At 39.1% G+C, this 102,558-nt stretch overlaps 4 protein-coding genes across 18 annotated transcripts; 2 read left to right on the top strand and 2 right to left on the bottom strand.

Moving 5' to 3' along the window:
• Positions 1 to 10,844: 10,844 nt before the first annotated feature.
• LOC124146630 (enolase-phosphatase E1-like) lies at positions 10,845 to 18,426 on the bottom strand. Its single transcript, XM_046517005.2, has 6 exons — positions 18,237 to 18,426; positions 16,536 to 16,637; positions 14,955 to 15,151; positions 13,510 to 13,642; positions 12,433 to 12,556; positions 10,845 to 11,465 (listed from the first exon to the last, which is right to left on the bottom strand). Exons 1-6 carry the CDS (start codon positions 18,342 to 18,344, stop codon positions 11,197 to 11,199), a joined length of 933 nt encoding a protein of 310 aa, XP_046372961.1. The 5' UTR covers positions 18,345 to 18,426; the 3' UTR covers positions 10,845 to 11,196.
• Positions 18,427 to 33,931: 15,505 nt separating this feature from the next.
• Positions 33,932 to 86,846, top strand: LOC124146631 (ribosome-binding protein 1-like). Of its 15 annotated transcripts, XM_046517006.2 has the most exons (31): positions 33,932 to 34,092; positions 34,260 to 35,200; positions 47,665 to 47,819; positions 50,850 to 50,922; positions 51,932 to 52,188; positions 52,343 to 52,380; positions 52,851 to 53,028; positions 53,590 to 53,832; positions 54,275 to 54,379; positions 55,194 to 55,360; positions 56,050 to 56,161; positions 59,175 to 59,270; positions 59,609 to 59,611; positions 62,276 to 62,368; positions 62,729 to 62,806; positions 63,337 to 63,432; positions 64,291 to 64,383; positions 65,041 to 65,127; positions 66,972 to 67,052; positions 67,715 to 67,810; positions 68,230 to 68,322; positions 69,003 to 69,062; positions 70,287 to 70,352; positions 72,833 to 72,916; positions 73,532 to 73,612; positions 74,336 to 74,500; positions 75,349 to 75,384; positions 77,888 to 77,965; positions 80,887 to 80,904; positions 82,307 to 82,321; positions 83,866 to 86,846. In XM_046517006.2, the coding sequence occupies exons 2-31, from the start codon at positions 34,513 to 34,515 to the stop codon at positions 83,902 to 83,904; spliced, it is 3,474 nt and encodes a 1,157-aa protein (XP_046372962.1). In that variant the 5' UTR covers positions 33,932 to 34,092; positions 34,260 to 34,512; the 3' UTR covers positions 83,905 to 86,846. The 15 variants fall into 15 exon arrangements, with proteins under 15 accessions (XP_046372962.1, XP_046372970.1, XP_046372963.1 ...); XM_046517014.2 differs by lacking the exon at positions 59,175 to 59,270; XM_046517007.2 differs by lacking the exon at positions 59,609 to 59,611.
• Positions 86,847 to 87,944: 1,098 nt separating this feature from the next.
• On the bottom strand, positions 87,945 to 92,703 carry LOC124146635 (DNA-directed RNA polymerase II subunit RPB9-like). Its single transcript, XM_046517021.2, has 5 exons — positions 92,511 to 92,703; positions 91,054 to 91,108; positions 90,569 to 90,642; positions 89,850 to 89,976; positions 87,945 to 88,839 (listed from the first exon to the last, which is right to left on the bottom strand). Exons 1-5 carry the CDS (start codon positions 92,576 to 92,578, stop codon positions 88,777 to 88,779), a joined length of 387 nt encoding a protein of 128 aa, XP_046372977.1. The 5' UTR covers positions 92,579 to 92,703; the 3' UTR covers positions 87,945 to 88,776.
• Positions 92,704 to 92,944: 241 nt separating this feature from the next.
• On the top strand, positions 92,945 to 102,285 carry LOC124146634 (nuclear fragile X mental retardation-interacting protein 1-like). The gene is made up of 9 exons (XM_046517020.2): positions 92,945 to 93,399; positions 94,065 to 94,178; positions 95,626 to 95,688; positions 96,791 to 96,873; positions 97,862 to 97,954; positions 99,056 to 99,173; positions 99,959 to 100,154; positions 101,152 to 101,300; positions 101,976 to 102,285. The coding sequence occupies exons 1-9, from the start codon at positions 93,028 to 93,030 to the stop codon at positions 102,096 to 102,098; spliced, it is 1,311 nt and encodes a 436-aa protein (XP_046372976.2). The 5' UTR covers positions 92,945 to 93,027; the 3' UTR covers positions 102,099 to 102,285.
• Positions 102,286 to 102,558: the final 273 nt, after the last annotated feature.

Genomic DNA, 102,558 nt, shown 5'->3' with positions numbered 1-102,558 from the left:
AGATTCCTGACGAGGATGCGTGTCATATCGTTGCCCAACAACGTGTGACTTTGCTAAAAATATCAGTCACTGTGTTTTCTGGTCAAGATTTTATTATTTACAGACCGACGTATACGGCCAGTGGCCTTAAAAAACAAAATGTAGTAATGGATGGACTTCCTTGCAGGGACCCGTGAAGATCCGGGATAGAATTTGTCTTCAGCAACCCATGCTTGCTGTAAAAAGGCGACTATACTCGTCGTAAGAGGCGACTAACGGAATCGGGACTTGGTTGAAGCATGTTATCGTATCCCAATTGCGTGGATCAATGCTCATGATGTCAATCACTGTATTGTCTGGTCCAGACTCGATTATTTACAGACCGCCGTCATATAGCTGGAATATTGCAGAGTGTGGCGTTAAACAACAAACAAGCAAAACTTCCTTGTAGGACAGGGCGTGCTTGTTTGTTCTCTGCTCAAAATATACTCACCTGGTTTGTCATTTTTTTTTAATCGTTCACTTTGTAGACTGTTTCTTTTCATTATGTTGTGAAAAAAGATACTTGGTGCTTTAATTAATGTAACAGGAAGCGTATAAAATATATTCTTTTGCGCTTGGTTAGTTTTTGTGCGTTCACCAAAATAGTACTCATAGACATTTGTTTGACTAGGCATTTGGGGCAGCAAAGAACGTTGACATTCATAAAAAACAAGAAATGCTATTTTATGTGGTAAATTATCTTTGGGCTCAAAGGGAGCTAGACGGCTGTTGAATTTTTATTATGCTGTAAGGGTGTTCTAAATCCATTGCGTTACACAATTCTTCGGAAATAAACACTCAAAATAGTTAGCGCATTGGCCACAGACGGCCGGAGATAACACTGGTTATCGATTGCGTGTCATTCTTATGTGCTAATCAAAGCCATGGTCTAATGTCGTGGACTCTAATGCGTTATTCACAATCACAATGCCCAAGCAATGTTCTATAATACCAATGCCATTGTCACCAGCATCGTCAGTCTATAAATGATGGTGGTTCGTTCACAAGCGTACTGATCATCAAGCGATTGTTTCGGTTGTATTTGCACGGCCACCATTAAACAGCGAGGGTGGGGACAAAAATACCTCAGGGATGAGTGTACGGCGTAAATCCCCCAATAACGGTCTCAGCCTCCCTCTGCTTGACACTCAATAAACATCCAGATGCGATACAGGGCAAGTCCGTGCAATAGCAGATAATTTACACCTGTCAGGAGTGAACGGGTCTGAAAGGTGAAATCTTATCCGACATGTTGATACCTGCATCCATAGTAATCAAGGTAATTTCACCTCGCTGTTGATGCGAGTTTACCTGTAATCGATGGGACGCCGATCACCGCGGCATGAACGTGATCGGCGCTTTAATTACATCGCGACACTGACGTCATTCGTCGCGCCGGCGTGTTGGGCTGCAAGGAGCTGATGGTGAACGGCGACCTGTCCGTGTGTGGCAGAGAGCCATACTGTCTGTTAAACCCTCAACTCATATACTTGTATAATGATTCATCACTTGGAACATGTTCCCAGTTACTGTAACAATCAAATCCCAAATAAATGTATTCGCAATCACAATGATCATACAATGTTCTGTCATTATAAAACTGTAATTTGTAACATTTTTAATTCGTATATCATGTATTACTTTTCCAGTCGAAGCACGTTTGTTTTCTAGACAATGTGACATATACTGAACATAATAATTTAGGCATCATTAATATTTTGGGTGATGTTTTTTAGTGAAGACTGAGCACACACATTTCATCAAAATATCCCAAAAAATATTCATGATCCCTTACTTATTTTGTTCAGTATATTAGCATTGAAATAAAGGAACCAAAATTGATTATCTATTTATATGCTTATTAGTTTCCATGGCAATAGTTATTTTAGTACCATATGACGTCAGCCAGTACTTTATGAACACAGATCAGGTATAGGTGTATTTTGGCATTGATCAAAATGAGGTCTAGGCACATATGTTTGTTTGTTTGTTGTTTAACGCCGCACGCACCAATATTCCATCTATATGACGGCGGTCTGTAAATAAACGAGCCTGGACCAGTGGTTGATAGCATGAGCATCGATCAGCCCGAATGGGCTGAGCCTGACCACCCGATCCTGTTAGTCGCCTCTTATACGACAAGCATAGTCGCCTTTTACGGCATATATTACGATATATATCTGTGTGTGGGATATGGTGTGCAAGGTAGTGTATAGCTTTGGTGCTGTGCGTCAGCTGGTATAGGATGTAGTCAGCACACGTTTTGTCCCACACAACTACTCACAAATATTACTCTTGGACAATTTATGAAACAGGTAAACAAATAACTTACATGAGTTGTGGACTCAGGAAGGACTCCCCAGGAAGGCATCCCTGATCATATATAAAGTTAACATGTAAACCAGAAATCGCGCAGGTACAGCTTGTGTCGCCATATGCATATACTTACGTTATGGGTAGGTGTGAACCAGAAGAGATATATCAGAAAGATACCAGTCTAATTTGAACCATTCGTAATGCACGTTTTCGCCTTGGATTATGTGATCTTTTAAAATATATTTCAAACTTAAAGGGTCAAAAACCTTTTCTAATTCGCAACCACGATTTTGAATATTACTTACTGTTTATCCGTGAATCTGTTGAGTTCTCATACCTCGGTGTATTTGTCACATATTAGCTCTCATTCGCCTGCATCAGTGCATTTCAAGGGAGTAGTTACAAATATATGTGCATTTGTAACGTTCACCGTGTACGGTACTGCTGAAAGAAGTAACACGGGTGAATTGGCAGGGGTTTACACCGCATTTAGCAATATCCCATCGAGGCAAATTAAATTGGCTTCACGCGTTGCACCCATGTAGGGAATCGAACCGTGGTCCTATAAGCGGAGGAGCGAACACTTGCACCACGAGGCTACCCGGCGCCGCTGTTACATATACCTAATACCCAACACGCATTCACCACATACTCTGTAGCTCATTTTGTATAAGAGAGTATGGCATTAGGGCTGCGCTATTTTCATTGATGTAGATATTTCAGTCTGAGAAAATGTGAAAATAAGAATGGTGTCCTTCAAAAAGTGGGCTATAGAAAATACTCAAATACTCAAATATATATTGACAGATTCATCTCTGGAAAATAACCATATTACCTTATAACGGCACACGGATCGAACCATTTTAGCTTCCCGATGTGATAAATAAGCTTACTATAGAACCATCCGCTTCATAGTGACCACGTCAGGGAGTGTGATTTGTACTCACATTGCGTGTGACAAGAAATAGGAGTCGCTTAAACAGTAGCGCTTTACCGCACTGACAAGATATTCTATACCAGCTAAAAAGCCTTCACTCTCGAACACATGTACTGTACTCTCACCGCTGCCTGTGGAATGTCCGACGGTGTTAGTTATTTCTATTAGGAAAAATTATAACTTCTGTTTGATACTATGACTGTTAATATGAGACATGTTATACAATCCTTTCTGCGTAATAAATGAGTTCCCGCTTTCATCATGTGATTCTCACCAAACGTGCAGTTTAACCTTCTTGGTTACATTGCAACCCCAACTTCAAACCATATACATATATCTACCGACATGTGCTGGATATATTGGTCAGATGAAAAGCATTCTTTAATTCAAACACGCGACAACGTGTCATTTTGCCTTATCCACGTAGACCGCCTTTGACTCAAAGTATAGAAATTGATATAGTTCACGTACGTCTGCACGAAGTCCTGTGGTTCCAAATCGCCTTCAGTTGCGTGGTATAGAGTCTATACTACCGACAACACATTAGTGAACATGTCTTGATTGTGGCTATCCTTGAGGTGTACAATTACATTGGCGTTGCATCTGAACGCACTGATCAATTGAATTTAGTTTCATGCATGTCATGCATAAACAGGACGTGTGCACGTGTGCACGTGCACACAGAAGCCTGCAGGGGAACTAATGCAATTGAGCTGAGCACACCTTAAAAATGCCTCTGAGACGGTATCTCAATGAAAAGACAAAATGACAAATTGTGGGTATACGATAGAAGGTGGGTGGGTGAGAGGTCAATATCTAAGTTGTCCGAGTGTATGGCCTATCAAGAAGTGTAATTTCTCGACAGTGGGACAAGTACCGTCAAACGGGTGGGGCTGCAGTGAGACCTAGGCGTGACAAGCCTAAAAAATGGACACCAAGACAAAATAGTCTCATTCTACTTTGTTACGCAGTGGTTCTTGCTTGGTAATATGATCTCCGCTATCTGTCTTAAAGATACACCATCCCAATGACCCTCTGCATGAGGACCAGCGCTGAGCCTGTTAATGGAATGTCATTTTGTAACTTGAAACTCCCAATCTCTGCTCAGATCCGAGCACATTCTGACCACTGGATATAGTAATTACATAAATTGCACTATGAAATACAATCACCGTCAGAACCCTAGTTAAGTGACCACCCACGACAGGAATGGGCAAGTATATTAGGTATCGTATATTATGAGCCACTGCCCATGAACCACCGTTTGGACGCAGGTGACTTCGACGGGTTTTTTAGAACAAGGACTTTGCAGCTTCTCAAAACAAGGACTTCGCTTCTTTTCAGAACTTCGTTCCTTATCAGGACAAGGACTTCGCCCATTATCAGAACAAGAACTTTGCCCGTTATCAGAACAAGGACGTCGCCCATTATCAGGACAAGGACGCGCCTATTATCAGAACAAGGACTACGACTAATATCAGACCATCGACTTCACCCATTATCAGAACAAGGACTTCGCCCATTATCAAAATAAGGACGTCGCCCATTATCACAACAAGGACTTCGCCCATTATCAGAACAAGAACTTTGCCCGTTATCAGGACAAGGACGCGCCCATTATCAGAACAAGGACTTCGACTAATATCAGAACAAGGACTTCGACCATTATTAGAACAGGGACTTCGACCATTATTAGAACAAGGTCTTCGGCCATTATCAGAACAAGGATTTCGACGAGTATCAAGAATTTCGGCCATTGGTTGGCGGGGAAAGGCGAAAGTTATGGACCAACGATGGAACGCGAACATTTGTAGAGAACGCTGCAGTACTGCAAATCTGGTTAGGGGAAGCTAAATTATTTCTTCGATGGCATCGTGAACTACTAGTTTGAATCAGGGATCCTATAAATAGTCCCCATATTATCATTTATGGAATAGGTATTAGATTTCACGTTTTTTCTGTCCATATTTTATCCCTCAGTGTTCCTTCGATTTTTATCCACACTTTAAGAGAGGGTGTTGGCCTGTCCTTTGTTTAGACTGACAATGACGGCTCCAATAGGCCCCCAAGACACATATCACGTACTCAAGCCGCTACGATCCCTGTAATCGATGTCACACACCTGAAGCCTTCCGAGTCTTTGCCCTCTGTTAAGGAACCGATTCAGAGTTTCTACGAAAACCACACATACAATTGCAACCATCCCTAACGGATATACGACTCATCTACAAGGTATAGTTAACTCTACCCTCCAATTGATATGACCATCCATTATCTATAGTTAATGACTATCCCCTACGGCCTACAAAGCCCATCTATAATGTATTCTAGTAATTAACTATCCCCTACAATTTATATGACCCATCTATAATGTGTAGTTCATAACTATACCCTATACAGTCCATATGGTCCATCTATATCATACACTTAACAATATATAGGTAACTAGTCCCTATACAGCCCGTCTATAACGTACAATTGACTATACCCCAGTCTATATGACCTGTCTATAACGTACAGTTAACTACACTTTATACAGTCTGCATGACCCGTCTATAACGTACAGTTAACTAAACCCCAGTCTATATGACCCATCTATAACGTACACTTGACTACACTTTATACAGTCTACATGACCCGTCTATAAGGTACAGTTAACACTACCCCTGTCTATATGGCCCATCTATAACGTACAGTTAACTATACCCCAGTCTACATGACCCGTGTATAACGTACAGTTAACTCTACCCCAGTCTACATGACCCGTCTATAATGTACAGTTAACTATACCCCAGTCTATATGACCCGTCTATAACGTACAGTTAACTATACCCCAGTCTACATGACCCATCCATAACGTTCAGTTAACTATACCCCAGTCTACATGACCCGTCTATAACGTACAGTTAACTATACCCCAGTCTACATGACCCGTCTATAACGTACAGTAAACTATACCCCAGTCTATATGACCCGTCTATAACGTACAGTTAACGATACACCAGTCTACATGACCCGTCTATAATGTACAGTTAACTATACCCCAGTCTATATGACCCATCTATAACGTACAGTTAACTATACCCCAGTCTATATGGCCCGTCTATAACGTACAGTTAACTATTCCCCAGTTTATATGACCCGTCTATAACGTAAAGTTAACTATATCCTAGTCTATATGGCCCGTCTATAACGTACAGTTAACTATTCCCTATACAGTCAGTCTATTTGACACATCTATAACTATGCCATATACAGTATATATGACCTGTCTCTAACGCAGCAATGATGAACATTGTCAGAGCACATCCCTGCAAGTGATACCAATGACTGCTCTTATTTCAAGCTTCAGAGTCGAATATCCCCGTGAATCACTTCTCAGTATGGTCCAGTGTTCATCATCAACATCGATATTTACAGTGAAAAGTGCAGGCCGTAAACAGGTCGATGGGAATCAGGGCCAAATTCGTCCCATGACAACGAGAGACCCATTACATTTATTGCTTTGGACATTCTCCATCTTATTGCTAACTGATAATGGTATTCGTTTCAACCATTTCTGATTCCTCATATAAATTGCATAAACGTGATAATCTGTTCAGATCCTCATTATAAAATGAATATAGACGTCAATGCACGCGGAGAGAATCATTATCCTTTGTCAGCATTTAAATACCGGTCTATCAATCATCAGGTATATGCTCATTCAAAGATGCGCGGCCCACACAACTCGGGGCAGTTTTGTGAGATACTTAACATTAAGAGCACGTGCTAACGGACACCAGCTCGGCCAACGGTCACCGACAGCCAGTAAGATAAAAGATAGCCCTGGCCACCCTAGGCGGGATCGATTTATTCCATATCTGTCATTGTCATGGCAACCGTATTGACAGGCTCGCGGTGCGTCAGAGCGAGGCTTCTCCAATAAAGTGAAGCCACGCCAAAACAAACCTCGCGGCACAACGTGCGAGAGCCGAGAAATGACGCTACCAAGACTGGTTGTTCTTGTAATTGATCGAGCTTGTCAATAATCTACCCTGGAAGACTGGGGAAGTAAACGCACTGATATCACACACACTTGTGGCAGTTTTCTATGCAATTACACTGTGAATCAGTTATATATGTAGTAGTGAAGGCTCTATATAAACAAAATTCGTATCGAATAGAGGGCGCATCACAACAAATGGTAACCCAAGTAATGTTCAAAATTATTATACTGTTTATAAACGTCACGTTTGTCACGTGAGTCAGTATAGCAACACGTTGCCATAGAGACGGTAATAGGAGAATTTGGGTAATGAATATATATACAGAAGATCATTGCGTTATAACGAAACCATTTCAGGTGTATGCGATAAGATACGCCTTTATATGCATACGTGTTCAAATATTTCCTGTTTGTATCTGTACAAGTTTTGACGAGTGACACGTGTTAAACTAGGTTTAAATTTGTATTAACGCGGTTAAATATACAGGAACGTAGCTCTACATTAAAGCACAGAAAGTTCATCTCTGTTATACTATGACAAAATTAAAGGCGAACGTGTCTGAGAACATATAGTGTATAGAGACATTGGTTAAATTCAGTGTTTCCAGTGAGTTTTCGATCAAAATTTATGAAACTCCGATACTAGCTTCTAAACAAACTATGACGCCGTAGATTCTCGAACATGTTGGTTTACGTGGTCATACGTTTTCTTGCATGTATTTCTGGCGTTGAAAGCGTGTAGCTATAGCTCCTTCGGGAGCTAACAAAGTAATTATGTTACTTTGGTATGGTTAACGTATGTAGGCTGGAAATGGCCCAATTCAAACCAGGACTGCCAATAGACCCGAGTCTAAAGAGTGGGGTCATTATTTACCGTATTGTATGTTTGCTGTCTAACGCTGAACTCAGCAATATTACATGATAAATAATCGAGCCTGGACCTCGCAAACAGCAATGACACACGGATACGATGACACCCAATCAACTAAATTCCCAAACTGGCCACCCGATCCGTTAAATCGCCTCATAAACCGGAACCTCGGTTACTGTGTGCCTATTCCAACCCGGAACACCCGCGGCTATACGTTCAACAGTAACCCCAAAACACAGAATATATTATACAAATATCAGTCTATATTGTTCTAAAGGTAAGTATGTGTCTCCGTGTGCAGACCCGACCGATACCGCGCAGTACCCTGTCCATTTCGACAGGATGTATAACTATCACAAACCAGTGTTTTAAGCCAACTCATTGCCAAATATTTTTTAATATTGATGACGTTATGACGTTAATCTTGCTGGGATATCGTGCAGGAAGCAGAGGCACCGTAAGTCCCCATTATCCCCGCGAGGTGGCCTAGCTTTGTATAAATGATATTATGCCCCAAAATGATTGATAAATTATTTTTAAATATAACTTTGTATTCATGAATAAATTGTGTATATATCAACTTGGTCTCGTCGCAACATGGCTGAAAAAATGCCGATGCGCCGTTAAATTTGAATGTGCATACAGTAAGGAGTTCTATCCGTGACCCCTTTTTATTGATTTCGGGGATATCCTTAAAATATGTGCTTATTTTGGGTTGAATAATTTAAAATTTGCCCTTACGATTTTGGCACAACTTATTGGCTACCCGCTGCATGTCATTTCAATATGAAGATCATGTGACAAAAAATGGGCTAAAAACTAAAAAGACCGACATTCGAAGTATTTAAGGGACTGTCCATTGTCTGACAACAGGGAGGGTGGATTTTCACCAAATCACATCAAACCTATTTTGAGACATTTATTTTACTGTCAGAATGTAAAGTTACCCCATTCTACATAAACATCTTCTGAAAATGAGGCTTAATTTGTCAAGTTCCCTGAAAATCCATTTGAAAACTAGACAAACAGAAACCAATTAATAGCATAGAAGCTGTAAAACGCCGTGTCAGCTTCCAGCGTAACTGCAGGATAGAGCCAATTAGCAAGTCGTTCAAACGCCATTTCGTTTTCATATCATATCATGTAATTCAATCTAGGATCGTCGATGATTACGTAAATGGCAAAGAGACAATGTCCCAATTTCACACATTTTGGATAACAATATATCGTAAATATTGATGCAAGTGCCTGAAAGTGATCTGGTTTCAACATCACCTCGATGAACCTTTCAGTCCTCATCACCATCACTCGTGTCATATCTCAATCTCATCAAAATCAGATCTTAGTTCTCGCTACTGCTATTAAAACACAGATTTTAATGACATTGTGTCATATCTCTGGTGGGAGTAAATTCGGAAGTGTCAGGTTCCTCCTCAAAAGGGATCATATTTGGACGAAACAAGGATTCGACCCTATGACCAGCGAATCTTTTCATGGCTAAGGGATTTAACTCTGCACAGCAAATTGCGTCACATAAGGACACCTAGTTCCAAATTGAATATTGTAAAAAATGTCACACTCCTGTCACGAAGGATGCAAGTACTGTCGATATATCTAAAGCAGTATATATTGGAAACTAAATGGGTCCTGAATGTTAAGAAGGGCGAGAAAAACAGACTTTGTGAAGTCTGGGTGTCAGATAGAGAAGACTGAAAGTAGTATGTGTAAATAATGGCGTGTAAGCGTTATTAGTATTACAATTGCCTCTCACTATAGTGTTTTATTCCTCTAGCTTTGAACAAATAATTCCAGTTGTGATTCCCATCTGTTTTAACACAAACACTCATGCTGTGCAAAACAAACTTGATGCATAACATCGAAAATTACACAGAAGAAAAACACGATTCCTATACCTGGTTGGGTATCTTGATGTCATGACAAGTGAATATGTCCTCCCTCGACAGGATTCACAATATATCCCTTAGACACCACATGTGCCCACTAACTACAATATACTCCATTTTCTTTATACCATTGTATACCAAACAGTAAATAGTTGATTGCATAAATCTACATTGATTAGCTGCAATGTTTCAAAGAGCCGGGGTAGAATAGGTCTTCAGCCACCCATGCTTGCCGTAACAGACAAGGGTTATGGTGCTGACAAAAGTAGAAACTTAATCGGGGCGAACCAGGATTCGAACCCACAATCATATGTTTCTGGCGTGCCCAAGGGATGCAACTCTGCACAGCGAATCGCGGCCCCTTAGACGATTGGGCATCAGTTCATGAATATACATCATATATTGACCCCTGAAATTCTGGAGTAGAATAGGTCTTCAGCAGCCCATGCTTGTCGTAAGAGGCGACTAACGGGATTGGGTGGTCAGGCACACTGACTTGGTTGATGCATGTCATTGTATCCAATTGCATGGACCGATGCTCGTGATATCAATCACTGGATTGCCTGGCCCAGACTCGATTATTAACCGACCGCCGTCATACAGCTGGAATATTGCTGAGTGTGGGTTTAAACAACAAATATACAAACAAACAATGTTTCACATCACACTGACAAACCACAGGGTAATGAGATGTAGAAGCCTGCTATTGCTGATAACCTCTGCAATGTGTATCAAGTTTATGTCAAGCTGTCATTCATTTGAAGAATTTGTCATCCTCTTTCTTCAAGCAACAAAATAAAACGTAACTGTTTAGGAAACTACTTTTATTCCTCAAGAAAATGTGGTTCCCGACTGCCGCTTGCAGCCTGCCCAATCGTCTGCTTCTCAGACTTCTACCCGCATGTTCTGTACAGCAGTGGTATTCCTGGGCATCATACACATAAATATGGTAGTAATATCAAGACAACAGCAGTCCGAAACACTGGTAATGGTCTCCAGGCTCCGCCCAGATGAAAACTATTTATATGTAAATATATATGTAAAATGAAATCCAATGAGAAATCAGTCTAAAAAAGCACCTAGTATGACAATATGAACACGTAGAGTAGGGATGATATGACAGAGGCTGTGAGATGGTTTGTGGGGATGGCAGCATTATTTATGCATCATCTTCTTCCTCTGGGTTTTCCTCTTCCACCTCGTCATCATCTTCATCTTCATCAGGGTCCTCCTCGTCGTCCTCAGCCTCCCCGTTGTCATCCCCCTCAAACCTCTTTAGGTCTTCTTCATCATAATCTTCATCACCATACAATTCATCAAACTTTTCAATACAACTGAAGTTCTGTAGGTGTTCCTCTGTGAGATCCTGATTGCCAGGCCGGATGACCAGAGTGCTTCTCATTCCTGCCTGATTTGCTGCCTTGGCCTCTGTACACAAGGAAAATCCGATATACAACAAATCATGACATGGGTGGTTATTACATCTTGTTGAGTATATTAATAGTGCATTATTATGTTATTATCTAAAGATAAGTTGTGTCTTCAATCAAATAAAAGAAAGAAGGAGGCTCAACATGTTCACTGAGTGGGTGGATTAAAAGTTAACGTCGCATCGGCATTATTTCAGCCATAGCGACATGTTCTCTAATACAGCTGAATCATCTATATAGCTGGAGCATTATTTCCGAGCCCATGCACATGACTGAATTCCCCCCTTTCAGACCAATTCCTAAGCACTAAGCATTCCACCAATTCCTAAGCACTAAGCATTCCAAGACTTTCATTATTTCCATATTTTAACATAGACTTTAATTGTAGAGCTGGGCTTGCTTTGTCCACGGGATGTGGGTAACTGGCTCTTCAATAATGAGGGTGCAGTGCTGATCTGATTTTAATGACATTGTAGTAAATAGAAATATACAGAAATTTCAAAACACATATTTACCTTATATAAAACTGATCTCTTAAAGTATGCACAGCAGGATGAAATGTAATTAATGAGGAATCACAAACAAAAAGAGTTAGTTCCCCATCTGTGGTCATTTTCACAACTCGGCAGAAGTTCTTATTTGTTCTGTATTTGTTACAAGTTATCTCTGACTATCAATAAACCAAACAAGACAGAAGACAACACCTCCGCTGTCCTCCAGATGTACTGGGGGACCTGTTATGTGTTGAGTGAGTGAGTGAGTAGAGTTTTACTCCGCTTTTAGCAATATTCAAGCAATATCATTGCGGGGGACACCAGAAATGGGCTTCACACATTGTACCCATGTGGTTATTCGAACCCAGGCATTCGCGTGACAAGCGAACACTTGAACCACTAGGCTACCCCGCCGCCCCTTATGCACTGAGATCTCAGGGTTGTCACTGCCGTGGAAAAGTATGAACCTACCCTCTGGGGTATCTGTGAGGAAGAGAATTTCATCATTTTCACACCCAACTTTCGTCACTAACGTCTTGTAGCTGCTGCTCGCTGTTTTGCTGCCTATTGTTGTGTCGAAGAAATCTGTGAACAACTGGAAGTAAAGACAGATATCAGACTCTGCTTGTAATACATGTGTGCTTGTTATATAGCATGGTGGTTTTGAAATGTAGTGCAGAGCTGTAGCAACAGGTATCTGGTCGATTGCTCAATGGAATGGATTACAATGCAAACTATTAACAGATTTGTCACATTATGATACAAATTTGTACTTGTTTCAAAACTTGTTAAAAAAGCAAAATGAATTTTATTGATGACAAAATTTGATATATGATGTTTATTTGCTGATTTACGCCGCACTCAGCAATATTCCAACAGCGGTCTGTAAATAGTCGAGTCTGGACCAGACAATCCAGTGAATGACATCATGAGCATCGATCCATGCAATTGGGATACGACATGCATTAACCAAGTCAGCGAGCCTGATAACCCGATCCCGTTAGTCGCCTCTTTGACAAGATAGTTGCTTTTTATGACAAGCATGGGTTGCTGAAGACCTATTCTACCCCTGATCTTCACGGGTCGATATATGATGTATATTCATGAACTGATGCTGTCACTTGATTGATTCATTATCCTCTTAGGACAAGACATATGATTTAAGTGTGTTAATATCCTGTACTATCCATTACAGTATACTGCTATTTACGAGGATAAGCTCTTGCCACTAGGTTTCTTAAAAAGACAATGGACCTGTGAAAACTTGGGGTACAATAGGTCTTTAGCAACCCATTCTTGTCGTAAGAGGTGACTAACGGGATCGGTTGGTTAGGCTCGCTGACTTGGTTGATGCATGTCATCATATCCTAATTGTGTGGATCGATGCTCATGATATCAATCACGGACTGTCTGTTCCAGTCTCGTTTATTTACAGACCACCATAATATAGCTGGTGTATTGCTGTGTGTGGCTTTAAACAACAAACAAACAAATAAACAAACAATCAGAAGACGTGGTTCCAAACATAAAATTTATAAGAGGACTCACTTCTACTAAATCTCCCTCTGATGTGTTGGCAAACAGTAGCTTCTGTGCCTCCACACTGCCAGACGAGTAGACATATAGCTTGATGCCCTCCTCCGACAGCTGCTGTATAACTGCTGGCACATCATCAAACACCCTGCAACATTAAACTGTCATGAATCGTACTGTCAGACACCCTGCAACATTAAACTGTCATGAATCGTACTGTCAGACACCCTGTAACATTCAACTGTCATGAATCATACTGTCAGACACCCTGCAACATTAAACTGTCATGAATCGTACTGTCAGACACCCTGTAACATTAAACTGTCATGAATCATACTGTCAGACACCCTGTAACATTAAACTGTCATGAATCTTGTCAAACACTCTGTAACATTAAACTGTCATGAATCGTACTGTCAGACACCCTGTAACATTCAACTGTCATGAATCATACTGTCAGACACCCTGCAACATTAAACTGTCATGAATCGTACTGTCAGACACCCTGTAACATTAAACTGTCATGAATCATACTGTCAGACACCCTGCAACATTAAACTGTCATGAATCGTACTGTCAGACACCCTGTAACATTAAACTGTCATGAATCATACTGTCAGACACCCTGTAACATTAAACTGTCATGAATCTTGTCAAACACTCTGTAACATTAAACTGTCATGAATCGTACTGTCAGACACCCTGTAACATTCAACTGTCATGAATCATACTGTCAGGCACCCTGCAACATTAAACTGTCATGAATCATACTGTCAGACACCCTGCATTATTAAACTGTCATGAATCGTACTGTCAGACACCCTGTAACATTAAACTGTCATGAATCATACTGTCAGACACCCTGTAACATTTACAATGTTGTCATTAATTATTGTCAGACACCCTGTAACAAATAATGTCGTTTTGAATCATACTGTCAGACACCCTGTAACATGAGTTAACAATGTTTTATGAAATATATTGGCAATCACCAGGCAATATATAACAATGATGTCATGAATCTTATTTTAATACACACTTTATATATAACAGTGTTATCCTGAAGCCATATCAACAGTCATTGGAAACTTGATCATGATGATACATCCACAAAAGGGACATAACTCTAATTTAGCACATTCAAAGACATTATGTTTGATCAGTGTTTGTACATAGACAAGCAGCATTAAAGTAGGTTTTTTTTCCCTTTTTTCCTATGTGACAGTTGATCTTTGAATCCAACAAATCTTAGTACCATGGAAGCAGATACTTTTTTTTGTAATAGGACAATGTTTTTTAGAGTTTATACATTACTCACATACATAACAAGGTAAGGGGACTGTAGACTTATTATATTTAATGCAAGTTCTCAGGTGTTCACTTACAACAGAAATTTGTCTTGAATCACAGATATTTTGTATTTCAGTAAAAGGCTGATTTAGCATGGACAGTGTACATACTCTCCCTTGAAGGCGCCGCTCTGGTAGCCCTCCTGCCACATGTGACCCTGGAGCTGTTTCAGCTCTGTGGACTTTCTGTCCTTGCTCATCTGCCACCTCACATTCTCCGAAACTGCCTTCAGGATATCTTCCTTGTCTGAGCTGCCATCAGGAATCTCAACTACACCATCCACAGAGTCGGATTTGTCTTTGGCAGCCTGGAATAAAATCAAGAAAATAAATAACATTTCACCCCAGAAAAGTGACAAATATTTATCCATCTCCTGAGTAGTTTACTCATGGCGGAGAACCGTAATTCAATGAACATGATGAAGATATAAAACCGATGCAAGGTCCTCTTTTCTTCGAACTAGTAAAGTGTGAAATTTCATGAAGGGAACCATTTTAAAAAAACGAGGGACCTGTGAAGCACCGGGGTAGAATAGGTTTTCAGCAGCCCATGCTTGCCGAAAGAGGCGACTATGCTTGTCGTAAGAGGCGACTAACGGCATCGGGAGGTCAGACTCGCTGACTTGGTTGATGCATGTCATCATATCCCAATTGCGTGGATCGATGCTCATGATGTCAATCACTGGATTGTCGGACCAGACTTGATTATTTACAGACCGCCATCATATAGCTGGAATATTGCTGAGTGCAGCATTAAACAAAAGAACACCAACCAACCATCATAAAATGAGTAGTTACGTTTTGTAAAATGTGAAGTGGTAGTTTTGAATGATAGAAGTATGGGTTAATGAACAGGAAAAAATCAATGACCGATTGTGTAATAATCATGTAATCCCAACCTCGCACATGACAGGTGCTGTTCACAGCATCTGAGGCTAGGCCATGAAGTTCTGGATCTAACAGAGATCTAACCCTCCAGGACAAAGGGGCATGGGATCCACTGCAGACAGAACACCTTCACACACCATTAAGATGCATTCAACTTTCAACAAAGAAGCAGAGACCGGAAACTGTTCCAGATGACTGCCCCGATCACCAAATCTTTGTATTATGTAACAAGTTCACAAGTCCATGCACTTTGCTATTCATGATGGATTAATCAATGTCACAGCTTTGTGCTGCTCTTTAAAGCAGCATGCTAACGTGACAAGGGAAATACTGTTAATGGCCTCGAAAGGTAATGGCCAACATTTGTGTGATGTAAGGGAGGTAACTCTTATGTAATTCACAAAACCTTACTGACCAACCATTGATTTCTTTCTGTGCTGGCTATTACAGAGATAAGAGCATGGCATGTGCATTCTCTTACTAATCATGCAAGCTGTTATTTTAAGCCATACAGTAGTGATGGCAAAATGGAATGTTTTCAGGATTTTATGTCGGAAGCAAATAGATGAAAATGTCTTATTTAATTTTCACATGTACTTTCTATCATAGCATGTTTTTAAAAAAACAAAAAAAAACAACACATAATATACATACTCAAATACATTAAATTATAACCTTTCAATTTCAACACTTATATAATGGATCTTGATGAGAAAAAAACATCAATCTATCTATATGATATCTCTATTTCACATCTAAATTTAACTCAGGTAAGTAATTGGTAATTGCTACACAGTGCCTCACCAGGGTTCGTAATGCTGTAATGTCTTTCTGTGTCTCTGTGTCGTCATAATGTTTCTTGAGGTAAGTGTCCAGATTGTCTGTGATATAGGGGAATAATGTGTCCTGAAAAAAACAAGGAATAAATATATTTTACCTCGAATTGCTTAAATATATATCATTAATATAAAATACTCATCAATAACATAAAGAATACACTTTGTATTGTTAAAATTGACTGGGTACATAAATGTTGCGAAATTCAGAAAATTATTTTTGCAGAATTTTGTTTTGCATCCTTAATTTGCTGAATGTTACACTGCAGTGGTACATTTGGAGATTTCAAAACTGTTATTGGTCAATCTCTCTTAAGCGAGCACAAAGATCTGATTTGAATTAAATAGCTGATTGGCTAATATTGCGAGTATTATATTCCCTTGCAAATACAATTCTACTTTTCAGTAGTAAAAATATGTGGACTTTATCCATAACATCGGTACACGAGTATTTCGATTCAGGAGATGTACCTACAGTAAGTAAACCAAGTTTGACTGAGAGAGAGATGCAATTAATGTATGATATTCGCGGAAGTCATTTTACCGAATGTTTACGGTAAACTACATGTAGGTCACATCTGGGGCAGTTTCACATTACACGCTCAAGAAACTATTCTGATCATTAAACTTTGTACATGCTGCCAATAAATGTTTGGGTATTTGTCGAAAATACACAAATATATTCTAAATAACCTTAAAGAATTCAGCCACCTCGGAATACAACAAATCAATCTCATTTTCAAGGCCGTCCGGTGCAGGACCGCCATATTGCCTTTCTCTACAACTAGCTTAACGAGGGTAGTGAATGGAAGAGTTATCACGTGACCAACATGGCTATTCCCACTATAATTCAAACTCCCCGCACAAAACTTTTGCCGGCACACCAACTTAAAAGTTATAATTTAGATCACAAACTGATCTGCCATTGAGATAGAGCACTTGTTGAATAGATGATATAGTTGAAAGAGACTAACCCACTTGGCAGAATAGCGAAAAAATTAACGTCAAAAATTTATGACGCTCTACTGTCAACATCACATTGGAAAAAAACAACTTTCAGAAACCCGGAAATAAACATTTTGCAAAATTTTATCACCGAGACCCTAAGAGATGTGCATTCAACACAATGATCGGACATTTAGTAGCCTCAAATGATTTTCTTAAACACGCATATAACTTAGCATAATGTCATGTTTAAATAATTGTTTTTCATTGAAAACGCCGTGCGCTCCTAAGTACCTTAAGCGCTCCTACTCCGGGAGCGGGCTAATGACAAAGTCACAAAAACAATGCAGACTTACGAGTGATAGTAATATTGTCTACTTCCCCCCGTTGGATAAGGTCCATCTCACTACAAGAGGACCCGCAAATGCCTAATATTCACATTCTCAAACAGCGTTATCTACAGGGACGATGGTGCCCTCCGATACCCATGTCGTGCATGTCGGTGGATAAACAACGCATCTGCTGAAAGCGCTAACATGACAGGTGCAGCCGACAGAAGAAACCCTCCCGTTGAAGTCCCAATGATAGTTAAATCAAAGTAGCGCATCCCTTATAACAAATATTTGGCGCAATTACAAGGAAACGCAGAAGCGGTACATGTTCCTTGTTGGTCGACACTTAATAATAACAGTCTACTTAGCCGCAAAGATCCTAAATACTTTACCTTCACAAATGAAATTGGAGTTGTTGTCCCCTCAATATCCACAATAACTGCTTTAACCCCTCCTAGGAGAGAGTCGGCTTCTTGTGCACAACGTTTCTGGGGTGCCATGATGGATTAAACCAGCGCCCGGCGAGCAAGCGTCTGATCTGCTGGTGAACAAAGACGCGAATGAATCGAGCTTCAGCCAGCCAGGTGCCTCGCACACTCTGACCTCAATAAACGCCGAGAAATCCTGCTTGCCTCTCGACTAGCCATAGTTATGGGCGTAACTCGAGCTGCTCTATCGACCTGCCCTGCTTAACATGTGAATGCGTCAACGCGATTGTGCTATAGTTTGCAGGAAAGTATTATATTAGCATAGTCGCAGATATTTTATAAATGCTTCAACACATCATTAAATAAATCTGTTATGCAATAACAACAGAGAAACGGTTGTGATCGGAGTTCAAGGTATGGATACATCTGATACCTTCATTGATTTCTGTTTATTGACGCGGCTTGTACCAATGGACAAAGATCGTATAATCGGCCTTCTATCACCCAGATCACTATAGAGACTCAAATACCGCGCTTTATGTGAAGGTTTCGGTGTAACCTATTTGCAAAGAATTGCTTTGACGACAGACAAAGAATACATAGCGGCAAGTTACCATCGCATTAGCTATATACTGATAATGTAGTTTAACCTCCGCGACAACTTCCTGCTGCCACACTGTGCAATGCCGATAGTGAGGAAAGTTGCTGTATAGTTCAATTGGATAGAGATAGCTATGGAAAAAAACGTCGCTGTGTCAATATGAGGTTATGGAGATGGGCCAAGTTGCACGGCGTCATGCATGCAGCATGTTGGACACGTGTCTATACGAAATCTTCTGTGATAGAATGCACATATAACAAATTTATAATAATATACATCACCCCATGTGGCTAGCTACATAAAAGGTAACATAATTCAAATGATTATATAATCTAATCTTAAACATGTTTTATTCCACAAGTGTACATACGCTAGCAGTTTTAATATACATTTTGACTGAAGATATGATTGTTATAAGACTTGAACATGTATAGTTAATATACACAGACTTGATATGGTTTAAACACGTCTGTTTTCAAGACGAAAATTAGTTTAATAAGAGTATAAACACAAGTAGAAAATTATACACTATAGACATATCTCGGTAAATATGGTTGTATATACTTAGTGTTGTAGTCTATAAACAGTGTTCACCTGTATATTGTGTGAAATAGACATCAAGAGCATAACAACTATAAACAATGTCGCCTCAAGATATTTGTGACAACATGGACGTGACTATAGCAGGAAGGTCTACATGTGGGACTGCATGGGTGGAGATACAATGGACTCAAAACATATTCACTGCATGTAAAGATATAGATGATTGACATACTCGTGGCACAAGTGAAGCATATGTGAATCAGCTTGTCCGCGGAGGGTGTTTGGGCGCAGCTGACGCCATGTTGCAATGGGCGTATCCTATTGTCAGCAATCTACGGGGGCGGACTGCACTGTATATAGAGGACGTGTTCAGGGGGCTGACAGTGAGAGCATCGCTCCACGCCGTATGGGTACAATGGGACGCCATGACAGCAAGTTTAAACACGGAGTGACAATCTTCAATACCATTCCTTATTGACAAAGGTTTTAGTCTGCCGGTATGATTTGACACAGGTGTAGGGATATGCACTTTTTGTTGTATTACAACTATGTGGAGAAGACACATTGTGCAATCATGTATGGTGTTGAATTGATAAAATAAGAGAGCGGAACAAGCTAATACATTTCGAGCGGCAAGGAAAGTATGTATATCAAACCTTTTGTATGTATTCAAAAGAAAATGGATAAATGGCTACATACACAAATGATATATAGATCGATATATAGAAAATAATTTTAAAAATACTAAAACTATCTGATTAAGTTAAAGCAATGTCTAAAAGAGAATAATTGCTTTACAGTTTATCTTATAAGCTGGAAATGCTACCCTTTCGAAATGAATGTACTTGTCTGTCTGCATGGTCATATTTTAGTTCAGCTTGCGGTAGCGGATGAGAGTTACCACATAAGCATGCATGTGTAAAATGTATTAATACCTGTGCTCGGGACTACGTGGGTACAATGTGTGAAGCTCATTTCTGATATTGCTCGAATATTGCTAAAAGCGGCGTAAAACCATACTCACTCACTGTGCTCCGGAATCCAACGTTCTGATTGAGCCAATGAAATTTTTTAAGGTTTTGTACTTTCCGGCCCTCTAGTGAAATTATTTTAATGATATAAAGTTGATGTTTTATAGTACACTAGGCATACGGTATTATTGGTTTAATGAGAACTTCACGGAGGTGTGAGCTGTGTTATATTAATGTATGTGCAGGTGATGATCTGTCTTCTAGTTTCACTGATTGGTCAGATAGATTTGAAAATGTAATACACTTTCATAACTACATAAAACATTAGGTTTAGCATATTACAAATCTCTATGTTTTTAAGCCTAAAAAACGACATCAGTGAGAGAATAATGATAATATAGGTCGCTCTTAGCAACAATCGCACTGTATTTCAGTCTGTATATGTTGCATCGATGTTGGATCGCAACCGGTGTGACGCGCGCACGCTTCAAAGACGCACAGCATGATGGCGGAGTTCGCCGTAGGGGTCCTCAACAATCAGTAGTTAGGTTCCTAGCATCACACGCATGTCGAATCACAGGAATCGACTGGTCCTGTACGTGACGTGTCTGAATGGTGTATATAGACTCGGACGGAGCGGAGCGGTTCTCAAACTATCAGCTGGGTTTTCTGGTCTAAGCAGGATTACTCACCGCTTCATGAGCTATAGGTATATATGGTTGCTGACTAACACCTCACTGGCTCACAACATAGCAGTCTAGAGCTATGGGATGTACATGAATATATGCATGGCTTGATGGGTTTTCTATTTGCGCACCACATTCCCGCAACAAATGAACATTCCTTTATGTGCAGGCGACTCGGCATTTTGAGGCTTTGTAGCTGGACATATGGCGGCAATGTTGCTGATGCGGCGTCAACTAAAGTGCAGGACAAAAGAAAGTGAACACCCATGTTTACCATGACTTACATCTAGTCTCTGAAATGAACATATTTTACAGAAAAACAATTGTTAAATTCTCTTAATAAAAGTATAATAAAAAAGAGCCCGGAGACTTTCTAATCTAGACTTGTCAAACATTATAGACTTGCATGGGCTGTATTGGATATATTTGTATCAGGGTCTGTATGACAGATTACCCCATGTTTGATTTCAGCTAAAAATGAAACAAACAAGAAATGGTTATTTGCTAGTGATGTATTTGATGCGGGATCAAAACAGTGTTTTGGCCATTAGTTTGCTGTGTTTCGGCCACTGTTTTCAGTCTATATAGTCACGCTGTGGAAACGTTTGTAATATTTTGGTCAAATCCAGTTTTAGCGTACACTTTCTTTTGCCCGGCAGTTTATTAACTCACTAATTCACACCGACGTGATTATCTTTGACTTCATCGTTCCAACCTTCCGTCTATAGATTTGTTGTTTATTCATGCAATTATATCTCCAAGTTATGTTTTATATGCCGGTTGCTTTATATATGTTACCGCATTTCGTCTTTTATGTCTATTTATATATTTATATAGAACGGTAGGTATTGGACGATTTACTATCGATGTCGCATTGACATATTTATAGATTGCTTTATTAAAAGAGGTCACTTTGTACTGTTACACTTATTGCAGGAGGTCCCTTTGTACTGTTACACCTATTGCAGGAGGCCCCTTTGTACTGTTACACCTATTGCAGGAGGTCCCTTTGTACTGTTACACCTATTGCAGGAGGTCCCTTTGTACTGTTACACCTATTGCAGGAGGTCCCTTTGTACTGTTACACCTATTGCAGGAGGCCCCTTTGTACTGTTACACTTATTGCAGGAGGCCCCTTTGTACTGTTACACCTATTGCAGGAGGTCCCTTTGTACTGTTACACCTATTGCAGGAGGTCCCTTTGTACTGTTACACCTATTGCAGGAGGTCCCTTTGTACTGTTACACCTATTGCAGGAGGTCCCTTTGTACTGTTACACCTATTGCAGGAGGTCTCTATGTAACGTTACACCTATTGCAGGAGATCTCTTTGTACTGTTACACCTACTGCAGGAGGCCCCTTTGTACTGTTACACCTACTGCAGGAGGTCTCTATGTAACTTTACACCTATTGCAGAAGGTCCCTTTGTACTGTTACACCTACTGCAGGAGGTCCCTTTGTACTGTTACACCTACTGCAGGAGGTGCCTTTGTACTGTTACACTTATTGCAGGAGGTCTCTATGTAACGTTACACCTATTGCAGAAGGTCCCTTTGTACTGTTACACCTATTGCAGGAGGTCCCTTTGTACTGTTACACCTATTGCAGGAGGTCTCTATGTAACGTTACACCTATTGCAGAAGGTCCCTTTGTACTGTTACACCTATTGCAGGAGGTCCCTTTGTACTGTTACAACTATTGCAGGAGGTCTCTATGTAACGTTACACCTATTGCAGGAGGTCTCTTTGTAACGTTACACCTATTGCAGGAGGTCCCTTTGTACTGTTACACCTATTGCAGGAGGTCCCTTTGTACTGTTACACCTATTGCAGGAGGTCCCTTTGTACTGTTACACCTACTGCAGGAGGTCCCTTTGTACTGTTACACCTACTGTAGGAGGTCCCTTTGCACTGTTACACCTATTGCAGGAGGTCCCTTTGTACTGTTACACTTATTGCAGGAGGTCCCTTTGTACTGTTACACCTACTGCAGGAGGCCCCTTTGTACTGTTACACTTATTGCAGGAGATCTCTTTGTACTGTTACACCTATTGCAGGAGGTCCCTTTGTACTGTTACACCTATTGCAGGAGGCCCCTTTGTACTGTTACACCTACTGCAGGAGGCCCCTTTGTACTGTTACACTTATTGCAGGAGGCCCCTTTGTACTGTTACACCTATTGAAGGAGGTCCCTTTGTACTGTTACACCTATTGCAGGAGGTCCCTTTGTACTGTTACACTTATTGCAGGAGGCCCCTTTGTACTGTTACACCTATTGCAGGAGGTCCCTTTGTACTGTTACACCTTTTGCAGGAGGTCCCTTTGTACTGTTACACCTACTGCAGGAGGTCCCTTTGTATTGTTACACCTACTGCAGGAGGTCCCTTTGTACTGTTACACCTATTGCAGGAGGTCTCTATGTAACGTTACACCTATTGCAGGAGGTCTCTATGTAACGTTACACCTATTGCAGGAGATCCCCATTGTTACACCTATTGCAGGAGGTCCCTTTGTACTGTTACATCCATTGCAGGAGGTCTCTATGTAACGTTATACCTATTGCAGGAGGTCCCTTTGTATTGTTACACCTACTGCAGGAGGTCCCTTTGTACTGTTACATCTATTGCAGGAGGTCTCTATGTAACGTTACACCTATTGCAGGAGGTCCCTTTGTACTGTTACACCTATTGCAGGAGGTCCCTTTGTACTGTTACACCTATTGCAGGAGGTCCCTTTGTACTGTTACACCTACTGCAGGAGATCCCTTTGTACTGTTACACCTACTGCAGGAGATCCCTTTGTACTGTATTACAACACCTACTGCAGGAGGTCTCTTTGTACTGTTACACTTATTGCAGGAGGTCCCTTTGTACTGTTACATTTATTGCAGGAGGTCCCTTTGTACTGTTACACTCACTTATTGCAGGAGGTCCCTTTGTACTGTAACACCTACTGCAGGAGGTCTCTTTGTACTGTTACACCTATTGCAGGAGGTCCCTTTGTACTGTTACACCTATTGCAGGAGGTCTTTATGTAACGTTACACCTATTGCAGGAGATCCCTTTGTACTGTTACACCTACTGCAGGAGGTCCCTTTGTACTGTTACACTTATTGCAGGATGTCCCTTTGTACTGTTACACCTATTGCAGGAGGTCTCTATGTAACGTTACACCTATTGCAGGAGATCCCTTTGTACTGTTACACCTACTGCAGGAGGTCCCTTTGTACTGTTACACCTATTGCAGGAGGTCTCTTTGTACTGTTACACTTATAGCAGGAGGTCTCTATGTAACGTTACACCTATTGCAGGAGGTCCCTTTGTACTGTTACACTTATTGCAGGAGGTCCCTTTGTACTGTTACACCTACTGCAGGAGGCCCCTTTGTACTGTTACACCTATTGCAGGAGGTCCCTTTGTACTGTTACACCTATTGCAGGAGGTCCCTTTGTACTGTTACACCTATTACAGGAGGTCTCTTTGTACTGTTACACTTATTGCAGGAGGTCTCTATGTAACGTTACACCTACTGCAGGAGGTCCCTTTGTACTGTAACACCTACTGCAGGAGGTCTCTTTGTACTGTTACACTTATTGCAGGAGGTCTCTTTGTACTGTTACACCTATTGCAGGAGGTCTCTTTGTACTGTAACACCTACTGCAAGAGGTCCCTTTGTACTGTAACACCTATTGCAGGAGGCCCCTTTGTACTGTAACACCTACTGCATGGCCACTGTAATGATTGACACATGTCTACCACTGCCCAACCTGTTTCCGACAGTGTTGTAAGGCGTGCAGCGTTCACACGTCAGGTGCCAGGTGTGTTCCAGCTGATCCATACATGTAACTGTAAATGTAGCCACCGCAAACAGGTGTTGTACGACTCCAAACATTGAACACTGGCTAGCAATGCTGAGTGTATGTGCACATTAAAGTCATGCCATACATGTATAACAAAGAATACGATACAGAATCCTTCGAATAATATGTGTATGTGGTCGTGTGGTATATCTATATGATAAATAGTTATTTGTATATTAAATCTGTATTTCTGTTTGTATTGTTTGCTTTTTAACGCCGCACTCCGCAAATATCTAGCTATCTGACGGAGGATTTAAAAGATACATAGAACATATGCTTGTTGATATTTTCCAAACTACTATCAACAATATTAAATATGGCGTTGACATGGGAAAGGAAGTGTACAAGGAGTAAGTTCTACATACCATATGACTAACTGTAGCGTGCATCATACATCGACACACACTGCTTCCCTTAAGCATGTGGCTAATTATACATGTAGTTGTGAATCTATAAATGTTAAAGATAACTATAAATCTGTCCCGTCGTGTGTCAGGCCGTCACGACCCAGTATAACGCCATGTGACATAGTGCACGCATCACGTCACATATTTATACAGTAAAGACTAAAAATGTATCGACTGGACGCTTATTATTTGGGAGAGGGCGGGGGGATATCTTTTCATGTCCCCACCCCCCAATAATGGAAAATATAATGAAGAGTCCTTAACGTACAATCCTATGTACAGAGTTATTATTTGATCAAACAGAACAGTTTTTATATAGTTGTAATATATTGTGGCGACCACAATATATTACAACTGTATAAAAAACATTCTCAACGACCTACCACCCCTAAAATGACAAGTTCCTAATACCCATTTTGTCTATATACCCGGTGTTTTGATGCGAAACTAGTCGTCGGGTATCTGCATATTTCAACGGCTACAGAGATAAACTGGCTTAACAAAAAATAAGCTTTAAATAAACAAAACAGGATTATTCACATGCCTAGATTACCACAATCTCATTTAAATCGGACACAAGGTCTCGCAACCGCTGAGGACATCCTATTACAGGTCACATCATACAGTTCGTAACAGTAATTTTGTGTTAAACTTTAGAGGTTGCATTATTAGAAAACATATTCCGCTAACAATATACCATAACAACATATATATTTCCTTTTTCCTTTTGTTTTATTACAACGTGTTTGAATCATTATCTTTCGTGTAGTTGTCCGATTTTCGATCACAAACGTTGATACTACCTAATTTCGTTTATCCGACATACTAGTTAATCCGACAATATGCAACCAACAATGTCGGATTAACGGGATTTGACTGGATATCTCGGGTTATCAAAATGTTTCACGAGCTTCTGTTCAATGCACTGCGCAGTCCAAGCAACACAGTTCATATTACGTCACCAAACACGTAGTTTTTGTTTGACTTACCGTAAACACCAGGTTAAAACCAAAAATTGTAGGTAGGTAGGTAGGTGGGTGGGTGTGGGTGTGTGGGTGGGTGATAACAACGGAATACCTGGAAGCTGTTTCCTATACACAAGGGAGGTAAGGTACTTCTTTCATGCTGTAAATAACCCAGTGTATTATGTTATCCGTACAACACACGTCTCTCTAATATAACTGATAACTCGGACAGTTCTGTATTTGTTGGATACCGCTTGTATACATTCGCTTGCGTTGCCTCAAAGAACAGGTTTCCCGCGAATCAACAGTTGTAGAAGCACCAATAAAATATATTCAGTCAGCAAGTTTGGTCAAGTCAGGTGACGTATGAAGAGAACAAATAGACACCGGGGCTTTAGCAGGGGATTATATTGTCATGCATGCAATGCTACATGAATGTAATGCTACATGAATGTCGACACTCTCTGTCACAACTGACCTTGTCGCGACAAGGTCAAATCGACTTGTCCAGCGACTGGCTGTTCTTTTGAATATGTACACATTAGGACAATGTCTTGCTCTGTGTGGCCATGTGTTCATTGACAGCAGTGTGGAAGTCCCATCTAACAGTTTCTTACATGACAAAAGAAACTTCGCAAACACTATGTAACCGCTATTTCGTTGTATTATCCTTTTATCATGATGTATTTATTCATAAGTGAACAATAAAGGATTCCATATTATTTGTCAAAATTTTACTTATTTGACCTGTTGACTGGAGGATAAATAAGAAATAAATCTAACTCTAAAAGGATTTGGCAAGTCTAGATTGCTTCAGCTCTAAAACTAAGCATGGTTCTGGGCTCCATATGGATTGTATTTCATATATTGTAGACATATATTTTTAAACAAGACAACTTTATTTCTGGGTCTAAATATTAGTCTACCGGTGACTACACACAAAGAAACCTCGTGTAGATCGGACACCGTGAATCCGGAAACCCTAATCTCCGAACGATTTCTGCTTGGAAAGCATTTATATTATTAACTAACAACATGCTCATCATTTGTTAAACAGGATTTTTAGTAGAAAAATGTCAATATCTGGTAGTCCTACCACCCGGATGGACCGGACTTTGCCGTATATCCTATAGAAGTGTTTGTAGGGTAACAGTCGCATGGTGGCACCTCGATAAGTGAATGCTGTTTATGCTTGCCCAATTATTTCAGTCATATTATTGCGTGTCAGTTGTGTGTTAGGGGAAAGCCCGGTATGGTGCCGGTAGGATTCGAACCCACAATCGCTCCACCATCTTCCCTAAGCAAGGGCGTTAAACTGATTTTAAAAGTCCAGTTTCCGGTTTCTTATAGTCAGTGAACTCCCTTGCCTCGGGAAGATGGTATCCACCTATATACTATTATATATGTAATCTTGATAATAAGCTGTAGTGTCTGGTGTGATTTGGTGTCTTAATCCTAAGAAGAAGAGAAGACGACGCTGATACATGTATTACACATCACGCCAACAATGGTATCGGTATTACGTCAACATCATTACACATTACACATTATACACTGACGACTGTCAGCTTAGTCTACCAGACCATTAAGCTGCCGGCATTCACAGATTCAACCTGTATCGTGGGCAAGGCGTCATACCTCCACGTCTGATGCCTGTTGAATTGTATTATCTCTCCTATCTTGAAGCATATGGTTGATATATGATACGCTCTACGGCAAATGGAATCAGAATTCATTAATGACAATCGTTCAAATATCTTTACAACTGACATTGTATTAAGACCGTAGTTCAATGCGTGCACCTATGTTTGTGGTATTCTTGTTGGGGGAAATAGAGTCCTCATCACTTCTGTTTTCAACAAAAACTATTTTAAAATTCTCACCTCCCTCCCTTCTTACTTTTAAGAAAAATGTGCCCGAAAAATATTATATTTTTTATTATTTTGCCTTAGCCACCTGGGTAAGATGAGCGCGTTGATAAAAAACAAAACAAGATACGATGCTAAGGAGTTAGAATGATTACAAGCGCTCTACAACATTTTGGAAGGATGCAGACTGGATTGTTGTTTGGGAGCATTTGATACCTCGGACGTTTCACTTTCAATTCCGAGCCATTATAAATAATAACAAACTCAAAACAAAATAGCTGTTTTTTCGAAATTGGTAATGCACAAGGTGTGGGTAATTTTCCTATTTAGTAGAATACAAAGAAAGCGAATATTTTCTGTCGTATGTGAATCGGAATGAAAACATAGTAATAGGTAAACGTCTACTTTTGCTGGGACGTCGTCATCGCCGCCATCTTGTCCCAGAGAATGCATGGTTGGATGGGACTCGTGTGGGTCCTGCAGTCAGACATAGTGCAGTATGCCTTCCTTGTCACCAGCTGGTGCCTCAAAGCTGTGACTTCCTTCGACGAGGTTTTCATGGCTACACATTGCCAACAGCTGTCACATGACCCTTCCGACAAGAACTTCGTTGCTGTACATAGATACAAATATCCTTTTTCATAACCCACTTATATATAGTTTTATTTGTGTATAGCTATGGATTCCTGTGCTCTACTCTTCTTTACAATCCCCTAGAAAGACTCGAAAATGGGAAACCTTATCAAAACGTTACTATGCCGAAAACAGTCGTCGAAAAACTGCAAAACCCAGGGACTACATACAACTAAATGCATCACCATCGCATAACCATTTCTTGCCCGTGTCATTTGTAGCCACCATCAAACATGTGCGTACGTGTAATTACATTTGCCCTGCAGTTTATATCACGGGTATATCTCTCTATTTAACCTCACTATGGTGTAGCACAATTACACAATTCATGTCAATATCACTATAGGGTGTAGCACGACAATGCCATTTTTGTCAACAGCGCGGAACATGGCTATACATTGTAAACAGTACAATTTATATATCAAGACTATACCAGCTCTGGACACGTTAGACACTAACTCTAAGACATGATTATCAGTTTAAACCATAATTCCTATATTATAAAAATAATAAGAACAAGCTGTCCCTTTTAACGACTCGCGTCCTTACTATCTGTTATCTAGACTTGGCGATTATTAGGATATAATTGCTGAACATCCATGGACTTATCATTTAGTACAGCCAGCAAGGCTGTCTGAAACAGAAAATCCAGAGTGAACATCGATCTACGATATCATATTGCATTTGTGTTTGCCATTGCAGCCACCAGATTCCATTTAAGATACCATTTACATCATACGTGTTTCAGTCACAATTTAAACTACAGATGGGACATACACATATCTCATTTTCTACTTGCAACAAACGTGAAATATATACGTATTCCATACACATCTGCAACATATATGGGATAGATACATATTTCATACACTATTTACAACACACGGGATATATACGTATTTCATGAACTATTTATAACACACGTGGGATATATACGTAATTCATACACTATTTGCCATACAAGTGGGATATAGACATATTTCATACACTATTTACAACACAAGTGGGATATGTACGTATTCCATACACATCTGCAACACACGTGGGATAGAGCCATATTTCATACACTATTTACCACACAAGTGGGATATATACGTATTTCATACACTATTTACAACACACGTGGGATATGTACGTATACAATACACATCTGCAACACACGTTGGATAGAGCCATATTTCATACACTATTTACCACACAAGTGGGATATATACGTATTTCATACACTATTTACAACACACGTGGGATATGTACGTATACAATACACATCTGCAACACACGTGGGATAGAGCCATATTTCATACACTATTAACACACAAGTGGGATATATACGTATTTCATACACTATTTACAACACACGTGGGATATGTACGTATTCCATACACATCTGCAACACACGTGGGATAGAGCCATATTTCATACACTATTTACCACACAAGTGGGATATATACGTATTTCATACACTATTTACAACACACGTGGGATATATACGTATTCCATACACATCTGCAACACACGTGGGATAGATACGTATTTCATACACTATTTACAACACACGTGGTATATATACGTATTCCATACACATCTGCAACACACGTGGGATATATACGTATTTCATACACTATTTACAACACACGTGGGATATATACGTATTCCATACACATCTGCATCACACATGGGATAGATACATATTTCATACACTATTTACAACACAAGTGGGATATATACGTATTACATACACTGTTTACAACACCCGTGGGATTTATACGTATTACAACACATGTGGGATATATACGTATTCCATACACATCTGCAACACACGTGGGATAGATACATATTTCATACACTATTTACCACACAATTGGGATATATACGTATTACATACATTATTTACAACACACGTGGGATAGATACATATTTCATACACTATTTACAACACGTGTGGGATATATACGTATTTCATACACATTTGCAACACACGTGGGATATAAACGTATTTCATACACTATTTAAAACACACGTGGAATATAAACGTATTTTAATCACTACTTACAAAACACGTAGGATATATACGTTTATCATCCAAAACTGGCTCCCATAGGAGATATCGCTTGGATGAGATCAAGCGATATCTACACTGTAGATATCGCTGCAATGAAATTACATCACAATGCTTTGCAGACCATTGTGACGTCACTGGTTACCATGACGTCACAATCAAATGACATCACTAATGGCTCTGCTACTGAAGCTGTTTGAAGTACTTTTTACACTGAAGACACTGCTAATTACTGTCTACAAATTGAAAAAGTTGAAAGAATGATGTTGGATGATAAATAAAATCTCACCCTCGTGTCTTTTGATATCATATATCAACACTCGTTGATAAAAGTGGCAAAAATCCTCGGCAAGCCTCGGAATTTTTCCACTTTTATCAACTCGTGTTGATATATTTGATATCAAAAGACACTTGGGTGAGATTCTCTATATAGCAGTCTCTATTTACAACACACTTAGGATATATACGTATTTCATACATATTTACAACACACGTGGCAAATATATTTCGTCTAAGGCACTGCAATACGCTTTTCAGAGTCGTGTACCTTTGGCACGCCAGAAACCTATGATTGTGGGTTCGAATCCCAGTTCGCCCCGATTATGTTTCTAGGTTTGTCAGCACCATACCCGTGCTTGTGGGTTTCACATAAGTGGTAAACGTCTGAGATCCACCACATCTGCTGACGAATTTGACCCAATGTGGACAGTCATATAACAGTACGTGCATGGCTGTATGCTGGGTCATTGGAAAGATACGGCAGTACATGTGACCTGTAATTCAACACAGAACATACAATGCACGCTGTCTTTTCGAACACTTTGAGACAACGGGATTCTATATATACATGCTTGTAATCTCACGGGTCGGTCCTATCTAATTAGATACTATTAATATTCTAATTTTGTAGATCCGAGTATCACAATCCACTGATGACGCATTACCCTTGAACGAAGCTCTAGTAAAATACCTTTCATGCCCTCACCCGTGGCGTCAAATATGCAAAGCACTTGATAGCGTTTGATTATCAGTATAGTGTTTTTTATGTCGCGTTGGGTTGGACACAGATGCAATGATTATAATCTTTGTAATATGTATCCTGTTGTTTGCAGGCGACTGGTGCCACCTGGAGGCATGTATCGTGGTGTCGGTTAACAACTTGTCCATTAAACTGGTTCGAAAGGTGTATATTATACTCAATAATGTACTCAAATGGTGTTTGGGTGTATGCGTGTGTGTGCAAGTGCTCGTGTTTCTGCTCATAAAACGGATTCCGCAACCCTTGATAGAATGTTCTTCATTATCATTGAAAAATAGACAGCAGGTCAGATATGTTACCTTTAGGCCTGTGGTTAGACCTGCACCAGGGCGGAATATAAGTATTTAATGAAAACAAAACCATATATTACATAAAAGCCAGCTCTATTCCATTACGAAATCAGCATTAGGAAATATTTTTAGAGGAGAGAAATGTATAGTGTAATAAAAGATTTCATAGACTATATGTTAGCCTGTATTGTGTGGTTAACATATGTTTTGAGTTCGTAATGTATCTTGATTTGAAAACAAATATGGCCATTAATGTATCCTTCTTGGCGACACACAGGAGGTTTTATTGATGTTAAGATTAGCACGCCTGAACTCAGTTTGGAAAGGACAGTGACGTGCCATCACATCTGTTACACGATTTCAACACGATCTCAACGTAAAATAAAGTCTTTGAAAGGCCGTAAGATGCGACTATACTTGTCGTAAGTGGCGACTAACTGGATCGGTTGTCAGGCTCGCTGACTTGGTTGATGCATGTCATCGTATCCCAATTGCGTGGATCGATGCTCATGATGTCAATCACTGGATTGTCTGCCCAGACTCGATTATTTACAGACTGCCGTCATGTAGCTGGAATATTGCTGAGAGCGGCGTGAAACAACAAACTAACAAACTTTGAAGCCAGACCATCCCCACATCTGAGACTCACGGTGAAAGTGTCCACTGTTTTCTCTTTCATTTGAATATCAGTGCATATATTCAATCTGACGCATGATTCGCCGAATTTCAAATTTAACAAATATCGGTGAATAGGGACAAAGCTTACGCTTTACTTTCAGTATATGTTTTATTTCTTTGATGACGTTGAGCGGACCCAGCAGCTAGCTGAGCTACATGTATCTACAAGCGTGCGTCCGACTGAGGTCTTTATGAGGACTACTGTTAATAAATGGTACACCCATTTGCCTATTATAGTTTATCATGCCTTATCTTATTCCTTAATTTATGGAATATATAAGTTGTAAATATATTTATTATTGTTTATCATCAACAAACAAAGTCACGATTGTATCAGTTCGAATGAATGGGTTTAGTATTACGGGGAAAAGATAATCGGTTCTAAATTCAATGGGGATGTATAGCTGCCACTGTAAATTGTTACAAGAGAAATGTTCGTAGGACGGCATAATATTTTAGCTTCAAAAAAACGATGGCGCTTGAAACAGATACAGATAACCGCACTGATTCAACGCGCTTCGGTGAGCCTAATGTATTTGTTCATAAACAATAATACCAGCGTTGCAAGAGGCTGGTTACATATCCTATATGGCTTATAATCACTGAAACGAAATTAATTACATTTTCCCTGTGACATTTTATTGACATGTTCATTATGAAATAACTAGAGAATGTGTCAACATCTATTGTTGTAAATTAACTGCGGTATAAACTTTTGAATACGTCAATCTGATACATAGCATTTTCTGTATGATTAGATATTTGCTGTCAGGAGAGTGGTATCTACCAAGGCAGTGCTCTCTCCGGCTTCTGTGAATGGCTGTCCCCCGTGGCGAACATGCGCCCGGCCATTGGGAGCAGTGAAAGCATGAAATGAAGTGCAAAGAAATAAACGACGTTGGTGTATTTTTCCATTGAATATCAGATTAAACATTGACCTATGTGAAGGTAGTTTGACGTTGTGTGGATGCTCTTTCTCCCCTAGATGTAATTTTCTGCAAAATTATGAACTGACGTGGCAGGGAGGAGAAACAAAAGATCGACTCGCCATGATAAATATCAACCAATCGCAGCCCTCGTTACATTCGTGGTTGGGCTGTATTCCGACTTGCTATTGTTCATGTTGTTTGCCAACTAGTGTAAGGTCAGCAGACGGATGGGCTACCGTATTTTCCACGTTGACATTCGTGTAAATGAAGAGGAAAAATAATTGACACGCGTGGTAGGTCACATATTTCAATAATATTTTAAACGCTGACACGTGCAGAATTAAATAAGTATAAGAAATTATAGAGCCGATGTCAGATCTTTCACCGGCCGGTTTCTTCGAAAAATCGTGTGCTTACGTGGACTTGCATTTTAACTCGTGTCTTTTATTTCTGTCAACAGGAACCCGGTTTCTGATGGAGACTTGACATAGAATTGTCCCTGGACTAAGATCTTGAAGCTTATGTGACATATATTAGCCATATCGGTAGGATTGTCGGTGAGCAAGTGTCCCAAAGTGGGTCCAGTCCTGAAGTAAGGGGCGTGGCCAATATTCACACTTGCTTACAAGTAGATTTGAGTTCAATCATCAGAAGGCATTTTTCAAAAAAACTTTAATATTGTTATTCTTGAACACAAGTCATAGATCAGCATCATGGATCCCCAAACTCTTCTCATCGGTGTTGCAGCATTTGTTATTTCTGCAATTCTAATTTATTTGATATCTGCCTTTACTATGAAAGAGAAAACTTTTGAGGAGGTTCTTGAGGAACAGCGTAGAAGACAGGAAGAGGAGAGAGAAAAACAGAAGAGTGAGAAAAAAGCTGAGAAGGAACATAAGAAAAAATACCGTAAAGGCAAAGAAAAAACAAAAGAAAAGCCTGACAAGCCAGCACCAGTGCAAGAAACTGATGTACAAAGAGATCACAAAATGGTCAATCTTGAAATTGATCCTGAAATTATTGAACCAGTTGAAACTGTAGCGCTGAATACCAAAAAGTCAAAAAACAAAAAGTCAAAATCCATTCTGGTGAACAAGGAAGAAAAGCCACTTGTGACTGATGGCAAGCAGACCAAGGAACTGTATCACAAGGACATGGCACCTAAGGATGAGGTGGAGCTCCACCATGAGCAACGAGGGAAAGATAAACAGCACCCAGAGCAGCAGAGCAAGGCGAGCAAGAAGCAAGAGAAAGCACGTGAGGCTGAGCGTTTGGAGAAGGAACGCATCATTCATGTGGAGAAACGTACCGAGACCATGGTTGAGATACAGCACACAAGAGCTGTAATGGCTGAATCTGAGGTCAAGTCTGCTCGAGCAAAAGGAGGTGTTCTTGCTGCAGGTAATATAATGAATCTCAATCAGGCTTTCATAACTTCTCCTAGAACCTGAGATGTAGTTTCTTGTCTGAGATGCTGCCATATTGTCATTGATAGTAAAGCATATTCCATGCTATATTTGCAATCTGACTGTTGGCATATTGGGGATAGGTAGTTAGAATCCTGTCATGTATGGAACAGGGCTTTGCCATTGCAAAATACATTTCCTTTTTTCGAAATATTCTTTCAGCTTTGTTTTGTGGGTCAACAGAGACATGAGAGATTGCCATCACGGGTATTAAAAAGGCATTTTAATAGACTTGGTTCTTTGAGATCCTTAGAGTAGAGAGAGAGAGAGAGTAATTTAAAGTCACAAGTTAAGGTAGAATAGGTCCACAGAACTGTGTTTCTTGTATTGTATCCATTGTTTCAACATTCCCCAAATACTTCACTAGAGAAATTATCCTGTCGTATACAAATCGACTAGTAAAGTAGAATTAATCCTTGGTGTGTGTTATTTGATGCCAAACTCAGCGATATTCCAGCTACATGACGACAGCCTGTAAATAATCAAGTCTGGAGCAGACAATCCTGTGATTGATATTGTAAGCAACAATCCATCCATCTGGGTACACTGAAAAGCCATCAACCAAGTAACTGACCACCCAAACCCTTAAGCAAGGATAGAAATTAACCAAGAATGTCTACTAGCTCGAATAGTGATAACATATAGCAATGCCCCCAAACATTCTACTAGCACTTAGGATCCCTTATGTGTCACATGACTTATTCATGCAAAAACAAAATATCCAACTACACAATGATGCACATTCAGTCCTGTTATTGCTTACTATCTGTCATTTCTTCCGCAAAATACAATTCTAATACCTAATTGAGCTAGTTTTAAAGAATGCATTACCCTGAACGTGTCGAGAAGTCCACTCATACTGGTATGTATAAGCATGTGTAAATCAAATTTGGTAAAATATTGGTTTTCATCACTTTGCCAATGACAAATTGATAAAAGCATTTCTTACTGTAATGAATATAAAATTGAGTCCGATACCAGGGAAAATAGAAAATGTAATTTGTATAACCGATGCGGTGCACATGGTATGTGCTTTTTAGACGAAGGCGATAATAGGTACAGTTTGTTTGACAGGAAACCTTAATTTCAACTGTTTTGATTCCCTATCATTGCATTATTACAGAAATCTACAGAAACTTTTTCCACAGACAGAAATACTTGTATTTGCTCATAACTTCACAAAAATCAAAGTTATTGACACAGTCAACTTTGTACACAGAATATTTCAGAAATAACATGGAAAAAGTGGTGATAACTGGTCTGAGACGAGACATATACGAGTATTGTTAGGAACTCATAGTATTGTACAGAGATTGCTGCTGTCGCTAACATGACTAATGTAAGTACATTATCATGATAACAGGGAACATTACCCATGTTTTTCAAAGACATGCAACCCAAATATGAACTCAGGCAAACTTGTGATTGAATGATAATTGGTATTTTATTCATTTGACTAAGATGGCACGGGTGGCCCAGTCGTCTAAGGTGCCGCAATTCGCTGTGCAGAGTTGCGTCCCTTAGGCACGCCAGAAACCTATGATTGTGGGTTCGAATCCCAGTTCGCCCCAATTATGTTTCTAGGTTTGTCAGCACCATACCCGTGCTCGTGGGTTTCACTGAAGTGGTAAACGTCTGATACCTGCATCACTTCGGGCTTCCCTCCCACATTAAGCTGACACGCCGTGATATGACTTGAATACTGTTAAAAGCGGCGTTATAGTTTAAACCCAACTCACTCACTCATTTGACTAATTGTTTCATATACTAGGGGTCCTTTTATATCTAGGGTCCTCGTAAGTCTGTTGAGTAATGTTAGGGTTAAGAAGCCCTGTACATTTATGTTTAACTTTAAACATCATTATTATTTAAGCAAAAAATCAGTTGCACATCACAGGTAGTTTTATTTAGCAATGGGTTATCTTACTGCTAAGTAAATGTACTGGAGTACAAAGTTACAAGTAGAAACACATAATTTTCTGAGCACTATGCTGATTGATTGCATGTTGCCAATCTGTGATCAACAGATTTTTCTGCAAATGAATAGAACAGAGGTCGGGTACTGGGGACCATTTTTGATCGATAATCACCACAGAGTTCTGCAGTCGTGAACTACAACTAGAAACCTCTTAAACATTTGAAATGATACGGGAAGCAGTAATCGGCTGTAATGGTAATATTTTGTCAACAGTGTAAAAGGACAAATCTGAAACAAGTGTTGCTTAGTAAGTAATTGGTAATGTTATTATTGTAATAGTTGCACTGAAGTATTTGATATATTCAAGAACAGGAAAAATGACGATAAATATTCTTCCATCAAGATTGAAGTGGTATTTTATGAATATTCAATATGCTAGTACTACTACTTTCTGTAGGTTGTGATGAACTGTCCAGCATACTACAAAACCAGACCACAGTTCGAAAGCTGTGTGTTGCAATAACCATGGCAGATTAACTTTAGTCATGTGAAAATATCGGGTGGTCTTTAACATCTTTTGTGTACTATACATGTTGATGACATGGCAAGAACTATTTGTAATGAGGGGCGGTCGGGTAGCCTAGTGGTTAAAGCGTTCGCTCGTCACACCGAAGACCCGGTTTCGATTCCCGACATGGGTACAATGTGTGAAGCCCATTTCTGGTGTCCCCTGCCGTGATATTGCTGGAATATTGCTTAAAGCGGCGTAAAACCATACTCACTCACTATTTGTATTGAAAATGGGAAATAATATGTGAAATAAATAGAACAATCTTCACTCCTAACATTCCAGAGTTACTTTGAACAGTCTTGTGACAACACACTTATGAGACTTAAGATTATAAAGATTAATGTTTATGTTTAACATTATGTGATTCCTGCTGAAAATTGCTGTTGCTTTGATTATGATAAACTTTCTTATCATGATCTCTTTGCTAAACATAACTTGTGGGTGTATGATCAACACCTGTTGATGCCAGCATGTGCCACGTTTGATAGTGTCCAATACAGAATGTGTTGATTCAGCGTTTTGTCTGGTAACATGTTGGCCGGCTTGTTGCAGTGTAGTGTTCTTTCATGCTGTAGTTTCAGTTTGTATTTATTTAGTGATGTGAACGGTATATATACAATAGTCATTTTCATACTCTGTTGGTCCTTTTCTGTTCTTGGCCATGCAATTGAAGAAGTTTTCCCCCCAAACCTAATAAATATGTCATATCTGTGATCAAATTAACATCTTAATATATCCGTTTGTGGATAACATTTGTTGAGTAAATAATAATTTCTTCTTTTTTTGAGGATAGTCATGACAGTGTCAATTTTATTTGGCTGTTTGTCATTTCCTCAATGGCATTATTTATGCTCTAGTAATTGTTGAAAGTTTCTCATTCACACGGAAGCATGTTGAATATCTATGAGTACAGACTTAATGTAATCTGCTCTCGTTACCTGGTACATTGTGACTTTTCATCTATACTTAATGCATCACGTCATTAAATGAATGAGTAATTGATAACAACTCATAACGAAACAGTTAATTCACAAAAATGTATGAGTATTGTGTAATATATATATGATTTGAAATAATATTTTATTATAATAAATTAGTTGTGGCTTTTTAGAGGTGACTTCTATTTCACAAATAACAGCACCAGTAAAGTGGAGCTAAGGTGAGGTGAAATGTAGTTAACGACACATTCAACAGTTCAAAGTTATTACACATATAAAGCGATGTGTGTGTGTGTGCTTGTAGCAGTCCGGACTAATGCCAGCCCACTGAGATACCATGCTGTAGTTTAACATGGATCACCTGCTCAGACAAGGACTGCTTGGCTCAGAGTCAGTATACTGCTGAGGGTAATTCCACTTATGACTGTCCCTTTTTTTAACCAAATGTAATATATGAGCAACTCCCAACATCTCAGTTTTGTTTCGAGGACTGCAAATCTTGAGTTTGTGGGATTGATATGTTAAAATAGAAGTGGGTTATAAGACTAAACACATTAGCATGATTATGGTAGTATAACATATTCAAAGAATTGTCCCAATATTCATGTGAAAACCATGGTAGTCACCAGGATATGTCATTAGTCCTTTACATATGTATTTTACTGTTTTTGGACGAGCAAACTAACATTAATTTTGAACCCTAAATTTTGTAGTAGCTACTGGTTTGTGGTCAGGTGTAAGTCATGGTTTGAAGACATGGCCAAATACTGATGTTTTATTAACTTTTGACATAGATATTAATGATAACAAATGTTATATTTGGGATTACACTTTTTTGGTAAAGTACAGATTCTGGAACTGTGTCCCGTCTTGGATTCGAACCCACACCGCCAGAGTGAGGCACCTAATTGCCAGCAAAGTCAGTGATCTAACCCACTCAGCCACCGAGGCTTCCACAAAAATGAAAGTCCGACAACTGGAAGTCTAGATCACATACTTTGTGTACCCCTCTGACAAGTGTAAATTGGCACAGTACCCAAAAGAGTACCAGAATCTGTACTTTACCAAGAAAGTGTTATCCCAAATATAACATTTGTTAAATGTGACCACTTTCATGATATTAATGATTCTTTGTAATTAATACAAGAGACATCATACTAACATGGCACTGTTGGATTAGGTCATCATGACATTAAACAAGTGCATGTTGGTCATGGTGGTTGGAGGATTTTCAGAAAGTCCACTGCTGTCTGCCATTCTACTCCAGACTAATGCATAAAGTAACTCCGTTGTTTTGTTCATGTACTTTAGGGGTCCATTTAATGAGATAGAAACACATGCTATTTGAAAAGGTTAATCAAATATACAGTATGCTTGCGACACAATCCAGCTGTGCTACTATGAACACTGCTGACATGATCGTGATCAGACTGATGTGTTGTGGAAGAGCTGTTGTGTTATGGCTACGTTATGTGGATGGTGCCAGATTAGAATTGAGAGTAGCATGACATAGTCAGGAGAGGGTCTTCAACGAGCATGACATGTTCAAGGGGAGGATTGTACCATGACAGTCACCTCACTAATCTATTTTAGACACATTTGAATAACTGTGCTTAAAAGTTGATTTCAGCTTGTAGGGAGGCCATGTCAAGTAAAAGGAAATTCATCCTAGTAATCTGAACTATCATCAGGATTATCAGTCCATATACCATATTCAACATAATAAACGCCCCTGCTCTAATAAGTGCCCATGGCGATATTTGCTAATATATTGGCTAGTGAACAATTACAATTAGCACCCCTTCCTATTGATCAATGTACACAAGACCGATTTATTCGTGTATAATATGTGTGTTTTATGCATCCTTAATTATGGGAAATTAAATTCTGAAAAAAATCAACTGTCGTATATAAACATTTCAGGCTGTCAGCATAAACCACGAAATGTATGATCTTTCAACCCTATTTCTAATTTTGAGAGTTCCCTGGGCGATTATTATGTCGAATACAGTGTGTTCAGAATTATATGTTCGTGTCATGTTACCTGTAGCGGGTGTAGAAACTAACACTTACTATCAGCTTCTCGTCCACTTCTCCTAATATAATGATAGCATATAGCAAAGCCCTTAAAAGGGCAAATTTCTACTAGTTCTTATGATGCCTTAACTATTGGGCAGTTTGGCAAGGACTACAGGACTAGTGCCAATTTCTAACGTTGCTGTTGCAGAATTTGGGCCAGTGAAGTGAACCCAAACATTATTGGTACACACCTATTAACATGAGTTATCAAGCATGTGATGTCAATAGTTGTTTCGAAAATTAAATGTTTTTGTACAATCAGAAGTGAGTAGACTTGTTGATGCAAAATATAAAAGAATTCACAGATCATATAACATGTAGAAGCATATTAAGATAAATAACTTAAATATTAACATCCTAAAAGAGTAATCATTAATCGTAATTGCAAATTGATTCAGTGTCAATTTACAACTTCAAGTTGAAAATTGAAATGTCAAGAAAGAAGTATACATAACAAAATTGTCAAATACACTCAAAGATGTCCATTCAAATAATTATAGGATGAAAAACAATCTGAATAAATTTTGGTTAATTAAACACAATGAAAAACTAAGGAGAAAAATAACTGGAATCATTATGAACATAGCATCTTCAGAAATGTGCAGTGAAAGCAGTCTTGTCTTGGTCTGCCTAGTAAGCACAAAATGAGCAAATATTTCTCTACAGTTGCCCCCATCTAGGAGTGCTTGTTTCAGCTGTTTGTTGGAAGAACGGTGACAGTTCACAAAGGGACAGAATATGAGAGTTCACCTGTAGCTATATATACATGTATGTACTTAAACCTACAACAGGCTGACTACTCCCAATCAGCCTGTATTTAATTAGACATTCTTGCCATTTTGAGGAATGTGGTGTGACTTGTCTATCCCTTCAAAGAGTAATGGGCTGTGTGTGAGAGCACAATCACTAAGTCGCTCAGGGGAGACAGTGTCCCTGGACCTACATCCGTCTTCAAAATATTTGTGGCATACATGAAAATACCAGGTGTGCACAAGATCCTGTTTGTTTACATCATTATTTGACACTTTATTCACACTGGTTTTAGGTGACAAGGTAGACACAATTTTATGGATAACAACTTCTTTAATACTGTAAAAAGCGATGTTTCAGTATAGATCCTTATACCGTTGTCTAGCAACGAAAGATCTATACCGAAACGTTGCTTTTTACAGTATTAAAGAAGTTGTTATCCATAAAATTGTGTCTACCTTGTCACCCGTCAACTTCTAAGTAATGCCTATCAAACAGTTTGGTATTAGGTGGCAGTTGTAATAGTGGTATAACGTTTTACCATTAGGTAGAAATGGCAATTGAAGCAGATTCAGGTTTTTTTGAGTTGTGAAAATGAAAATTAATCTCTAAACATGAATATGAATTTGCTTTATAGTGAATAATTAGCCTTCAATGAATCTTCCACTGTATGAAAGTATCCACAGGATAATAGACTGAAATCAAGTCAGATATTGAAAGCCGCTCACAAATTGAGCAACGAAAAGGTAGTGCTGTTGCTTGCCCGCCATCATGGACGGAGACACAAACCTGTATTTCACACTGACTCACAGTCGGACAGGTCATTGTGACCTAGATTGAAAATATCCATGCATCATATTTCCTGCCAGCCAAGGCAACCTTAATAGATTAATATTTGTAAAATAACAACCCTCCCACTCGAATACCACAACAATTTTTATACCACACATGGAATCCTAGCCTATTGCTATGGCCTCCTCCGTGTGTGATTGTCATGCTAACCTCTGATATGATGTGGTGATGTTCCTGCGTTGTGTAGAGTGCTCACTGTGGTTGTATATTACCATATGTAGAACTAAATGAACATGAAGCTGGAACTTCATCGTGTGTGTGTGTGTGTGTGTGTGTGTGTGTGTGTGTGTGTGTGTGTGTGTGTGTGTGTGTGTGTGTGTGTGTGTGTGTGTGTGTGTGTGTGTGTGTGTGTGTGTGTGTGTGTGTGTGTGTGTGTGTGTGTGTGCAAATTTCTGCTAGTCCTAATTTGGCAAGGTTTATAGGACTAGTGTCAATTTCTAACATTGATTAATCAAATTTCCTTGATCTTGCTATCTCAATAATGTCAAGACTACAGATCCAACTTCACAAGTGATTGCTATCATCAGCACAAGGGATGGGTTTCACTGGGTTTCACCTACAGATGAGTCTTACATAATCTAACAATTCAGATTCACAACATTCTCATCAGTCATTAGGGCCTGTTGTTCAGAGATTGTCCTGTCAATCCCCGATATGTCATATTTCTGTCAGTGTCAGAGTAATGAGCATGATAGCCAAGCTAGCACCCCTTCAACCAAACATCCCCCAAGGACTCCTGTAAATCAGTGTTCAGTTGTCCCTGCTGGCAATATAGTATCTGTGTCTAATACTTCCTAGCCTCTGTTTATGTGGAGTGAAAGGCAGTAAAGCCATAATCATAAAGTGATAACTTAGAAACACAACAATAGCTCCTTTGGTGGTTGTTGTGTCAGGGTGTATTCAAGGTAGAATGTTAAAAAACATCTCATGGAATACTGTTAGGTACCGGTATTCTGCACTGTACTTTATTTGAAAGTAATCGTGACTTCTAAACTGTTGAGATTGTTTAGTGGTTTGGTCTGGTTCGAGCCCTATTAATACTACCTACTGTTAACAAGGTCTTTCACTGATGTTTATGCTGACTGTTGACTTTGAGTTTTAATAGCTACAGTGAGAGCTCACTACTCAAGAGGGGTGGAGACATACCCAAGGGTATTACATGCTAATGTTTCAGTAAGTGCCAAAAATGTTTGAGTCTTTTGGCTTCAGATTGCCAGAGGGTCATTAAAAATTCACTTTAAAAAAATGGAGAGTCAACTTTGCCCTCTTTTCTGATAACTGGCCCATCATGTTCAAATGTGTCACTTGAACTGTAAGTACTCATGTCAGTCTGAAGCACTGATATAGCCCTATACAGAATAGCAAAGATGGATTCAACTTGATAACAGGACAACTAACCTATATGTGGAAAGTTTCTTTACTACATGAGTCTCAACTAGTCTGAACTAGTCTATTTTACACTTAGTTGTACAGTGATATTCAGTTTCCTTGGATAATTCCAGATATTTAAATTGAATTACCTTGAAAATGGTCCATTTGACCACTGTCCAACACAACAAACTTGACAAACAAAATAATCATGATAGAAAGTATTTGAAAAATTGTTCAGTACCTATTCATATTAAACCTTGAAAATATATTATAGAACCTTTAATAATTTCTATAAATATGGGAACAAAGATTTCAATTAGATTTAAATAACCTGTAATCATGATAATTGTGATGTGTTAGGCTTTATGAATGACTTTTATGAATTAATCAAATGGAACAAAGTAAACTGTGCACATTGTTGACTCTCTTATCGTGAATCATGTTGATCCTTTGTGAGTAATTAGGAAGTTATATTACGTTTAGTTCCTGTGAAAGAGGATGTTCATGAATGATCATGCTTAGATTTCCTCATGAAATAAAACTTGAAATGCATTACATCTAATAATTTACAATTTTGCAGGTCCAAAACAGTCATTGCTGTTAGTAATCTATTTTCCTCCATTTGAAGAGACTAGGCGGAAATTTCATTTGATGAATCCTTGTATTATTTCCCTCTCGCCCTTCCTCTTCCATCCTGTGCCCCTCCCCCTCTCAATGTTTTGCATGTATGCATTTTTATTATTTTATCATTTATAAGCAACTATAATCTCATCCTAATTTCTATGGAGTTTTTACCATGTAAAACAGACAGGAAGATGATGGTATGCATCGGTTAAGTCGCAGGTCAGGTCAGTGTGTGACCTCTGACCACTCAGATGTTTATAATCAACACCTGATAACATTGATGCCTGCAAGCCTGGCATGCTGACTCTGAGAGTGAAGAACACCAGTTCTTGATAAGATAACCATCACCCAACCCTTGTGGAGGAGATGTAATTAGTGGAACTCAGGAACAATAGTAGTCCTGCCCATAGCATATCGATGTTGGTTACTATACATGCTGTTTGGCTATAAACTATATAAAGGAAGATTTTGCGTTACAAGCAGTTAGATTAGATAGTTTGCTGGGGAATATTTTCTGGTATGTTTCTATCTGGTCAGAGGTCAAGAAGGGGTCAGACTGATTTTATCAGTTGTACCAGTTTTTCATATTTAGATATTTATTCAATGTTGATGAAAGATATTGACAATATTATCTCTGTGAATAATGAACAACAACAGTAATTATGGGGGATCTAAAAGGAATATTAAACTTTTCAAGCACATTTAAATAATTTGTCTTAATTTTTCTTTATTTTCATTTTTGTGGTTGGTTAACATGGTTAAAGAATTATGGAATAGTAGACTAACACTTAGTCAATGAAAACGTCTTTAAAATCATAAAAATATTTTTTCAAAGGATCTTTCCTCTTCTACTGTGTGGATTCAAGCAATCTAGACTTGGTTAATTTGATCTAGACTTGACTAGGCTTTTAGTAAAAAAAACCACCTACAAAATATAAATTCAACAGTCATGGTGCAGGACTAACGGAATAGTTTCAAAGAAAATCCAAAATAGGGTTGTAGAAAATCTTTGATTAGTTTTAAAGTTTGGTAAATATGTTACTCAGTTGTAAAACTACAATCTTCATTGCCGTACTACGTTAAACTTGGGAGTTTCTAGGCTCTTTCCCATGAATTTACAGATCACCTGCATGACTGATGTGTTGACATACACTCTGCCCATGAATACTTTGTGTTCACGCTGCATTTGTACAACGGCCACAGTGATTATGACAAGTGACAAACTGGGTTATTGCACACTCATGTATGTTACGATTGTTACATAGTAAATATGTTACTTCCCCTTGCTGAGAGGGGATTATCTTGACCGCATTGCCTGCTAAACAGGGGCCATAATAGTGTTATCATTACCTGCGTGTGAGATATTGAACCTTATGGAGATGTGTAAACACTGTGTGACATTACCCATGACCAAACCTGTTTGCCAGGGAGAGGCTACCACACAGGTTTGATGTCATGGTGTTCTTCGGTCAGATGGGAGGGCTGGGCTGCTGCTGCTGCAGATGGGATCATGACAACTCTGTCAGCTTGTTGCCCTCACTTGCCCTGTATTCACCTTAATTCTTGTAACCCATTTTGCAGGAACAAGTTGCTGTGCTCATTTTGACCACGCCCTGATATTTGTAATGGGTTGGAAATAATCATGATAATATAAGTGACTCTGTTGCTACTTGTAATAATGTCTGGACTTAATCGTTGTTAAGCACTATTGATTTATTACAATAGCCCCATTACCCCCTGGTCATGTGGTGTTGAAGGGATACATGTAAATCATGGCTATTTTCTTTAATAATAATCAGTTAAAATTAAAAAACATGAACCAAAAACCTAACTTTTTAGTACAATATTAGGCTGTCAGTATTTCTATATGTCATGTATGTTATGCAATCTAATGTCATCTATCTAATCTCTAATCTATCTGATACTGCCCTAGCTTTTGACACCAAAATCTGAAACATTGCAGGGTGAGTTCACTGGTTGTATATTCTGACAGTTACAATTTTTATAACTGACCCTTTCACCAGGTTTACTTTTGTTTACACTTCCTTACAAATGCAATGTCATGTCATGTTCGTTGAGTGTGCATGGCGTGACTCTTATATATTTCCTTAACTGATGATTTTTTTTTTTTTTTTCTTGTGTGACAAAACTATAATTGTTTCCAGATGGAAAGAGTTTTGAATGATACATATTGAAAATACCAAATTAAAAATCATATAGACTTATAAATATATTATGGGCTGATTGGATCAACATTATCAAATTTCAATTATTTCCACCATACTGATTCAGGTTTTTACCTTGACTTACAAAAGTGGGAGTCCCTCCAAAATTTATTTTAGGGGTCCTTCCAGGTACAGTAATGAAATGGTGTAGTGTACTGTACGTTTTGATAATTACTTCAGAGCCTGGAATGAACCAATGATCATGTGTACTGTTGTCACGATTGATGGATGAAATGACAAACACGTGTAACTGCTCTTGATGCACTGTAGGAACAATTAATACTATTGTGCATCCCTTGGGACACGGTAAATTCTTTTTATGCATCCAATCTCAACATTTGTGCGTAATGGATGCACGTCTGTGCATTGCATAAATCCCTGCTGAATGCCTTCATATTTGTCCCATCTATGCACTACCATGGTAGTTCCTGGTCAGAATACATCCCTAGTGCCCAGGAGGCGACTGATGAGGAAGGTGGTCGGTCCTGTGTCCTGGCTGATTGTGTCTGCCTGCACTGAAAGCATGGTTACTCTTCATGCCGTTAACTGATTTGCCAGGCCTTTTGGACTGGTCAATCTATTGAAGGGGAGCAAAATCTATCACAACTATATTGGTTGGGTTGGATGGGGTTAGGGGCATGTCAGTTTCTAGAAATAACACAGGTCATAGGCGTTCACCACCTTTGTGAAATCCACAATTATGGGTATGGTGCTGACAGACTTGAGATCATCCTCAATGCTAACCCTGCGTTCGAGCCGCTGGTCAAGCAGAATCTTGCACAGCCAGGTATTGTGCCTCAAACCACAGTCACCCATTCCCAAGGGAACATAAATGATGTGAAACAAAATGATGGGTTTAAAAAAGATTAACTTTTCTTCCTCACTGGTTACAGGGTTATGTATGTTGTTCAACGTCCTATTGCCAGTGAAAGCTGATGTGATCCAATATCAAGCTATTCATGACCAATGAGAATGTTGATGCGGAACTCATATGTCTCAGTTTACAACAACTCCCAGTGCCACCGCTAACCATGATTACATGCTGTTATTAAATGTTCTTGTTGTTTACAGATGGCTCTCCTCTGAATGGTTCCAAATTGATTGCATCTGTTAAATCGGCCAACCTGAAGGATTCTGAAATTCAAACCCTGATCGAGATTCTCCTCAACCGACAAGGCATCTCTACATCAGGAGCTGGAGCTGCCTCGGCCACAGAATGGAACAAGGTCACAAAATTGAAGTCAATTAGATTCTTATCACATGATTTATTTGGGAATGAATGCTTAGCTATGGTATCTGTATAGTTCATAAGCTTTTTAGCAAGATATACCATTAGTACCAAAGTCATTCCTGAAATGTGATCTTATTGAGCATTTGAATGTCAGCATAATTTATATTTATATGTCAATCATATGGAACTGATGGCTTTGTAGAGTATTAATATCTTTGTAGAAATGCTTATTCCATCTAAATGTAGTTTGTAGATGTTGATCTGCTGAACATGTAAACTTAAGGTATTGGTTTCAAAGCAGGAATTCACATCAACACACAGTAACATTTCAACTGTTTCACAATAGACTTTTTACTGTTTTGTTAATGACCAGCTGGTTATGTCATTTGTGCAAGCTCAGTAAGTTATTATGTTTCCCATTAAGTCTTCTGTTGATGTCATTGATATTCTGTAGCAGCTGTACTCGTACTGGAGTATTGATAGCTCACTCCCACAGCCACATGGTGTGAGACTGTTCCACGTGTTCAGCTCCTGCTTAGCTCTCTTTATCATACACCACAATTTATGATTATTTTAGGTCAGATAAACGTGATAAATTCAATTTATTTTTTTTATCTTTCAAGGCTAATAAGTTGAACATGCAGGCACAAACATAAAATATCTTATCAATACTGACTGAATATTGACTGAAAGCCAGTTATTAAGGAAACTTCCATAGTGCCACATGTACAATGTAAAGTTAATAATCTAATGACATTCTGTGACTTTAGCCGCTAGTCTGATGCTCAAGTCTAGTACAATTCTGTTTGGTCTAGTCAGCTCAGCCAACTAAGTCCATATTATAGCACTATAGTCTATAGTAAAATGATGCCTAAGAGGCATGTTCGTGCTAGTTGTCTCAACAGTTTATGGCACACTGACAGACTGTAAGCATACATGATATTGTGAAAAGATTAGCATGATTATTTAGGAATTCAACTTGTCCTGAAATGTTTACCAGGAAATCAACTTACAACCTAAACTTCCACTAACCCTTTAACTGTTACATCAGACAGAGTGACTCAGGCAGGTCCCAAGTTGCTTCACATTATTATATTTTTTATATATATTTTCCTCAGAAGTCTTTTGAGTCAGAAGACAAAATAAAACCAGGGTATGAAACTCCCCAAAATTTCAGCCAGACCACAGGACTGGCTAGCTGAAATACTTGCCAGCCCTGACCAAAACCTGCCTGCCCACTATAATCATATGTTTCTCAGGATAAGCTAACGGGGTTTCTTTTTGGTTACATTTTATCATTCATCTTTACATGTGAATTAATGCTTATCATCGGGAAATATTTTGAATATTTTCACATATGAAATATAACCCGACCGTCGGGCAGGGGGATTTGAAAATCTGGCAGCCCGAGTTGAAATCAACCCGTCTCGGACGGTCGGGCAGGCAGGTATTTCAAACACTGATAAGACAATTTGCAAGAACATAAAAACAACCTTTGTTTCTTTTTGTTTTTTATGTAAGTCCAGCAGACTATTTTTACCTATACATTGTTTCCTGCTGAAACACATATATGTGAAGTAGTGTGAATGTCACTTCTGTTGTCAACATCAACCAGATTCAGTAATTCCCTGTTTTACAGACACAGTTGTAGGCTGATTAGTTTCTAACTGTCACTCAAACTCAAAGTGTTCTGTGTAAATAAATACACAGTGCTTTATTGTAAATAGGTGAGTTAGACCTGCACAACACATGACCAGCTGACCATGCTCTCATTGACACCATCATGCTTACTGATTGACAGCTAGATAAACAACGATCAGCTGGATCATTGTTGTAATGCTGTTAATTGGATTATTCAAACACACTTGGGGGCACGGGGGGCACGGGGGGCACGGGGGGCACGGGGGGCACGGGGGGCCCAGTCGTCTAAGGTGCCACAATTTGCTGTGCAGAGTTGGGTCCCTTGGGCACGCCAGAAACCTATGATTGTGGGTTTGAATCCCAGTTCGCCCCGATTATGTTTCTAGGTTTGTCAGCACCATACCCATACTCATGGGTTTCACCAAAGTGGTAAACGTCTGAGACCTGCCTTACTTCGGGCTTTCCTCCTACATTAGGCTGACACGCTGCGATATAACTGGAATACTGTTAAAATCGGCTTTAAACGCAACTCACTCACTCAAACACCCTTTTTGTGAAGGGACAATGGATCTGCAGCACTAACAGATTAACATGTCAAATCATTTTATTCATTATTGAGTGGATGAATCAACAGGATATTGCTATTCAAGTAGCCATTCCAAAAAGACTTATTTTGACAATTTTGGCTGATAACTTATAATAATGTTTTTAATTAATAAATAATCTCATACATTTTCTTGATATTTGAAAGTTTTGATAAGTATGGATGAATATAACATCTAGCATAGTTTTGCTTTTTAATAAAGAGAATGCAGTTTTCAAAGATAAATGGGTTCATGTCATAACTTCGGGCTTTCCTCCCACATTGAGCTGACACGCCTTGATATGACTGGAATACTGTTAAAAGCGGCGTTAAACCCAACTCACTCACTCACTCATGTCATAACTATGTATTATTGGGATTCTTGGATACAAATGTTTCATGCCAATTACCTGAATATGCTGAAGGACCCTAGGGGCCTTAATTGTTAATAACACTGATGAGCCTCATGGGGGTTCCAGGGAGGATCAAGTCCCAAGTACCCCATGCTATGCATAAGAGTGGTTGCAATGTGTGACCTGATGATTGTGTGGCATCTTGACCGAATGGCTTGGATCGTTGCTCATGCAGTCAACCACTTGTCTGTCTGGTTCAGACTTTATTGTGTACAGGCTACCTTGAAATAGCTGGAATATAGCTGTCTGGCATAAAACAACATTCACTCCCTTAACACTGATTAGACATAACACTTGTGAGCCCTGAGATGTATCACTAAAGCTGGGTAAACTTCATGATACAGATTAGTTTGATTTCTATTGTGAATTTATGCTTTTTGTTTTCTAGAAAAGCCAAAAGGGAGACCCCACATCTCTGTTGAGGAAACAGCTGGAGGAGAAGGAGAGGGCCCTGCAGGAAGGTGAGTTGGTGGGGTGGGGGTGTTTATGGTTTAAGATTAACTGTTGGATGTGTAATGGGGAGATAGGTAGGGATTGCTGTAGGGTGGGTCGGTGGTAGTTGGGGTGAGGGTGTTTGTGTTTTGAGATTAACTGGTGGATGTATGATGGGGAGATAGGTAGGTATTGCTGTAGGGTGGGTCGGTGGTAGTTGGGGTGAGGGTGTTTGTGTTTTGAGATTAACTGGTGGATTTGTAATGGAGAGATAGGTAGTGATGGCTGTAGGGTGGGTTGGTGGTAGTGGTAGTGGGGGTTAGGGTGTTTGTGTTTTGAGATTAACTGGTGGATGTGTAATGGGGAGATAGGTAGGGATGGCTGTAGGGTGGGTCAGTGGTGGTGGAGGTGTTTGTGTTCTGGTTGATGTATAATGGGGAGATAGGTAGGGATGGCTGTAGGGTGGATAGGTGGGGGTGTTCTGGTTGATGTGTAATGGGGAGATAGGTAGGGATGGCTGTAGGGTGGGTAGGTGGGGGTGGGGATGGGGGTGTTCTGGTTGATGTGTAATGGGGAGATAGGTAGGGAGGGTGTGGGATGGAGGGTGTTTGTGGTTTACAAGTTATTGGTGCATGTGTAGTAGGATGGTGGATCTAGGGTGGGGAGGTGTTGGAGTATGTGGTGTAGATGGGTGTTGTGATGTAAGACTAATTTGGGGATGTGTGGTGGGTGAGTGGGTGGGGTGTTTGTGGTTTAAGAATAATTAGTGAATGTATGATGAGAATGTGTTGGAGTGATAGTTGTCTGGGTCGGTGTTATTGGGGCTAATTTGGGGATGTGCATCTTGGAGGTGTCATGTGAGTTTGTGGACACGAGACGAGAGGTGAGGTGGATAAACACTGAAGGCACAAAGGCAGTTAACATACTGGGTGAAGTGGTTAAGTGGTTAAGTCGTTAAAACACTTTTACTTTGAACACCGTCTCAAACATTAAAGATGAGACAGTAGGTATTAAGTGATGTTGTTGGTTAATTTTCAGAGCAAACCATAGCGATGTCTGCCAGCAGCCGTGTCAAGGAGTTGAGACAAGACTTATCATCAGAGAAGGCCAAGTTTGCCACACTGGAAAAACGCTACCAAGAAAAGCTAAGTCTTCAGGAGCGTGAGATTGAGTCTCTGCATGCACGCATGCAGAACACCCACCAGCAACACATGAGGGACTCGGAGGCCTTGCAGTCGAAAGTGGCACAGCTTGAGACAGCTGGCGACAGAAACGTCATTCAAAAACTGCAGGAGGTAGGTTTAAGGTTGATGGTTGTCACTTGAAATGTTCATATTGTACTTAGAGCTTAAGATTCATCAATAATCTGTTGCTGTGATATTGCTGACTATGTTAGAGCCCAGTTATCACTCCTATTGCTCATTGACATTTTCTCCCCTTCTTTTCCAGGAAAAGAAGATCTTAAGTGAGACACTGGCCAAAACAGCGTAAGCTCATGAAAAAAACAATATATGTATACCATCAGTAGCACATTGAGATATAATCTTTATGATTAATTCCTCTGAAAAGCATCATTTTTCCCTTGCTGTTGGAACACATGCAAAACGTTTGTTCCATGTAAACATCAGGGAGGTGGGGTAGCCTAGTGGCTAAAGCATTCGCTCATTACGCCAAAGACCCAGGTTTGATTCCCCACATGGGTGCATTGTGTGGACACCATTTCTTGCTGGAATATTGCTGGAACCCTACTCACTCACTCCATGTAAACAGCAACCAGTTCATTTATAACCAGGGAACGTTCAACTTGTGCTTACATTAAATTAAACTATCTAAAACCAACAATTTATGAAAAGTGTATTAATGTAAATAAATAATCAAGGTAGTGTGTTTGTAGTTTGACTAGCATAGTTACTTAATCACTTGCTTATCGTACCAATCTTCCATGTTGCTCTGTCAGGAGCGAGAAGACTATTTCCCCGGCAGAGGTCAACAACCTCAAACAAAAGGTGCAGATCATGGAGAAGGAATTGTCTAGCAACGCCATCAAGCTGAACGCCTCAGAGAATGCCAAGAAGTCACTGGAACAGAAACTTGCCAAGTTTGAGGATCAGCTGAAGAAACATGATGCAGGACAGGTAGGCTAAGATCAGGACGGACACACTGTGTCCCTGGTGTTCCAGTGTAAAGCTTGAACAGCATGTGTTTAGTCCGGGTATAGTGTGGCAGGGAACAATAGGTTAGTAGAACAAGGCTAGCATAGGTTTGTCCGCGTGTTCCTGTCATGACAAATGGTGCGAAGACTTTTGCGTCTCTTAGTTAATGGACTCGAGACTAGAGCTCAACAAAATCCACTATGATTTTAGTCAGTCTGTGTTGAAGCGTGGATGTTACAGTAATCTGCATGCATCATATCACTTGTAAAGTGGTGCCAGGGATAGACACCATATCCAACTAGACGCAGCGCTTTTTGGACAAGTATTTTATGTAAGATACTAAATTTCTTTTGAAAACTACAAGTCCCTTTAGATTTTCACCAGCCTCGGACCGTTGATCTGAACATTCTGAAATCTTACTCGGCATAAATAATGATGATAAAGGGTGGTTGAAAATTAATTCAAAGCAGAAATGGGACAAAACTGTTTTCAATCGAATGGAATATGATGTTTTATTGATGATTGTTGATTCTGACTCTGCAGAAGGACTCTGACGTCCAGATGACTCGCAGGATGGAGGAAGTAAGCCAGGAGCTGCGTCGTGCCGAGGCCCGCAACGATACACTTGTTAATGACAAGAAGAAGGCTAATGGAGAGCTTACCAAGGCAAATGACGCTCTGAATAACGCCCAGCAGGAAGTGAGCACACTCAAGTCAAAACTGCAGGAGTTAGAAAAACATCTATCAGCCAGTGATAACCAAAAGGAACTTGAGACAAAATTACAGGTACTGTGTTCTTATTGCTTATAATCATCTTTTGAAATTTATGACTCTTGGCATCATCTTTTTAATAAACATCTTAATCATTGTAAGTTTTATGACTGACTAATGGGATTCCCAAAGAACTCCAGGTAGTAGGTAAATTCCTGATAGATATACATTGAAAGAATTTGTTTTTGACAGTAACAGTCTTGTCCCATGCATTTTATTATAGATGCCTGCAATCTTATTTGATAAACATTCAAATCACTCTGTACGCTATTAAGAGCTTCAGTTTCTTTGTGGTAATTGCAAAACTGCCCCATTCATCCTGCCACAGGATGCTTTAAGTCAAGAATTCCAAGATAAATCTCCGCCACCTTTAATATAAATATGAAAAGCCACAGCATGTTTAGATAATATTTCAAAATGGACTCCAATCTTTTACTCACTTTTACTCCCATTGCAGGAATCAGAGAGAAAGAAATTGGATTTAGAAGGAAATATTAAAAATTTGGAAAAACAGCTTTTTGTCATACAGAAGCAGCGAGCAGAGCTTGAATCAGACATGAAGGTAAATATAAACTTGAAGTCTAATGTGACTGTATATATAGCTATTTAAAGAGAATCAGATCATACATTAATAAATGCCCATGTGAGATGTTCGACTAATGGGTCATGATGCTTTAAACATGTTGTCTTTAAGTCAACTTAATTGTGGGAAGAAAATCTAAAGTGACAGGTGATATTTGCCATGTCAATGAATCTCAGCCTAGTGCTGACAAATCAAGGATCATGATTTGGGATTCAACCTGCAGGATCTGCCAGCAAGGATACACTTTGCACAGTCAGGGCACCTGACACAACGTTGCTACAAATGTGCTTTAATGGGTGTCGAACGTTTGCACATGTTTAGAATAGAACATTTGCACATCTTTGGCATGTACCGTACAACATGAGATTTGAAATATATTAGAGATCCTACTTTTTTAGCTGAAATTAATTTTCTCTGTTGCAAAGTTCCTGATCATCATGCTACTTCAGATATGAGAATACAAAGCTATGGTTTGTTTTGTGTATATTTGCAACATGGACCCTATTTATTCTAATTGCAGGAATCAGAAATAATAAATGGGATTTAGAAAGAAATGTTAAGCATTTGGAAAAACAGCTTTTCGTCATTAAGAGTCAGCGAGCAGAGCTTGAATCAGATATAAAAGTATAAAAGATATAAATATAGTTTCTTTGAGATATATTAGAGCTTACTTCTGTTATAGATATATGATAACTCAGCTACTTTGTCAAATGTAGCCTCAGGAGACAAAATATTTTGATACAAAATCCATCTGATGAGCATCCATGGTAACACCTGCCATCGCTTGTCTTAGTCGCTGCAGCAGGAGAACTATGCCTTGGCGGAGGAGATGAAGACCACCAAGGAGAGGCAGGCAGGGGAGGGACAGGAGGCCCCAACAGCGCCGGCCGGAGCTCCCAACGGGGATGTCCATGAGAAGGCAGATGGGAAGCAAATTGAAATCAGGGAGCATGAAAAAATGTAAGTGTAGTCAAAGTTAAAACCTACCACATGCCAGTTTAGTGCTTATACTGTTTGAAAAGAAGCAAAGAAGGTGGCATTAAGTGTTGCACATGTGCCCAATCCCGTTGTCTTTTTGGACAGTAGATATTTTCTAAACCAAAAAAGAAGTACCATGACTAGTCAAAGTTCTATGATCATTTTGTACAAGTGTTCTCTGTTTTTTTTTATGTAAGGCAGGGGTAGAAACTAACATTTTTAGTCCACTAGTCCTTGTAATGATAACATATAGCAAAACCCTTAAAAATGGCAAATTTCTACTAGTCCTTAGGATAACTATTGGGCAGTTTGGCAAGGACTACAGGAATAGTGCCAATTTCTAACGCTGTAAGGTATGCTGATTGACTGCTAAGTTTGTCTGGCTAGGTAATAGACTATTGCGAGGGGGTGGAATTGTCTACTTGCCTACTAATCTGATATTTAAATATGTAATATGTAAATAGGAGCTATTGAAAATAATAATCAACATGTGATTAGTTCAGTTGAATTATTCAGAGTGGCTTGGGTTTGATGCCCATGTATTTCAGTTATATCACAACATTAAATAAATATTGACTTTGGTCATTTAAAAATATTCCCAAAAAGCGACTGGGGCAGGTGTCTAAAACCTTTTGTTTCATCAATAAAATGGTGTTGGATTTATTCTTCAGACTTGGAGAGAAATTGGCAGAAATTGGCAGACTGACCACAGACATTCAGTCGCAGAAACAACAGGTGTCATCATTACAGGAGCAGCTGGATGCTCAGAAGAAGAAAAATAACGTAAGTACATGTATAGACTTTCCCTGTTCCCCTGGGGTGTGATACAGTAGTTAGCTTCCTGGTGTGGTGCATTGTGGGAATGTATACAGTGTGGACCATGACTGTAGCTTACCAATACACAGAAACATTCTGCACCCACTCCGTGCTGGGTTGTGCCATTGGTTTGCAATAGGGCTTGGACGATACACCAATGGTGCAATATGCTAAATATCACGATACCTTGCTCACGATCCAATACGTATCATGATACTTGCGCATGGTCTTATCGGTAAGCCATCTTTTTAATAAACAGGATAGCCAAATACTAACAATTTACTGTTAGCAGTGTCAAGTATGGCGCAGTGAATGAAATATTTATGTTTTCACTACTGTTTTTACACTTGTAATTTGTGTTTGGTGAAACATTTATTAAAGGATACATTTAAGGTCAGAATCGATACCTTTTACTCAGTGTGCGATTGTGATCTATACTTGTATCAAGAAGTTAAAAATCTGCTTCGGCGTATCGACCCACTACTAGTTCGCAATGCTGACTAGTTTTGCATTGCAACTCTCTTCCTTTTTGGGGGTCAAAGTCATAATCATGTTAACAATCTTCTCAGCCGATGGAGAAGTTACATGGAACACACTGTAGACATGATCAATGTACCAGTCTATTCCCTGGCCTGGTGAAATGGGTGGTACATGTTTTTATCAGCTCTGTTTTCAACTTGTCAATCCAACCTGTAGCAAGTTAAGGAAGAAATTGTGTTTTTTCATTTACATTTTTGAATTGTCACCCCTATGCATTATAACATGTATGCTGCGATAACATAACCATGCTACAATGTTGGCTAAGATGTCGACATAAACTCAGAATGTTATATTCGAAACTACCCATTTACTCACAGGTAGTATGATACTTGTAGCTAGTCTGCACATACCCACTCCTCTTGTAGCCCTCACATGTTGACTAACCATGGTTTAGTTTGAAAGGAAATAGTTCAACGACATAGAAACCATAAATTTAAAGTGCTGATATAATCAACAATTGAGTATACTCTTAAACGATTAGCTCTATACCTCATGCTGTGTTAAGAAGAAAACCATAGCTCGAACTCTGAAGCCTTAGATCTTAGATCTACCATCTTCCCAAGGCAAGAGCGTCCACTAGCCTTTTTGTCAAAGTCTTGTTTCCACCATTGCCATATCAAGCCCACTTTCCTCTGCTAAATATGATTGGACTATCGCACATATCGATAGTCCAATCAGTGAATGTTTCACAATATCATCATCCACGACTGGTACACCCTCGTATGCCTGTCTTTATTGACATGACTACATTTACGATATGGCATGAATATGTCTTTTTCATGTTTTTATCCCCCCAACGATTGCAGGGATGAAATCGCGAATACTTTCGTTATCTGATCGACTAGGTCGTCACCTATGGTAGTTGCCATCTTTGTGAAGCTGTACGAGATAAGAACAGCAGTCTTATTGGATATCACGTTTTCATTACAAGGGGCATTACTCGTGATCTACGTCAGGTGGCGCTGGGGTCGAGCCAATAAAAGTGGCCTCCATGTGGCAAGGGTAGAAACTAGGCTTTGATATATGCTAGTGGAGACACTTGCCTCGGGAAGATGCATATCTACAGGCTTGTAGCCTACAGTTCCTGACTGTTAATAAATAAACTGACGCTAAGACTTATCTGTATCAGTCTCAGAACAATGTATGTGATGCATTGACATCCAAATTTTGGGATTTACCAGCCTGTATCAATGTGGCTTTATGAGCAGTTATTCAGGGTTATTGAATTAAATGCAAACTTACAGTGTTATCAGTGATATGTCCTGAGGAAAGGTTTCACATACCGGTTCTGTAAATCATGAAATTTATGCGAAATGTGAGAGTGTCCCTTTTTGGCATTAATAAGTGTGGCATTTTGATCTGGACACATTGGATTAGTACATTGTCATGTCAGGTTCACTCACATGGGAGGAAACAGTCACATATACAACAAATCTCACATTAAACACTGTACTGGAGTTCCTCACCAATAATTGTATGATTATAAGCAAACCACAGCTCACCCACATGGTGCAAGTGTCCAGTACAGCTGTCATGGTGAACACATTCCACTGCAGATTTACATTGAAAGGATCGCACCAACTTGTGTAAGAACACTTGAAACTGTACCATCTTCCTCAGTTACCTGATCTGCGTCATATGAAGCAGACCCATGAAGATCCAGGGTAGAATAGGTCTTCAGCAACCCATGCTTGTCATAAAAGGCGACTATGCTTGTCATAAGAGGCGAGTAACGGGATTGGGTGGTCAGGCTTGCTGACTTGGTTGATGCATGTCATTGTATCCCAATTGCATGGATCGATGCTCATGATGTCAGTCACTTGATTGTCTGCTCCAGACTTGAAAATTTACAGACCACAGTCATATATAGCTGGAATATTGCTGAGTGCGGCATTAAGCAACAAACAAACAAACAAACAATCATATGAAGTAGGCTACTGACATTAATTTCATGACACATTTAGGCCTGGGACCGATACTCACATTAACTTGGTTTACGCATTACTTTCATGATTTACAGTGGTCATATAGCTTCAGTGACTGAGGATCAACACAAGTATATAAAATGCTGTATGGACTCTGTGTTTATTTGGAGATTTAGATTGATGAGGGGTGAATGTACAAAGACAACCTGTGTGTGAATTAACATTCAACTAATGCGTCTTGTTTATGTGAATACTCACCTGTGTTGCTTGGTCATTCTAATCAGTGCTAGGTTCATCATTGCTCATCACTGAAATGATATTATTGTTCATTTGTTGAGATAAACAAACATTCATTTTATGATGTTACAGATGATAGGTTAATTTAACAAAAATGTTTGGAAAATACATAATAATGGAGAGGAGGTGGTATAGGTATAGGGTTATCTAATTGAGTTACCATGGTTACGGTCAGCTGTGATGTTGTGTACACTTTAGTGTTCTGATTACCATTGCAGGAATTACGGGAAAAGAACTGGAAAGCAATGGAGGCGTTAGAAAAAGCTGAAAAATCAGCCTCAGTTAAAGTTGATAGTGCTGTCAAATCCTCTAGGGTAAAGCCATTTTGATTTGATTACCCTTAACCAACTCATCTGTGAGACTGACAAACTGATCATTTACCTAGCACAAAATGTCCTCACAAGTCCACATTGCAATCAGTGTTGCTTGTATCAGTTCTGTTGCTTATGTTGGTGATATATTAGTAACTAGGAAATGGTTATGATTATTTTGATTATTTTTTAAGATGTAGATGTAAAGGGTACTAACTCCTTGATCTGTCCAGCACATTTGCATGATGTTGATACAACTTGTATGTCTGCATGATCAGCCGATGATGAAATGTCTCACTTTAACTAATATGCATGTCCTTTGTCTTCTCCCACATGTGTAGGATGTAAGTATGTCTTGGTTTTCATTGGACCAGTGGCCTGGGATTGGGATGGTGTGTTGCATAACTGATCTCAAACAGAACTTAGAGAAACATCAGAAGTGCCTAAATAAGTAGATACATCAGTGTTCAAAATGACTCCAACCGCCTCCGTGGTCTATTGGTAGAGCGTCCGGCCGGAGAGCGGAAGGTCCGGGGTTCGATCCCCGACCGCGTCATACCAAAAGACGTTTAAAGATGGTACTTGTTGTTACCCTGTCTGACGCTCGGCATTAAGGGGCTAAAAAACAAGGACTGGTCGGCTCGGAGTCAGTATACTGTGTCTGAGTGGGGTATTCATGTTAAACTGCGGCATGGTATTTCAGTGAGCTAGCACTATAAATCGGCATCAGTCCGGACTAGTACAAGCAGCCACACAAACACACACACGTACATGCACGTCGCTATATAAGTGCAATACTCTTGGACGCGACGTTAAACCCCATTTCACCTCACCTCACCTCAAAATGACTCCAAATGGTCAGAGAGACTAACTTGGTAAAAGTACTTTCCCTTAGCAAAGAATCTTGCAAAAATGAAGATTTGTTAATAGACGTTTCAACAGTGCAAGAAGAGGGGAAGTTTTATTGTCTCCCCTTCTGACGTGTATGGTGCATAATCCTGTTATCAAGAGGGATTCTGGACTGACTAGTCCTGTGATTGCACATCTAACACTCATTCATATGGTTATTGTGAAAATTCAGATTTGACTTCCAAGAAATGTATGTATGTGGTTATAAAGTATGTGAAAAAAATATCACTAGACAGCTGTGACTTGTGCTTATCCTCCTGTATACTACTGGGCACATGATACTGCCAAGCAGTATTTCAAACACAGACAACCTAATGCCACAGAGGAGTATTTAAAAAAATATGTTTTCTTCAAAGAGAAATTTTTTGACATTAGCAAGAAATGACTGTGATGATCCACCTGAATTGAAGTGTCACAATAGTTGGAGCCATGATGATTCTATTGTTTTAATAGGGATGTCCCAAAGACAGGTGTTGGGCGGTGGGGTAGCCGAGTGGTTAAAGCATTCGCTCATCACACCAAAGACCTGGGTTCGATTCCCCACATGGGTACAACCTGTGAAGTCTATTTCTGGTGTTTCCTGCCGTGATATTGCTGGAATATTGCTAAAAACATTGTAAAACTCTACCCACTCACTCATCCACAGACATGTGATCTGTGTAGATTTGTGTGAATCAAACATTTAAGGGGTTCTCAGATACAACTACTTAAGCAGCAAACCTCAGGTCCCCAGGATTCCCCTATATATCGAAACACTGTAAACTGTTCCGCCAAGACATTTTGGCAAAGTGAATCTATACTGCCCCAATGAAAGCCATTTTTTACCCAGGCATCACACTCGTCAAAGTAAAGAGTGGATTAGGACCGTTGGTGGATTAGGACAGGAAGTGGAGTAGGACAGGGAGTGGATTAGGACTGGAATCAAACCTGAAAGTTGACCTAAACATGATCTCTCTCTGTTTACTAAACATGCTAAATGAGATTGATCTCTTTCTCTATGTTGCTTAGGACAGGCCAGTTTGTTTTCTTGTTTTCTTGATTTCTTTGGTCAATATGTCACCAGCAGGAGGCAAATAACAAAATTAACAAAACTTGTCAGGAATCAATTAAGGTTAATTTACAAAACAACTCTTGAAATAAACATTTTAACACGAGAGATGGTGAAAAAGAAATTGTTCTGATTAAATCCAACATTTTGAAATGTTTTTAGTTAGAGCATCCACAAAACAAGATATAAGCTGGTCTGGCCTTAACATTTAATGAATGGCAAGAACATTAAGGACTTTGCTTGACTCTGCCTTTTTTGTCACCTTTTCACCTTCTGCACTTCCACAGCAGAGTACATGCTTCAATCTTTCCATCCCGCATAGATTAGACATCCTTTTACCTTGGATTCTTTATTATCAGAATGTATGTATAATAAGTCACTTGACTGATTTATTCTACTCATGTTTGTTTCATGTTGATCTGAAATATCTCCATTCCCTAACTGTTGAAGGAATCCATACCACTTCACAATGTGTGTTATCAGCCATGCAGCAGAGTGTTAAATCCTAATACATTTGATTGTCCTGTTATTAGTCAATGCATAAATGTTTTTGTAAACAATGTACGATGTATGACATGAACAGGTGGAAGCACAATGCCGTTGTTTGATCTGGTGGCTGTCAAATATTTGTTATCCCAGTGACCTTTGTGGGAGCTCTGTCTGAATTAAGCGGGTCACTGTGTCCGAGTATGTGGGATTCATTTCAGTCATGTGGCCCCACAGCTCGGTCAAAGGGTCAAGGACGTATTTCAAGTCATTTCTGAAGTATCATGTTGCTAAAAAATACTGATCACTTGTCCTTTGCCAACTGCATACATTTACTAATGATATTCAAACAGGCAGATTAATCATTGGATGTGGCTAAAATATTTCACTAGAGCATATTTTAGTAGCTGATCCAGAGTGGCACTGTTAAAGGAAGACTTTCAGCAATACATGCTGTAAGGGTATGTCTTGATAGGAACGTTTGACATAAGTTGAAGTTAAGGCCCTGTTATGATTTTGTTCTTTGGTGTAAAGTTTAGTTCATTGAGTTTTCTCCCCTCCACAGGAGAAGAGTCAGGCGCAGGTGTCTGAAATAGAGGCTCTGGATAAAGGAGTCTTACAAAGGATCTTCCCAGACATCGCTGTAAATGCCAAGCTGGTACGTACTCTTAGCTTACTGTCTGAGTGGATTAACACCATGTGTCTAAACTTGCAGGAGTTGTCGTCAAGAAGGAGGTGTCCTGAAAATACTCCTGCATTTGTTAAAATGCTTTTCATTCAAGAGTTACATAGCTAAGAATGAGATACCACATTTTTATAATCCATACCTAGTAACTTCTCATACTATTCAGTGTTCAAAACTAACCATGAAGGTCAAGTCATCTTTGTCATAATTCTAATGTTAAAAGTTTAAATTTTTGGGGGGTGGCTTAATTAAAAAACTATAGCAGCAATCCTCAAGGACCCCCTTCAAACATTGCTTTCAACCCTGTATTGATGGATGTTGGTTTTCATTCAGGTTCATAATGACTGGATGGGTCAGTTTGAGAGGGAAGCATCAACATACATCACAAACATCTCCTCCAAGTCCTCAGAAGTGGGTAACATTTCATTCATTTAATCCTTGTCTGATGATTGTCCACTGCAATATCTGTTGAACCAGCTGATCACACCTCTGTTATACAATTATAGACTTCATATGAGGTCAATACCTGTTTTTATGCCCCCCTCCCAAAGCAATATCAACTTCATGCAAGGTCAATACTGCTTTTTATATATATTACCTGTATATTAAAACAGGTATTGACCTAAAAAAAACTCTTTAAGTGTATGATGTTATTGCAAATTAAGAGGTGCAGAACCACATATTGTATAAATAGCAATCCATGGGTGAATAATTCCACCCCTACTTACATCACAGCTTGGTTTTTATATTGTGGCATTTTGTCAGTTGACGACAAAAGTAGTGACAGTTTTATCATCAATGTTTATAGTGAAGCATTCACGCTGAAATCATCTGGAGTAACAAATTTCTGAAATAACAAATCATGGTATAGTGAAATGCCACTTTTTATCATAAGGATCCCGACCTGACAAGGTTTCACTGTATAACATCTCTTCTTGCAGAGTGCCGCCCAGGACTCCAGGGTCCAAGAACTTGTGTCCTCAAATGCAAAGTTACAGTCACAAGTGTCAGAGTACAAGCAGCTGGTTACAGATGCTGTGAGTTCTCTCGAATCCTGTTTTACTTGGGCATAGCTCATACAGAAGGGGACATCAATACAAGTAGAATAATGAAAACACTTGATATTTGAACACTACTTTAAAACAAATCATCTTGTACTGCTTGTGCAGTATTCCATTTGTTGCTGTATTGTAGGAGACTGTTCTGAGTGTGGTGTACTGTAGGAGACCCTGGACTAGGTGTGTTGTATTGTATTTACTGGGTCTCTTGGCTATAGGCGACCCTTAACTGGGTGTGTTGTACTGTAGGAGACCCTTTACTGGGTGTGTTGTACTGTAGGGGACCCTTTACTGGGTGTGTTGTACTGTAGGAGACCCTTTACTGGGTGTGTTGGGTTGTAAGAGACCCTGGACTAGTTGTGTTTTGCTGTAGGAGACCCTGGACAGGGTGTGTTGTATCGTATTTACTGGGTGTGTTGTACTGTAGGAGACCCTTTATTGGGTGTTGTACTGTAATAGACCCTTTATTGGGTGTTGTATTATAGGAGACCCTTTATTGGGTGTTGTACTGTAAGTGACCCTTTATTGGGTGTTGTACTATAGGAGACCCTTTACTAAGTCTGTTGTATTGTATTTACTGGGTGTGTTGTACTGTAGGAGACCCTGGACAGGGTGTACTGTACTGTAGGAGACCTTTTACTGGGTGTGTTGTGTTGTAAGAGACCCTGTAGGACACCACACTCCGCAATATTCCAGCTATATGATGGAAACCTGTAACTAATTGAGTCTGTACCAGACAATTCATTCAGTCTCTTTCTAACCAGTATCTGTTGTGGGGGTTCTATTCTAACCCTGAATCCCCATGGTGGACCTTGTACTGAGTTTGTTGTTTTGTAGGAGACCAAACTGCAGCAGCTGGAGAAGAGTGTGGAATCCGAGGAGAAGAGGTGGAAGAAGGAGCTTCAAGAAGCACAGTCAAACCTCAAAACAGTCAGTATACATTTCTCCTTACCTTGTATGTGCATTAAAGTGTGATGAAATGCATCCATGTTGATTCAGTGACTAATTAGAAAGAAGAACAATTAAAACACTTACCCTAACAAATTATGACAATCTCTCAGCTCTTTTCTCAAAATGAATCTTATGACAACTGATGAAGACGATATGATTCCAGCTGCAAACCTTCCTTTGTTTCACATGAAACAATTTCAAGGTGCATTTGTTGCTGTGCCTCAATTCCCATGTTTATTTTGGCATTAAACATGGTATAGACAAAATGGAAAATATGAGTGAGTCGTGTGTGAAATGATCATTTAAATATTACTTCCAGGAAGTGCAGATAGGTACTTACGTTGCAATTAACTGAAGATATGATAACAGTGAAACAATGTTATGATGGACCCTAGTTCCTGAGAAGTAGTGAGAAATGTTATTATGAATTACATGTTTAAGATTTAGTGAACTGATTTTAAAATATCCTTGCTGTTTATTATGTCGAAAGTTGACAGAATGTTTTCATGTGTTTAAGAGATGACAGGCCTCAAATATACTATTTTCCTGAACTGTCAACAGCCAAGCACACAAAATGCATTTTTGAAGAATAATTATCTAAACAGGCCTTTATTGGTTTCTTCCCCACTTTATCAGAGTACAAGCCGAGTTAGTGAATTAGAGCAGATAATGACAAAGTACAAGTCGGAGGTTACAGTCATCAAGAAATCCCTAGCTGAGACAGTGAGTGGTGAAGCAGGGGAGATTACTCTGCCCCGTTCAGTCAGTCCATGTAACCATGCTGCTTTCTCTGTGCTGCTTTTATAACACAGCATTTATATGTTATGTCTTCAAGTTTCTTGGTTTCATGACACAAAATAACTTGTCATTAACAGCATTGGCGTTATTTAGTGGAACTGTATTCTTACCCTCTGCCTTATATAACCAATGGGACACTATGACTCTTGGAATTCTGCTTGGAATCACATATTTCTTGAACTCTCACTAACAGGGTTAGGCTATGAATTCAGGTTCACTAACACACACATTAGCTGCATGTCAGCTTGTGTTGCTTTTTCAGCAGCATCTAACATGTGGTATACCTTGGTCCGCTTGGACAAAGCAATCTTAGTGCTTAGGCTGTTGTAAATCTCATACAGTGACATTCCTTCCGAATAGTCGTGGCATTAAGATTGCTGTGTGCAGTTGGGTCTCGCCATGATGGTCAGCTGCTTTTTTTACATATCACCATTGGTTACTATGTTCTTACGACTACTGATGCATTTCTTTTTTGCCATTGATATTATTCATAGGCTCAATGCTCTTCACCTATGTATGCATGCTTTTGTATTCCTGGGGCCGTATTTATCAAACAACTTAAGTCATAAATAAAACTTAAGTCAGTTAAAAAAACTTAGTTTTCTTGTTTTTTTACTTAAGTTTAGTGGAAAAACTTAAGTCATATTTATCAAAAGACTTAAACTTAAGTTTTGTCATTTTCTGACTTAACTATTAAGACTCACCTTGCTAGGCTTAAATCATGTATGTTTGACTTTTTTCGCGTCTTCGGTCATGGCGTGGGCCTATCTTGGAGCTCGCAGCGGTGTTTATTATCGTCTGCGCTGTCCGGGAATTCCCCGATGACGTTTTTCTCTCTCTATGTGAAAAGAGTTCCACTGGTAGGCTAAAAATAGCTGGGATAGTCCTTAGTGATCACGTGTTTGCATTCGGTGAAATCGACTTAGTTTCTCACGGCAGACTTAGCTAAGTTTTTTACTTAGACGCTTCGTGAATACCAACTTAAGTTTTTTACTTGGCTAAGTAATTTTTCAGAAACTTAAGTTTTTTTTAAAGTCAAAACTAAGTTGTTTGATAAATACGGCCCCTGTGTTTTTGATACTGATATTATGACTTAGCCTTTGCTCCAGGCTTTATCATGATACATAGGGCCTTAATGATTCACTATTCCGCAACAACAGTAGGATTTTGACATCATATGATGCACAATATCATTGATACTGCGAGTCTTAGAAGCTGTTACATCATTACCATAAAGTATTTGCAGTTCATAATCATATTAGGCAGAGTATGTATCTAGATTCCAATACTATGACTAAAGAAATGAAGGTTTTCAGGACCCCTCAATTCCATTTGTAATGGAAGCATGACTCTGTTTATCAGTTATTTATTATATCCAAACATCACCACCATGTATACAATGTGATGCTCCAATAGTTCAGTGAATCGTTACGACCCTAGTAAACTTTATGATCCTACGATGTGTTCATCAACTGAGTCAGGTTTGAACATTCATGTTACATTTATGTACTAATGAAGTCAACTCCCAACATTTCTAACTGATAATGAACATTCTTTGATAAAGGTTGATATGTTAAAGGATTTAATATAAGGAAAAAGGCTAACTGCCATTTATGATCTATTCTATAGCTAAAATGGCATGACTTTGATCCAGATTGTATCATCAGCATGAGAAGTGATGCTATTCTTTTTCTTCCGTAGTATGTTCAACAGACTTGTACCGGTATTTAAATTACTGCTTTTGTCAAGTGCTGTCTCTGTCTGTACAGGAGAAGCGTTTGGGTGAGGCAGAGTCAAACAGTCAGCTGGTTAACGAGAGTCGGGCAGAATCTACTGCAGTTGAAGAAAAGGTTAGTTCACTTACATGTGATTCATGAGGCCTTGTATTGGCTCCGTGAAATTGGGCAAGATTTATGTATAATGAAGAAGAATCAGAATCTTACTTTGAATATTTGTAACTATCTATGATAGTAGCAAGGGTTATAAATAATTTTTTATTTTCATTAATCAGCAAAAATTATCAGCAAGAGTTGCCATCATTCTAATGGTAAAAGTGGTAGTCCACAACGGCACAAGGAAATTTGCTGGACTGTAATCACGGAAGATCTAATAATTGTTACCTGACTGCATTGGTTTAACTTCTCAATCACAGGCCACCAGGAAACATTGGGCAATTAAGGATCCCCCTTAATCTTTAACTTCAACATTGTGATGATGACAAGGACCCCTTGACTGTCATGCTTAATTTTCACCTCTGAACAGCGTTAGAAATTGGCACTAGTCCTGTAGTCCTTACCAAACTGCCCAATAGTAAAGGTATCCTAAGGACTAGTAGAAATTGGTCATTTTTAAGGGTTTTGCTATATGTTATCATTATAAGGACTAGTGGACAAAAACTGTTAGTTTATAACCCTGCTGAATGACTACATGTGAATAAGATTTATCTCCCTTACACCATAAGCTGCAGTGGACACAGGGTACTGTGGTTGACAAGGGATGTGTTATGTTTCAGTGCCGTCAGTTCCAGGAACGTGTTGGCCAACTGGAGGAGAGCAACTCACAGTACGAGAAGCAGGTGCAGGAGTACCGGAATGTCCTCGCTCTCACGGTAGGGACAGTCTCTCCTCCATACAACTGTTTCTCAGATAGAGCCAGACAGAAACTTGTCATGCCCTTTCGTTTAAGCTTTGGTTCAAGCACAAACATATTCTGTATATTTGCCTATTATGAATTGTCATAAATTAAACTGACTAAACTGAAAGAACATTTAATAGACTTGGGTTTCAGACAAGTTTCTGAAGTTCCCGACTGGTATATTAAAGGGGGACTAGCTTCACAGTACCTTTCTTCATTCTTGGTGGGGATATTGCAACCTGTGACTAGTGTCACACCTGGATACAATCTCTGAATTCAAGATAATCTTCAACTTCTAAATTGAGTTTACAGACAAATATATATGTATTTTAAAAACTTGAGTGAGATTAGGTAAGACTGCCAGTTTGTGAGAGTGTCTGTTTACCTCTGCAGGAGGACAAGCTGAGCCAGCTGGAGCAGCAGGCCAAGTCCGAGGAGTCCAGGTGGCAGGACAAGATCACCAGGACAGAGACAGATCTTCAGCAGGTCAGGCACCTCTCACTCTGCAGGGCAGTCTTCCACACTGACAGCACATGCAATTTGTTTGCAATTATTACTGTAACTGTTCAAAGTTTGGACAAAAAGTTTGATAGTACTTTTAGTAGTGGATTATTTCAGATGAAAGGATAAGATGAAGAAAATAACTGTTTTTTTAGATTTCTATTTTTATTTCCTTATTGTTTCTAATGTGGTTGTATTATTTTAATGTTAATCTAATTTACTAACTTGTTCTGTGCCTTAATAGGCATTGTTACCTCCTAAATTTGTGATAACTAGAATATTGATCTTTTAACACAGATTGGTAACATCAGCTCTGATAAGAAATATATTACACATGAAGGTGACAAGATTCCAACATAAGACTATTAAGTCATGAAATAAAGTTTAACAGATTCTGGTAGGCACGACTTTCATGGCAAATCATGCTTTGGATAATAAATAACTGTAGCATGAACGCCTTAATGCACAAGCATTGATGACTTCCTATAACACACATTTAACATGTCATAGGTTTGCTGGTCTTGAGAATTCAAATTTCTTTATTCTGGTTATGGTATTAATAATTCATTCTTTAACAATAATACCTATACACACACACATCATTCACCTGGCACCAGCAGATATTTATATATGTATGTGCATGCAACATATGAGTTTTCTTTCAGTCCAAAAAAGACGTGGAGTGTTTACAAGAGCAGGTGAAGAAGTTTCGAGGAAGTACTGAGGTAAACAATTTCCTCCTGTAACCCCATTGAGTTCTGGTGTTGTGGGGTGGGGAGTTATTGCTTGCATGGGCTGAGGATGGCTGTCGGGGCGAATGGCGGCACTGGCACCTGCACCGGAGTTTCTACACTGCCAAAAGCATGGGTTCTGCTTGGGAAGTTTGCTTCTGTTGTGGGTCAGGCTGTTGTGGGAAAGAGGGCTTGTTGATATGGCAACTACAACTTTTCTCTCTAATTTGATGCAAGACATTTTAAAAACTGTTAATTAGTTTACGATCTTAAGGTACGATCATTTATTAATTATTAACTGGATTGTCCATAATCCCCGGACATTTTTTCTTTATCTTTTCCATTCATCAAACACTTTTCATGCCCACGTCACTCACTGCTAATACTTATCTTACGATGGGACATTTAGCTGGTTTAGTTGTTATACCATGTATGGTTATTGGGGGTTGGCTAATTTTAATGTGAATTTATTTTATCTTGATTTGTAATATTCTATTTTTACATTTTTCTGTTTTTATATAATCTTGGTGTATTTATGATTCTATGGTTTGTTTATATCAAAAAGAAACATAATTTTGTTGTATTCTCTTATTGTAATAGTTAGAATGTGGATGTATGTCCCTCATGCATGTTGCCATCTGGTTTATGTAGCATTTTTATGTACATTTACAAATTCAAAGTATTTTATCAGGTTTAAAGCACTTTCATCTCCTGTTTCGTTGAATTATTTTGCTCTTTTGTATTTAAGATTCTTATTCCATATGACATCATCAATCCTAAGTATCCATGATCACATAACAATATGTTCAGTATAGTTGGTCCCAAATGTTTATGTACCTTAAACCATGTTATTACTTTTGGCACAGTGGTGAACATGGAGTTGTAAATAACTATCAGTGCTGATATTACAGTGCAGCGTTAGAAATTGGCACTAGTCCTGTAGTCCTTACCAAACTGCCCAATAGTAAAGGTATCCTAAGGACTAGTAGAAATTTGTCCATTTTAAGGGTTTTGCTATGTGTTATCATTATAAGGACTAGTGGACAAAAACTGTTAGTTTCTAACCCTGCAGTGCTGTCCCCTTGATGTGATTTGTTCTTCTCCCGTGGTGTCATATGGAGGATGTTAGTTGAAAATTGTTTTATGCCCTTCACTATCACCCCATAACCGTAGTGTATTATGTTGTGAGTTTGATGTTGTCTGGTCCGTCCATTCTAGGATCTCTCTGATTTGTCTTTCGCATACGGCATCGTAGAGAAAAGTCTGCCTCGTATTATTGAAGAGGTATGCATCCAAAACCCAGTTCTCATCCTTGCAATGCATGCTATTGTGTACCAACAGGTCACTGACAGACAGTCAAAAGGCACTTGGTTACAAGTGTCAGCTTGAAACAGCTGATTTTAGGCTTTTCATAATTAGCAGCTATGTTTGTGTGCCTTTATAGTATTGTGAGCATTATACAATAAGAACAATATGCCATGATATTTCTTACATTTCAGTTGATGAGTTTTGTACTTCTCTATATTACTTACATTTAATATTCTAAATATTGTCTTTCATAAGGATACAAAAGATATTTTGTAACCATATAAAAAATGTCTCATAAAATTAAAATTATGAATTTTCTTTAGCAAGCCATTCCTCAGTGATGTAGTGATTATTTTTTGAAGATATCCCATTAAGTTTGTACCTACGTTGTAAGCTGTTGAGTATTTCCTTATCATGACTGTCTGCCCTTGTGACTGTCTATCAATGTCTGAACCCAGTATAACTGCATGGACCCTGTGTGTTTAACATGTTGTGAATGGGGTTCATGGTTTTTGGGATCGTTTTGTTGTGACATTACACTCATTTGGAACATAATTCTATTAATGTGGTGATTCCATATTCACATTTCACTAATAACAGATTATGGTATGGGCTAGTCCAGGTAAACTAACAGGTATATGATTGAGCATATCAGTTGCCCCATGTACTGGATCGGAATCAAGAATATATTGATGCAATATTGTTATTTCATTACTAAGCATTGCTAAAGGAAGAGAGATCGGATCTGGTGAACAGTCCCTTACAGGTGTACGGTGCATGGATTTCGTATTGAAGAAGATCTCTCCGAACTGTAGATCCTTTTAGTGCCTTTCTTCTTGTTATATGGGTTTTGGCATCCTTACACGTTTAGAGCAGTATTATTATTATACCAATCAAACCCTATTATTTCAAGCTAATGAAGATAACAGCATATCCTGTGAGATTTATATTCTCAACTATGTATACTATACCATGATTATTGATACCATCATTGAATTCACTTTCAAGGAATATCAGCCATGTTTTCTGCTGACCTGACTAAAAGTCAAGTGAGCATATGTCATGGCCTGTTTGTCTGTCGCCAGTTCTGCTTCTTCTGTCTGAAACCACTGAAGCTGAAATTTCACATACTTGTTCCGACCAATGATGACACCCCAATTTGTTCCACAGGTTTGAATACAATTTTCAATATAGTTGTCATGACAACTGTATTGAAAAAAATATATTTGTAGCCATTACTTGGTCATATATTTTTAACATAAAATGTGATGAAATTTGTAGTTTGTAGTGGGACTCAAAATATATCTGTTTTTGTGATATTTTACAGTTTAGTCTTGATTTGACCTTTGCACTTTGACCATGCCAAAAGCTGAAATTTCATATGGTCATTTCAAAATATGATGAAATTTTGTGTATGTGTGCTTTGGAGTGTGGATTATTATTCCCACCAATGATGAAAGCTGAATGTGTTCAAGTGGCTCGAAATCCAATTTTCAATATGGCCAGCTTGTTATAATTATATTGAAAAGCTATTTATGGCCATTAATCAGCCATTTGTGTACAAAATATAATTAAATTTGGTATGTGGTTAGTTTATTGTTTTTGATGGGGCGGTCGGGTAGCCTAGTGGTTAAAGCGTTCGCTCGTCATGCCGAACACCCGGGTTCGATTCCTGACATGGGTACAATGTGTGAAGCCAATTTCTGGTGTCCTCCGCCGTGATATTGCTGGAATAATGCTAAAAGCGGCGTAAACCCATACTCACTCACTCACTAGTTTATTGTTGCATTCATCACGTTTGAATATCAATACTGACAGCAAGTTTTGTTAAGTGGCTGTTGTTGACATTTTAGGCTGTTGACTACATATTCAGGTGAGCTATGGTGCCATGACACAATTTTTATAGGATATTGCAGTGACAAAATTGTGTGATATATCTTGCTTTTTCCAATATATGAATCAAGATTATTGTTATTTAACATTTTGTTGCAGCTTTACAAAAATATGACTTCCTACAATAAAACTGCTTTTTTTGGCATAAGTCCTTGTGTGCTTCACGTGTGGTTTCCATCCTTCCATTGACCTACTAGTTGCCTGTTTACAAGTTGAGAATTTCCAAAAATTGAATATACTTCATAATTCATTAATTATCTCGTTTGAAGTTTGATATGAATACAGTGCCCATTGGCTGACTTGATTTATTTGTGTGATAAAGGAATTATCAATCAGTTATCACACAAACTGTGTAGTAATGGAACACTTTGTCAATACGCATTTCAAAATAATTTTGACCATAGGTAAATGATAATAGTATAAGTATTAATTGTTTTCAAAGAAAAGGTTTGATGGCTGTGGAATTATGTGTTGAAGTATAAGCATGATTGCCCCGAATGTTCCTGGGTTCCTTTATTCCCTGCTTGTCTCCCTTGGTAATGAGTTATCTCACCTGGCTGCAGATGGAGGTGAAGGTCGAGTCTCTGGAGAGCCAGTTGAAGGCCTCTGAAGAGAGGTGTTTGATGCTGCAGAAAGAGACTGAGGAGGTAACGCACGTTACACCACACACACACTACCTGCATGATGGTCTGACCCTGGTCCTCGACTCCACTGTTATAATCAGTATATACTCGTATCTCGGTCACACATTGTAAACAGGGTGAACATTTGTGTAATGTTTCTTTTAGAAATCTTCCAGTGAAGCAGTGTTATTTTTAAGACCACTAGGGATTCTGACTTTGTAAAGGATTACAAGAACATTGGTTCAAAAAGACTATTCTCAATGTACACAACAAAGTGTGATGTGATAAGATTATGCTGAGTTGATTATGTCAGACCAGTATATATTTTTATCGCATTATGATTTGGGTTTAATATATAGTGGTTATAACAGTGGTGGCACATAGTCTGCAAATGATTCAGAAACAATGACACAACAACATATAGTTGCTAAAAACATTTTTGCCAAGTCAGCTGTATTTTGAATATAAACACAAAAGCTTGTATCAGTTTGAGAAACTGTACTGAATTAATCTGAATCAATTGCTTTGGGTGATCTGCAAAGGATGCTTTATTGGTTTACTTTTGGGGGCACATGTGTTTGGTATATTTTAAAAAAATATGTTTTCTATCTTATTTTGATATTGAAAACTTTCTTGCAGGCACAAACCAAAGTTGTTACAGTCCAAAGTCAGCTAGAAATTACAAAGCATTCTTCTGATGATTTAGAAGCCCTTAGGCGGGTGAGTGAATGGTGGAGTCTTTTATGTTTGTTTAAATAGTCCTGACATGGAGATCTGACGGTTCCACAGTAGCCACACTTGTCTAACAAGGCAACTAATTTGGGGGCTGGAGGAATATGATGTCAGTGCTCGAAGTCATGGCAACCTGGGAAAAGGAGAGGTCAGTGACACCAGTCTAGTTGTCCTCACAAGAAGTATATATACCTATAGTCCCTGTACTTGTTTTAATGGCTAATGATGACCCAGTGGTTACCGGGTGTGACTTGACCAGTTGTGTGATATCATGCCATGAAGGTGTGGATTGCTGCTAATGCTCCCACCACTGGATTGTCTAGTCCTGACTTGGTGATCTTTAGGCCTCTGTTATACAGCTGGAATATTGCTCTCACAGCTCAATGTCACTCACTCACTCACTCAAACCCCAACTGCATGAATCAAGCTTCACTCATATTAAGCTTCTTGTATCTATGCTCAGAATCAAATTTAGTCATATGGATGTCTAATGAATACTCATTCTTGCCTGAGAAACAGAATATTTTAAAATTTTACTTTTAAGTAGGCTTCCACAAGGAATCTTGCTTGGGTGAGATCATATAAATTTATAACGAGAATTGTCAATATCTCCTAGGAGATATCGCTACAATGAAATTGCATCACAGTGCTTTACACGTTAACCTTGAACTCATCACAGCTGTTTTTGACATGGCATGCCTTTACTTGCAGCGGATCGCGGAGCTTGAAAATTTTGTGGAGGCAGAGAAGAAGAAAACAAAAGAACTGTCCATGAATGTTGTGAAGCTCAATGGCATCATCAAGACCGGTCAGGATGCTCTCAGGCAGGAACAGGGAACCGTAGAGAAACTCACAGACCAGCTCAATGCAGCACAGGTAAGTACTGCTGCATGCATAGGCGGTTGGGTAGCCTAGTGGTTAAAGTGTTCGCTTGTCACGTCTAAGACCCAGGTTCAATGCCCGACATGGGTATAATGTGTATAAAAAGGCGTAAAACCACACTCTCACTCACTCACTCAATCACTCGCTCACTTACTCACTCACTCACTCACTCACTCACTCACTCACTCACTCACTCACTCACTCACTCACTCACTCACTCACTCACTCACTCACTGCCTCACTCACTGCCTCACTCACTGCTGCATACAATAGCCTTACACAAGGACATTTGGTACAACTAGTTGTCTTGTTCTGACAGAAGTATATAAGTGACTGAACATTTCAGAACCCTTCAAGATGTAATGCTTAGTGATAACATGACATGACTTTTTACAAACATGACATTATTCTACTTCTTTAATTATTCTGGAGTCATTTGGACAATTTCAACTTCAAAAGCAAAATTATTATATGAGTAAGTACAGGTCAATACCTATTGCCTCGTCCTAGATGGACATGGCAGCAAAATATGGTTGCAATGTGTCCTGTACGATTTATTCCCATGTTATGTCTGCCACAAGACGAGTCAAGATATACTTGCTTCCAGTGCCAGCAAGTTTGAATTCCATCCTTTGAATGCTTTGCCATGTATCTCCATTCCACACACAGCACTAAATACAGCATCTAGACCTGCCCTAGCTACACGGACCAGCACAAGGACCTGGACCTTTGAATAGGAAATCCTAAATTTGTACTTTGTTCTTCTTAGTACCTCAATCAGTTTGAAATAGTTCAGCTTGTCCATCTTGTCCAGCTAGTTGATGAATTTTGTTCTGTTTCAGTCAGGAGGCGGAGGATCTGGGAAGGGTGTGAAGGAGGTATTGTGACCAGCAGAACTGTACAGTATGGATGTGTGCGGGGCCAACACACAGGGTAAACACAGGCAGTAGGCTGGCTCACTGGAGCATGTCACAGTAGACACACACATTGTCACACAACTGATCTGCTTCTGTTCCTGCAGCATCATGCCCAGGTCCCAGGCCAATACTCATATTTCAGATTGTTGTAAAGAGAAATGTTTTTCTGCAATCAATAATAAGACACGGTTGTTTTATGAAGAACCATCATGTTCCCAATCTGAGACATTAGCCACGAGTCCGAAGGCCACATCTAGTAAAATTCTGTTTGGTCTCTTAAGGTCATCAAATAACATATAATAATACTAAAATCCACCGAAAAAAGTTGGCACAGACTGTTAGTTGATGGCAACAATTTGATCATAACATGCAATATTTGTTCTAGTAAATCTATTACCATACCACAAAGACTGTTCACATGAGAAAATACCACAGCCACAGTGAACCTCACACTCCGTCGCAGTGGTGACTCAGCATAACACCACTGCCACAGGCTAATTTACATATCACGTGACCGGACTTTTCTCTTGTTTGTAAACAAACGCGCTTTTTCAGAAATCAGTATAGAACGGACTAATGCAAGTATTTGAGGTCGCTTTACATATTGTTTTGCATAATTATATAAATATGCTACTACAGCTGCGACAGTGAGTTGCATGATAAAATATATGTATACCTCAAAGTGACCGTATCGCTAGCTCTCTGTTGGGCTTCGATGACAGCACGTGGAGCCGTACAACCAATGTAAACAAAGGATAACTACGCAGAAACAAGTAGATGTTCACGTTTTAGGATACTTTCTTAATGAACCGTAACCGTTCTTTGACATTTGTTTATGAAAATGTGTAAACTTGTCAAACATGAAACGGATGAAAAGCATATGCAATATCTTGAATGGACTTTGAAAGATGTGACGAATCGTCACATGGCGCTGGCCTGTGGCAGAGGTACTATGCTAGCTGGCTGCCGGCCGCATGGAACTCTGGGTAGGAGAGTGAGTGAACCTACTTTAACAAAATTTAATCGCTGCTCCCTCCTCTGGCATATCGGCCGCATCCATTGAGCAGGTCTGGGCATGCTGCTGCAGGGCTGAGTTAATGACGGAGTTTTCAGCATGGAGTGTTGTAATGATGACAGACCCTCACACCGTCGTTGTTGTTACCCTTCTCCATCTCAGTAAACAATGCAAGTGACGTGTTAGCTCAACCGCCTGTCTTCTTGTGTGTTGTGTTTCTGCCATATTCAGCTGTTCATACTTTTCTCATTACATGTTTTGCGTGTGTTTCTAGCTAGACTATTTCTTTAGTAATATCAGTTATTTCTTTCATGTAGTCAACTTTGAACTTTAATAGTAATATATGTATACTTTTCATGCACCTAATTTTCTCTGCATGTAGATATGTCATTGTATATCATATGTTTCTGTGTTTGCAGTGACTGACATAAGCCATGTACTCAGTTCTTATTCTCTGTATATATCTTTTTGTAGTTAGCCTGTTTCATTATGCTCCTATAGAGGCAAGATTCACTGTTTCACATCATAGTGTCACTGCACTGATCAGAACAGTATTTGATCATCAAAAAGCGACTAGAGCAAATCCAATATGAGAGAAACAACTTAGTTATAACTAGTGTCTTTACAAGACTTCTACAGTCATACATTGGCAGAATTAGGTTTCTTATTTGTTTCAAGGTAGACCATATTAATTTAGTTGGAAACGGGATTCTTCGAAACAGGTTAAAATACCCAAATGTCAAGAAACTTGTTGGTAAAAACATTTGAATACCCTCTAAAAATTGTGGATATCCAATCAAAATCAAACCCCTGGGTAAAATACCGAAATAACCAAAGGCTTATCTGGAGCTCTGGGCTACAAGATGCTGTTGACATCTCGATATGACCACGTTAGGGCCACTCAGGACCATATATTGGTATGGGCGTCTAGAAATTACTTGTACATATAGTACTAGGGGCGGTCGGGTAGCCTAGTGGTTAAAGTGTTCGCTCATCATGCCGAAGACCCGGGTTCGATTCCCAACATGGGTACAATGTGTGAAGCCCATTTCTGGTGTCCATCGCCATGATATTGCTGGAATATTGCTATTGCGGCGTAAAACCATACTCACTACGTCACATGTAGTACTATCAAGACATGGATATCTAACATGTACTGTATTGAATCTTGGTATATCAGTGTTGGGGCACCTGCCTTCTAGGATCTAGATATTGACAGAATTATCATTTCAATAGGTATTTGTACCTGACACTAATAACATAGAATTTGGATATAATTTGGCCGGAATACCTGCTATCTAGAATCTAGGTATTATGATCTGTGTAAGGGCTCTTGACAGTTGTTATACAGAATCTAGATATAACTACCGGTAGGTCTGGGCACCTGCCATCTAGCAGGTAGATAGGTGTACTCAAGACATGGTTCAAGACTTGCTTTCATACTTATAGTTGAGGGCCAAACTGGCTGATAAGGAAAAACACCTTGAACGTGAAATATTGACAAACAAGCAACTTAGTCAACAACTGGTAAGTTGTCTTTGTGTCCAGCACAAAAATAAAGTCTTCAAAGACAGTTCAAGGAAACAGTGACAGATTCAAGCAATAATGTAATTCTTCATTTTCAAATATGTAAAGGTAAAGAAATTAAAAATAGATACTTAAAGTAAATTTATCTGCAGTAAGTGAATCGATATGTGCATCCCTGCTATTTCAGCGCACACTTGACATATGACATGGGGATGGACCCCATGCTATGTAAGCATTGTGCCACCCACCCACTGTCTACTGCGCACACACACCCACACAAGGTCATCACAGTGCAAATAGATGGAGTATTCAGGTGTCATCCAAGTTTCCCTTTGCTATTAATGCGGCAAATGTTTAAAGTTGTTTAAATATACTCAGCGTCATTATTGAGGGGTCATGCAGATAAAAAGAGATAAAATGTCACATTTTCAACTTCCAAAAGGTGCATCTGGAATCAACTATTTTATACCCACATTGACAGTTACTTGTCATGTATTGCAGGTGTATGGACTAAACTGCTGCTTGCATTCATGCATTTGTTTTGGTTAGCTCTTTTCATCACCTTCAATCTTTAGGTTTTCATTGTTTTTAATGTTCATCCACTTTTCCAGTTTCATAAAACATCAAATCAGTGTGACATTTAGGTATTAACAAGATGTTCTTCAATTGTTAATCACACGACGTCATACTCTGGCCTATTGACGCTTGTTGGCATATGGTCATGTTTGACACCCTACATGCCTAGGTCGATGCTTGTTGTAAGAGGCGACCAACACGATCGGGTGGTAGGGTCGCTGAGTTGGTTGATGCATGTCATCATATCCTATTTTCCGTAAATCGATGCTCATGATGGCAATCACGGGATTGTCTGGTCCAGACTCAATTATGTACAGACCGCCGTTATATAGCTGGAATATTGCTGAGTGTGGCATTACACAACAAACAAGCTACATACCTAGGTGATCCTTATACAATGACGTTGAGTATATAAATTATAATCCTATCATCCAGGGTCCATCCAGGATCCATAACCAATCTAATGCTGTCTAAACCTTCCTGATGATGAATCTATTTATGAAATATTCAAAGGAACTATTTGCAGTGTTCTGACCTTTCCCAGACAAGATAAAATACCCTAGCTGCACATGGTTTATCCAATATCCCATACATACTTGCTGTGTGTCCTTACACTGACATGACCATCATATTACATCGCTAGTGTTCTGCCAGGAGGGAATGAGGCAGATGAGTACCCCCCCAGTACCCCCCAGTACCCCTCGCTTGTAACAGACGACTGAAGTCCATTTGTAGGTTCCCGGTACAATGTGTGATCTGTCTGTGTGTCACTGTACCCTGACAGTGGGTCAAAAGTGCAAAGCACAACTAAAGACACATTTGTTCAAAAAAGCTTTCCAGAGTGACATTTGAATGTAGGGCTTTGAGCATGAACTCTACATGGAGGCTAGAACATTATAAGTGCACATTATAATTATTATTATCATTGCTCTGGCAATCAGACACTAGTTTGCTTAAACATGATTATTGGCAGTGTGCCATGGTAATGCTGACTCTGGTATAAAACATGACATGTGGCCCTGTGGACTGGTCAGGCCTTGCATTCTTCTCCATACAGTGTACAATGATCCATTCATAGCCTGGCAGGTGGATATACCTCCAGTATGTGCAAGGTTCTGAAACACTTTCCTGATGCCACACCTGCATACATTGAATTGTGGTCGTAGATGGTATTGGACTTTTGAGGATTGCTAAAAGGGTTTTATACCCCCAGACACATATTTGATTAGTGGTTTATTTTACAGCACTTATTGATGTAAAATTAAACAGTGAGACTAGGTTTTTAATCATTAACTTTCTCTGCCTGAAGCTCTTTTCTGTATTTCCTATTTTTGAGAAATCTATTCTTTTTTTTTCTATTTTGTGACTGTGGTATTTATATTGATATATATTTTTTATATTTCCATTCATATTATTTATAACTACAAAACATGTATAGAAAGTTTTTAGCCATTTTCTTTTAATAATCTTAGGTGATTTTTAAAAAATGTGTCACCAGACTGGAACGTGATTTCACAGTATTGAACATGGCTTCATTATGATTCAGTGATCATTATGAATTGAATTTCTTCTTATGTTAAGGAGTCTTCTAACATTGCCCTTGCTGTGCTTTGTTTTAGCCACTGCGTAGAACTCAGTCCCTGACAGGTAGACTTGGTTAAGTCACCTCTCACAATCATGCACTAAGTTGTCTGACTTTGGTTGAGACATACTGTCTGCTTAGCTATGCTTCCATCCATCCAAATTACACTACTGTACCATATTTCCTTCTGTGCTTAATGTAAAATCTGGCTTAATTAGACGGATATAATGGTCAAGTTACATGATGTTTTATTACTTCCAGCCAAATGTCAACTTGGTACATGATGTGGTTTGAGATTTAACATTATTTTCTTTATTTTTTATCAATCTGAAATTATTTTTTAAGACTTTTTCAAATAATTTTCACATTTTTTTGCCAGTGGTACATTTGTTTTGACATGAACCATTGTGTTCTTGTTTTTAAGTCATTCTAAAATATTAATTTTGTTATCAGTATTTGTTTTCTTATTGATACAATCAGTCATTGCAATGTTTGTCCTGAGCTTGAAAATCTTCCAAAGTTTCACCCTGATACAGCCCCTACTACCACCTCCAGCTGTTGCACCTCCCACATGCATAATCCAGCACAATCCGCAACAATCCACGACAATCCAGCATACATGACACAGCAATCCAAACAGAATATATTTGGAATCCCCATTGTGTTGCACATGAGCATCTCGTGGTTCTTCTGATCTCAGGATTGCCATGGCCAGAGGTTTATCTACAGTGCCAGCTAATGTTCCTATTTCTTTGCTTCACAGGCACAATTAGGTGTTCTGGTGAGTTGGACTCGGTGATGGCAGTATTGCTGGTATACCCTGTACTCAGGGGAAATAGGACGGTTATTGCATAGGGTCTTGAACAATTCATGTATTTTGGGGGTACTTTGTTATATCGTGTTGAATAAAAAATATCTTGTCATACCTGTTATGGTATTTATTGCATGTTGATAAAATGTTGATTATAGTGATAATAATTGTGATAATATAAAATTTATTGAATTTACATTTAATGTAGGGATTTCATCAAGTAATGTATAAATCATGTTTATTGCAATACCATCCATCACCGTGATTAGTACTTCATCACATCCTCATGTTGCACATATGAGCTGCTGCCATCATCCCAGAGTAGTCTCCCCTTGGTTGCCATGGATAACATGTCAACAGACTGACCAATCATACCATTATTCCCCACACAATGCACACACGTTTATCTCAACACATGTCCTTGAAATTCCCTTGAGTGGCAAAAACTATGCTGTGTATTCAAATTTGTTGTGTATATTTTATTTATTCCCCCCTTCACCTTGAGAAAATCAAAGGCCGGTAGGCCTCTTAAATTGTTCAGATGTTTTGGGTTGTTTTGTTTTTTGAGTTTATTGTCTACAAGAAGTGCTGTGTTTGGTTATTGAGATACTGATAATTGAAGCCAGTAGTTAATCTGCGGCATGTGGGTTGCATTAAGGTGGATTAAAACAGATAATAAGTAAAGATGAACAGAAAATACCTATAATATACACGCATCTACAACACTGCCAATCTGGTGACAATAAGGCCATAGGTTCAACATGACAAAAGATGATCTTGACATGAATGCAGGAGTTGTATAAAGGACTGAGGCTGCTTCTTCCCCCGGTAGTTGTTGGCAGATCAGCATGCATGTCTTCTTGAATGTAGGTCTCCTGTAGTTAGTGTTTCTCATCTCACGCCCTTCCACACATAGGAGGCAGTGGAAAACACTTCTGAAACCATCCTTACTATCCCCTTACAACCGCTGAACCAAACTTTGCAAAACATATATTATTGACTAACAGCAACAGAGAAATTGAGAAAGGCCGCTGGACATTTTTCTCGAAAGCCCACACCCCAGTGCCATAATCTTCTTATGTTTGAATAATTTTGAAATAAATTGTTGATGTACAATGTCATTCATTAAGTTGAAAAAGTTTCATACATTCTGCAAATCAAAATATAACCCATACATTATAAACAAGTATTTTGGATAATGTTTTGAAGAGGAGAGATGAGAAACACAGAATGGAATACAGGAAGCCTTGCGTGCTTCATAGTTTCCGCCATGGATGGCATCATGATCATTATCTTGCATCTCCTCATTGATCCATCACACATCATGGTTTCAGTAGTAGTCTGTATTAAGATATATCATTTCTTCTGCTAGGCTTACCACCCAAAGGTAAATTTCTTCCAAATTTGTGTGGAATTGGACTAATCTTACTTCAAATTTAATCTTGGTAGAGGTCAAACTGAAGAAACAATAAGAAAAACGTCATAGTAATTACATCAAGGGTGACACATGATATTATCATGCCCTTTTGAATCATAAGGTGCCAAAATGTCTTCATTAGAATTTTGCTACATGAAATTACGATGAAATATGCATGATACTGATGTTGTGAGTGTTGGTAGTATTTCCTCTGTGGAGACATCGGAATTACGTGTTGTCCAATAACTCTGAATGTGTCTGACTTTTTCTCTTCAAGGTGATTGGTCATTCCACCAGTCAAGCATGTTGCCACCCTCTGAAGCATTGTGGAATATATATATTCTAATACATGGCACAACATGTCATGTTCTTGTAGTTACATTAATTCTGTCACAATACATTTTATTACAAAAATATTATTTGTGAATCAACCCTTTGCAATGTTAACATCACGATTGTACTTTCAAATTCTCATCCACCTTGCTTTGTTGTGGGTAAATATGTTTAACTGACTTTTTCTTGTTACGATTATTCAGACCTAGGTATTAAGGTCTATGTGTCTGGGATGTCAAGTCAATAAAGTTTCTTTTGCTTTCTTAGACATACTTGATGAGATTAATAGGATTCACAGGGAATACACTGCCTCACACTTGTAGTTATTAATATCATAACTATCTTTGCCCGACTAACTGACACTTACAATACAGCTTTGGTGACTTTACTGGTGATGATTCTTATAGTATTTGGTTTCCATAAACGAGATAGAGACATGTACAGCTTTGTATATATATTTATATCTTTTCTTATAAATTACACTTCACAAATAGAAAAAAGACATTAAAATTGTTATGTCTCTGTTTTTCTCCTTGAATCATATTCTTTGACTCTCTACTACTTAACTTCTGAAACCAAGGCAACATGACTGCCGTGTTAGGATAAAGCTAAATTTTACTGTGGGATTGATATTTCAACTGACATGGTATCCAGTTGATTTGGTGTTCTTTTATACATCTTGGGCTTTTACTTAGATTTTCAGAAGGCAATATTAACTCTAAAACATTGGAATTGAAATGTAAGGAATGGATATGGCTTTTTATATAGTCAAATGGAATGTCTTTTCTTGATTCCTATCATAACATATTATCGGGTAACATAATCCAGCTTGCCATATGATCTTCACCTAAGCATCTTTCACTAGGATTACTCATGCACATCAATAGATTCCAAATAAATGAGAACCTTTTTTGACAATTTCATCATAATTATGTTTATATATCTCCATAACACTCCTAGCGACCTGATAACCTGATATGGTTATGAGTGTTTCATGTTAACACTATGGGAGAACTGTTCTGTTAACCAACACTTGTAAATAACGGGCAGATGCCAACTTTCACTGTAACATCTCTGTATTTAACCATGATCAGAAAAATCTTTGTAATGAAGGGATGATGATCCAGGACTGTTCCATGTGTTGGGCCTTGTAATGAGTGTATTCTTCTGTGTACTTTCAGGCTGCTTCTCCGGGGAATGATGCGGGCACCTCAGTTTAACACCTGCTTTCTACTGGTTTCATTCTGCCATGACGTACATCATCATCTGGCGATGCCCTAGCCAGACTTTGTCACATGACTAACTGCGCCATCTACCAGATGGATGATCTTAGTGTCACCCATGGATGACGTCTTCTCTTCAGCTCAGTCATATCATTATCATTTTAAATATACATGTACAATAGTTATAAGTGTTTGTATGACAGCAGTGATTTTTACCATTGCTTGCTTTTCTCACTGGTGAATGTTCATTGTCTTCCTTGTCAAAGGTCACTACAATGTAGGTCATGGTCAGTTTAAAAACGTTTGATCAAACATATCACATATCTTAGAAATTAGTGACATTTTCTTGGTTTGGTTTAATAAATAATATATGATTTCTGTTACTTAAAGCAACATATGTTAAATGAAATGATGTTTCAAAATAAAAGAACTAATTTGACCTTGACCTTGACCTTTAGACATTGGCTGCCATGTCGTTATTGCAAGCCATGTTTCTTTCTGTCAGGTAGCCTTGCATCGTTGCTGTAGTTGGGGATGGGAACTTTCTTTAATTAAAAAGTGACATGGTATTTTATGAGTGCAGGTCATAGCCTGGTAGAGACGACAATGCTGTCAGGAAAATTATGTTTCAAATCAGTATATTTTCATATGTGTAGCAAAACTGAAACAGACTTACACTCCTACTTTGTCTCACTTCACAGTCATAATATTGTTAAGATGAGCGACCTGTTGAATTCAACATGAATGTATTCACAAGCATTTAGTAAGGCATTTAATGAAATAATGAAACTTGCCAGAATGCTGAAACTTACCTGGTTTGTATTATTGGCAGATTATGGTGGAAATTATATGAGCATTGTGTTATGATTAGTAATGAATGTTTTGTTGTTGACATCAGTGTCAATGTTTATGCTTTGTCCTTAAAAGGGATCCTGTGAGGTAATGCACCAAGGCAAACTCTTAGACGATGGAATTTAATATTACAGAAATACATGGAATTGATTATTGAAGAATTTTCTAGTGCGCTTGTACAATGTATTAATTTGACCAATTTGCACTGACATGGTGTTGTAAATGTCTTGGCTGTACAGCCTGTGTTTGTCAAGCCTTTGGATACTGCATAATTGCTGGTTGTACTTGTCACATTGCACAAGCCAGGGAGCGCCCGTTAGGCTGTCTTGCTGTTGTCAGCCAATGCTGTTTGTCATTGTTGAGATCTTATTTTCAATATTTAATTTGTTCATGTTTAAACATCTTTTTCCTTGTTTACTCTCCAGTTGTCATGTTGTTACTTTGTGAGGATATGTTGAATATGCAATATAGATGGGTCCACTCATTGTTAAAGATTGTTTTTCTGTGAATATGTTTGCTTATTTACTTGCCCTCCTTGGAAAATTTGAAAGTGTATTTTTTCATGGGGCAATAGCAGGTGATTGTAAATTAACATTTGATACTTAAATGTCGAAATTGTTAATCTTAGAAATCTGAAAATAAGTCTGACCTTATTTTTGCAGCCTTGACCAAATTTTGTTTTGTGGATTAGCAGTTTATCCCCATTTGGATTTCCTTACTAGAATAATATTATTCCGAGAGATGGTACACCCTGTTGCTGTTGCCTATGTGTCCAGTGTACAGAATCAACTTTGTACAGTAAATGCACTTTGATTATTTACAGTGATATATTATTATGATATTTCTGCATTGTAGGAGCTGTGTGAGCAAGGTGGTAGGGGAAGGGTATATAGTATGAACAGGAGAGGACAATGCTTATTGATAGCAACAGGTGAAGGGAGGGCTTAGTATTTTGTTCATGACCAGCAACACCTTATTCTATATATTTAAGACTATACCATATCAAATGTCATAAAAAATTGTCGTTGAAATTACACTATGGCATATTAATTGCTTTTACTTATAAGTATTCAAATTTATATACTTGATTAGCAAGAACTGTAAAGTAGGTACATGTAATACCAGTAGCAGTGACACACAGAGCACGTACCAGAGCTCATTAACAGACCGTATACTTCACAGTGCCTTTCAGCTGATTATTTACTCTTGCATGTATCCACCTAGCGCAGCTTCTTACGTCCAGGGCCCTGTTGTTCCACAAAGCCATCGTAGTGCTGTGACTGTCCTAAGTCTATGTTAGTATAGGAGTTACGATCACCTTAGCGCTACGATCGCTTTGTGGAATGGACCATACCATGTACTATGTGCCAATTGTAGCTGAGGCGGGTACTCGCCCTGTACATTCAACCATAAGGTAACACTATTTAAATTCTGTTGTGCTAGATTTGGCCTGTCTTTCCTTGGTAGCCATTGTAGTGTTGATCTGCAGAGCCGGTTATCCTTTCTGCCAGAGATGGCAAACAGAATTGTTACTAGTCACATATTGTATTGTTTCTGATTATCATTTGTAATATAGAATATCATTTATTGTAAGAAACCAATGCAGTTAACTGCTTGCCATGTATCAATAGGATAGATGACATTAATCACTGAATAATTTACCAATGAGATTTTATGTTGATTTATTGTAATTAAGCATGTTAAGCATGTATTGGTCCATAGGTAGACTGTTCAGTAAATATCGGACCAGGTAACATGTTTCTGGTAATAGGCCACCGCCCCAGCATCACCATCCACACCGGGGGATGTTGCCATGTTACTGCTGTGTCACAAGCAATGACGAGGGAGCCAGATGTGGTTCAGGGTGCCATCCTTGTTTTGTTGTACACGAATGGCTGGCAAGTCTGCCTCCTGGTTGTGGTGACTGGGACAGGCCACATGCTTCATTCACACTCGGTGGGGGGCCTGCAGACTGGGCTGTATGGAGGCCCCTTTGTCCAGTTTGTATGGAATCTCTAGTGATTGTTCACTGTGTGACTCATGTCCAGCATTGGTCAAGCTCAGTTAATAAAAGTTATGTCTCACAAGATTTGGTTTTGTCATAATGAAATCTGAAGAGTTTGCAGCCTGTTTGTTAACAGATTTTGCACCTTTCTTAACATATTGTATGCTGTGGCCAAAGAACGCTGTAGGACTCACCGAGTTTACCCTTGTGGAACACAGTACAGCCATATCACGCTGTCAGCCAAGTGAGGACAGACAACAATGGGTAACTAAGGAGCTTTGAGCAGGTGTTTGGATGTAAGGAGATTTTCTTGATTAGGTCACTTGGGATAGTTGGCTATCAAGCTGAAAAGTCACCTTGCTATGCAACCAGTTTAGCCATCTCATCTGTGTTAGTTTCCTCTCAGGACAAGCATGAGGTACATGGGACCCATTAAGACCTGTGAGTGAGTGAGAGTGGGTGGGCAGGCGGGCGAGTGAGTGCATGAGTGCATGTTGTTTGAATGTGAATGAATTGTGAGTTAGCAATATGCCAGCAGTCTGTTAATAATTGGTTCTGGCAGCATGAGCACTGATCATGTTCATGGGTTATCCGGGGGCACGGGTGGCCCAGTTGTCTAAGGCGCTGCGATTCGCTGTGCAGAGTTGCGTCCCTTGGGCATGCCAGAAACCTATGATTGCGGGTTCGAATCCCGGTTCGCCCCAATTATGTTTCTAGGTTTGTCAGCACCATACCCGTGCTCGTGGGTTTCACCAAAGTGGTAAACGCCTGAGACCTGCATCACTTCGGGCTTTCCTCCCACATTAAGCTGACACGCCGCGATATGACTGGAATACTGTTAAAAGCGACGTTAAACCCAACTCACTCACTCACTCATGGGTTATCCTCACACACTATCTACCAAGTCACACATTGTAACCACCTGATCTTCATTTTACTTTTCAACAAGCTTCTGGTACCCGAGACCCATATGCATTGTCCCAAAGAATTCTTGAGCACCAGTTCCACCACACTCAGAACAGCAAGTGGATTACACCAGAACTTGACATGGTTGTTTGCCTGCCCTCGCTGGGCTTGAAATATCATCAATGCCGAAACCAGATCAGATAACTCCTGCTCCATGAAGAGCTGAACAAGACGATAAAGTCGCATTCAGGTGACAGACAATATACACTTTGTCAACCATTCAATATTTTATTAAACATACATACGACTTGTAATGATAAATCCATTCATGAAACAAAATATCAGAAATCCTAAAACGTTTCAACATTACTGATAGTTATTCAATATTCATGAATACAAAGCAATGAATAGTGTCAATCTTGGACCAATAAAACTCTGCTGACTTAAAGTGATGGACAAAGACAGTTACTGTACTTGAGGCATGGGCAACTGGGTTAAAATTAGCTGGATGGGAGTGGAATGTAGTTACATAACTTCCACAGTTATGTTTGTACACTCGACTCCAATGTACGAAAGACGTATCATTATTCTTCATGTGAATAACATTCTTTGCGTGTATAACAGTCTGATTTCGAAGTTCCCTTGGAATGATATCTGTAGGTGACTCCACCATACTGTTTGCAACAGTTCATTGGTTGCCAGGTTTCCTGACTGATCACCTGTCTCATACATGAAGAACAAATCGAGGTTTTTGCTGTACCCATGGATGACAAAGCCAAAAAGTATTTCAAGGATTTGGGGTGTACAGCTCACTTAATAATTCACTGATCCATATATCCTCTGTCTTATTCACATAAAATTGGCATTCCTTCTATACAACGAATATAACACATTCCTACACCATTAACTGGTACATGGAGATCGAGGTATGATGGAAACATCTCCGGGGTCTTCAGTAGATGTATGTTAGTGTTAGGTTGAAATGTCTTCAATACATGGTTAATGAGAACACTTGTGAGGTAACTACATGTCAGTGATATAAGGGGATGATCTCATGAGATGACATGACAATACAATGTGATCGGATGGCAATGTTCTTGTAGCAACTATTCAGTCCAGCGATGAACACAGTTTGAGTTGGTACATACGTAGTATAGTCGCATACCTTCCTGGAAAAGAAAAAGTAAAACAAATTATTACACAGTCCATATAAGGCATTGGATGACCTGAAAAAAGCTTCAAGTGATCATAGTTTCATAACAACAGCTGTGCACTTCTTTCATACATAATCACATAAACAGTGAGTGAGCGAGTGAGTGACAGGCGGGCGAGCGAGTGCGTGAGTATGGTTTTACGCCCCTTTTAGCAATATTCCTGCAATATCACGGCAGGACACCAGAAATGGGCTTCACACATTGAACCCATGTTGGGAATCGAACCCGGTTCTTTGACGTGACGAGCTAACGCTTTAACCACAAGGCTACCCGACCGCCCCTATCACATAAACAAATCTTTAGACTAATCTATCCTTATGGGTAAAATGAAAAGTCACACTTCAAAATTTAATCTATATCTTCCCATTTAACTTAACACAGACTGTGCAGCACTTCGTCCAAAGACAGTCCAGTAAAATTCTGTATATCTAGTAAGCTCAGCTAACAACAGTCAATATCGGGGTACCCCGCTTGGGATGCATTTGTACCTGCAACGTGCAGTAAACAAAAAGTTCGAGGGTTTATTCTCATGTATGTGCCATCGCACATCACACACTATATACGTTACTCAAACACACATCGTAGACAACATGAACACCATGGTTCCTCTTCATTTACATCAAAACATTGCGGTTTGCCAATTTCATCACAACAAGATGGTTTTCTTACTAAGGGAGATAATTCTATAAACATATGTTTTGTGCATACCACTAAGAATATCTCGTTACATTACTTTCTCCTACTGATACAGTCAAGATCATAATGCTAAAATCTACTGAAAATGATGCTAGTTGTTTAAGGGACATACTGGTAAAGGATTAAGTGTCCATGATTTCATAGACGGGCGAGTACGTCTTCTTCAAAAGGCATGTGTCTGTACCGCCTGAACACACACTCCTGGTTAATATGTCATCATTCTATGCACACTGACCAAAACAGACATGTATGAACATCTAAACATTCACCTCAGCTTTTGTACTGTGCGACTGGAAAAACACAGACTCTTTGTGGCCACACTTTGGACATGGATGGTCTTCTGTGCGAGGGAGGGTCGGATCTGCTATGACGTCTCCAACAATTTGTGTCAATTCACTGCAACACATAAAAGACTAATGCATCAGGCTCAATTAATGCTGATATATATATTCTGAACATTGCGATATGATAAACTGTATATATTCAGTTGTGTTCCTCAATGTACCGACGTATCATGAATTTACACCCGACAATATGATACACAATATGCCTAACCATGTAACACTTTTCAAAAAGTAATAACAATATTTCAGCTACACCATGTCAGTGAGCTCCCCACAGTTCCTGAATCGACCCTGGGTCTTCGGTGCGATGTTTAACCTTCACCCTCCAATAATTAACAAGGATCTCAACATCATAGTAATAGTCACATCCAAACAAGTAATAATTTAGAAGTTATATGACAACAAATACCTCCTGAGGCAAAGAAATAAATAACATCAACAAACATTTGATATTATTTTTATTGACCTGTTGTTTGTTATTGCCTGTTTGTTCACACGAAACGATACAATGTTGTTTATCACTCCGCAAAATATTTGAATATTATTTTTTTCCAAAATATTGCATCATCTAGAGGGGGGTGCTGCTGCACATTTTGCTTCGGTGCGCACTATAGTCAAGAAAATAAATTAGGAGTAATACTCACTCGACTTCGTGCATGATCTTGTTCACGTAGATACACCGATTATCTGCTTCCTGCTGGTAGTCACAGTTCCGACACTGTAACAGCAACAATGTACCATTATGATTATGTGGTATCACACATTACATACTCACATCCTGCACTTTACATTGAACAACCTACCGGAGCCATTGCTGAACTGCTTGTTCTTGTTGAAGCTACGTATGCTAAGCACCCATTTCCAAAAACAAAGAATATTTCTTCCAAATACACGTGATGCAGATCTCAGACGTTTACCACATCGGTGAAACCCACAAGCATGGGTATGGTGCTAACAAACCTAGAAATATAATCGGGGTGGACCGGGACTCAAACCCACAATCAAAGGTTTCTGGCATGCCCAAGGGACGCTACTCTGCACAGCGAATCGCGGCACCTTAGACGACTGGACCACCCGTGCCCCCTTGTATTCATGTACACAGTGGTAAATAAATGAACAACCAACTTACTGCATACAGAAGAACTCTGTTGTCTTTGTCTTCTTTTGGATACAGCATGTTGTTGCTGAAATATATATATAACAAAACATTGAATCAGCATTAATGTAGTGGCTGAACAGAAAATATCAAGTAAATTAAATATTCAGAAGACAAACTTCATTGCATACTTCTGTAACAGTTCTACTTTGGCATCCAAAGGGTCATAAGATGGGATTATGACAATGACTTCAGACAATGTAACAGTCCCTTCCTTAAAGATCATATCATAATAGTACTTATTCATTTGTATTCCCAACTTAATGCATGTTTGGTGCAAACATTCCTGTCATTGTTGTGAAAAAAATAGCTTCAGCACTTCATCAGTGTTATTATTCTCAGGAAACAAGCCAACAAATCCATATCCAGGCGAACATACACTGTTTAAACTAGATTAGTTCCTTAACAATAGCACCACAAAATCTTGTATGTTAATGTATGTGTGAATGTACATCACTAAAGTAAAACGAAATAGGATCACATTATGAGTATAAAACTAAGCAACTTGTTTTTCATTTTGATATTTGACTGGCTCACTTGGATCAGACACAAATCAACGTTTGGACTGGTATCCTTTTATCTTATTAGTTGAGCGAGTACTGACAATATTGTATCCACAGCAGAACAAACACTAAGGGCTTGTTAAGGTTTTGTTCACAATTCAAAACCAACATTTGTCGCCAATACACACATCAACTTTCCCTAACGACTTCGTTTTCACATTTGAAACCATAAGTCACACAGAACGCTCTAAATAGATTTCTACAATGGCAAGATCTGATTTATAAAAAAGATCTTTTCCGTTTCTTGATTTCTCAAAAAATTTTCAGTGTATGTAGGTTTGTTCAAAACAAGATTTGTAACATGTCACAGAGCTCCAGATAAGCTGCGTATCTGCGTGAAATACGCATCAGAAATGCAGAAATACACAGTAAAATATAATCCAAGCGTATCAAATACACAACGAACATTACAGATACGCTACAAAAATGAAACTTGTGCGTATCATCAAAATATTGTGAAGTAACCCTGCGTATTCGATTAGCAAATCAGCAACTTATTTTGAAATTATAAAGGGGCATTCCGTCAACCTTGCCAAACTCCACGATGACAGTTATATCATGATCATTTGCCATCACACTTTCTTGTGGAAGTATCGTGGTATTCTTTAGTCCTAGCTATAAAGCTCTCAAACCCACACGACACCAGTTTGCAGGGACCAGATGAATAGTGTTTTTAAATATTTAACTTAAATACCCACATGTGTAAAAACTAGTGGGTAACAGAAGTTTACGCAGGTAGAATTACTGATACCCAATGATTTTGAAATGCATGGGTAAAAATACCCACACCAAAAGCCTATCTGGAGCTCTGTGTCAACACATCGGATTCATCAACAATGATCAATTGTCTATATTTATAAATATTACCATTCTTTACAAAATTTAATGCCAACAAAACCAGGGCCTGCATCGTGTGCTTCGAACAACGGGTCCATCGCTGATTCTGATCTGCGCAATAACGATCAGAAATGATTGCAAAGCAAAAGAAGCAAAACACACGCGAAAAGTCCCGTAAGCTTTCTGCAGAGCCGTGGAAAGAATACACTATGTTCAGCGAGTCCTGTGTTCACTGTTAGGAGAAATTGGCCGGAAAAGGAAAAAGCCTACTAGTTGTTTGCAACTCATTGTACTATGACCAAATAGAATTAATTGATAAATATGTTACTACCATTTGATGTGATAATTATGATTTGTTCAACATCTATTTGAATACATCGTTAAACTTTATTGTTATTGTTAACTAAAATGCACCAGTTAGCAAGTTCAAACAATCTATCAGGCAATTCCTTTAATATGTCGTAAGTAAACATTACTTATGATGTAACGTAAACACATGTGCTCACGTCTTGATTCAGAACACCACGGTTAGCTTTCAATTTACAAAATGAATCACGGTTATGGATATAACACATTAGATCAGTATGGACATTCAAATCCTTACTCACAACAAAATGGCATGTTCAACCAACAAGCATGGAATCACGGAATGAACAGACACCAGTTTCCTCCAGGCCAGTTCCCCGGGCCCGCGGCTGGACCTTGGCAATATCCACCAAGGGGACCACGCATCCAAGGCCCAGGCATGACACAAGGACATAACAGTAGACCGCAGTTCCAACAACGGTTTGGTAACCACCACCAAAGACACAATAATCCTTATCAGAATCCTCATAAGAATCCTCATAATGTGACAAACGCAGGCTTCCAGAATGCTAATTTCCATAACGTGCCTAATGACAAGAAGAAAAACAAAAAGGTAAACCACACTCTACGGTAGGCCAAGAGCGTTCTTATATTCCTTTCTGAAATGATCTAATTTGTTTCAGTTGTCAAATTCAATTCACGTTTTAACATGATGAATTGACTTGGAAGAGCTCAGGACACCCCCAAATCAGGAGGGGGGCACAGGTCGTCTAAGTCGCAGCGATTCGCTGTGCAGAGTTGCATCCCTTGGGTACTCAAGAAACCTATGATTGTGGGTTCGAATCCCGGTTCGCCATGATTATGTTTCTAGGTTTGTCAGCAACATACCTGTGTATTTGGGTTTCACCAAAGTGGTAAACATCTGAGACCTGCATCACTTCAGGCTTTCCTTCAACATTAAGCTGAAATGCTGTAATATAACCGGAATACTGTTAAAAGCGGAGTGAAACCAAACTCCCTCACTCACTAACCCATATCAGGAAACCACAGGAATCTGTAGCTGTACACAAATGAACATTTGTTTTATGATCTGTGTGTCCTATAAGGCCAAAGGTTTCCTTTACCGACAGTGATACAATTAAATTTGAACCCGGGTTCGATTCCCGACATGGGTACAATGTGTGAAGTCCATTACTGGTGTCCCCCATCGTGATATTGCTGGAATATTGCTAAAAGCGGCATAAAAACCATACTCACTCACTCCTAATATTTTTCCAGAAGAGAATAGACAAGAGAGATCTTCCAGAAAACAACCAGTTCTTTTGCGACACATGTGACAGAGGATTTTGTTCAGATGAGAAGTACCAAGAACATGCCATGACACATGAAAAGGTTTGTATTGTATGCTGTAGCTGATCATGCTGATTGTTGATACTATGGTTAGTAATGATGCTATTTCAGTATTGACCAAGTGAACATGGTGAATGTTCAGATGTACATCAATGTCATTATGATGTTCATGTCTAATTGCATTTTATATATTAAGGCTAATACAACTGTACAACACATCCATCAGACCCGTGAAGATCCAGGTTAGAATAGGTCTTCAGCAATCCATGCTTGTCATGAGAGGCGACTATGCTTGTCGTTAAAGATGACTAATGGGATTGGGTGATGCATGTCATTGTGTCCAAATTGCGTGGATCGATTCTTATCATGCTTATGATATCAATCATTGGATTTTTTGGTCAACACTCAATTATTTACAGGCTGCCGTCATATAGCTGGAATATTGCTAAGAGAAGCGTTACACATGTTAAACAACAAGCAAACAAATGCAACCATCAAATTGACAAAACGCAAAAGAAAGTAAGGAAACATTTTCCCAGCAATTGACATTTTGATTGATTACTTTGCATTTGTCAAAGAGAAGGGATAACTGGAACTTTAATTTACTTAGATACTTTTGCAATATTATCAAAATAGTTTTGAAATTATTTCATCATGTTCAATAAGTCAGCATGTCCCTTGCAGCCATCTGTATGATGTCATCAGTGGAATGTCACTGCACGTAACAATGGTGGGAAATTTTTAATATGCATGTGTTTATCCACTTGTTGAATTGTTAAAAAAACAACAACAATTTTTTGTTTTCTTACGGATGTACATTTTATCTATATGTGCTTAAAATGTCTTTAAAAATACTGTTTGCTCTGTCATGTGCCGATTGTAAAGAAGGAGGCATGGGTGGTCCAGTCGTAGAAGTTGCCACAATTTGCTAGGCAGAGTTGTGTCCCTTGGGCATGCCAGAAAACTATGATTATGAGTTTGAATCCTGGGTAGCCCCAATTATGTTTCTAGGTTTGTCAGCACCATACCCATGCCCGTGGGTTTCACCAAATGGTAAACGTCTGAGACCTGCATCACTTCAAGCTCTCCTCCAACATATAGCTGATATAACTGGAATACTGTTAAAAGAGGCGGTTAACCCAAATCACTCACTATTGTAAAGTGTGAAATTTGCACAGAAGTTAATATATGCACCTAACACAAAAGAACATACAGTTACCTGCCTTGTTGTTCAGTTTGAGAAGTTCTATCATCACAATGACAGTACCTCATGCTTGTTCCGGGGCGGTGGGTTAGCCTAGTGGTTAAAGCATTCGTTTGTCATGCTGAACACCAGGGTTTGATTCCCCAAATGGGCAAAATGTGTGAAGCCCATTTCTGGTGTCCCCCGCCGTGATATTGCTGGAATATTGCTAAAAGCGGCGTAAAATCATACTCACTCACTCCATCATCATTTTACTCTGATCACTGTTCTCAATGTATATTTCAGTGTTCAGATCCAACCTGTTCCTATGTGGCTGCCCCGAAGTTGGTCAAGCTACACTTCCAGATGGTGAGACATTATTGCATCAAGTTGAAACTGAAACTCAAGACCTAGTAGAGATCATCGGAAATATAGCAGGCTGTCTGAAGTTCAAGACAAGCTGAGTGTCAGTATAAGAAAGTAGCACAAATAACATGAACAGTGATTTTTGCCGGGACCACCACAATACGTCTTCTTAAAACATAGGTGGAGTTTTAAGTTTTAGTAAAAAAAAGTTGCATATTATCATGATTATTAGTGTAGTGCAGTCACAAGAATTGTTTGACAGGCATCACTTAGAAGTTGACGGAGGACAAAGTAGAAACAGTCTTGCTTGACAACGGTAAAAGGTTCTATACTGAAACATCACCTTTACGGTAATTAAAGAAGTTGTTATCCATAAATTGTGTCTACTTTGTCAGTAAGACGAATGTGAGGATTTAAGGCCTCCGAGATTTTATGAGACGGAAGAATCACCCAGTACTCCATGTTTGTCATAAAGGGTAACTGATTGATAACTCATGATCTGATGCAAAGTGAACTTAGTGCTGTGACTTTTATCAGACCTTGTATGGGTCCGTTAGCAATTAGAAGTGACAACCTTTGTAATAGTCTGGTTGGTTGTGGAATGCCAGCCTTTGAAATTCATGCTAGTCCAGGACTAAACTGCAAGTGAAAATCTAATGGTGGTAGTCTTCACTGACTAGCAGCATTTGGGGGCTATAAATTTGAGCCTGTTCTCAATGTTGAAATTTTGCTACAAATTGGAAATGAATAAAACTGACAAAAAATGTAAACATAGTAAATGTTTTGGTCTCATTCAAGCAGAACTAGCTACAAACTCTGTGAAGTAGTGAAACAATGTTTACAGTAGTTCCTTTGGACTAGTTTTGCAAAGTTTTAAGGCTGAATGCCCTTAGGGCAACAGCTTTTCCTGAATACAATTGTGAACAAAATATTTTCCTGAATGTTGAAAGTCCCAGGAAGACAAACTGTTAGTCATCCCCAAGCATTGATATGTAATAGATCCTGACTCTTTACTGCCACTGCTGCAGCCTTACTCTCAACCACCCCACACGTGCCCCAGAGGCCTTGAGTCATTGACTGATTCACTATGGTTTATTCGTTTCAGCAACATCAAACAGGTCTTGCTCACAAGATATGGCAGCTTGAATCACCTCAAGACATCAAGAAATGGATTGAAGAGAGGAAAAGGTAAAAATACAGGTCTTCTGTTGGTGATGCCAGGGGGACTTGGGCATTGATCTCACACAAATGTTCCCGAATATGTCTGATACCTGCTCCATGATTCTCATGGATGATTGGACAGATGTGTTCACATTAATCTGAATCTCAAATGACCCGGGCAAAGTCTTGTGCAGAGTTTCACCCCTTAGTTATGAGATGATCGAGTGATTGTGGTGTAATCGTTTAGTGTGATGATTATCCTTTCTTTGTCGGCACCATACACAATGCCATAACTATGCTAGTGGTGTTACCAGAGCATCTTCCCGAGGCAAGCGAGTTAACTGACTATAAAAGTCTAGTTTCCACACTTGCCGAACTAGGCTGGTATTATGAAGTTATGTTTTGGCTGGACTAACGAGTCTATGCATAGTCCAATCAAAATCGCGCAATGAAATCGAAATCTGGTTTGTAAACTGTCGTGCAGATTTCAGTCGATTGCAGGATTTGAAAAGCATGTGCACCGCCAACTCGTCAGCAGATATTTTCCCAACCATTTAATGTTTTTAATCAAGGTGCTCGCGTGATTTGATGCACCTCGCGATGTAAGACCCGTTTTATGACAATATAGACCTTGATGATCGACCATATCGTCTTGACTGGGCGCCACCATTTTGTTTGAAACAAATGCAAGTGATGGAATCTGATTGGTCCATAGGAGAGGCTTAGAAGGGACATATCTCATAATAATCACTGGTGCGCTACAACCGAGCCCAGTAATTCCAGCCTAGTTCGGCAAGGGTGGAAACTGGACTTTTAAAGTCAGTTAACTCTCTTGCCTCGGGAACATGTTACCAGAGATACACAGATCAACTGAAATATACTGTTCAAAGGAGTGTTAAACCCAACTCGTACATTCACTCTCACATTTCCAAGGATTCAGTATTAAAGGGGAAATTCTTCACACATGTTCCAACAAATGACAGAATACTTTTTACCCTTACTGTTACACTTCTAGGAATTTCCCCACAGCGGCCAACGTAGCAAGGAAGAAGACGGTGGAGGCAGACAGAAGATCTCGGGGGGAGAAACTGGATACCAAGTATTTTGGGTGAGTCAAGTCTTAGTTCATGGCCACAGTTTGATCCCACAAGAGATTTTTTTTAAGCAGTAAGGTACCTCATGCTTGTTTGGTATCTTGGTAGTCAACATGGCTGCCATGTGTGGATCTTGATGGTACTGCAGAATGTCATTCTGGGCAAATGGCTGTAATCTGGCGGATTGTGTGTCACTGTACCCAAACATCATGTTTCAAGGCTCACACCTTCAACCACTAGTTTGCCTGTCCCTTTGTGCTGACAGAGTTGTGTCCCTTAGCTTTAGGGATCTGATGGTTGTTGGTTTAAGATGGTTTTGGCCCTGATTATTATCATGGCTTTTCAGCACCTCAGTGATGCCCGAGGATGCCTGTCTCTGTGGCCACATAACATTTGTGTGTTTCTGTCTTACTGATCTGGTGCCTCCCCATCCTGAGTGTTTTTGTCCCCCGCCGCGCGAAAGCGCTAAAGCGGGGGATATAGTATTCACGACCGTCCGTACGTCCCACCTGTTTGTTGCCGCGATATCTCAAGAACTAAACACTGGATTGTCTTCATATTTGGAACTATGGTGTATATACAGACTCCGCAGACACCAGTCAGTTTTGGTGACCTTGACCCCATTTTCAAGGTCACAGCAGGCATATCTGCTTTTGGAGTTAGAAAACGGTGTTGCCGCGATATCTCAAGAACTAATCTCTGGATTGTCTTCATATTTGGTACTATGGTGTATATACAGGCAGACATTTCGTCACTTCTGTGACAAATACTTGTTCTATATATACTTGAGTTGATTTGTAGCTTTTGTCACTGTCCTGGTATTGTCCAAGTTTTATGCAACTGATGTAACCTTGTTGTGGTTAACTATATATTGAAAGGGCAATCATTATCTTCATCTGAAATCAGGCTCATACTGCAAGTTTCTGTTTTTTAAGAAAGAGTCCCCCCCCCCCCCCCCCCCAAGCACAACCTACATAGTCTATTTTGGGATGGTCTGAAACAGGAAACAGCCATACTTTTTGTCAGAGCTGTTTTTTGGCCTTCCTCTCTACATTGTGACTGAAACAGTGTACAAAGTTAACTTCTGGCCAACATTTTTTGTGATTCTGTTCCAGCAAGATGAAGGGTGGAAAGCACCGAGGTAAATGGGGAAACAGGAAACGTGGCTTCGATGATGCTCAGTCTGATGTGCAACATTCTCCTGCCAAGAAAACAAACACAACAGAACAGACAGTATGTGCCTTTTGTCTCTACAGCGATCTATGCTGTCTTAGTATCAAGGATTTATCTTCAAGTCTCTTTTGTTATCTCAGTGTATTACTCAAGCTGTGCTGACTGAAGCAGCTTTTCAGATGCCATATGGGTAATAAATAATATGCAAATAAATCATTCTGATACTTTCCTAAAAGTCTTCATTTCAAAATATATCTTTCTGTGATATATGATATATGCTTTTGACTGAACCATGGGATCCTTAGTATGTCAGCAACAAGACATTTGAAGAAAGATCATATGCTTTTCCCTTGAAGGGGCGGTGGGGTAGCCTAGTGATTAAGGCGTTTTACTTGTTGTGTCCCGGGTGTCGATTCACCACATGGGTAGACTGTGTGAAGCCCATTTCTGGTGTCCCCGCCATGGTATTGCGGGAATATTGCTAAAAGCAGTGTAATACCATACTCACTCACTCTTTATTACAACCCCCAACTATTTTACCTGTTGTTTTTTAGCTCACCTGATCTGAATGTAGTCTATTGTGTTACATTTGCAATTTTTCATTTTTGTGTCCTTTTTTCAAATGAGTAAGAATTTTATTTAAAATGTTGCAAATATTAAAATATTAGGTGAGGGGTTGTTTAAATAATTGTTGCCAAATTCATACAGCATCTTCTATGCTGGATATATATTTTTTTCGAAATGTCTGCGTACTATTCTATTCAGACTGATTTTCTTTGTGTTTGTGTGGGGATGCTGTTGTTTCCACTAACGCCTCAGTTTAATATAATGTAAACATATTCCAGACACCAGCTAATGGAGACCTTAAGACTGTCGATCCTCTAGCAGCCATTTTGATGCAGCCTGGATCTGAAACCGGCACAGATACTAACCAAGATCAAGTGAATGTTGCTGGTGGACTGGCATCACTGATGGCATCTTATGGAGCAGATTCAGAAACGGAGGAAGGGCCACACACATCACACGTCAAGTCACAGCAAAGTGAGTTATAGAAGTGATGTACCTCACAGCCTGCATTTCCTGGAATTAGTTCTCTATTTGGATTCCCCCATACTTGAACAAAAGTTTCCAGCTTCGAAAAAACAATTCACCTGAACACATCCCAGCATCACCATGTCCACTACCCAAACCATTGGGTTATGAATTAAGAGAGCGGACTGATTTTTAAACATATCCTTTTTCACACTATCCATTTCTCCTTCTTCTTTCGATCCTGTCTGGAAACGTACTTGAACAAAAGTTTCCAGCTTCGAAAAAACAATTCACCTGAACACATCCCAGCATCACCATGTCCACTACCCAAAGAATTGGGTTATGTTATAAGAGCGGACTGATTTGTGAAAATTATCCTATTTCAAACTATCAATTTCTCCTTCTTTCGATCCTATGTGGATCACTTCACCTGAACACATCCCAGCATCACCATGGCCACTACCCAAACAATTGGGCTGCGTGCTATTATTCCGTGAAAAGTGACCTACATGACCTGATCACATGACTAACTCTGCCACATCATTCTCTTTCTCATCGCCACCCTTTGGAGACGTGTATTGTGTCTCAGTGAATCCTCTTTTTTTTCTGCTCCTCATGATAACATCTACAACACGATTGGTAGAAATAAGGAACAGAACAAGATAAACATACACCTTGCAAAGATTGCAGACATATTTTCTCCACTGCTGATACACATGATCTGTTTTTTTACATTTATAACATAAAAGCATAAAGATATTGAAGACAAATCTTATGAATACATACATCAAAATTATAACTTCACAGATTTCTTTTTTATTCATTAACACCAAACAATATAGACAGTACGAAATCAGTGACATTGTTCATCACGATATATATATATTGTGACATCACATCACTCAAACTATTCACTTGACTGCTCTGTGTTCAACAACACTGTGTCAAAATTGTTGAAATGATGACTAGGTTGTCTCCCTTATATTTCAACTGCTTATTTATACAGACACATCTCTAACAAGATCATGTGGCAACAACCAAACTAAGACAGACAGTACCCAGAAGCCCATGTCAAATAGACAGCGGAAACAGCAGAGGAAACAAAATGGCAGCTCGAAGATGTGGAATACAAAACGATCAACACTACTAGAACGGGTGAGTCAAACACAGAGGATGTAGTGCAGGTGTAGAAGTTACTTCACTGGGAGGTTAAATACAGTTGGAATGTTGCTAAAAGTGGTATCCTAACTCACAATAATGTTAGATCCGGGATAGGATAGGTCTTCAGCAACCCATGCTTGCCGTAAAAGGCGACTATGCTTGTTGTAAGAGGCAACTAACATGCTGGCCTCTAATTAACACTGGGTCATGCGCTCTGTCAAAAAAATAGACGCCAGGCCTCTATCAGATGCCGGGTATCTAATACTGTCATATGTTGGTCCTGCAAATGTACCCATTATAGGGACCCGTGAAGATCCGGGATAGAATAGGTCTTCAGCTACACATGCTTGCCGCAAAAGGCGACAATGCTTGTCTTAAGAGGCGACTAATGGGATCGGGTGGTCAGGCTCGCTGACTTGGTTGCTGCATGTCATCATATCCCAATTGTGTGGATTGATGCTCATGATGTCAATCTCTAGATTTTCTGGTCCAAACTTGATTATTTACCGACCGCCATCATATAGCTGGAATATTTGCTGAGTGCAGCGTTAAACAACAAACCAAATAAAGGTCTCTTTGTTAGGTTGGGAACCAGTGTGAATCAAGAAGATGATGATAATGTTCTCGTCACCTACCATGTTAGTAACATTATGTTACATTGTGTTACAGTTGCTGGCGAAGGAGATCCGGCATGAGCGGAATGTCCTGCTTCAGTGTGTGCACTACATTGTCAAGAAAAAGTTTTTTGGTGTTGACCTGGAGGGAAAAAAGAATTATTTGGGCTCAAGATGATTTTGAGTAAACTTGATGTTGAAATGGACAATATTATTTCGTTTCCTTGGTATATGCAACATGAGGAGGAAATCAGTTCTTCGAGGATTTCTCTTTTACTTTGGTTATGAAAATATAATACCTATTAATCATCCTAACTGATGGTTACATTACTTTGTTGTATTTGTCTGATAAATATTCACAAGTGCCATGTTTTTATGTTTGATGTTTTTTATTATTTGCTTTGTGAAACCAAAGGGTATGATTTTTCCACCATGAATCAAAAAGCTCTCTACATATCAGACTACTTCACCAATTGGGATTTTCTTCAATTTAGGGTCAGGTCATTATCTCCCCATTTTTCTTGTTGAAACTTGCTATAAAGATCAGTCTAGTGGTGAACTGGTACCTTTTGATGACTTGGGATATTTATATGTGTTAGTCTGTTTTCAGTCGTACAAATGGGTATCTCTCGTAGTCG

The sequence above is a fragment of the Haliotis rufescens genome, unplaced genomic scaffold (genome assembly GCF_023055435.1).
Source record: "Haliotis rufescens isolate VD_foot unplaced genomic scaffold, xgHalRufe1.0.p SCAF_3, whole genome shotgun sequence".
Classification (NCBI taxonomy): domain Eukaryota; kingdom Metazoa; phylum Mollusca; class Gastropoda; order Lepetellida; family Haliotidae; genus Haliotis; species Haliotis rufescens.
Note: the sequence above shows the minus strand (reverse complement) of the source record. Positions and strands in the feature narration are given on the sequence as shown.

Bases quoted from the DNA above. Each gene is read 5' to 3' on its own strand.
- LOC124146635 (XM_046517021.2), bottom strand. From the start codon at position 92,578: ATGGACCCGTTGTTCGAAGCACACGATGCAGGCCCTGGTTTTGTTGGC. The intron at 91,109-92,510 runs GTAATATTTATA...TATATATTTCAG, and splicing joins ATTAAATTTTGTAAAGAATG to CAACAACATGCTGTATCCAA. The intron at 88,840-89,849 runs GTGAATGTTTAG...TTTCTTTTCCAG, and splicing joins CGCACAGTACAAAAGCTGAG to GAAGGTATGCGACTATACTA.
- LOC124146631 (XM_046517006.2), top strand. From the start codon at position 34,513: ATGGATCCCCAAACTCTTCTCATCGGTGTTGCAGCATTTGTTATTTCT. The intron at 63,433-64,290 runs GTGAGTTCTCTC...GTTGTTTTGTAG, and splicing joins AGCAGCTGGTTACAGATGCT to GAGACCAAACTGCAGCAGCT. The intron at 75,385-77,887 runs GTATTGTGACCA...TCATACTTATAG, and splicing joins CTGGGAAGGGTGTGAAGGAG to TTGAGGGCCAAACTGGCTGA.
- LOC124146634 (XM_046517020.2), top strand. From the start codon at position 93,028: ATGAATCACGGTTATGGATATAACACATTAGATCAGTATGGACATTCA. The intron at 93,400-94,064 runs GTAAACCACACT...ATATTTTTCCAG, and splicing joins ACAAGAAGAAAAACAAAAAG to AAGAGAATAGACAAGAGAGA. The intron at 97,955-99,055 runs GTGAGTCAAGTC...ATTCTGTTCCAG, and splicing joins CTGGATACCAAGTATTTTGG to CAAGATGAAGGGTGGAAAGC.
- LOC124146630 (XM_046517005.2), bottom strand. From the start codon at position 18,344: ATGGCACCCCAGAAACGTTGTGCACAAGAAGCCGACTCTCTCCTAGGA. The intron at 16,638-18,236 runs GTAAAGTATTTA...TGTTTTTTTCAG, and splicing joins CTCCAATTTCATTTGTGAAG to GACACATTATTCCCCTATAT. The intron at 11,466-12,432 runs GTAGGTTCATAC...CCTTGTGTACAG, and splicing joins CCTCACAGATACCCCAGAGG to AGGCCAAGGCAGCAAATCAG.